Below are 122,627 nucleotides of genomic sequence, written 5' to 3'. Positions count from 1 at the left end.
AGTGATTGTGCCGTACTGATGGGGACAGGGAAGTTCAGAGAGATTAGTGTCTGGCCAAAGGTCAAAAGGGAGTTTGGACCTTCTAATGCTAAGCTGGGTTCTGTTGGATTTTCCTCTCTGTACCCTGTCTTCCATTGACTTCTCTTTTAAGCCAGCACCTTCAGCTTATTCCTGGGCAAGATATTTTTGAACATGAGAACAGATATGCTGTTTTAGTGGGCCTTTCCCATCTGGAGATGGTCTGTAAAATGCCTGAAACCACTTATGACTGCTGGTAGGAGAGCTGAGCTCTCTGGCACCCAGAGTTTTGTGTTGTAGTCTCTGATAAGTTTCTCTCTTCTCAATAAACTCTAAATAAATACAAATTACTTCTCCCTGTCCCTAACCCATAACTATCCTATAGAAGCTTGTTGGGACAGTCAAAGAGAAAAATGGCTGTTCATTGTTGGGGCTTCTTGGTGGGAAAGGACATGATAAGGTCTCAGGGCCATTCACTTCCACCAAGTGCCTCAGGTGGCTGATTTCCTTTAACGTGACAATAAAGTGTTGGCAGGCACTGCTTTTGTGATTCTGTTTCCTGCCATCTCAGATCATTCCCTCACTCACTCACTGCGAAGCACTTGCTCTGGTGATGGTCTAGAAGAACCACTGCCTCTAGAATCATATGGAAGCTCCTTGAAAGACATGTGCACCAGTGATGTTGTGTCTGATCCTCCTTCTCCAGATTAGGCCAGACCCCATTCTGGTTTCCCATTAGGCCTCAGATGCTGCCCACAGTCTGGGGGCTGGAGAAGCTAATCTCAAAGGGCCAGATATGAGTCAGTTTCCACACTCAACACCAGGCGTGTGGCTTCCTGAAGCACAGACAAGGAAGTGCCGAATTTCAAAGAGCAAGGTTTTTTTTTTTTCTTTGCATACCATATCCGGAACTGAAACCACCGATTCATTTCACTTTAGATCTCATACTAACATTCAGATCATCAATTACAGGCCAGAGATAAGAGGCCGAAGTTTAATCAACCCCGTCCTTGTCTCCCCTCACGCCCCCGTTCCATTTGCAGGATTCTTCCTTTTCAACTTTGTCGATTTCAGTGTAAACAGCACAGACTGTGGAAGGTGTGGTGTGTGTGTGTGTGTGTGTGTGTGTGTGTGTGTGTGTGTGTGTGTGTGTTTATGTTTATGACCAGGAGTCAAATATCTAAACAACTCTTGAGAGAATGGCTAAGCTCAGAACTTTTCTCTTTCCTTAGTGGTCACCTCAGCAATCTGTGAGTGTGACTGTAGGTTCAGTTGTCCCATGTCAGAGTATAAGTGGCTTGGTGAGAGTGACTGACACCTCGTTAACTCGTGACAGCGGTTAAAAGATGAAGGTTGCGGACAGATTCATGCAAAGTACCTTCAGGAGGAGAGAGGCAACTGAAAACAGACACATCCTCTAAGTGCGCCAGCAGCATCGACCTGTTAGCAGGAAGAAGGATTCCTGCACTTACATAGCAAGTAAAAACAACTTTCACATCCTTTCTCTCTCCTGATTCTTACCAGAACTTCTGAAATCAGTCACACAAGCCGTACCCTCGCCACTTTAGAGATGACAGGACCCAGAGCTACTGAAAGTGGAAAGACAGGCCTGCGCAGTAACAGTGAGAAATCTAGACTCCAGTGCTCTAGTTCCCAAGTCCAGTCTTCCAGTAACGTCCCTGAAACCTTACATATAATGCTCTAGTGCACTACAGCCCATGATCTAATGCTCTAGGCATCCATTGACTTTTTAAATTTTAGGATTGTGCAGGTCAAGGTTAATGACTATCAGTAATTAGAGTGACGAAACCCTTCCAGGCCTTGGTTTTCATTGCTCAAAAGATGAAGAAATGATATTAAACTCAGTGTTGCTTTCATTCCCAGCACTCCGTGGGCCAGTGAGTGAGTGACTGCTGAATCAAAGTATTCGCTCTAGAGCCTGACTTCCCAGGATGGTAGCACTGTTAGGCACAGATGGTGGCCTGACTTCCATGGCAAAATAAGTAAGAGAAAAGTACCATTATTCAAAACAGTGCTTACCTTCAGTTCTGTTACGATTTCGTAAGTCTGTGAAAGGGGAGACTACAGAGATACAGCATTCCTCCAACTTGGTCCTAGACCATGAATTTCATAAGATAAGCATCCTGTGATAATGTAAGATTATCATATATTATTATGATAAGCAGTAGAAACATCCTTGATGGTCCCACCGGTCTCTCAAGCAGCAGCACACATCCTGACAAAGGTATTATGACCACTCCAGCCCTACACATCCCCACGCCTACCCTCAGCTTGTGTTGCACACACTAGGCCAAGCAGTGTGGTCCCCCAAGCCCAGTATCACCTAATGTTGAGCAGTACCAGCTGTACAAATCGGGTCCTATCACACCAGCCAAGGAAACTGCATTTGAAAGCATCTGAAACCCATCTGAAAGCAGAGATCTCCACACATTATCTGAACTTAGGAATAGGGACAGTGCCTTATGTTGTCTTGGCCTTTTACTGTCCGTTCATTTGCTGGAGGACAGAATCCCATGGTTCTCTTACAGTTGGAGAGGTGAGATGAGCTTGTCCAAGTTTCCATCTGCCTATTACCATTCTGTTCTCATGGCCATTCTAGAATATTCCCTTGACCGAAGAAAGAAATGCTAGACGTTTGGAGTGATTCATGGGATACCACCTGGGACATTTTCCTACCCTGAAGCCCTCTTGCCTTGTCTCTTCCCATTTAGCATCCTTTCTGTTGCTTCTGTGGAACTGCTTCTGAGCCTCTCGTCCCAGGGCAGCTCCCGTTCTAGCAGTTTAGATGTTTCAAAAGTTCTTAACTCTATTCTGTCTCGTAGCAACTTCCTCCTCTGGTCTGCTTCAATCAAGTCTAATCCTACACCAAAAAGTGTGGAATGGATGTTCTCCATTTTGTCAAGTTACTCTATGTATTTTAAATCAGCGTCTTCAAAGTCTCTCTCTCTCTCTCCCAATCTCAGCTTTTCTAAAGGGCAAATCTTTGGAATGTCACAGATATCACCTCTTGCCTTGGAAAGCCTCCACTCAAAGTTTGCACTTTTACCATTGGGTTTAGGTCAACAAACAACGAGGGAGTGGGGGAAATCAATATTTCTTCTCTTGACAACAGACAAAACTGGTGCTTGGGTGCAGGTTTCTCAACTGTTTCTCACAGGCTGACACAATTACCTTCGGTTCTAGAAGGCCGTGAAACACATAGGACTGAGCGATACAAGGAAACTTGTGGAGGAAAGAGGGCGGCTGCGCCCCCAGCGACATTTACAGCAGGCATCAAAGCAGGGCTACGGCTTAGTTGGTAGGGCACTTGCCAGCGATGCAGGAAGCACTGGGTTTGACCCCAGCACCACATACACCAGATGTGGTGGGCCATGTCTGTAATCCAAGCACTCAGGGGGTGGAGTCAGTAAGATGGTTACAAAGTGACCTCATTACCAGCCCAGGCTATAGGAGGCACTGCTTCAAAAACAAAACAAAACTTTGGGTATTCTGTTTTATTAGCAAGGGGAAAAACCTGATTTTCTTTTGTTTTTTCTTGAGTTGATATTCTGTAGTGTTTTTATCCATTTGCTTGAAGATTTTTACATAGACATCTCACTGTTATTATCTTACTAGTCTACCTAACTATCTTGTCCTGTCAAAACTACTGCATGATGTCATCACATTTTAATTATTTTATGAGCTCTCTGGTGTTTCTGACGTCATTATTCTGGGCCAGAGTTTTGCCTTTTGCCGTTATCACTGTGATACAACTACCTGACCCCTGAGTGACCATGGACAAGTCCTTTCTCTTATGGCATTCTATAATCATAGAGAATTTGCTGGTAAACTAAGATAATCCCTAAGACCCTAATCTTGGCTGACTTCTAGCAGGTCATGCCTTTACCACTACAGAATCAAAGAAATGAAGCTGAATCCAGGAGGGCAAGCATCTCCTCACTGCCTGGTACCCTTCAGTATGTAAGGAATATCCAGTCGTTCTCTCTTTATCTAAAGGATGAGCAGCCCATACAACCCACTGCAAGCATCAGGATGATCAGTATTTTCTACTAAAGAAAGCTCTGCTTGGTTTAGGTGAAGAAAAAAATTGAGAGAAAGTTCAAGTCCTGAAACTGCTAATGTCTTCCTGTTACAGTATGTGAGACACCATGGGGGCGGGGAACAGAAGCCAGACAGTCAATCTTAGGGGTAACCTCTTTGGTTTATGTAAAATATGTGACTCAAAGCAAATTTGTTCCTATAGCCTGCCATGCCCAAAGGAGGACTTAAGCTGGCCTAAAAGTAATTTGAGTTTTTCATATATTTAATAGGTTGCAATTTTGCATTTTATGTTGTGATGTCTAATTTCCAGACGAAAGATCATTTACAAACCACATAAATGGCAATGACGCTTTTGGAAAAAGAAAAAAAAAGCGAAGAGGAAAGCCCATGACTCCTAAAAGTAAAGATTTCAGTATGAACTTGCCTATTATTTGTCTTTTACACCCACATGCTTGAGTCTGTTATCTCCAAAGTAATTTCAGTTTCTAAAGAGCATTCGGTACCCCTCTTCTAGCGGCTTTGGAAAAAAGTCCAGTTTCTGCAGACAGATTGTATATGTGCATATGCTTGTGGGTGTGTAGGGGTATGTTCTGTGTCTGTCTGTCTGTCTTCGTGTCTATCTCTGTCTCTGTCTCTGTCTCTGTGTGTCTGTCTCTGTGTGTATCTGTCTCTCTCTCTCTCTCTCTCTCTCTCTCTGTGTGTGTGTGTGTGTGTGTGTGTGTGTGTGTGTGTGTGTTAGAGACAGTGCGTGAGACAAGCTGTTGGGTAAAGGGAAAGCATAAGACAACAGACCCTTGGCCTATCACAGCTCTTTCTCCATAGTTATCTTTTGAGAGCCCAAGAAATTTTTAGGTACTAAAACTCAAACACGAAGAATAACAGCTAATGTTCTTAATGACTTAAGAATGTCTCCAGGAGTTTTGTGAAGGAGTGCTAATACATGCTTATTTACTAATTACATGAAAGGCTAGGAAGCGGATGTTCTCACCCCATAAGATGGCGAATGACACTGTGCTAAGCTCGCAGGTTCTTCTATGCACATGAATTAAAATTTCATCTGACCAACATCAACACTCCCAATACTCTTCTTCATTGAGACAGAATCTCAACTTTTCTTTGTTTTCATTTTTCCCTGTTTCTGTGATAAAATAATCTTGGAAAGAGCAACCTAAGGGACAAAGGGCCACTGCTGGCTCACAGCTCAAGGTACATCATAGTCAGAAAGTCAAGACAGAGGGAGTTTGAAGCATCTGGTCACATTGCATCTACGATCAGGAAACAGGGATAGATGCACGCCACAGTCCAGTTCACTTTCTGCGTTTATAAAACCTAGAATCCTTGGCTTGTGAAGTGACATTGTCAACAATTAAGATAGAACTTGAGCACCCTTCCCAATCATCCCCAATTAACACTAACCATCAAACTGGCCGAACCTTTCTTATGGCACCAAAGTCTCTACCTTAAGTCATAGAGATCTACAGAAGTAGAGATGACTGATCATCAAAGCAGTATTGAATTTAGGCTGTTTTCCCATAGCATAGAGAAGGCTCTGGAATCGTGTAGATCTTATGGGGTGGGGACACACAGCAGATGCCTCTGTATAAGGTCATTTAAAGAGCCTATCCCAATAAACCATAGCCTCTGACTGGTGAGGCTTAGAAACTGGAGGGGAACCAACTATTGTCACTTTTCCTAAACTTGTATAATTCCTGTCTGCATTCTAAATACCTACCTGATACCCACAGATACATGTAGTTCCCACTCTTTAGAAAAGAAACTTCTTTTTGCAGTAGACGGAGATCATTATTGAGAGGCATAACAGGTCAAAAGGCAGAGATCAGCTGACTATGGGTTGATCAGATGCAGCTAATACTGTTATAGCACAAAAGGTTTGGGTAACATCATGGAAGAAAGGCAGAAAGATAGGAAAAGCCAGAGGACCAGGGCATCTGGTGTATGTGAGCATAAAACAAAAAGAGAACACAAAATAGAGACAGGAGGGAGTAGAGCTGGATGCAGATATGGAGAATGACTTTTGGGACTATGATCAAGATAGATTGTGTGAAACCCTTTAAAATAAACAAAAGTGTGTTTTTATAAAAAGAAATGCAAAAAAAAAATAATCCCCTCAAGTTTTTCCACTTTAACCCTTTCCAGTAGATAGTGATAATGTGGCTCAAAGAAATCAGTTGCTCCTGAAATAAAAAGAGGAAAGAAAAAAGAAGGAAGAAAGAAAGAAAGAAAGAAAGAAAGAAAGAAAGAAAGAAAGAAAGAAAGAGGCAAGCCAATATAATAAATCAAATGGGAATAAACCCAGGACAGGTGACTTCCAATTGAGATGCCACTCTCCATTACATGCCTTCTCATTTCTGTAACTGTCTTCCAAAAGATGAACACTAAAACAAAGTCTATCTGGTTGTATTTGGGCTAAATGTTTGAGTAAGTTCTCAGTTGACGACCAGTTCCAAGGTACTGGGTGACAGGTGGTCTCTATTTTTGATCACACACTAAACGTTTGTGCCTACCAAGCCATGGCGAGATAAATTAGTTGCTTGGCACCAGGAGAACATGAGTCATCTTTCTCACCAGCAATAAAACCAGTGCCTGGCACAGGGCAGATGAAATTCGCAAAGTGACAGCTGAGATTGGAGCTTGCTTGCCCCCCTTTTCCCCATCCCTTAGTCCATTCCCAAGCTGGCAGAAAATGATGCACTGTCCTTGCATCCATGGTCAAGGATCTGTAAGTAATGATTTCTTTTTCTTAATGTTGCCAGTGGCTGAAGGAGGACAAACAGAAGGATGTTCGGTCACATGACAGCTGACAAGCAGGTGGAGGCTGGAGGTTCACCTGAGTGTCCCAACCTTGATTCTCACTCTGTATGACACTGGACCTGACACACGTCTCTGTGGACTCCATTCCTCCGTCTGAAACTTAAAGGGATTCTCTTTCTGCTTCCAGGCTGTCCTGGACTCATGAGTTTATGGAGTCCTTCTTTCTCTAGTGCGGCGTTGTGGGTTCTCAAGCAAACCACAGTTCAAAGTTTTCTCCCTTCAGTTAACAGTTTTGACCTAAGTGAGTAGAGGTCATTGGAATCTGGAAAAGCACACTGAGAGCAGACAGAAAAGAGCAAGCTCAGCTTGGGTCTCTGCTCAACACCCAGGTGATCATTCCCTGCCTATTCGTTTATTTTTGAGACAAGACTTCTCTCTGTAGCGCATGTTTTCCTCAAATTCAATGTGACCCTTTAACCTTGGTCTCATGAATACCGGGGGCAGACATGCACCGGTACATCTGGTCTAATTTCCTGTCAGAATCTTCAATTATTTCTCCTGTTAGAAAAAAAATAAAAAGTTACAGGGTCTGTTTGACAAAGTCGTCTTGTGGATCAGGACAGGGAAGCTGTGGTGCTTAGAAACCTAGAAGCTGAAAGAACAGAGTGCTTAGACATGGAGATGAGTTAAGGACATTTACTGATTTTCCATGCAGATGCAAGTGACCTACAGGTTCAAGGTCAAGAGCAACCCAAATGGAAGGCAGCAGGTGTTCTATCTGAGCTGCTGGCTGTGTGCACTCTTTAGACCATGAGGACTACACTAGCGGCCCATGCATAAGCTTTTGCCTTAGCTACCACGATCTCTCCTTTCTACTCCAATCTGAATGACCACCTACCTTACATCTTATGCCTTCCTTCTTCCTACTCCTTTTCACTACTCAGCCAACGATGAAATCAAAACTCCCGGACAGATTTCAACCATTTCTTGTAAAAGGAAACACCTCATCCATGCCCATCCCTTTGGTTTGAGGTCAGCTGCAGTTTGCCCCTAAGGCAGTAAGAGCTTCTGACCAGAAAGCCTGAAGGGCTTGATCTCTTCAAGTCTTTTCTTCGCAACAGAGAGTTCTGGGTGATCAGCCCATAAGCTGGCACTGAGGGGTGAAGCTGAAGCTATCTTCTAGAAAATGGCCCATCTAGTGTAAAGCACGGACTAGTCTTCAAGCTTGTGCGGCTATGAAAGACTTTAAGAGGTTATTAACTCTAGTGCCCCACAGTGTGGAGTATGGGAGCTAAGCTCTGCAGAAGAGAACAGGCTGTAGTTTCATTACAGTAGAGGCAAAGGACTGTCAACCAGCATCCAGATCACATTTAGCTTTAGCCGGATGAAGAGACAGAGGCCCAGTGCTAACGGAAGTTTTGAATTAGAGCACCATTGACAATTTCCACAACGTCCACGCCTGAGTGTGACTCTTATTTCATGAGATCCTATAAAATATACACAGGATAGGAACTGCATGATATCGAACTTTGAGGTTAACCAATACAACAATGGGTTATTAGGGTAATGTAAGTTTGGGTAAATAAATTGGCATTAATATTTCAAAACCCACATTTACCCTACCAAAGCTATGTCACAGGTATTTCTGTGTACAAAGTGTAATGAATATACAACTACTTTTGTGATAGAAATATAGAATATATGGCTATAGGAAGAGCTTCACTATACAGATTTATGTTGAACTCAACCCTGAAGGCTGAATAAGTCTTGTAAAGGGTGGTTTTCTAATCTCAGGAGGCAGCTTGTCTATGATGGTCCAATGCAGGGCCAGACTGGGTGGAAGTTAAGCCAAGAAACGAAAGGGCTTATGTGTGCCCTGGGCTCAAAGCCTGTCCCTTACTTCGGTATAATCTCCCTCTCAGGCCAGCACTAGGCTTCAAATGTTTAGTGACTGGTTCACAGTTAGGAGGCCCTCATTTGCTCTGTTTGCCAATGTCCATGGTGAAAACTTCCATCCTGGACAAGCTCAAGCTGGCAATGGAACATCCCTGAACATAAAATGTAGATGAGACACCAGGTTCACACCACTATGTACCATCTCCAGCACACTAAGAACAAATAATATGAGTGACTCCAGTGTATACTTACTATACATACCTATATGTCAAAATAGGAAAAGAGCAAGTTGTCAACATTTAGTATCACTTCACTACTTTTTTAGTTGTGTGAATTAATTATTGTGATTTTAAAACAATGCTTTCAAGCCAGCTGACAGAACCTCTGAAACTTACCAATGAGAGCTTGTGAACTGGAGGAAACTTGCTCCTGGGCATCCTCGGGGTGGATCGCCATGAGTTCAAACCTAGCCTGCTGATCAGCCAGTTGGATATCACCAGTTGAGACTCTTGAATTTCTTGGAGTTCTACTTCTTCCATGTATTGAGGGTGACAGCAGCAACAGCATCCTGGTTATTTTATGTGGTTAGTGACCGAGCCAACAAGAGCAGAGTCAGGAAAGTTCAGCAAATCCTTGCTCAAAGCAAATTCAGATGCTCAATGAACAGATTGTAAGATGCGTGTATGTATGTATGTATGTATGTATGTGGACATCTTGTAATAGGTTCGTACTTGTAGCCCAGGCTGACTTGGAATATACTGTCTAGCCCAGACTGATCCTTTAACTTCTGATCCTTCTGTCCTCAGACTGCTAGGATAACATCTCTTTCTCTCACTCTCTGTCTCTCTGTCTCTCTGTCTCTCTGTTTCTCTGTCTCTGTCTCTCTGTCTCTGTCTCTGTCTCTCTCTGTCTCTCTCTGTCTCTCTCTGTCTCTCTCTCTCTCTCTCTCTCTCTCTCTCTCTCTCTCACACACACACACACACACACACACACACACACACTGAAGAAGAAGGCTACCAAAGAGAGGTCCATAAGAGAAGCAAAGGTAATGGACCCAGTAGGCACAGATGGTTTGCAATTTGGTGGAACAAGGACTACAAAAAGGAATGGTGCATCAGAAAGACTTCCAGATCCTGCCAGCCTGAAAGTTGAGAGATTTGATTCATTCCTCCGAGGAAAGAATGGCCCTAGGGAAATAATTCCCTCTGACAAATGACACAAGTCATTTCTAGCACCTGGCTGTTGAGCTAACTGCGCTCATCGATGGAAGGTAACATTAGAATTTGTAGCTGAAAGCACTCATTGTTTACAGGCTTTGATAAGTATTGGGAAGGTTCTAGACAACAGCAGTATTTGAAGAGTTCTGGGTTGCCTGCTATACTCCTCTTGCATTACACTTCACACACAAAATCACCACGTGACCTCCATCTTTATCTACTTCATCTGAAGCTTCTCTATACAGGGTTTGGCTGTGAGTATTCTTTCCTATGGAAAGGTCAGGTCTCACATATGTACCAACAATACAAAGCCCTAAGCATTATGGCACACACAGGGAGTTGTGCAAATAATCACCAGAATGTTACCGCTGACATGGGAATTTTGGCAGTTTTCTGAAAAAGGCAACGGCCTTAAACTTTCTCATAGAAAAGCTTTGGTGTGCTAATAGATACTTTCCCTTCTGGCTAACAAAACCTTGTAGATGTGAACCAGAGGTAGGCTAGAATGCTCCCACCTCCCCTCCCCCCTCTCTTTCTTCCTGCCCCCTCTCTCTCCTCTCTTTCTCTCTTCCTGTGCCCCCTCTCTCTTTTCTCTCCTCTCTTTCTCTCCACTTACCCTCCCTCTCTCACACACACATATACATACTTGACCTCTTCAGAGACAGTAGGTATGGTTAACTCCTCCTCCTCACATCAAACCCCCATGGAACATCTGGAGGTGGGGCTGGGGAAGGCACCTCTGTGAGATCAGTGCAACCTCATGTGAGGTTTCCGGTCCTCGACACAGGCAGGGTACAGCAGCTACACTTGGCCAACACTGTAACACTAGAGAAAGGTGAACTCTTACTTTTAAGCTCAAAGTTCACAGGTTCAAATACCACTGTGTCAACTGTTCTCTCGTGCTGAAGCTTCAACCGATATGTCCGCAAAGATCCCGTCACTTCCGGAATGAGCCTGGTGGCTGAATTTAGAAACTTTCTCAACAAGATCAGTCTCTTCCCCAGAATAAAATGATTTAGCAACTAGGCCAAAAAGATATGATATTTCCTTCCTTTAACACACAAAATTCAAAGACAAGAAGTGACTTGCCCAGGTTCCCTGGATGGCTAAGGACAGGAGCAGGATTTGTGACAAGGTCACTTCCTTCCAAGATCAGGCTCCTGATAGATTGGGTCAAAGATTATTGTCCTGTAGCCAAAAAAACTAGCACTGGGATGGACAACGTTAGCATATAAAATAGGAAATGACATTGTGCTCTCCTCAATTAGGCAAGCTTCACACTGGAGTCATTATAATATGGGACTCACCTTGTCATACTGAGTAAAGTGTTCAGTCGAAGGGCAGAGAAACCTGTTTCTGTTTTAGAACAGATACTATCAATTACTTATCCATGTATCCATTCATTTATATATTGTAATATGATAAATATTAATTGTGGGTGCCCTGGCCCTATTCTAAGCATGAGGGAAACAGTGTTATGCAAAACCATATGTAATGATGATTTCATGAAGTTTAGGTAAATTGGTAGCTTCCTATGTATACACTGAAGATAATCTGTAAGTACCCTATATGTAGCTTCCCCCATTATCTGCCCCCGAGTCCCCAGAGGCAGGAGTTTTACATGGTTCACTTATGAATCTCATTGTTTAACACCAATGATGTGCTGTTTGCAGGCTACAAAATGAGGTCTCAGTTACCTGCATGAACAACAGTGATTCTGGTTCCTTGTCCCATTTTCTGAGGAATGGTTATCATGGAAACTCTGTTCTTAGGTTTGGCTGATGAGAGTATACATATAGCAACCTCATATTTTTCACCAGCAAACACTGGATGTCACCTACCAGGCTGGCTTCCTTCCAACGAACTATCTTTGTTCGCCCTTCTTTGGTCTCTTTAGTCCTGAGCCTCTCAGATATGGTCTTTCTGATCACATCAAAGATCCTTAGTGGACAACTAAGGAAGGTCTCGGCCCCTCCCTCAAGGTTGCTAATGGGGGTGGGATTCTGAGACAAAGACGTGCTTAGATTTGCAAACAGCAACAATGACAAACAAACAAACAAACAAACAAAAGACAAAAGACAAAGTCTAAACCCTTGAAGCTAAAAGAAAGAAAAACAAAACAATAGCTCACTTTTAGCAATAGAATCTCTGTGAAGAGTAGTGAGGGGACTAACTGGTCAGCTAAAGCATTTCTACAACTGGAAAAGTTCCCGGAAACGAAGGTGACACAACAATGATGGTGCAGGGAAGTCGAGTATGAGATGGGGAGGATCCCTCTGAAGCGCGTCTTCAGCACAGCCTTCTGTGTCCCACATCAGACGATGTGTACTCCATCATGTGAGCATCACAGATGTAACAAATTCATGAAGTCTTACTTGCCTTTCTTCTGCATGGGTGGTCTGCCTTGAAGCTTACATTCCATCTCTGTTCACCCTCGTAGACCCTCCGGTTACGGTCATAGTAGGAGTCTGAGGTAAATAACTCTCTTCTGATTTCGTGTTCTCCCCATTCCACACTATCACACATACATCTGTCACGATTCCCTTCCAACTCTAGGCTAAAGTCCCATGGAATGAGACAAGTACAGCATTCAAGATCCTTCACCATCAGCATCCAGCTCATGGGCTGTGAGTCTGATCCTGGAGCCCATCTTGATCATACCCTTGCTTCCATCATCTGCGGGAGGTGGAGATCCTGAAATTCTCATTTCCCCCGAGTTCACAATATTTTACACATCGTTCCATTACCAACCATACTCCTACCAGCTATGTCCTTGTTCCTTGGAGTGTTTCTGGGTGCTTCATTTTCACATACCCTATCCCGGGTCCAACATTCAGATTACAATCCCTGGGTAGAATTATCCTGAATTACTTTTTCTTAACTTGCAAGGAGTAGAAGGGCACACTTGTCAAGGGCATTGCAAACAGGCTACCTTCTGTGAGTCCCAGCTTTGTCTCTTACAGAAGAGGGTATCACTTGAGTTGCTTACTTAACCCTTCATATCATCTGTGGGATGGGAATGGCGATAGTCTTAACTCATGAAGCTTATACGAGCTGTATTTTATATTCAACTTCTGAACCAGTTACACAACAATCTAGTTGGGTTGTGACTGTTGATTTCTTTAGGTACCATTATTTCTCCCTCCTCCATGAATAATAATTCTATTTTCCATGTGTGAAGCACTTTAGGGTTTACCAAAACCTCTTGCATAAGTTTTCACATTCAGTCAGCCCAGTTAAATGTGAGGTAGGTGTTGCTATCCTGTGAGACTCTGGGTGACACAGGTAAAGCGTGGGGGAGGGAAGGTGACAAGGTGAAGAATTCTGGTTTTCTATGCATCGTGTGAGCAGCACTCTCTACCAAGCTTGAATCATTGGAACAGTTGTGACACGGCACACTGTGTCTTCGTGTAAGCACCATCTCCACAAAGGGTTCTTTGCAGACTCAAAGTTTTGCTCTGGTTCCTGCCGGGCCTGCGTAAATCAACTGCATTTCTGGACCAGCTGGAGAGGCAAGGATGTACTGGTTCACACACTCCCTGGAGGCTTTGTGGTTTCATTTAACCTCTGTTGCTGATTGCTCTGTGACCTTTGCTCTGTCTCTGTACGTAGACATTTCCTTTTGCAAGGTACCACGTAAGAACAGAATCAGACGTGGCGATCTCTCATGCCCAAGGACTCCACTACTGTATGTGCATCTCCTTGGCACGGGGTCATGCCAAGTGACCTCAGGTGCTGAGAAAATAAAGACGGACCAAGCGGTCGCATGCCTTGCAGAAGCGCGAAACTTGATTAGCTCCTGCTCACCGTCTCAGATCTCTACCCATGGTGCTCCACAAATGCTTCCTGGGAAGTGAGCGAATGATGGCTGTGGTCTAGCCAGTCCCTGGCTGAGGCGCAGATGGCCATGCCATGGCTGGTCATCACTGCTTACACTTCCTACCTTTCCCAGTGAGAGGTGACTGCCAGTGAGATCTGAGAAACAGCCTGTTGGTGGTTAAGGCTCTCAGTAGGCAGAAGGCATTTAGGTATTTCGTGATTTTCTGTTTATTGTCTGCCAATTAAAAGTGGATTTCAACTCACCATGTGTGTCTTCCCTGCCATTCTCCTGATATGCCTGGGTCTAGCTGGGAAGCAGAGGGCCCTACTCAGGATCGGCACTGGAAGATCTAGAAAGTGGTTTTGGAATTCTAATACTGTCTGCTGTTACCTATTGACTGGTAACAGATATCTAAGTATGGTTCAGTTTTATTTTCCCCTAAATTTTCATTCATCTCATAGAGTGTTCGAGAATGAAGTCTTGGAGACAACTTGTCTTAACAAACCCATTATGAAACATATACAAAGCTGAGGATAAAGCCAAGTGCAGTAGAACATGTGAGGGACCCTGCCTTTAAAAACAGAAGACACAAGCAGAGGATCAGAGAGAGCATACACTGCTGGTATTTACACAGACTTCACTTCCCTGGCATGTCCGCTGTCTACAACAAACGTCTGTTCTTCACTGCTAGTTTGGGGCCTGCCCCTTCACAGAAATCTCTTTTTCTCCAAACACTGCTGACACTGAGCTAATCACAGAGAACTTTCTGTGGATCACAAGCCCTGTGTTTACAGCTTAGAGACCTCTGTGTGGCTCAGAGTAGAAAGAGTTGATGGACTTGGAATAATGGTAGCAGGACATGGACCCGGCCTCTGAGTGCGAGCCATTTCCTTTTATTGCACTGTACGTGTTCTGGTGTAAAGGGTGCTTATGGCATGGGCGAATAACAGTCTGACAAGCGCAGTAATAAGTCATTCGAGAAAGACAAATTTGACAGCAAATCCCCCCACAGCCCTCCCTAGTAAAAAGTCTTTATAATCATGGTGGCCTACTTTGGCTGTCTGTACTGACATCTAATGCATATTTGAGAAAAAATTAAGGACATCAAACCTCTGTTTAGGTTCTCGTGCACTAATCATTATCCAATGGGATGAATCAAAGAACCACAAAGAAAGATGCTCAAGCCATCCTGAAACCACACTTAGAGATAGCTGGGGCTTAACATTTGGTTGAGTGTATTTGGTTGAGTGTTCATCTTTTTTTTAGTCTTCACCTTCAAAGACAATATATATATATATATATATGTATATATATATATATATAACACATAGCTTGGTAATCTGTTTTTCCATTCCATTTTATAGTCAATCACAACCATCTAGTCTGAGATATATCAGAAGATCAGAGGGAAGAATAAATTCACTATTTTGATAGCATTTAATCTTTTGAGATCCCTAAACACTGACAAGAGAAGTAGCTCTCTTACCTTGACTTATTTTGTTATTTATCTCTGTGTGCTCACCGTGTGTGTGTGTGTGTGTGTGTGTGTGTGTGTGTGTGTGTGTGCGCGCGCGCATGCGTGCCTGAGATTTACTGTTTAATGACTAAGGTTGTGATATTAAATCTGAGCAGTTGTAGGGCACTATTATAGTACAAGCCTGTAATCCCAATTACCCTGGAAGCTACAGCAGAAGGATTGCAGCTTTGGTCTGTCTGTGCTACATTAAAAGTTCAAGAATAGTCAGAGAATAATGAACTTGTCTTAAAATAAAGAGTGAAAAAGGCAAGAAACACAGCTCAATGGCAAAGGACTTGCCTAGAATGTAGAGGGTCCTAGGGTGTCCTTCAGACTGCCATATATACGACTGTCTAGTATGTCTATATATGTGCAATATATAATGTATATATTAGATATGTATGGAATTAAGATGAATGGCAACTTGCCAAGCGTGCTCAGTAGGTGGAAAGGAATACTGTCTATCTTCTGAATAATACGCATCAACCCTGGAAGAGAAGCATCTCTCTTACCACTGGCTTGTTTTCTTTGTGTGTTCATCGTCTGTGTGTGTGTGTGTGTGTGTGTGTGTGTGTGTGTGTGTGTGAGCAGTGTGCTCACCTGCATCCAGAAGAAGATGTCAGATGTCCCACTCTATTCTCGCTCATCTTTCTAGACCCACAGTCTCTCCCGGAACCTGTGGCTAGGCAACTCCAGCAATCCTCTGTCCCTCTGCAGTAGCGCTGGGATTGCAGGTGGGCTTGACCATTCCCAGCTTTTTTTATGTGGTTTCTGAATCCTAGCTCAAGTCTTCATGCTTGCATAACAAGCACTCTTGCCCACCAAGCCATCTCTCTAGGACCCCCTGACAATATTATTAGGAAGATATCGACGTTCTGGGAGACTATGTTCCATGGCTGAATTTGCCCATGTATTCTTTTGTTCATTTAGATACTGTCTTCCAAAATAAAATAGGCTGAACAAATGATGCAATGTTCAAAGGTAAGTTCTTATGGCTGAAGATTAGCAACTGTTTTGTTTATGGTAGAGTGGAGACTGGGACACATTTTGGCCTTTTCTTGTCAGCTAACTCCGTAAACCATGCTGTCTTGCTGCCTTGGAGAATGTCTCGAGCCTAGCACAGTCCATAGAATGGGATGTTCCTGTAGGTGAACATGCCAAGTTCGGAACTGCCCAACCGCTACCTGCACAAATGCTGACAGTGCTTTCTGTGGCCTCCACAGATGGGTTGAGTGCCTGTCACGTCTGTGGACAGGATTTAATTTGATTAACGTGGGCCACTAGTCAGGACACCCTCTCTTGCTCAGTGAGGCAAGAGCTTCTGGGCATGGCTGGCTGGAGGGCCAGAGAGAGGTTGTGATTCATTTCTGCCCCAGGCGCCCACCTGGCAAGGGGCCTGCTGTGAGTGCTATGGGACTGGGGAAAGTGAGAGGCTGCAGGCTCCTGCCTGAGAGCTGAGCCTCAGGAGTAATAATGAGACGAGGGTGAGAGCGGCAGCTGCTGAGGTGATATTTATATAAGGACTCTCTGGGTTTGAGGCAGGAAGTGAAACTCACGTTGTGCTGAAGCACTTTCTTTCCCCCACACCTCTGCCCAAGGCAGCTCCTGAGGCTCCTGCCTCAGCAGCAGGCCCAGGCCCAGACTCCCTGGGCTGCAGCACCTTGGCTGAGAAGCCAGGACCCAGGCCCCACAAGCCCCAGAAACTCTCCTCTGCCAGTGCTCTTGGCACACTGGTCCTTTCTCCCTCACCTAGTTTCTTCAGCAAAGTTCTATGGCAAGCAAGTGGGGTGCCCAGAACAATACCTGTACAATAAACACTTTGTCAGTCGCACATCTCTGCAAACAGCGGCAAACTGTGTGTTGTTTTGCCCAGGCTACATGCCACCTTACCACTTGAGTTTTTTACCTTGTTTCCTTCTGTGTCTCAAGTCAAATGTCTGCCTCGCTTCTGAATCAGAATGTGCATCATAACACCATGATCGTCACATTGCTTCTACTTGGAAAAGATCTACCATGGTCCAAGATACTCATCAATAGGGAGAAATAAAAACCCCAAAGATAAAAGGCATGCCTAGGCCACCATTCAGAATCAAGATAGACCCTAGCAGTATGTTTAACTCGTGACTCCTTCCTCCACACGAGTCCTTCATGTAGGCAGTACCAGCCCAATACTGTAAGCTAGGTAATCTCTCTTCTCTTATAACTTTTACACTAAATTTTACTGGTGGGAATCCTAGCTAATTAAAACTGTCAACTTGACAGCCTACAGTCACCCAAGAGAGGAATCTCAACTGAGGGATCGTCCTGAACAGCTTGGCCTGGGCTCATGTCCATGGGAACGGGGTGTGTCTTGACATCAGTTGTTAGCTGATATTCTGTGAGCAGTGGTGTTCCCTAGGCAAGAGGTCCAAAATAGCTAAGTGTGATCCTAGAGCAAGCCAGAAAGCAGAATCCCTTCAGAATCCCTACTTCCAGGTTCTACTTGAGTCCCCTGCCCTGGCTTCCATCAACAATGGACTATAACCCAGAAGTGTAAGCCTAATAAAACCTTTTCTCTTATGTTGCTTTTGGTCACCATGGTTTCTCACAGCAACAGAAGGGAAACTAGAACAGTAATTTTCAAGTTACTCAAATAATAGAAAAAACAGTGCAAATGATTCCCTATAGTCTCCTTTGAGCTCGTACTTGACTTAAGTTGTCGTGAAGCTTAACTGCCTTTCACAGTATCCAACACAGTTAACTAAGGGATCTGTCCTCAACAGTTATTTATTTGAAAAGAAGTTTCTGGGTGCTGGCAGAAAAGAGGAGTATGCGATCAGGTGTTTTAGACAATTCTATCAAGGAACTTAGCAAGAAGACTTTGAATGACAGCATATTTTAGTATCATAAATTGACAAAATTGGAAGCGATATCAAAGATATTATACCCCATCCCTTCCACTATTAAATGAATATGTTGAGTCTCAAAGGGAAATCAACACTTTGCTGGTGTTCATCTAAGAAATTACTAGCAGATAGGAGTTATCCAAATTGTTTGCCTCTCAATCCAAGGTTGTGTGACTCCGCTCCTGACTAAGTGCAATGGGCAAACCAAATGGATAGATAATAGGACTGTAGAACTTTTGCTTCAGGATTCTGGAGTAGGTACCAAGCGGAATACTGGAGCTACTGTCCAGAATATAAAGTCTCTAATATAACGGTCACCCCTCAAGAAAAAGAAAACGTCTCACTACCCATGGAATTCCACCCGTGTAATGAGTTGCCTGAAGTTATAAGCTAAATACTACTTCAATGTCTGGAGTCTATGATAAAAATTGTTATCCTGGAATGTCCTATAATGGGCAAAATGGCGTCTTTAACGGGCAAGTGTTCTTTACGAAATCAGAACTTAGCTCTTAGGAGGGGATAATTGAAGCTTACAGAATTCAACTTTAAGAAAGACAGGGTTCTGCCAGGTGGTGGTGGTGGCACATGCCTTTAACTCCAGCATTTTGGAGGAAGAGGCAGGCATAACTTTGTGAGTTTGAGGCCAGCCTGATGTACAGAGCAGTTCCAGAACAGTCAGGGGTACACAAAGAAACTGTCTCAAAAAGACAAAACAAAACAAAACAGACAAAAAAAGAAGGAAAGAAAGAAGAAATAAAGGAAGGGAGGGAGGGAGGAAAAGAGAGGGAGAGGGAGAGGGAGAGGGAGAGGGAGAGGGAGAGGGAGAGGGAGAGGGAGAGGGAGAGGGAGAGGGAGAGGGAGAGGGAGAGGGAGAAGGAGAGAGTAGGTTGGTGCAATACTCTTCAATGGTGTTAGTGCAGTTTTATCATCAATGGTACTCAAAACACTCTATGGGGTAAGCAGGGAGAGGCCTTTGATTCATCCCAGTTTGCCACAGGAACCTACACTACAGGGAACAGCGTCTTCCTAAAGCATAAAGCACTTGAATCTCACCTGGCCTCTATACTACTCTTTCCCTTACACAATGTGGACAGACACTTCCAATAACTTACACCTCTAAAGTTGCTACACACATAGACAGCTCCATAGCATGGAGATCGGCCCCTGTGCGTGACCAGGGCTACGTTAATTGCTATATACAGTTACCCTGGTGAATTATGACTGTGGTAGGGTAATTTTTTTTCTTTCTCTCTTCACACTAGGAAACTGAGAACAGTTCAGCAAATTGCCTGTTACCACAAGCTAGAAATCAACAAGACTTGAATTTTAAGTCAATTCCATATTTGACCTAGGACATAGAGCAAATATTTCTGCGATCTCAGTGCTGAAAAAAAGAGATAGGAAAAATAAAATCTTTTAACCGAGATGGAATGGAGTCGGAGGTGGGTGCATTGGAACCACCTAAGTTCAAATTTAGGGGCCTTAAGAGGTCTCAGAAGAAACGGAGTAAAACGGATACTCCTGAGTCAAGATTGGGTAAATACAGCATGCTCTCAGGCAAAAAATTACTACAATTTCTGTTTCTAACACAATGGATTCCGGTCAAAACTCAAGATGTGTTTGAGGGGTTTACACGTATTTCATTTCCTTCCACAAACACGCAGAACAACCTCCTTATTGGGTCCACTCAAAGAACTTGTATAGATTCTTCTTTCTCAGTCTCTTAAGCTTTACAGTATTGACTTCTTATCTGCAGGCATGTGTGTGTGTGTGTGTGTGTGTGTGTGTGTGTGTACACCTGTGTGTGTGCACCTGTGTGTGTGCACCTGTGTGTGTGTACCTGTGTGTGTGTGCACCTGTGTGTGTGCACCTGTGTGTGTGTGTGTGTGTGCATGTGTGTTCATATGGGTGCATGTGTGCTTGTGTGCACACCTATGTAGGCCAGAGATCAACCCAAGGGTCACTTTCCAGGAGCCATGCTGTGTAGTTAGCCTATTGAATTATGGCTATGACTATTTGTAATGGTCGGATTTTTTTTTCTTTCTTTGAGTTAGAAAACTGAGGACAGTTTAGCAAATTGTTTATTATCACAACGTAGAAATGGGCAAGACTTAGATTTTTAAGTCAGTTCAGCCAAATTCTGTATCTAGTTTCTGGTCAAGTATTTCTGTGGCCTCCGTATGGCAGCCCTGCGTGTTTCTTTTGTGGAGGGTTGTTTGTTGTTTGGTTGGTCTGGGTTTCGGTTGTTAAGACAGTTGTCCGTTTGCTTGTTTTCAGGATTTCTGCTGATGACTGGGGAGATGGCTCTCAGTGAGTGATGTGTTTGGCACATGAGTTTAAGGACTGGAGTGCAGATCCTCCACATCTCTGTACCAGTGAGGTTTTTGTGGTGTGTATCACATTGAAAACCCAGGTTTTTGAGGAGGGGGTGTCAACAAGTGGATCCTGAGGCTGTAATGGCTAGCCAACACACTGAGCTCCAGGTTCAATGAGAGAGCCTGTGTCTAAAAACTAAGATGAGAAACAACAGAAGATGATACGGTGACATCAGCCTCTGGTCTCCTCACCCACCTTCACAGGTGAGTGCACTCGCTCCTGCCTGCACTCATGTACACACACACACACACACACACACACACACTCACACACACACACACACACACACACACACACACGAGAGAGAGAGAGAGAGAGAGAGAGAGAGAGAGAGAGAGAGAGAGAGAGAATTAAGTTAATGAATATGCAACAGGGTACACTGGTAGGCACAGGGCAGACAAAGCTGACAAGGCTGAGCTCAGAGACTGCTCAAGCTGAAAAGATATAACAATATTGGCTTTTGTCAGAAAGAATTCAGAAGTCAGGCAGAAAAATCATGAGACACCCTTTACACAGGACAACAGTATGTGGGCTCAGAAAAACACGGAGGTCCTATTAAAGGACCTTAAGAAAAATGTAGTGTGCCAGGGAGGTAGGACAGGAGCCGAGGACAACTGTTCTGATCACACATGTGATGGAAGTCTGTTGGTATACAAGTGGAAGAATGTTTCTGCAATCAAAAAAGAGCCAACCGTGGGCATTTAGCAATGCTTGATGGTATGGAACTATACAATTAATCAGCAAATCTCAGAAAAACGGCCCCCTTTCCCCCAAAGTTTGCCAGGATTAATTTTAGAGTAAATAAAAGGAAGTGGTACTTTGCATAGTAGATGCTGAGTTCAGTGAGAGGGAGCCACCGGTTGGCAGCACACGTGCAGGTGGCTTTAAGAGGTGATGATTTAAATACACATATCGAATTCTTTCTATATGTGTGGCTAAAGATCTGTGAGAACATGAAGGTTACCAGTCGACATATAAACCTCGTAAGCTCCAAGTCCCTCCCCCACTCTGCTTGCTTACCTCTAACAGAAAACAATTACTTCCCTAGCAGAGCATTTACACTTTGATGGCTCTACGCGCCAAAAAGCCTTCCAAAGCCTTCCTTGGTTTTTAGTAAAACCTACCTGTACAATTATCCCTATTCTAACCATTCGGGCTCTATTTCTGCATTTGAAATTCCTATCAATAAACATGAGGGGATATATATATTCAGATTTTAAATTCTGCACTGTCTATCTGTTAAAGGCAGGCTTGTGAATTGAATGCTAATATAATATACTGAGTGATCACATAAGGGAATCTTGAAAACTATAGAAAGAGTATTATGTGGCCTTCCTAGCTCTCGGGAAGCTAAAAAGATAAGCAGTGACTGTGCATCAAGAAACTTACTCACAGTTCCTACTGTAAAACAGAAGAAGTGAATAGTGTTTATTTCCCTTCTGGCTTGTTTCTATTCATCCACATGGTTCTGAGACCCATGGCTTTGTCTTCTAACAACCCCTTCAATGTAGCACCCACCGCTGGAAACACATTGAGCCAGTCCCTCAGATGCACCACTGTCATGTGGACATTTTCCTGACCATAATACATACTCACTCTCCTTCTTCCAAGCCTGTGACAAAGTAAATTCCTTCATGGAGAAGCAGAGTTATTGGGTCCTTCTTTGTTTCACCTAAGCTGGTGAGGACGAGAAGTCATCCAACAGACAGAACATCTAGAAATTTAGTGATACTGACCCATGCCACAGGAGCAATTTCATGGACAGGTATAGGGTCAGTGATCTTGGTCTTGGTCAGTGATCTTGTAAATCATGAGATTTGCACAGCAAGCATTTTGTTTTATGTGGAAATCTCTTAGAAATGGTGAGGTGGAGGGGCTCTGATTATTCTGCCAAAGGTCCAAGGCAGCAGTGGACACACTAGAACACTTGAGAGTCACAAGATCAGGTCTGAGACTGAAGCAAGGCTCCCGGTCCTGCATAGGAACAACAAGATCTTATGCGTGTGGCTTCTATAACTCCTACATGGCAGCCTTGGAGAGAAAAGGCAGGGATTTCGGCTGCAAAACAGAAGAGGTGAATAGTGTTTATTTCCATTCTGGCTTGTTTCTATTCAACCATATAGTTCTGAGACCCATGGCTATGTCTTCTAACAACCCCTTCAATGTAGCACCCACCGCTGGAAGGCATTGAGCCAGTCCCTCAGATGCACTTATTTAGTTATTATTAGTGTGTGTGTGTGTGTATGTGTAAGAGGTGGGAGGGAGGGCGAGAGGGAGAGCATGGGACATGGGGGGCATGCATCCCATAGTGTAGCTGTAGATCAAAGGACAACTTTGTGCCTTCGGTTTTCTTCTTCATTCTTTCTGTGGTTTCGAGGACCAAACTCGGTTCGCCAGGTTTGCATGGCAAGTACTTTTCCCTGCTAAGTCAACTTTCAGGCCCATAGCTGTCCTGTTGATAACAGAAGTTAACTTCAATAAAGAAAAAAATCAAAAACCTCTGATGTCAAGGTTCTAGTCTTCCCGTTAGAACATAGATGTTTCTTAGCTATCTACTGCAAGTAGTTAAAAGAGAACCCACTCCATCCTTTTTTTAAAAAAATGTAAAGTACCTTTGTGAAAAAAGCATTAATTTTCTTTTAATGCTCATCTTTTTCACAATTTGAAGCCTTCAGAAAGTTAGTGACTATACATTCTTGGTCCACAAAAAAAGATGTAAAAGATTTTAAAGAATTCCACTGAAATTTGAATAAATAGTAAAATCCACTTTGCATTGATCACAGATGAGTTTATAGGGTGTAAGAATGTCCTTCTTACGGAATCATATGCCCCAGAACTCTCTGTGACCCCAGAGAATGGCCATGTGGATTGCAAATGAAGACTAGAACCTGACCTACATGGGAAGAAGACTTGGGATATGCCAGCCTGTCTCTTGGGAATCCCTGGGGACTGTTCACACCTCATCTCTGGCTGGACTATGTCTCTGTCTATATCTCCCACCCAGTTTTGGAAAGAAAAATAACAGACTCCCGGTGCTCAAAGCAGGAAATGCAGTTTCTAAGCAGTCCAGATGGTGACTGATTACAACTGGACAAAGTCTCTACTCTTGTGTTTCTCTGAGTGTGTTCACATAAATGACACCCAGGACCCCTCTCCGACATGGTCTCTTGCCTTTCATTAGTACTCCCTCTTCTCAAGCAGTGAGTCCCCAATATGTGAGTTGAGTGGCCCGGCGCTGTGGGAGGCTCCCCAGTGCTTCACTGCACAGGCAGCTGCAGGGCCACAGCTGCCACCCTACATTGCCCACTGCTCTCATTTACATATGCAGATGAGGTCCACAAATAAGCAAGTCCACTAAAGAGGAGAAGACTTCTTGGTGTTCGTTTTGGCCCCTACTTTCCCCAAGCCACAGGATGATAAGTGACCAAGGGCCTTCTCATCCCCTCCTCCCTCTGAAGTCCACCTGAGTTTCCATTTTCAGTGGGGTGTTCTATTCCACGATTTCTTTAGGCCTTTGAGAGAAAGAGATGGGAATGTGAAGGAGGGGAAAGAAGGAAAAGAACAGAGAAAAGGAGAGAAATAAACAGGAATAAAAGGGGTTTTCTGGCCATTCTAATAGTCAGGTGGCCTTGGAAAAGCTAAGCCCACATTGAAGTGACCTGGGTTCTGTTGCAAACAGGTTTGCCCCCTTGGCCAATTCTCTATTTCCACTGACCCACAGCTCCTCATGGACCACTTCTCCACACTCCTGGGAGTGAGGCTTCCCTGACTCTGTTTCTAAAATCTGTTCTCCCTTTATATGTCTTTGTTCTCACCACACCTATTGGGACGTCTGTGGTTACATCCACCTGGCCCAAGTTTGATAGATCATGAAGAAACACTGGCTGGTGTAGCTGGGCAGGATTTTTGACACGGTGTTGTCTTTTTTTCAAATGGGTATGAACTTTGAGATTTGGTCTGGCTCATGTGGAAGACTCTAGGAACCCCAAAGGCTTGGGAATGTGCTGGATGCTTTTGTCTCCTGGCTTCTGCTTGGGAAGATGCCCGGTGCTGTATACTGGTTAGATGAAAGCTTTTGTGATTCATTCTGGTCCCACCCTAAGAAGGTCCTTCCAGGTTCTGTTGACTCCTGTTACCAAGCATAGGACAAACAACTGCCATCTCACTCATACCTGATTTCTTGCTTCCCTGTTTTACACTCCCTTGAGAAGACTTTTCCCCTCTGGTCACTATTCTTTGAAGGTGTTTATCCACATGTCTGTTACAATATATCTCAGCTTCCTTTGCAGTGTACGGTTGGTCTTACTGAGGCTTAGTTCTAGAGTGCTTGAACCTCTCCCTTCCCAACCTAGTAAGTTCATGAGAAAATGAAGTGGCCCCCAAGAAGATACCAAGGAATACAGATTTGATTGTGGCCCTTTTCTGCAAGATGATTTCAGTCTCTCCAGGAGGTAAAACGAGGGGAAAAAATAGCTAAGACACCACTTAAATGGCTTCAAATACCTCCCCAAAACAGGAGGTCGAATCGGACAACCACATATCCGCTCAAGTAGAGTTAAGAGAGGAGCATTTGGGATGGACTGAAAGTCAGAATTGGTGTTCGCACTTGCAGGACTAGGAAGGGTGCACAAGGACAGAGCACAAGAGAAGGCCAACAGTGGAAAAGTACAGGAGCAGGAAGAAGGAGTAGCTTCACCTGGCTGGCGGGTAGCACTGCGTGCTCAAACTGGAGCAAGAGGGAGAGGACTGAAGAGGAAGGTGGAGATTCAGGCAGGGGTGTATGGAGCTGAGTGGGGAGACCAGTTGGGAGCCTTTTGAGATCTGAGAGGGTGGGGCAGTGAACACTGGAGGGAGGGCAGAGAAAGAAGAAACAGGAAAGGTTACAACAGAGTTGCCCGAATTCTTCCAACTCCTTGACTCACGAGCCGTTCCCTGCCCCCCTCTCAGAGAGCTTATCTTTTGATCTTCCAGGTGCATGACGTTCTGCCCAATTACTCGTCTTCAAGCCCTCCAAGCAGGTCAGCCATGCAGCTCAAGAGTCTCATTGTCACACTTGGCCTCAGTTGCTCCTGCTACCGTCTACCTTGCCAGTACTCTGCATTAGAGTCCCAGGAGAGCAGCTTGGAATCCCCCAGGTCCTCACATGAAGGTTTGCGTATGAGACGCATCTGAAGATGGATTGAACATGAGATGTCAGTGATGGAATCACCCTCTCTCCAGGTCTCTTTGGTGGATTTGTCCCAATGTAGCCCATCACATCCAGTCTTATGGGGTTCAAACAGGTCAAGCAAGAGGGACAAATCCATCAGAAAGGGAAACCAGATCAGGAGGAGTAAAGGACCTCGCTTTGGCAGAGGAACCTATGCAGTAGTGGCCACCACGAGCCCTGAGAGTCGCTGGCTAAGAAAATCAGAACAGAGAAATTAAAACTATGTTCTCTTCACCAAGCAAGGTGTCCTCCCTGAGCCTCAGTTTTACATCTATAAGATGGTAATTATGACATATACCTTGTTTATTTTCCAGGGCTGTTTTCAAGCTAGGAACGGATGTGGAGGCAAGATAAAGACAGAAATTACCAGGCTCTGTCTCAGGGACTCCCACCCTTCTCTCTAGAATAGGTGGGTATGGAGATGAGAGGGGGAGCAGGGAGAGGGAGAGAGCTTGCTATCAGGCTGAGCACTGAGTGACCTCAGTCCAGTCTGCTCATGTGACTTGTTCCCACAGGGAACAAATGGTCCATGATCGCAGAGTGAGTCAGAGGATAAATCCAGGTTGGGAGGATCCCAGCCTCCCAGCCTCTGTCTTTCACCACCTCTACACCTGTGGCTTTCCAAAAGGAAGGTCATAAGAATAGAGTCCATGGCCCAGGGACTAGACTCGCTTGCCTCCTGAATTGCTGCTGAATACTTACATAATTGGAAAGGACGAATGGCTCAGCCTGGGGCCGATCAGACACCATTTTTAAAAATCATCATTTGGAATCCTGGATAACCAGTCCTTAACATGTACAGCACTCGCCCACTGAGAAGATAGTCCAGGGTCCAGATCTGGGGTTTCCTACCTTACTCCCCTTTTTGTCCTCAGGTGCTAGTTAGCTCCAAGGAAAAGAAACGGTACCTTGTACTAGCTAGTGACTGCCTGTTATCGGCTTTGTAGGTGCCAATCCTCCAAGACACCCCTTAGAGGTGTCATGCTGTCCTTTTCACACCTGAATGATAAGTTAGGATACTTCTATTTACAGGATAAAGAAGGAGGGGAGGAAGAAACCTAAAATTTCAACTTGGAGAACTCAAGTTTCTTGATTTGGAGTGGGACCAACTGCCCTCCTCAAGACCAGTATTGTTGAACAACAGAAGCCTTTCTCCTGCCCAAGTGTCTATAAACACAGACTCTGCCTCAGCTATGAACTTGAATGTTTTAGTCTGCTGGTTAATTCACCATTACATAAGCATTTCCCAAGGACAACATTGTGTGGGGTTCCAAGAGGCTGGGCCACTCCCTTCCCTTCAAAACTTTGAAGGTAAGCAAGTAGCAGTGGAGCATATTATCAAGTCCAATCAAGGCAGGCAACTGGGTCACAAGAGGGAAATAAAGGCTCCTGACTGGAGTGATGAACTTAGTGAATGGAAAAGGAGGTGATGTGCACACGAGAGCATCTAGAACAGTAAGCTAGGCTGACGATGTGGGCAGAGGGCAAGACACAAAGAGAAAAGAGATGAGCTCAAGCCAGGATCAGGCCAACTTCACTGGTCCTCTCAATACTTTCAGTCCCAAACATGAGTGGCATGGCTTCTCAAAACCTCAGTTTCCCCCTCAGTACAACACAAGCCAAGAATGTTCTCTATAAGGTGACTAGTGGAAGGCTGGGCCAGGAGCATTCCCCAGGCTAGCAAGGCAATGTAAATCATAGTTATTTATAATGGAGCAAACCGAGGCTCTGAAAAGGCATTGCCTCAGCCGCCAAGCACTCCCTTCCCTCTGGAATCCTGAAAACCTGCTGCCTGCTGCAGGACTGTGCCCAGATCCCAGCTGGAAGCAGGCTTATCTCTTCTCAGCTCCTGGCGCTTCTTCTCATCCTGCCAGGATGCTCTCCATACAACAAACACTAAGCTGCCTGCATAATTCCACCTACAGAAGAGAACTCGCTGAGCCTTTCTGCCCTCCCCTCTCCAAGAACAGAGCTAAATGCTGCACACCCAGGTCATGACAGGTTCCTTTCCTGCACCTTCGGCATCTCACCAGGAAGTCCTGCTCAGGCTAGACCTTCAGGGATGAAAATGCCTTGACTTGGGAAAAAACCCAGTGCCCACCTCATCTCCTAACATGGACCTTCACTGGTGGTGTTGCCCCTTCCTGACCAGGCTTGCATTAGGGACGAGGGATTCTGACACCCAAGAGCTAATGAGCAAGGCAGGGCTGGGGTAGCAGGGGGCTCTGAAGGAAAAGAAAACTGTTCTAATGTAAACAGAGAAAGGCCACATTGGTTTTAACTTTTAAATCTTCTTCTAAATGCAAATGCAAATGAAGACATTTTTCAAATATAATCATATATGTATGATCAATATATAGATGTATATATATATATATATATATATATATATATATATATATGGCTCACTCTGTGGCCTGAAATTTACTATATAGTAAATATAGTTAGCTCAGGCTAACCCTAAACTCTTAGTAGTCTCAGCATAGCCTCCTCAGTGCTGGGGTTAATGGCATGTACCAGCATTCTTGGCTGTCTGATTTTATTTTTTAATCAGACCTCACTTATACAACTGTTCTCACTCACTGGTGACCCTTGAGGGGACCTGAGAGAAGTCCAAGAATGGTGTTTTCAAATGAGTACATGGGTGCATCTGGAATGGTTACGTCTTATACAGGCTTTGGTTTAGAGCCCTAGAGGTCTGGGACAGGAGCTGAGGATCTCTATTTCTAGTAAGTTCCTAGTTAATATGGGTAGGTGCTGACTCAGACACCCAATTTTAAGTAGAAAAGGTGTGAAGCTCTAATTACAGAGTTTGGAAAACTATGTCTTTAGGATAGCAGTGAACCTCCCCACCCCTCATCCCCAGAGATGCTAAACCCTGCCTTCTGGATTGAACCTCTCCACCAACTCCATACCAGGCTCTTCATCTTACCCCTCCCTAGCTCCTGCAGGCTCTGGGTATCTATTGTCCAACTGGCAGGCTAGGGAGATTCCTGAGAGTCCTGCCACGAGGAAGAGCTTTAAGGCACAGCCTTTACTCCAGCAGAAGAGTACAGAAGGTCAGAGACGTCCCCCAATCTCCACTTGCCACTGGAACACACACAGAAAGGAGAGGGGAGAGAGGGGGAGGGGAAGGAGAGGAGGGAGAGGGAGGGAGAAAGAAAGGAAAGAGGGAGGAAGGGAGGGAGGGAGAGGTGTGGGGAGACAATTCCAGCAGACACTCTGTAAGGAGGCTCTTGGGAACAGTCACCTTTCCTAAGCCCAGCTGATGGAACTCACTTGCCTCTCAAGCCCTCTCTGCCCCCAAGTCTACCCCTTTGGGTCCCAAGATGCTCCCACTAAGGTCAAGAGTATTTTTAGTGATGCCATGTGGCCCATGCTTTGCCAACCGTCCCTGGACATTAATCTTGGATGCCACAAATGCTAGATCTCCTGATCCAGTTGGCCTAGAGGCAGTGGGGACATCTGAATGCATTGGAAAATGCAGTCTGTGGCCTCTTGAAGGTTTAACCTGGATGCTGTGTATGATATAAAAACAATACAAAACAAAACAAAACAAAAAACCAATACCTACTATTTGGAACATTTTCAGGCTTTGGAACATTTCAGCATTTACGGAGCATTTCCTTTAGACTTCCTGTGGTTCATTTTCTCAGGAGGCATGCAAGAAAGATAAGAAGAATCTATTCTCATTCATATTAGTGGGAGAGATAATATGGCATAGCTTGTAAGTGTTCCACTTGGGTCACTTAGCCACCAGACCTAGTCTGGGACTTTTTATAACCCCTTGGAGCCCTATTTTGTTTTGATCTTGAAATGCCCTCCTGTGATGAAATTCTTGCCACTGATGCATTGAGATCGCTTTGGGTGTATCAATGAATCATGCCAGCTATGACATCATTGATGAATTAACTCATTGATTGAGGGGTTCACAGTTTGATGGGCTATCAGGAGGTGATGGAAGTAGGATCTAGTTGAAGGGTCATTCAGAGTATACCTTCGGTAGATCTGTCTTGTCTCTAGACCACCCTTGGTGCCCACCCCTTCCTTGCTCTCCTCTTCCCTCCCTCCCACATTGTCCAAACCTCTCCTTTCCATCTACTACGAGATGAACAATTTTCTCTAACACATGTTCCCCCCCCATGATGCTCTGCCTTACCACAGTATGTGTGTGGGGGGGGGAGGGCGGTGAATGACAATGGATCCAAACTTAAATTATTTATTTCTGGTTATTTTGCCACCATGTCAGAAAGCCCCAACTCTAACCTTTGCTCCTTTTTCTATATTGCTTTAAAAAGCAAAAGCAAGAGAAACAACGTCTATAGATTGTATTACAGACACGGGTTCAGGCTGGGACATGACCGAGCGGTTAAGAGTATACTCTACTCACGTGAGGTAGCTCACAGTCACCTGTAACTTCACTTCCATGGGAACTGATGCTCTCTTCTGGCTTCCTGTTGGCACACAGATTTCAGGCACAGCCCCACCCCCATCTTCATCCCACATCCCACATCCCCACCCCAAATCAAAAACAAATAAAAAACAGAGATTAGTTTTGGTTTTTTTGGTTTTTTTTTTTCGGGCCTTGCGCTTGCTAGGCAAGCGTTCTACCACTGAGCTAAATCCGCAACCCCCAGAGATTAGTTTTAATGTTCTTAAAAAATGTTAGAGTAGAAACAAGAAAGAGACATTAAAAGTGTGCAAGGGAAGAGAGGTTAAAAGAATAATTCTTAGAGGTGTGAGTACAGTTGAGAAAATGTAGGGGAGGGTCATATAACCTGAAGATTATTACAAAAACCAGGTTCTCAGCCTGTCCTCAGCCTGAAAGAACAAAGGGAGAAGCAGCTCCAAGGGTCTGGAGAATACTAGAAACAGGGAGCCTAGTAATAGCAAAGGGTTGTGGAGGGAAGCCGCCACAGCCAGCTGCAGGTAGCTGAGGGGAGGAAACAGCAGCCTGCTCTTTTCTCCCACCTCACCTTTCTTCATAGCTCATCTGACTCCAGCCCAGAGCCAAAGGACCCTTCCGATACCCACAAAATCCAGTGTCCTGGAGAAGCTGGGAGAAAGGTTTGAAAACAGATTAGAAAGTCTGGTAGTGACCACCCAAAATAATAGCACTACCTATGATAGCCAAGGAGACTGGAGAGAGGACAGCGCCCGAAGTCCGGGGACAGACTAGTTCTGTCCTACCAGAATAAAGTTCCCAGCTCTGCTCTGTACTACCAGAGTAAGTTTCCCAGCTCCACTGCAACTCCCTTGGAGCCAATCTGGAAATGGGCCTCAGTAGAGCTCAACAAAACCCAGACCAACAAATTCAAGAAACCTCATGAGCTCTACAAGTAGAAGTTAGGGTTCCAGCCCCGGGTTTAAACCCCATTTGGACCATTCTATGCAGTCCCATGGTATAATTCCTTAATATCTCTGAACCTCTCAGACCTGAAAATAATATCACTAATAACATTAACCTCTTTGCTGACCTCTCAGGATAGGGTGGCATGTGGCACACTGTGGATACTGCATGGGGAGTTGCAAACAAATGCCATTCACACTGAATGGCCTGGGCCAGCTGAATTTCACCGGTTCTCTGCGAACGTATCACTTTCCACACCTGGATCTTAGGGGGAAAGTCTGAAAGGCTCCAGCCAATGTGGTCCCTGTAAACAAAATTCCTACAAATGATTAATCAGCTGCTGGAGTATAAATTCAAGTTTTTAAAGATTCCATTCTTCAGTAGGAAAAAGAAAAGCCCACTGGCAGGCAAAGGCAGGACCACACAGGTCACACTGGTCTCTTTTCTTCACCCTCACACTGACACAGCGATTCCTCGCAGGTGACAGGTCATATCCACATGACAGTCAAATGAGATGAAGAGTAAGGAAATGTTTTGTCAGTTATTAAACTTTATCCCAGGGCCTATAAGTTCCATCACTAATGAGGACTTCAAGGACATGGTCAAGTGGGAATTCTTCACTTGAGCTAGCGCATGAGTACCTGAGAGCATCAGTTATGGTCACCATAACAGCTGAAGGAGACCACTGACTGAGAACAGGATTCTGGGAGTGCAGGACACATGGCAGATGACCCTAGGAAAGACTAAAGTTCAGGACATGTCAGGTGGCTAGGTGCTGGGATGTGCACAGCCCAGTCAGACACAGGCAGGAACCCCCAGCCCAGAGAAGCTAATGGACTTGGTAGAGCTCTTTCTGAAACTCGGTTTTCCAATCCTTCAGCAACTGGGATTGGAGAATAGCCTCCAACATACATGTTCAGATGTGGACCCCAAATAGTGAGACCGTAACATGTCTTGTTATCCTGAGACACTAAGCCTCATAACCCTCAAATTGGAAGGCAATCTCGGTGGCTGTGAGAGGAACTCCAGCTTCTGGATGTCCAGACAGAGCACCTGTCGGACACACCCCACTGAGCTCATTCTCTTCTGCATCTTCCTGCCTCTCCTCTCTGTGTCTCCTGCTTTGAGGGCTCGGTCTCTCTATTTACTCCGTGATCCCACTGAGACTTCACTGAAAGATATGTGGCATGTGACATCAGAACACAGGCTCAACCCAGGGAACTGTTCTGGGGGTAGGTGGTATTCAGACTTTGGAAAAACTCCCAGGTCTAGGAGTACTAGGCCACCTCGCCTAAGTTACTTAACTTCTCTGAGCTGTCTTTTCCACCTCTAGGTGAAAGTCTATGTATAGAACTTCTAAAAGACTTTGTTAAGACTTGTTTGGGCTCTGAAGCAAGTACTCAGTGAAAGGTCACAGCTATTGTAGGCAATGTGAGATACACACAACTAATCTAAGGCCATTCACCTTGTTGGAAGACCAAAGGCTACAAGCTAGATGTTCTAACAATAGGCCCACATTCTTCCCTGTCTACGGCCTTCCTGGCCACAGTGTTAATCTAGCCTTTATCCCATTGACTATTTCATCAAGCCAGGAAATTTTGAAACTGTGTCCCTATTACAGAACCTTTCTCATTGTGGGGCACTAGAGGTCCCCTGCCTCTTCAACTCACGTAAGGTCGTTGCTATTATCGGACCATCTGCCTCGGGCTCCTGGCTGAGACAACTGAGGACTCCTGCCGTCTTCTATCCCTGCTTGGACTTCTGCCTCCCTCTGGTTCTTATCTTTCGGAACCACTGTACTCATCATCGGCCACGGCCTTATCTCTCTCTGCCTGGCTTAGATGAGGCCTGTTTTCCAACTTGATCAGCTACTGGTTTGCAAACTACTGTGAGTCTGGGGTCCAGTGGGTCTACAAATCAAGCCAATTCTCTGTTTCCCTATTGGAGTGGCAGGAAGCCAAGGCTAGAAACGCTTAAGTTAACGGAGGCAAAATATTCATGACACAACCACCTCATATTTAACAGCCAGCTGAAGATAGCCTGTTCCTAACTTTGTGCTTATTCTACTGAACTACATAGTCCAAGATTCCAGAGTTGGCATTATGTTAGAAATGAGTTATCAGACCTTCTTTAGTTTGGTGGTCTTAGAATAGCAACCAGAAGATGGTGTGGCAGGGGAAAGAGTTCAGAGATTTGGACTCTGTAGTCAAGCTGCCTGGGCTTAGCTCTAACACTGACGGTGAGGCTTGATCTCATGGTTTCACATCCCCTTGCCTCAGTTTCCTTATTTGTAAGAGAGATGTGGGAATCATGTATGAGAACTGAATACGTTATTCCCAGCCAGGGAACTCACAGAGGAGATGAGGATCTCCACATCCCCGCTTCCACTCTGCTGGATGGTCCAGCAGATGGTACTACTGTTTCGGGTCCAAGAAGTTCTTAGAAAGGACCAAGGCATAGTGTGATCGTCAGTGGGCAGACCCTTCTAGATGAGGAAAAGTCACTATGGTCTTTGCTTCCACTGTAGCATTGGGCTCTCTTGTCCTGTGAGGCTCTTTGGGACCCCAGGGGGTGGGGGTGGGTGGGTACCAGTGTATCCATCTGGGAGTCCCATCAGACGCCCTAGATAGACTCAGCAGCTTGTTGGGCACTCACAGTCTCTTGCCCTGCTCTGTCTCTCTGATCTCCCTTCTGTTTGATCTCCTGGGGGTGGATGATGACTCAGAACAGCCTCTCTTCAGTCCCACCCAGGTAGTCTTCTTCAGATTTTAAATCCAATAAAAGAACTCAGTGATTCATTTGCTGCAGCCTTTCTGAGCTTTTGGGCCTGGGGTACCAAGGATGGCTGAGAAAAGGCACAGTGAGGTCGGAAGGCAGAGGGCACAGGGAGGAGTGCTTTGTGCTGCAAGGCTGGGTAACAGGAAGCCCTTGGGATACCTGTGCAGCTTCACCAGAGTAGGTTGTGTCTTTGGTGCTCAGAGTAAGGGGTAGAGAGGCAGTTGTTAAGCCCTGGGCTGCTACATTCTCTACCTCAAGTCCCTATCGCCTGTCAATACTCCAGTCTCTGACCCCACCCTCACCTAACTTCACAGGTCAACTTCCTGTCCTTTTCCAAAATCCTCAAACTCTCCAAGCTCCTTCACTCAACTCAAATTATAGTGTTATTTCCTTCTTCTCAGCTGTATCCCTCCATCAAAATCCACCTCTAACCCTTTCCTTTCTGGTGGTTCAGAGAAAGTTACTTAACCCCATCGGGTCTCACTTTCTTCACCTACAAAATGGGGTCACTTCAGAGCATAAAGAGGAAGTAAGATAAATAGCAACCACAGAGCACAGTGTCTTCAATGCCAGAAGCCCAGTAAAACTTAGCAGAAATCACAATAATCCAAATAATAAAGATACGGATACTCAGTGGCCTCTTTCGAAAGGTCTTCTGTGATCTCACTTCTAAACTCTACTCTCCCTCCTCAAAGGTTGATACCACGCATCCTCCTTAATCTCTTTCCACATTAAATTTCCAGACAGGGTCTCTTGCTGACGTCACACCCCACCAATTCATCTAGACTGGCGAGACGATGAATTCTAAATATCCTCCTGCTGCTCCCAATCCCACCCTCCAGTGCTGGGGGTGCCTTGATTTTATGTGGCTGCAGGGAACCACACTTGGAGCCTTGTGATTATACAGTAGCCATTTTACCAGCAGAGCCATCGCCCCACCTTCATATTCTTTTGGTGTTTCTTTGTGTGTTTGCTTTGTTATTTCATGTCTGTGGCCATTCCATATTCTCCAAGGACTGTTAAGGATTGTAGCAGCACTATTTCTGAATCCTTCATCCAATCTAAGGTCCTGGACACTCTCACAAACTTTACACTATTTAGAGGTTTCTCTGGACACCGAAATGAATGCTTAGAGCAGTGGTTCTCAACCCTCCCGATGCTGTGACCCTTTAATGCAGCTCCTCATGTCATGGTGACCCCCAACCATAAAATTATTTTTGTTTCTACTTCATAACTGTGAATTTGCTACTGTTATGTATGGTAATGGAAATATCTAATCTTCAACCCCTGTAGAGTCTTGACCCACAGGTTGAGAACCATTGACTTAGAGAAATTTAGTAGCAACACTGACTTCTGTGGAGGAGTTGGGGGAAGGGGTGTCCCTCTTCAGGAATGGAATAGATAGAGCAACTTGCTGTGGAATGACTCTGCCTCCATGTATATACATTCTAGCCTGGGCTACCCAAGGGACCTAGTAGTCAATTTAGTGAACTTCAGCCTCATGTCCCAACACACAAAAGCCAGAACCAGTGTTGCTCTTTTTGATAGGAAGTTTAAGGGTAAGCGAGTTCAAGAGAGAAAATGCATCGATCACCGAGAATCTGCTTGGAGATGGGGGAAGAGCAGGGCAGATGTCTTACTTTCTAAGAACGAATGGAAATGAAAAGTGTTTGTGATCCCAAGCTGATGGAGCCCTGACACCAATTAGGAAATTCTCCTTCAAGTCAACCGAACACCACAGCATAGGAGGCATAACCTCAGAGGTGTCCCAGATTTCTTTTTTTTTTTTTTTTGGTTCTTTTTTTTTTGGAGCTGGGGACCGAACCCAGGGCCTTGCGCTTCCTAGGTAAGCGCTCTACCACTGAGCTAAATCCCCAGACCCCCAGATTTCTTATTCATCCGACCTACACAGTTGTCTCTGCCCCAAGACAAATGTATTTGAAATTTTCTAGGTTGCCATCATTGCCAGAACTTAGAGCCCAGTCACAGAACTCTAGGGATTGGGCCAGTTCACATCACTATCCTTCTGCATTCCAGTTTGAAAAGACAGCCTCAAAGAGGGGTCTGGATCTGAAAGAAACTCCAGGCATCATCTAATCTGCTTCAACACTAGTCCAGAAAGGAAGACTCACCCCAGCAAACAGTGACAGAACCAGGCCTGGAATGCAGCTCTTTGGCTCTGAGTGTATGCACTTTCCACTCCCCCCAAATGCCCCCGATGGCTGTCAATCCAAGGACATAACCCCTGGAGAAAAGAGGTTGTGAAATGCTTCCACTTGAAGTCCAGGCCTGGCTGCAGGCCCAGATGCTTCTCCACCAGCCCTCACAACCTAGTTTGAACTCAGATCCCAACCTGCTGGGATTGGATTAACCCTTCTCCTCCCTGCCTTCCCTACCATCCTTAGACCACTTCTCACTCACACCCACTACACCACTGAGCCAGGGCCATTGCAGCCTGACATGCCTTTGTCATCCGTCCATAATTGCTTACCAACACTGAGAAACTCGAGCTCAGATGTTTGTTTACATTCAAAGCTAAAGAATCAGCTTTGTAGCTTTTCCCATTCGCTAGAAGTTACTAGAGATCTTCAAGGATCTGGGTTCTTTGACTCTAGATCCTCAGTTTTGTATGCCTCCAACTGATACTTGCTCGACTCCGGTGACACTGGGAAGAACCGGGAAGGAAACAGGAAGAGGATCCATAACAAGAGATTTGTCCTCCACCATTCCTCCCTCCACCCATCCCCAGGGCTGTCAACCTCCTGCAGCTTTCCTCACAGCCGCCTGGCTATTTCATTATCTCCTGTGTTCCATAGCTTCATAGTTTACAATGTGTTTTAACATTTCTCATTGCAAGTGATATCAGCACTCTCCTGGGGGAGAAACAGGACAGATTTGCATAGTAGTGAAGAGGCCTCCGTGTGCACTTACATTCATATCTGGATTTATATCAACAAAGGTTACACACTTACAAAGCAGTACAGTAGGGGGCTGGCAAGACTGCTTAGCAAGTAAAGGCACCAAGGAGAGGACTGACTCCTACAAACTATCTATTGTCCTGTACAAACACTGGAAAGCACATGTACACACACACACACACACACACACACACACGCACGCACACGCACACACACGCACACGCACACACACATTCATTAGTTAGTTAAAAACTTTTAAAGACAGCAGTATAGTCCAACTGACTCCATGCTCAGAGCCCCTTTGATCCTCTTTATTATCCAACTTGCATGTCCAATAAAATGGAAAGCTTTCTACAGTACTACTGCTCTCAGATGACTTGTCCGTCCACACACACTCAGCAACGTCTAAACACCCAACACTTACAACTGCAGCCATTCATTTGAAGTCTCCTTCTACTCATTTACAGTGGTGGCTTTAGAATGTCCTCCCAACATTATTTCTAGAACATCAGCCTTTAGAGGTTGCTTAAACCCCACAGCATGCACGTGAACCTCTGGAGTATTGCACTGGGTTTCACTTCAACGCAGACTTACCTATCACAAAATACTACCCCTGAGAAAACGTTTCTGGATTCATCCCAGCTCACAGCTTCCTCCTTACATGCCAATGCTTGACTCTTCCACAGCACTCGCTCTCTGGGACTTCCGTGCAAAGGAACACCGGGCAGGCATGCCGACTGCCTCTGCAGGCTGGGCTAGTCAGCTTTCACCAACTGGACGCCAACGTGAGTCACCTGAAAAGAGGGATTCTCGCTGGAGAATGACTTCCATCGGACTGGCTCGTGGGCATATCCATGAGGCATTTTCTTGAATAAGATGGTTGTGAGACTGCAGAGCACACTGTGGGAGGTACTACGCCGGGGTAAATGGTCCTGAGTTATGGAGTAAAGCAGGCTGACCGTACAAAAGCTGCAGAGTTTTAAACCACACAAAAAATCCTAGCACTGAGAAGAGGAGGTGGATGCAAAGCCCCACTCCTAAGAAGCTACTTGGGATTGATAGCTTCCGGGAAGGGGAAAAATCAGTTTTCTCCAATAGAGTGTCACTAGGTCTACCAAATCACAGTGCAGGGCAGGCCCCATGCCCAGGAATAGTGCTCCAACACTAGACAAACTCCTTGCTCTTTGTGGGTTGTTGGGGTTCTTTTTGGTTTTGATTTTTGGGGTTTTGTTGTTGTTGTTTTTTTATGGTATCTTTAGGTTTAATGATTTTGTTTTTATTCTTGGGAATTTGGGGAGTTTTGTTGAGTTTTTTTTTTTTCTTTAAGAGAGAAAGAACATAAAGTTAGGAAGAGATGAGAAATGAGGAAAATTTTTGACTGAAACATATAAAAATTTAAATAAAGATTAAATTTTTAAAAAATAAATTGGGAGCGCTTACCTAGGAAGCGCAAGGCCCTGGGTTCGGTCCCCAGCTCCGAAAAAAAAAAAAGAAAAAAAAAAGAAAAAAAAAAGAAAAAATAAATTGGGACCGCAACTTTTGATCATAAAAGAATTATTATTATTATTATTATTATATTCAACTTTCTAATAAATGAGTCATTTGGGGAGATTAAAATAAAAGGAAGAAGCAAAGGAAGTAAAACAGACCCAGCCAAGCTGTGGGGAACCACCAATCAGCAAGTGTTCCTTCATGGCTTCTGCCCCCAGGGTCCTGCCTTGAGTTCCTGCCCTGACTTCTCCAGGCGATGGCTGTAGTGTGGGAAAAGAAAGCCAAATAAACACTTTCCCTTCCTGAGTTGCACTGAACCGTGGTATTCATCATAGGAACAGGAAGCAAAACAGGACATGTGCCCTCTTCCACCTCTGCCCAAGGCTGGGATTTGTGAGCCAGGAATGGGTTGATTCTGTGCATCTCACGGTGATGACGTATTACAATATCAACTCAAGATCAGCCTTGAATAGGCTTCTCATTTCAGGAACTGAGAGAAACAGAAAAAGATAAAATAAAATAAAATTATGGAATGACCCTTTCTCACCAAGGAGGTGGGTTAGAAAGAAAGAATCACAGTATTTCTGGTTCGGAAGGGTTTTATAAAATGACCTTGGATCATTTCTTCATGGAGCCTCAGTTTCTTTAGCTGGAAACCGGTGATTAGCCTTAGCCATTCCAGCCCTAAGGATGAGAGGTGGAAGCGCTTTGTAAGGACATTGTAAGATAGGTGGTTAGGCACCTGCTGTAGCATCCGTCTCACATCCTGCTCCAGTGCGTGCCTTCCGGATCTGTAGAGAGCAAACACTGCCTTTTGCACCTATGCTTCTGACTTATGCCATTCTGATGCTGGAAGTGCCCACAATGGTTGGTCTATTATTGGGTTTGGTTAAATTGGCATAGGAAGGCTAAAACCAGCAGAACCAGCACCAACCTTTTAGTTTCCCATTCCAGGAGCCAGCCTCAAAAGACAATTTCTAATTTCTTGTTTTTATAAATACAGTGGGTGTGTTTGTTTCTTCGCAACACACTAAAGGAAAATGGACTTCTCATCACAAGACTGGCTAGTCTGTCTTTCCTGAGATAATTCAGCCCTACTCCCTAACCTAGGAACATTTGCTCCAAACTGGAACTTGAGCATTGAAATTCAGCCTAGTTGGGTGGACTCTCCGGTGCCTCCCCACTTTCCTGTCTGAGCCTTGATGTCCTGCCCTGGAACAAATGTCCATGATTCCAAATGGGGTGAACCTTCAGGAAGAGCAAGAGGGCTGCGAGGGAGGAGTTTGGGGCTCAGGAACACCCAGTTTCTTGCTCCGGAGTCCATCTCTGCCTCTGAGATAGTCAGAAGAATTTATGCCACCCACATTTGCTTTATATGTTTATTCATCCTTTGAAGTGACTAATTAAATTCCACATACTAAAGACATACAGCACGATGTTTTGATACCACTACACATTATGGAATGACTAAATCAAACTAATTAATGTATGAATCACCTTATCGTTTTTATAATACTGAAAATAAATTCCTTGCAATCTTTTAAGAAGACATTATATTATTATCCTATATTAACTCTGCTCACCAGGTGCAATAATATTCTTTACTTTCTCTGTGTAACTGAAATTCTGCATTCTTTTTACCAGTCTCACCAAATCGCTTCGATAACCTCTAGAATGACCATTCTCTTTGCTTCTATGGTTCAGTTTTTGAGATTGTAAATGCCATATTGTCCCCTTGGGGTTCAGGGCTCCCAAAGTGTGACAGGCTGCAGAGGGCTACCCAGCTCCCCTGACACATTTACATCCTCACTTCACTTACCACGCCCACCAACTCTAAATCAGCCAAGATATTTTAAACCTTGTTTTGATCTCCTTTGCATATCAGTTACACTATTTCTGAGTGTGTTTATTTTTATTTTTTTTCCGGTGGTGAGCACATTGCTTTGAGCCCTCTTGTAGCACGTTTCCACTTCCTCTCACTTTCCCGCATGCCTCTGCGACCTGCAGGCATGTGGCTCAGAGCAGGCTGGATGGTTTTCATAGGTCTGGGAACTTTGCTGTAGCCAGGGGACATAGGTGCTTCCGCCTCTGGTGTCCCGTCACTCCTGACATCTGCAGAGATGAGATGAAATTTCACTTGTTTCCTTTGGCCCATCTTCCAAGGAATTCCCAGTCTGATAGAGGGGAAAGACACTGAACTGCACAAAACAGAGGCCAGGGACCTACTCCTAGCTCTGACGGTGACTTTGAGAAAAATCCTCATCCCCTTTAGGTTGGACTTAAAATTCACAAAGCTCCTGTGTTTCTGTGCTACCCGGAGACTCACCAGCATAAGAATTCTGCAGCATCAATAGCAAAGTAACTGTATACTAAGTGTTATTTGTGTCTAGGACTGTGAGCCAATGCATTAGAGATATTGCAGGATTGAGCAAGCATTTTAAGAGGTGGTTACCGAGAGGATTTCTGGGAGGATCATGTGTTCTATGACTTGTGGGACATGCGTGCTAAGCCCTGTGAGTTGTGCTGTGACTGAGCCACTCCGCGCTCCTCAAACAGCAGCATACTCAGCTAGGAATATTACTAGCCCAGTACTCACACTTGTTCTCACTGGTTACCAACTGTACTACTGACTCTGACTATGTTGGGCATTTGTTTCGAAAGCTCTAGCTTCAATGGTCACAATTCCTTAACTATCCAGGGAAACCAACAGCATCCTGCCTGTTAGAAACTAAGTTTTGGAGTAGAAGAGCAGGGCAGGTAAGAGGTGCCTGCTGAAACCAGATCATGAGATTCAGATAGAAATCTCCATTCACCCTCCTTGCAGTTTGGGACAAGTTGGAGCCTTTGAAAAGGAAACAAAGCTGTTTGACCTGCATAACACTGCGAGAGATAACTCCCCTCACCAGTGTTAAGAGCTCCATACAGCCAGCTCCACTATTACTGGTGCTAAACAGGAAATGAAAGGTCATTTTGTCCTGTCCTCTCACTTGAAAGAAGAGGAAACTTTGACTCTACCTGTGTCGCACAGATGGTTCGTAGCTGCGCTGACTAGAACTTTGATTTTGATTTTGAGGCAGTATCTCTGTCTGTAGCCCCGGTTTTCCACAAACTTGCAGCAAGTCTCCTGCCTCACTGTCTGTAGCATTTTCTTTTCTTTATAAACAGCAATGGGTTCCGGAGTTTTCAGGATGGACTTCCCTTCCCAGAACATATTTAGGAGATAAGAATGTTCCTATTTCCTTTAAGTTAGTTTAGAAGTTGCCTTAAAGTAGTGACTTGAGAAGGTGGAAGGCTCCATTTGCCTTGTGTTTTAAGTGCAGGGTCAGGGGCCAGCTTCCTTGGCTTGAGAAGATCTGGGGACGGGTAAAGTGACTAATGTGACAGATCCCAAAGCTGCCAGTCTCCCATCCAGAAGTCACATCTTACAAATTAACATACTGAACCTCGGGACAGAATGTTCAACAGCAAAAGGAAGACTTGAGGCTGGTGTCCTTTCCCAGAACCGAAGACAGAGATGGGGGACAGAGACCGACCGATCCCCCCGTATAACGAACAAATCTACTGCTTTCAACGCTAACTCCTCATTTAGATGTTGCCACAGGAAGCTTTAGCTGTCACCTTGACATTAACCTGAGTCACCTGGGAAGAGAAAGGCTCAGCTGAGGACTCTCCTACATCGGAGTAGAGGGTGGGCATTTTCTTCATTGCTGATTGATGAAGGAAGTTCTAAGTAGACTGTGGGCTACATCATGCCTAGGCAGGTGGAACGGCGCTGTACAAGAAAGGAAGCTGAACGTGTGCCCGAAAACAAGCCAATGAGCAGCCTCTCTCCACCGGATCTTCCTTCCATGGTTCTCGTTTTCAGGTTACTGCCTTGAGCTTCCGCTGAAATCAACTCTTTTCCTCCTCAAGTTGCTTTTGGTCATGATGTTTATCACAGCAACAGAAGGCAAACAAAACACAAATGTGAGTCATCTTTCCCTTCCCAACCTTCCTTCTTTTCCCCTCTAGCCACAAAGAAGTCACTGGACATAACACATGCAGTTAATGATGACTTACTGGACAGTCATTGCAAATCAAATTACTGCCACGATTGTAGGAATTTCTATTGGGCAGTGTTGTCTATACAGACAATACATTTGCAAAAACTTAACAGAAACATTGGCTCTGGTGTCATATTATCCACCCCCGAAAGTAAAAATTAAAATCAGCGTGGCATTACCAATTCATCAAAGAAAGTGAACCTTTTCAGGTATTTAGACCTAAGAAGAATCCCATGTGGTATGTCATGCAAATATTCGTGTACTGGCAAGGCAAGAAATGCAAGAGCCTTACAGACAAGGCAATGATGAATTTTAAATTTAGTTTCTGTCAAAGTTGAAGGTATTAGTTCCTGAAACTTAACTCATTGGAACTAAGACTTCGGAGAAATGGTTGGAATCTACAGGAAGATCTTAGAGACTTGGCTGAAGTGAATTTACATGCATAATGAAGCCTTGTAATGAGGCCTGAGTGGCAAGATGAAACAGGTAGGGTTGGTCTGGAAGGCAAGTCTCCAAACACAAGGCAAACCATACACAGAGGTTCTGAGTTGGAGGAGCATTAGGAGGTATGAGAGGGAGAAAGCTCAGTGAATATTAACTATGAAGTAGAGAGCTAGATGAAACCAAGCAAGGTGTCGGAGCCAGATCAGAAAGGGCCACATGTTTCATGGTGACCAGTCCATCAGGAAGGGGACTATCTTACAACTTCAGAAAAGTCATTCTCGGAGCTGAGGACACAAATCATCAGATGGCGTAATACAAACTGTAATCCCAGCACTGTAACCTTAGGAGGCTGAGGCACAAGCATTCTAAATTCTCAGCCTGGGTTATGGTTAAAACACTAAGCCAGAGAGTGAAACCCTATCTCAAAACAAATGTAAGAAGTGCGGGTGAAGGATGAGTGGAGAAAATCCAGTCACTGTTCTATGAAAAACTGGCTTATGGGGTAGTCAAAAATAGGCAGGAAAAGTATGAAGATGGGTGGGAATAAACTAGTCACCACTATGCGGATCTAACTGCATGTCTGCATATAGAAGAATGTAAAGGGATTGATATCCATCATCCTGCACAAAACTCAAGTCAAAGTGGATCAAAGACCTCAACATAAACCTCAACCAGATACACTGAATCCGATACACGAGAAAGTGGGCAATAAACTTGAACACGGTGGCACAGGAAACAACTTCCTGACCAGAACATCGATAGCATCAGCACTAAAATCGACAGCTAATAAATAGGACCTCATGAAACTGAAAAGCTTCTGTAAGGCGAAGGATACCATCAATAGGAAAAAACCACCTACAAAATGGAAAAAAGTTTTCACCAATCCCATATCCAACATAGGTCTAATACGCAAGACATATAAAGAACTCAAGAACTAGACATCAACAAACTAAATAAACCAATTAAAAATAGAGTATAGATCTAAAAAGAATCCCTAACAGAGGTGCCTCAACTGTCTGAGAAACACTTAAAGAAATCCTCAACATCCTCAGCCATTGGGGAAATGCAAATCAAACAACCTTGAGCTTCCACCTTGCTCCTGTCAGAATGGGTAAGATGGGAACACAAAAGAAAGCACATGGCGGAGAAGATGGGGAGCGGGAACAATTCTCCACTGCTGGTGGGAGTTCAAGTGTGGGCAGACACTTCAGAACTTAGGATGGCGGTTTCCCAATCAGAAAATTGGGTATCGATCTACCTCATGACCCAGCCATACCACCCCTGGGTAAATACCTGAAACATGTTCCATCCTGCCACAAGGTCACTTGCTCAACTATGTTCATAGCAGCTTTATTCATAGTAGTCAGAAACTGGGAACAACCTAGATACCCCTCAACTGAAGAATGGATGTTTTACAAGTGATACATTTACACAATGGAATATTATTCAGCTGTTTAAAAGAAATGGCATTATGAAATTTGCAGGCAAATGGATGTAAGTAGAAAAACATTATCCTGAGTGAGGTCACCCAGACCCAAAAAGGTAAACATGGTATGTACTCACTTATGCATGGATATTAGCTATAAATAAAGGAAACTCATGGTATAACCCGCAGATCCAGAGAGGCTTATCCACAGACATGCTGTAATCCGCACATAAGAAGTGTTCCTGGGAAAGGGAAATAGAATAGATTTCTTGCATGGACTGGTAGCGTCTGGGTTGAGAACAGGAGGGATCGGGTGTGAGGGATAGAGGGAGAGAATACATGGAGAAATGACTGGAATTGAGGGTCATTTCGAGGACCAGGTAGAAATCTAATGCAATGGAAACTCCAAGGAGGCTACAGTGGTGACATGAGTGAAAACTCCTAGTAATGGGGGACATGAGCCTGCACATCATCTGTAACTAGGCAGAGCCTCAAGTGGACCCAGCCACAAAACCTCCAACCTACTGTTTTTCATGCCTACAGGATGTGCTGGTACCAGAGCCTAGCATAGTTATCATCAGGGAATCTTCGCCTAGCAACTGATGGGAATAGCCACAGAGCCCCACAGTCAAACCTTCAGTGGAGCTTGAGGAGTCCTGTGGAGGAGGTGTAGGAAGGCTTGGAGTAACCAGAGTGATCAAGGGCACAAGAACACGGCCCACAGAATTAACTGGCTGAGACTCAAGTGGGCTCACAGAGATCACAGAGCCTATAGGGGTCTGACCTAGGTCCTCGAAATATAAATTATAGTTGTATAGCTTGGTGTTCTTGAGCAATTTCTAACAGTGGGAGCAGACACTGTCTCTGACTCTTTTGCCTGCCTTCGGGACCCTTTTCCTCCTCCCGGTTGCCTCGACTAGGGTTGATGTGAGAACATGTGCCTGGTCTTATTGTAGTTTGCTATGCCATATTTGGTTGATGGCCTTGGAGGACTGCTCTTTTCTGAGGGGGAATGAAGGCAGGGCAGTTGATCCAGAGGAAATGAGAGGTGAAGAGGAGAGACCTGAGGAGGGAGGGAATGTAATATATGCAAATGAGGTGGGATGTGTGAGAGAAAAATAAATAAAAGGAGAAAATAGTCAAAAGTATTTCAGATGTAAAGCCAGCATAACATGAATGATTAATTTAGACGGAACTTGAAAATGAAGAAAATCAGCGTGACTGTTATCTGCCCTGTCCCCTGCCAGGGTAGACACCCCTTATTGTGAGGAGCAAGACTCAAGAAAGAGGACTCAGGAGCAGGGAAGAATTAGCCTGTAGTGTATGTAGTGTGGCTCCTGGCGTGTGTGGAATGCCTATTACCTGCAAAGACAGAGCTCTCAGCTTGGAGCTCAAGGGAGAGTCAATAAAAGATAGAGGTTTGGAACGGTTGGAGTATAGAATGGTATTTTAAAGCCATGAAATTTAGAGAGCACCCAGGAAGAAAGCACACAGAAGACGGTCTCTGAGCACTTCAGGAATGTGATGTAGAAAAGCTGGAAAGGTGAGGTGTGCTGTTGATCTCTCGGGATCCCTGAAGCTCAGAGGAGAGAGTGTTTAAAGAGGCTTGAAGGCACAGCATTGTCATGTTAGCCCAGTAGATTTTGGCTTTGGGAGTATGTAGGTCATTGGTAAGCTTGATAAAGGCTGCTTAAGTGGCGTGATGAGTCGGAAGAAAATTAGAGCAGAGTTGAGGCCAGAACGGGAGCTGAGAGAAGTACAGACAGGAAATGTAGGTGTGTGTGTGTGTGTGTGTGTGTGTGTGTGTGTGTGTGTGTGTGTGTGTGTGTCAAAGAAGCAGAGTGGAGGGACATACAGGTCAAGGGGGAGTTACTGTTTGTTTTTTTAATGGTTACTGAGGTGTGTATATTTTAGAACAAGAGAAATCTATGCAACAGGAGAGAAATGTAGGAAAGGAGATGAGATCCCAAAGAAAAATGAGTGTCACTCAGATTAGCTGGAGCAGCAGAGGTAGGAACTGACACGGGCAGGCTAAGGAGCTGTTGATGGATGCAGTACTTCTTCTCTGAGAGGTGGAAGGGAACGTCATGACCCATGAGAAATGGGAGGGCAGAACGAGTCAGAAACAGTATAGAGGCCAAGATGTGGGAACGCTGGTCGAGAAACAGAAAAGAGAATTTTCTGGAAGCGATGTGGGACCCACAGAAGTTTGCGATCGCCTATTTAAAGTAAACGGATCAGCATAGTCTCCGACGTTTATGCTGCTGAGGAGCAAGTGGAGTCTGAGGCACGGTGTTGCACCAGATGGGGCTTTGCCAGACACAGTAAAAGGGAACCCTGTGGGGAAATGAGACTGCTGGAGAGAGTGGTTATGGTGCAGAGGAGGTTTGGATTAGGGAATAAACCCAGGAATCATCAATGTTCGGCTCATGTAGCCTCACTATCTGCCAGGAACCATCAGTGTGCTCTGGTGTCTTTTGCCCCATAAGGAAGCTCATTACTGGTTTCCTCTGGACCCCGCCAGATTCAGAAATCCCCACCAGGGTTGTGATTGCAGCCAAGTCTCATGCATTCCTTAGACCTGGGAGGCAATGTGGCTGGCAGGAAAGAACCTCAGACATGCTGAGAGGAGACCTGGGCTGGGGTCACTTTCTGTGGCATTTAGCAGATGGATGGGTTCTTTCCCTCCCTGGACCGGTTCCCTCTTGTGGTAAGCTCCCAGCCCAAACTGTAGTTAGCCACACAGATCTGATGAGATGGCAAATGTCAAACTTCTTACTTACAGGGAGGAACTAGGAGAACAGGGAAAGTTACCAGATTTGCCTGACGCTATAAGGAGGCGCCGATCACAAATCTAAGGCTCTTACTGCTGTGAGGTTTTGATTTCAAATGTCAGCGAATATAGGTCAGCACGGCCCATAAGCAACCTGCCTTAAAAATAGAAACAGATGAAATTGTCACAAGGAAAGGCAGAGCATTTCAACATCGGCCATGGGAAGCTACAAGCTCTTTGTGCAATGACCAGTCAGCCCACAGCCAGCACCGGATGTTGCTGCAGGCGTCCCTTCGAGGCCCTGCAAACAGTGAGAGCCAATCTAGAATCATTCCACAATCCTCTCAGTGCCTTGGTCTTTCCAAGCCTCTATCACCATCTCTGCAAAGTGGGGAGAATCCCGCTTCCTACTCAATCCCATTGGGAAGATGAGATTATTTTTTTCCAAGGGACAAGAATAATAACTGAAAATTACATTTGATTGCTCTGAAAAGTGGCTGGTAACAAAAGTAAAGTGTCACTCACTATTATTAAGTGTGAGGCAATCCCTCCCACCCCCTCCTTGTCCCGGGGCTAAGTGCAAAGCTGTGTGTATGTGACAGGCTATTTTTAAATTCCCATCTCTGGAAACATATGGTCCTGCGCCATGCCAAAGAGAGAAAAATGACCTGCTTAGGTCTGTTTGCTTGTTTGATTTGGTGGAACATTGTCTGTGTTCCTGAGAAAGATGTCTTCTGTTCTAAACCTTGAAGCTGAGTAGTAAAGCTCCTCTATGCTGTCTGGAAGAGTCCAGGCCTCAAGGTTGGCTTAGGCACCTGAGTTCTAACCTGGGAAATGATGTATGTACACAAATTTTCTCCAGGTCTCTCTGTATTGACGAAGACGTTGCTAAGTTAGTGGGATGATGCAGTAATCTATAATTTTTTTCTGTAGTGTTCTGAAAGTTTTGGCCACTCCATGGCAATAGTTTAGCTGTAATGATTTTTTTTCAAATACTAGGCCATCTATTTCATGAAATACAGGGGGTTCCTGAGCTTTGGGATTTCCTATAAAATGAAATGGCTCCCCTCATGGGTCTTCTAGTGGCATGCCATTATTTCTTGTGTTTTCTGTTTCATCAATAGCAACTACTGTTGACTGAATCATTTTTCTAACCCAAATATGATGATGTCATCATTGTCTTTAAATATGCTGGCCTTTAACATTTTATTTTATTTTATTTTATTTTTGCCACGCTGGAGCTTGAACTCGCCGTATGAGGCAAGGAGCACTCTAGCACTCCAGCACTCCAGCACTGAGCTCACTTCTTATTTTTTGTTAGTTCATATTGATGGTACACCCCAGTGGATTTCAGGATGCCATTTTTGTCTACATGTGGATTGTATCTTCCTGCTGCTTTCTCTTTCTAAACTGTCTCTCTTTTATTCTCACATTAATTTTAAACATCTAGATTCTTCATAAAAGAAGAAACACATCATTAATTATCCTCATGACTCTGGATTATTTTGCTTAACATGCTATTTAGTTCCATCCATCCTCCTACAAATGACAGAATTTTGTTCTTCTTTACCGCTGAATAATATTCTCAGTGTGTAGACATACTGAGTTTTCTTTACCCATTCAGCCACTGTAGGCTCTCGGGTGTGTAACGAGGAGTGGTATAGCTTGATCATATCGAATACTTCAGCTTTTGGTGTTTGTCAGGAACATCCATGCTGGCTTCCATAATGGCTGGACTAGCTGACATTCCCAGCGATAGTCTCCAGAGATTCCTCTGCCACACCCTCCGCGTAGTTTATATGTGCCCTTTAAGTGTGACCTAGCCTTACCTTTCTGTTCCACTATAGGACAAAGTCCGAACTCTTGTCAAACTTCCCACTCACTGGACTTGATTTTTCCACCAAATCCCTGGAAAGATATCGAGCTGTCCAGTTGGAGAAGAAATGGATAAAAGCACTTGTTTCCCAGGTTACATAAGAACCTGAATTTTCAGAACTAGGAGAGGAAAATCCCATTCGAGTAAACATGGATCTCACAATCCTTTTCCTTTCCATCTCCTCCTTCCATTCTTTGCTTTTGCTCCCCCTAAGAGACCCAGGATCCAAGCCTTTAGGTCAAATGATGAATGAAAGCAGAATTGTGACTGATTTAACACACTTTATTCAACAAAGTGGCATTTATCAGTGACATGGTGAGAAGGCAGGTCAGCATCTTCCAGGGAAAGACTCAATCAGGAATTTTTGTATTTGGTTTGGTTTGGTTTGGTTTGGTTTGGTGTTTTAAGTTTGGAGTGTTTTACACAACCCTGGGGACTGACAAGAATCATCCTAGTGGGGAGTGGTACTCACCTGGAGCGAAGTTCTCAAGAAGCCAAGGCAGAAAGATCATAAATTCAACCTCCTATGCATAATGTACTTATACTTCCAGAAACAAAGGAAGTGGGTTTGTCTGGATTCACACTTTCAAACAACTGCTGTCCACGACTGGGGAAAGCCTTGTGGAGTTCATGGTGGTGGGAAGATGTGGCAAGGTGCTATTCAGCTGGCAACATATAGGAAGCAAAGAGTCCACCCAGAACCTGGGCCAGGTATAACCTTCAGAAGCCTGCCCCTACTCACCAACTTCTGACTAGAAGTTTCCACCTCAGAAGTTGGAACTGAGCATTCAAGAAATAAGCCTGGCATTTCAGACTGAAACCATAATGTTCTTCCCCAGGGCTCTTAAAGGGATCATTGCCATCTCGTAATGAAAACTGCACTCAAAGTAACTTTAAGAGTCCCCAACATCTTAGTGGCCTCAAGATTGTTCACAAGTCCAACATATTTTCTCAGACTTATCATAGACTCTTAACTGTGAATCCCTGTACATGCTCTTTTTTCGTAAGTTACACACCTCCAAGATACAACAACACAGGCATCCCTATTCCAAACAGGAGGAACCATACCAAGAAAAGCCAGACCAAGCAAGGCTGAAACCTAACAGGATATACATTAACCCTGATGGCTCCACGGATGACATCTAGGACACATGGTGGTATGAAACAAACTCCAACAGGGTCCAGTTCTAGCTTCAGTAACATGGGCTCTCTCTTAGGGATGCAGATTTTCTTGGCAGATGCTCCACATTGCTGGCATCTCCAACATCTTGGGATCTCCAGTGCAACTTGGACTTTCACTTAACAGATTTCTAAACTGACCTTTCAGGGGCCTTTTTCCAAGACATCAATCCATGCTCCACATTCTCTGGGATGTATAGGCTTTTCTCTGGAATCTTTATGTAAGTCACTATGAGCCCATAACCATACAGATAGGCTTAGCTACCATTACAACCCTCCTCCTTGGTACCAACTTCCTGCATTTCTCATCAAGATCAGAATGCCAGCAGATAAAAGTTAAGGTAGGAAGAATTATTTGGGTTCACAGTTTCAGGGGGTTTCAGGGGAAGGCACAGCAGAGCTCACAGCAGTGAGAGTATTGTAGCAGGGAGCTTGTTGGCATGCCATCAAACAGGAAGCTGGACCCAAAGTCAGCTATAACCTGTAAAGGCCAACCACTAGGGAACTACTTACAGCAGTCTGGCCCCACCTCCCCAAGGCTCCACAAACTTCAAAATAGTAGCACAAGCTGGGACCAAGTATTCAAAGTGTAAGCCTATGGGGGACATTCCACATTCAAGTCTAATGCAAGCCAGATTCTTTATGGAAGTTTGGCTGGAGAATGTCCCATGCCTTTCTGACCTGCTTGTGTTATACCAATGAGAGCCAAAAGCACTTTGGGGTATTTTTGTTTAGGAGATCAGCAACCTAGGGTGTTGTTCTGGGCAACCTTTATACTTGCCGTTTTCAGACTTCTGTGACCAAAACAGACCAGAAGGACAGGAGCCTGGTTATGCTGACTTAGACATCAATTCATATGTGTGTCTATATGTATGCGTGTGTGTGTGTCTCTGTGTATGTGTCTGTGTTGTGTGTGTGTGTGTCTGTGTGTGTGTGTTAAACCTATGACTACTGGAGTTACCCAATCACACTGAAATTGATTTCAAGATGTTGCATGTATACTTCTATTCCTCAAGAAAATGTCTCTGAATTTTCTAGTAAAAACATCTGCCAGCTTTGTTCAGTCAAGCTTTTTTCTCCCTTCTTTGACAATAAGAGCAGGTTTGGTGCCAACACTCAGATCTGGCAGGTGTTTGATGACACATGTTTCTGATAAATGTTGATTACATAAGTTCATTCAAGCTAGCTACCATAGCTTTTGAGGCTTCATTGCTACTTAATATAAACTCTCCTTGGAAACCAGATGTCCAACACACACCATAACGATCTATTTTATTCCTCCTTCTTCTGGGTTCTCTTGGTGTCTGGTTCATTGAAGCAGTGAAAATTCTGGTACCCAGATCCTGACTCTGCCATAAGTGAGCTGTGAGGCCCTGGGAAGGTCACTTTATTACTCTGAACTTTAGGTTGTTCATTTCTAAAATCAAGGGGTAGGAGCTGTGATTGCCAAGGTCTCTGACATTTGCTGATGAAGGGACAGACTGGGGTAGCATGGGGATCAGTCCCAGTGAGGCAGAAAGACTTTATGGCCATTCCTCACTGGGAATGTACATGATGAATCTTAACTGAACACGATGGAATTCGCTGTTTTTATACTGGTAGTTCTCCAGTCAGGAAGGAGGGATTGGCCGCCTGGGGCTGGAGGGAAGTAGAGAGAAGTGGCTGAAGAGAGCTAGGCTGATGAAACAACCTGCAGATAGCATTATTATTACCATAGCTTTGTGATACTATTTCTGTGATTACGTTATGCTAAAGTGAAAGGGCCTTCAAGATACTTAAAGGGTAAAATCCTGGGGAAGGGGATCACTAAGAACATTTTCAACCTCAAGGTGATTCTGGATAACTCACTTGGAAGCTTTCATTTTTATGACAGATTACTTTTTAAAATAATATTTTTTTAATGATTCAAAAAGTCTACATGTAAAGAATCCAAAAGCCAAGTGTTCTAGTAGTCCATGAGGAGCCAAGCTGCAGGCTTTCCCCGACATTAGAGGTGCTTCACGTACGTTCTATCATTTGCTCTTGCAAGCAACCCTGGGAAAGAAAGCATCACCAAGACCTTCCTTTACCAGGTGGTAGAAAAGCAAGATGCTAATTGGTCAAGCTGCTGGTTCGAAACCTCAGGTGGTGGAGATAAGGCTGTGTGTCAACCCAGATCTAACCCGGAACTACCCATGACTACTATGCTCTGAGGCATTCTTTACTGCCCAGGGTAGCCTCCTTTGGCCTCTGGCAGCCAGCTCTGCAGGCCTGAATCAGGGTCACAGCCCCGAGTTCCACAGACTAATGGAGCGGAGTAGATCACCAGAGCAGCAGGAAAGCCTCGGTTATCAGCTAACTCGCTCACCTGACTTTGTCTGCTCTCTGATATTCTGGGAGCCAGAGCTGGCAAAGTGAGCTCAGAAACCCTCTCCTGCCTGCCTACTCTTCTCGAGACTTGGCATCCAAAACCAAAGAGATTTCCACAGGTCTGTCACCACAGACATGATTAGGAATTATTTTGTGACGCCACCTACTAATCCTCCTGGCCAGGATTAGACAGAGTTAACAGTTTCTTTAGGGACTTCCATTAGCCAACCTAACCAATAAAGTCAGGAGGGACTAAAGCAGAAATGTGACTGCGTGTGAGTCACTCAGTCTCGACCTTCGGCATGTTTTGAAAACGTGTTGTGAAACACTTTCCAATCAATACAGTGCTGGGCAGTAACGGGTGGGGGTTGTGCAAGAGGGGAGGTGGAGCGTTTATGTTGGGTCATTTGAGAGGTTCCAAATTCTTACTGAGAGAAGGACCCAAAAACACAAGGTCCCCATAACAGTGTTTAATGGAATCACAGAAAACCAAGCACCAAGGGGGAACAAAAGGGGACACCTTTCTTTGCAGCAGACTAGTGAAATGGGTGGCCTATGTACATACCCCCAAGCCAGAGAGCCTATCCCTTCCTGTCAAAGCCCAAGTCTGGTGTGTTAACCTCCGTTTGCTGCCAGACACTTCCGTGCTGCAGACAGTACCCTACCCTTCAGGCATTTCGAGTGTCCGAGGTGAAGGAAACAGCTGGCAAGAGGCAAGTGCCTAGAACAAGGGAGCTGAAGATGGTTCAAGGCCCACCTGCCCCTTGCGAGGTCTCTGACTGTAGGAGCAGTCATGTCCCCTGTCAGACCCTTTCCTAGTCTTTCCTTTCTACCAAGGAGAGAAGACTCATATGAAGCTTGAGAGTGATGAGGGACGTGCAAATTCTTTACAAGCCACGCACATGCGAGTGCACGCACGCGCGCGCACACACACACACACACACACACACACACACACACACACACACACACACACCACAGGACTATTATTAGTGGAAACCCATCAGTGTGATTTTCGCAAACTCAGATGGAAAGAATCTCCCATTTAAAGAATGGCACTCAGGTATGACTTTGTGGTTAGAGGCAAAAACCGGCCCTGAAGAGAAGCCTGCACACATGACAGAGAGCATTTGAGTGCCAGTCGGTGCCACTCTCAATCAACTGCAAGCCTGGGTGGCTGGGAAATGTTTAACGACTGGTTTTATGGTGGTTAAAAATAAATAAATAAAAATAAAATAAGACAAAACGAAATATATGATTGGCTGTTAAGTACTTGCACCACAGCGCTATGGATTCCACAATGTCAGTAACACCGGGTGAGGAGAAAATGCCCACAGCTGGCCCACACATGTAGGTACAAGGCAGGTCAAGCTCTGCTCCCCACTGGAAACTTCTGGAAGATTAGTTAATACAACGTACTTTGAAAGCCTGTTCGACTCGAGTTTTAATAAACAAAGCCACTCAATGTCTTCCTCGGATGCTTCAAATGAAAATTCGTACTTTTATTTAAACTTGTCTTGGTCATTGTCGGATAGAATCTTAACTGTGTATTTGTCAAAATTGCTGGCTTCTAAACTCCCGTCATGACATTGTGAGTATGTTTGTGGGGGAGGGGAAGTGTGACCCTTGGTTTTCAAATCTAATGACTGAAGAGTTGAGCAAACAGGGTAGGATGGAGCCTCGCAGGAAGAGGGGAGGGAAAGGTCTGGAACGGATTATAAGCAATCTCAGCGGTGACACTTGTACGAGTGGCCTGTTTTCCAGAGCCCTGATTCTATCTGTAAAATGGGAAGAGTTCTCTGCCTTTGCCTCACTCCCAGCACTACAACTGAGACTAGGAGCGCTAACACAGGGGCAGGAGTTCTGAAACCAGCAAGCTTGGGTTGGCTTTGAACTGTTGTATATTTACTTGTATATTATTACTCGAACATTTTGATTCCTCAGCTTCAGTACTGATGATAATAGGACTCCGTGCTGGGGCAGATAGGCCCTGCCCCACAACTCAGATCCTATTTCTGGAGTCCGGGCCCCTGTAGTGTGTCTGCTGCTAAGTATAGCTGTGCTCAAGAAGGCCTGTAAGACAAGCAGAACAGCCCCTGAGCACCCTAGGGGAGCCCTATTGCCCAGGGCCGATGGACATTGGAAACTGCTTTTGCCCACAAGCCTTCACACCAGCAGGGATCCATGGAGCTTTAAAAAACAATGTTCAGCCCAAACTCTGCCAGACAGGACTTTATCATAACCACCAAGAGCAGGATGTGGCCCCAGTCAACATTGAAGCGCATTATGGGGACCTGAGAATCTGCATTTTAAATAATTGTCTACATTAATTTACTTACAAGTAGAACTGACCCCCTCCCCCATAAAAAAAAATTCCTCTGCATGAGACCTGATGGAGTGGGCCCAAAGAAGGATTCTCTATTGATCAACCCAGACACTCAATAAGAAACAATGCTTGTTAGGGGAGACCCTGCCTGTGCTGTGGGAACTCTTATAACACGCTGCCAGGGTAGGCTCTTTCCTCCTTCATTACTAGCAGATTGAGACCTCTGCCCATCCTGCCACACACAGGGTGGTCAAGATGCATAGACATGCCACCCTACTTGAAGGACAGCTGCCTAGCCCTTACCAAAGGCCATCGTCATCAGAGAGACAATTTTGGACACATTTACCTAAAACACTGTCCATTCACACATTTCCTTAGAGGAAAGTTCTGTTGGCCAATGCAATGTCTTTTATACTTATCCTAATAGGCATCGTGTCAAAAACTGTTCAACCTCAGCTGGGTGTGGTAGCACACGCCTTTAATCCCAGAACTCTGGAGGCCACCACACTAGGCAGATCTCTGTGAGTTCAAGGCCAGCCAGGTCTACAAATTACTTTCTAGGACAGTAAGGGCTATGTATAGAGACCCTGTCAAAAACAAGCAGACAAACAAACAAGCAACCAAAAAAACTGTTCAATGTCTGTATCCATCTGCAATATCAACATACACGTATCGGCTCCAGCTACAGTAGACATAGAGAGAGCTGGGAATGGACACGTGATTTCATTTGTGTCTTTTAGGATTTCATCATCTTGGAAATTGAAGCTAAATGAAGAGCTACAGCAGCTTGGGATAAGACTAAGATCCACACAGGCTCTGAGGCATTTGGAGGCAGAAGAACCTAACTGATGGTCATTGCACTGGGACAGAGCAAGTGCCCAAGAATAGGAGAACTCAAGCTTGCTTGTAGGAGAAGAGGAACTTCCCAGCAAAAGGAATAGTCAGGGCAAGGCGTGCTCCATGTGCTAACAGCTAGGGAGGAGCTGTGCTGAGGGCACAGTGGCCTGCATTACTGAGAGAGAATTTGTGAGGCATGTGGCAGCAGATGAGGCTGCGGTTAGGCAGGTGGAAGTGTTTGTGTTCAACTCCTGAGTGTAGATTTCTCCTTGAAAGCAATGGGCAGCCTTTGGAAGAGTCTCAGAAGGATAAAGTTGTTGTTTTTGTTTTTGTTTTTGTTTTTGTTTTTTAGAACTGAGTTTCTAGAGAGGCAGTTTGGAGCCAGGTTGAAATAACAAGGCAAGCTGAGAAGGCATTGCAATAGTGTTTGGGTGAGTGATGACGGGCTCTGAACTGTAGCAGTGGTGATGGGCCAAAAGCAGAGGAAGGCTGTCGATGAAGAAGCGGAGTCTCCAGGATACACAAGGTATGGGCAGGAGGTAGTAGCAAGGGCAGCTTGTGTGTGGGACAGTTTAGGACAGCGACGATGGGTGCTGGACCAATTTTGGAGGGGAGTTAATGAGTTCACTTTGGAACATGTTCAGTTTCAGATGACTTGGGAAATTAAGTCTAAAGTTTACATACCCTAGACTCAAAATAGGCAGCCAAAAAGTCAGAGCTGAGGTGAAACCTAGAGCTGAGGTGCTCTAGCCCTGTCTGCCTGCAACTTTCAGCCCAAGAAGGCCTTGCTCTCAAGATGAGGGGGTGCTATGACTAGGGCAAGCAGTAGAAGGGATGGATAGCTTCTTCTGATGTTATTCAGCAATACCCTTAGGCTGCTGGTGGGAGTGATGATAGCAAGTCATCCCAATAGAGAGTTTTATAATTGAGAAATCGGTTTTTTTTTTTTTTATCATCTTCAGTGTTCTGTCAGGGACTGTAGTTATTTGCCATTTACAGTGTACATGGTCTCTTGAGGTAAAGCTCAGGTCCCATTTTGGAGACTCAGAGTCTTCTCTATGTAGGGAAGGAAGCAACAGTGAGATGGTGCTAGCTAGCCCTTTCTAAATCCAGAGTGTGCCACCTCCACCAGAGAGACTGATCATCACAAATGTCCTCCAAGGCAACTTGGGAGAAGTTTTACTACCCTATTTCACAGATATGGGCACCAAATCCCAGGGAGGTCTGCAAAAAACACCTCTCTTCTCTCTTGCTTCCTGTGCAGAGTTACAGGGGCTACTGTGGTGTACCCCAAGAGTACCCAGCACTCAGAATGTTCTCAGACTCTCAGAAGGAAGCCCTACTTCAGGCTTCAACAATTCACTTACTTGCCTGGTGAGAGGCTATTGATATAAGTCACCAAATGGCAGGTTTAGCTAAGATGACTTCCTCTCTCGCTAATGTATGAGGCCACTTGGCCCCACAAAGTCAGCCCTGGGTTGGGAGTCTCTTTTTCCTTCCCTTCTAATAGAATTCATCTGCTTTGGGAAAAAAAAAAAACAAAACTGGCAACCTGAAAGCAGCCAGCCAATAAATCAATCATCTGTAAGTTTGTGAAGAATCAGTCAATGAAGCTCCCCAAAGCCACGCTCTTCTAAGTCACGTGAGCAGATGTGAACTCACTGAAGCTTTCTTATACATAGCTTCGGCTGTAAAAATGGGTCAGTGATGGTTCCATTCAGCTTCACTTTACAGACAGACGTGAAGTCTGAGACCAGAGTCAGGGGTCATTAGCACTTTCAGAGAGTGTGGAATACTTGATCCTCTGTCCAAATCTGTTACTCAAGGGACAGAAACTCTGAGGTGCGACAGAGGAAACACACTAGCCTCATGGGGCAGGAATTCTGAGGTGTCTGATGCATGCACATCATGTCCTGCACAGTGACAAGAAGAGAGACAGTCGGCATGACAGCCACAGCTATACAATAGTTCCTTCACCCAAACATCCAGGTGGACAAATCCATCAAATAAAAAATAATTAGAAACACCTTCCAAGGAATCAATTAAGCCTCATTTTTACCCCCCGGGGAAGATGAAAGGTACATACTTTCCGTAATCAATCAGTTCGATAAACCTCCTGAAACTTTAGTCAGAGATTTGAAAACTGCTAATACATACATTTTTGAAAGGTGACAGACATAAGTGGGAGGGGAAAGTTGGGTTTTAGTCAAACATTATCTTGGTCTTTAATTGATGAACTCTTTTCTCCAATAGGGGACAAGAGTCATAGACAATGAGGCCTATAAAATCTTCAAAGGCCTTTTCTCATTTAGCCCCACCATAGTCATTCTGTAGTAAAGGAAACTCAAGACTCAAAAAGATAGGTCCTGCTTCCAGTTATACCACAAGGTAGGGTCAAATCAAGCCATGGACTGTTTCTCTTCATTCAGCACACATTTGCTGAGTGTCTAACTCATTCTGGCTGGGAAAAGAGGATGAATAAGTAGAATTCACACTCAGGGCAGATAGTAATGAAAGCCATGACCCCGGCACAGAAGTATGTGCTTTACTAGCTATAGAGAGCACTGTGCAGCATAGAGAATTTATAGTTATAATTCTGCCTGGGGTTAGCAGAGAAGGCTCAACCTAGGAGTGAGTTTATGGGTGTGTAAAGCAGGCAGCAGAAGAGCATTCCAGGCAAAGGGGACAGAGTGAGCAAAAGCCAGGGGACAGGAAGAACACTGTGTGTATGGAAAGCTCCCATACACATAGTTGGAAACAGCTGGGGGTGGTTATAGAAAGTGCCACAGAACTATCTCAGGATGTCAATAGGTCTCAGCTGCCATTCCCTACCTCATTTGGCACGCTCCCTAGGGCTATGGCCTGTGTCCACCTAATGGGCCAATACGACACCTGGCCAAGTGCTGATGGCATGGTACGGCTTAATGAATTCCCTTTGAAGATGAGAGGCTGGTGAGGGAGAAAAGAATTTGCCACTCAAGTGAGTCAACTGGAACGGAAGGTGTGTCCTGGCTCCCTAGCCCTGGTGCTCTGGCTGCCCAACCAGACAGCTGGGGTCACCTCCCCTGGGGCCACAGGGTTCCACTTGGGAACATAAGGTCTCTTTTTCAGTGAGTCTCTCTAAGCCACAGAGCTTCTGGTGTACTCCTGGCCTCTGTAGTTTTACCAACATAATTGATCCCAGAGCTCTGCTCCTGCATACCCATGGGCTTCCAAGGAAGTGATGGCACATGGGCGCTCCCTAGTCAGAGCACCTGCACATCACAGCACCTCCCTCCCCATGGGACAGTATGGAAGCCATGCAACAGGCTGCATAAATAGCCCTACACTCTAAAGTCATCCTTCTGGGCGCTCTGTGCTTCCTGTCCTGAGTTCTACTTTTCCTTTGGGGATAGCTGAAGCACCCAGAGAAAAACAAACCCTTAAAGTGACCCTACACCTGCAAAGGTAGAAGTGTTTCAAAGTCCCTGCTCATTCCTACCTTCTGGTGATGATTTCCAGGCACCAGGGCCCCTGTGGAAGATGCTTCAAGACGTGGATGGGGACAGGAGAGATCACTGAGCCCGACAACTCTTTCAGGTATTCTCACGTATATGGCAGGTCTACAAATTATAAAAAACCACATAGACAAACTGTGCCAAGATTCACTGTGACAAGGGAAACCATCCACATACCACAGTAGCCATCAGACAGCCCAAACAACCCTCAATGACTAAGGTTATTTTCCACTGACACTTGCTTCATTTGCTTTGACTACACACTTGTACTAGCAAACGAGAATCCTGAGCAAGCAAAGCAGGTCATTCCCTGATTCCCCTGCAAGAACATGGTCCCCTAGTTCACTGTGGATCTTTAGAGCGGGGGAACATTTGTTCACGCAGGCTTTCCAAAGCACAGCTCCAAGCGGCTTTCACCACAGTGTTGCTATGATCCAAAGAGTCAAATGGGTGCAGTGGCCAGCTGACAGCCTGCAAGGGTATGTGACCGGGCAGTGGGCCAAACTAAGATCCAAGTCAGATACAGGGAGTGCATTAACAGCCTGGGTGGCTGACGAAGGACAAGTACCCGGGATATAGGAGGAAAACTGTCTACACGGCCACAGGAATGAAAGACAATAGGAAGTGACCACACTATACATCAATGTGCAAAGCTGGGAAGGTGAGTGGTGCCTAAGCACACACTAACAGCCGAAGGGACACTAACGTGAAAAGCAAGAGATGCCATTTCATAGCAGTCACCTTGGCCAAAATGTTTTACGTCTGACAGTGGGAGAATTCGGTGATATTAGACGACAGTAAAGCAGTTATAAGGTAAAAGCCGACATAAGTATAAATAGATATAACCACTGTGGAGAGAAATCGGCAATGCCCACAAAGGCGAGGCTAGGCTAGGCACACCTTATTTTTAGAAGCTCTACTCGTGCATGTACAACCAAGGAAATGCCTGCATAATACACAAAGGGCTTTTATAAGGATATTTTCTGCATCATTGCTTCTAAGAGGGAAATATCATCTAAAAGCTTACCAGTACAGAATTCCTTGAGAAATTGTGGCGTATTTTACCCAAAGAGATGTGATGGGGTAGAACTCGGGCTAAGTAAGGTACCAATATTGCCATACCTAAAGAAACAACATTAAAAGAAAAAGATGATTTTCTGAACCAATCTGCATTATATCATTCGTGACATTTTTGAAACATAAAACAATACTCTACATCGTCCTGGATACATGTGGAGGAATTGAACACGGGGGATGAACACATCAACTTTGGGATGGTAATTGCAGTGATGGGGGGGGCGGCAGAGAGAGGAGGAGAGAGGCAGAGACAGGGAGAAAGGGAGAGGAAGAGGGAAGGAGACAGAGAGATAGAGAGCTAGGAAGAGCTGACCTACAATGGACTCTGTGTTTGCTTGTTGCTTTGTTTGTTTCCTTAAAGAACTGAAAGGACTACGAAGAAATGCTGGCACGGAAACGTCCAGATGGTGGGAATATAAGTAAGGTCAGGGTAGCCTTCATTTCCTGCCTGTTCTGGGCATTGCGTGATTGTCACACCACACGGAGGCTGTGATTACCACTTTTTCAAACATGGAGTTCAAGTCAATGTGTGCCAAGCTGTTTGATTTTCCTTGCTTTCGTTTACAGCTCTTGGGAATGAAGCTCTAGGAGACATGATATAAACCGTGAATTATCAAGTCCCAAGACTTAACTAAGCCTAGGGCCTGTCACTCAAATTTCCTGTCACCTTGGGCATGATAGGATTCCTCTGGGGTCTGTCTTCCTTATCTGTAAAATGGGCACAACAATAACAGGCCTCTGAACAGTTGTGATAAGCAAATGACTATGTAAAGTGCTTTGTGAGTGTAACGTGCTATGCAGATGGTCACTACTATTAATGACCTGGATTTTACTGCAAAGGAAACCTCGGGCCAGATTTACATTTCTGGCCGACAGTGACTCATACAACTTCCCTCCTGGAGCACCTGGCTGAGAAAACAGGCCTAGGCATCATTCTGTGGTTAACTGCTTGAAAAGTTCATTGATTCTCTCTTGGGCAGGTGAGTCTGAGGGAGCGAGCACAGCTGCACTCTCCTCCAGAGAGGCTAGCAGAGAAGGTCTGATTTCCATGTGTGAGGCTCAGGTGAGCAGATTCCCTTGGCCCAGGATCCCCGCTCACCCTCTACAGGACAGAGGAGGGTATCCCAGCTCTTTCTTGGGTTTGCAGACCATGAAACCGGGAGAGGCAAAAATGATGACCCTCCTCCAACAGCATGAAATGGAGGAGGAGTCTTACCTCAGTCCAGAGTGACCAGGGCAAGCCCTTCCTGCTAAGTGCTTTGGTTTCTACATATGCAAAGGTTTCTGGGACTAAACCTGACCTCCATGGTGCTAACCACTGTATCTGAAGAGCACTCGATGCTGTTAACTACACATGCAATGGATTTTCCCCTCAAATTGAGCTTCCTGATCCAGGTGTTGGTTTTGCGGGTGGGTTTTCTGGAAATGCCTCCTTGACTTCTCTTGCATGGCATGCTTCTTCCTAAAAGATGGCTACTGTTATATTCCCACTAGCTCTGTCGCTGCCTTTACCTCATGAATTCTCCTCCCTGCCTACATACCTGCTCTGGGACATGGCCCCAAAGATCTTTTAGGGGCAGCAAAGCACTCAGGAAACAGATGTGGCATTTGAATATCGAGCCCCTAAGGTACTCCCAGGGGATGGTCTGAGTGGCAATACTACTGCCTATAACATGTCCCCAGAGACTACAGGAAGCTACACAGCCAGACACACAAAGGTAAGTCTGACAGGCAGCCACAGTGGCACCCTGATTTGAAGGGAGGGAGGGACCAAACTCTTGCCGAACCATCAAAAGGCCTGGACCTTGATGCTGTCACATTCCTTTCCCGTGGTTACTAACTTGTTCCACTAACAACACCCAGAATATGAGAAAAGTCTAATATCTCCATGCCTAAGGAGGGGTGGCCATGATGGCCGGCTAGCCTCAAGATCTAAAGAATACCCTCACGCCTGTTAGGTCTTCGATTCTTACGCAGAGCTTGAGTGGGAACAAGGAGAGGATTCACCTCTCGTGTTCCTGCTGTCAGGAAGGTTGAAGAACTCGGGTTAGCTCTCCTGTTTGTTCCCTCTCTTCTCCTCATGTGCAACCGGTGTCATCTTAAGATAATAGTTAATCGACTACCAAGCCAGAGGGCATTATTTTAGTCCTTGCCAAACATACAGGAGCAAATCTGCTCACCTTTTCCCCTCGGGAAACAGTTTAGGACAAGGGACCATTTGTGAAGCCAGAGTAGCATTTGCATTGGCGTGCACAGTGTCTAGTTTCCAGCACCAAGATCTTAGTGTGTGACCCTTCCTGACCCTTACTGCACTCCCCTGCCATCTGCGTTCCTTAGTTCGTTAGAAGAAGAGGAAGGCAGTGCAAAGCAAATGCTCAGAGGAACCTCCCTCGCCGTACCGGTCATCATGTGTGTCGGACATCAGAATGGCTTCTGAAAGGAGGTTCTCAACCCGTGGGTCTCAAGGCCTGGGGCAAACGACCTTTTCACAGAGGTCACATATCAGATATCTGCATATCAGGTGTTCGAATTTAAGACTCACCACAGTATCAAAATCAGAGTTATGAAGTAGCAACAAAATGAATTTTATGATTGTGGGAGTTACCACAGCATGAGGAACTGTATTAAAGGGCTGAAGTATTAGGAAGATTGAGAGCCACTGCCTTAAAGGGACATTTTAAGGCAGGAGGTGAGAACAGAAACACTCTTCTACTGATGGAGATACTTCAAGGGTTCCCTATGATGTAGACGATCCCCAGAAGGTCAGAAGAAACATTACCTGGGAGTTTATTAGGAGTGCAGAAGATCAGGCCCATCCAGACTGCCCTAGATGAGAACTATATTTTAATGAGAACCACAGGCATCTGCTATAACATCTTTGGCTAACTCCTGGAGGGAATCTTCACCAGCTCCATGTCTTCCTACTTCTGTACCAGCCTGTGATCCTGTAATCTCTTCTCTTCCTTTTTGCTTCTGAGTCAAGTCTTTTTCATCCAGTAAAGTCTGGCTTAAAAAAAAAAAATCTCACCTCCACCAAGAATCCAGCCAGGTCTTGCCAGTTAGAGGTCTCTTCTTCCTCCAACTCCAAATGCCATGGCCATGAGCTTTCTGTCTCAGATTAGTTTTATTTTTTTTAATCTTTATGATCATAATTTATCTCTCTCATTCTAAGTCATCAGTGTTTCGGGTGCAGGTCTATACCTGATTTATTTCTGTATTGCTCACAACACTTTACAATGCTTCAATCACAAGCTAACTCTGCAACATTTCTGCCCATGATGTTTTAATCTATTTTTACTTTAGGTATTGTCAGAGATTCATAAACTACAATTCGTATTTTTGTTACTTTCAGACACATAACCATACATGACTGATTTAGATTTGGAAATATTTACCTAAAATATTTATCCACATACTTACAGATACCCCTTGCTCCAAACACACACACACACACACACACACACACACACACACAGAGAGAGAGAGAGAGAGAGAGAGAGAAAGAGAGAGAGAGAGAGAGAGAGAGAGAGAGATTTGTTTTGTTTTCTATAACTAGAATTATACTTAGGAAGAATTTATTGAGAGTGCACGGGGAATGACTGCTACTAGCATTCAGTAATCTTACCAAGAGAGGAGGAGGGATGAGATCTTATAATAGAATTGGAACATAATGACACACACATCTCAGAGTCTCACTCAGGATCTGCATTTGGGACAATCAAAGGTCCCCTGGCCCTTGTTCAGTCGCTTAATGGAGAAGACTCCAAAGACAGAATGCCACTGGTGTCCTTCCAATTATAGAATCATCTGATTAGAATTACAGTAAATGCATAGCTCAGTTTGCATTGTCCTGATGTGAACTATGATGCCTCTCTTCCTAAAGCATCTGAGGGTGCTGCACTCTGGAAGTGTAGTGCCACGTCACAGCAGGGTCCTTGTGCCAGGAATGTCCCTTAGAAATGGGACAGAAACAAGTTAGGACACTCCATTTTTGTGGACCTTAGATCCCAAGGTACCAGAGCTAGATAAGTTTTTTAAATAAATGCTGAGAAGAAAAACTAAAGTGCCACACACTTTGGACAGTGGCATAGTTCAGACGTAGAAGGAAGGGTTGTCTTTGGGATTATTTTGAATTAGTGATTCTAGTTCACTTTTAGTCTGGTATATGGAGTCTAAGAGGTGATCTATAGAACACAAGTTTGTAACATCTTGAAATTGGTTCCATGTCCTATCTGGCTATAAAAGAACAAAGTAGGACTTCTTAGTCTTCGGGATTGCAAATGTATCCTTTTCTACTCATTCTATTCGAGCACGAGGCTCGGGCATCGGGAGGGTATTGGAGCCAAGTCTGACTGCTGTGTTATTAGTGCTGCTCACTTAATCATCAGACTGTTAAGTTTGACTGCCCGAAACCCAGCTGGAACCGGAGGCTGGGTGGGGGCTGCACTTTGAAGCCACCAAGACAGAGTGCTGTTGGATCAAACTCTGCTCTACTGAACCATGAAATAGGCTTTCAAAGGGGCAGAGAAAAAACCAGATGTGCGAGCCATGAGTAAAAGTGTCTCACCAGAAGGCTAACATTCATAATGAAGGAAAGGAAAGCCAACTGCGTGGTGGGCCTCTGTCCAGGTCACCCACAAACCCAGGCCCAGTAGCAACCCAGAAGCATGAGGAAGTCAGCTTCTGAGGATCTGGTTCCTTGCACTTGTACTGTGAATGATAAGACACACAGTCACAGCAGGCAACTTTGGTCAGGTGTAGTTAGTTTCTTTAGTGCTGGCATTTGCTTCTTACCTGAGTGGTTTTCTAAGCACATTTCCTTGTCCAGTCCCATCTATCTCGCTATGTGTTTTGTTTTGTTTTGTTTGAGACAGGGTCTCTCTATGTAGCCCTGGCTATCCTAAAACTCACTAGGCAGACCAGGCTGACCTTGAAGTCACAGAGATATGCGTGCCTTGACCTCCCGAGACACCATGCCTACATCACTGTAGTCTTATGAAAAGCTAAGGAAATAGTATATAGGAGAATTACCCTGATTCAAGTTGGGAGACCGGGAGGATAAATCTACTTTTTAAAATTACCATAGCACAAGACAGATCCGACAACTCCTCACTGGCTGTCTTACAGCACTCAAGTTCTAGAGAATTTTCATCCCTGCTTTGAACCAACCAAACGAATCAATCATAGATACCTGAGAGATTGGCTACATCAAATAAAGGTATCACAACCAGGGAAAACGCAGATGTCAAGTCATACATATACTATACATGTACGTGCATCATGGTGGATATGTAAAAATAGACAGAGTAGTAAATTTCACAAGCAAACTCTTAACTGGCAGGGGAATTAATTCTTAGGCTCCTGGTTGAGGGAAATCTTTGGTTCCTGGAGGTGAAAGGGAAAGTTTTAAGAGTTGTTGGTTTGGACCCAGTCAGTTTGCCTATCCACACCCTGGCAGTGCCTCCTCATGCTATCTGACATCTTTCTCTAGGTTCGCAAGAGATGAACACTGCTGCTGAGATTCTACATCAAATTTTGTTTGTCACAGATGCAGAGGCCTCGTCCACTGAAACTGTTCAAAGCGTGGAGAAGGCATCCATAAAATGTTAGTGCCGAAAGTGTGGAGAAAATCGTTTTCAGTGTGGTGGGCAAGAGTTAAGAGCAGACCCTTCCAGTCCACAGAGTAGAGAATCCAGTCACCATCTGACAACCCAGTCCACCAGTCAGCTAACCCAAATCCTTCTTAAATGCTGCCCAAGGTCCTGGGTGAGGGTTGCAAGGCCTTCAGCAGCTATCCACCAACTGCTCTGATTTAGGGGTGAAACAATGGGGCTCAATTGGGGAAGTGCCTGTGTCCAAGGTCATCAGAGAATACATGGTGAAACCAAGACAAATGTATACCCCGACTTCAGAGCTGGTGTCCCTGCAGCACACGACACTCTGAGAAGTGTCACTGTACATAAAGACCCAGAATGGGAGGTCTTCCTGAGGACTGTGGGACTCTTTCTGCATTTGTCTATGAAACTAAAGAACCTATGCGTCCTTAGGTTCTTGCATGACAAAGGGGAAACTCTGGGTTGGGTTAGCTCTCTGAAAGTGGTACTTAAGAGTTTGGGATTCTAGACTTTTCACCCCATCTTGGACACTGATCTTTGTATACGACATACTTTGACTCCACGCTAGACTGCTTGAACCCCTTGGAAGACCGTGCCTAGAAATGAAGACAAATGGAGGTAATTTTCTCTTCTCAAGAGTGTTCCAAGGAGCACACATAAGCACCTATCCATAGCCAGCTCTTACTGAGATATATGTAGGCGTGGAAATGAAATGCCACTCATGTCCACTAGAGACAGACAGTTTCAACTCCCGTGTTCTGTGTATGCATAGACAGGGTCAATTAAAGCTACAACACCCCTTTTTGACTTTCAACATCAACACTCCAATGCTTGTTGTCCTGTGTCTATAGACAATTTGTATGTTGTCCTTTCCTGTGTGTTCTAGGATTGTACCAGGAATGTGCGCTACTCTTATCCTAGGAGAAGATGCTGATGAGTGAAGTTCTGATTACTAAGAAAAAACAAGAATGAAAAGCACCGTAAAGCCAAAGACCAGGGCTTCAGCAGCTGCTTCTTAGAATGAACTCAAGGGCATGACCCAACCACTGAGTCCAAGGGTGTGAGGAGAGTGTGGCCGCCTTCCAGACTCTTCTGTCCTGGCTTACTTATCCTATCGCCTGATTCCTTTTGTTAAGGTCATCATTCTGAAACATCATTCTGTGCTGCTCATCCCTGTGTCCACCACTCTCTCAACACACACCACACACCACACACACACACACACACACACACACACACACACACACACACACACACCTCTATCTGTATTTCAGATTCAGCCTTCACACTAATCCTTCAAGGGGGCTTTTCCACCACCTCCCTTTCTCACAAATACCAGCCGCACTCCCATTCCGTGGCCTTTCCCATCACTTTTCATGGTATACACGTTTTCAAAACCATTGTTAAATGTGACCATCTCATGAATCTCTGGGCTCCTTGATGTCAAAACCCGTCTTGCTGTTTAGCCACACCCTAAACAAAGCCTAGCATCTAGAACCAAGGATACATACAGCCAATAACTGACTATTTGTCAGAAGAACAAGTATTCAAAAGTTTAGCAATTCATCTCTTGTTGACAGTGCCTTAAAAGCCTGTTTCAATCACTTATTAACTGTCCTGCTGCCCCTTTGTGTCTAACCTAATACTTGGCATTTCCTATAGTCCCCCCTCTTCAGTGCATTGAGTTTCCATGACCCTGGTTTCCTGCCCCAGATTCCATGTTTACAAAAGCTTTGCACTACAAGATCTATCTAAAAAACCTGAGATAACTCCCTTAAACTCCTCACTAAGCAGTCAGTACCCATTATGTCTTTCTGTAGCATCCCGTATCCAGTGTTAGCTTCTGCTCTGATCACCTACCTAAACAGCTTCCATGGGGACTCCACTTATAGGCAAGGCTCAGATAATACTGAAGGGTAAATCAAGGGACAAGGGATGCTGAGCTTCTTAAGAGTACAAGTCCTACAGAAACCTCTCTAGCACAGTAGTTGGTGGCGCACATAGTAGGTACTCATCATGAGTTTACTTGAAAACCATTCTCCTCTGGATGTGATATGAGGAGGCAAAGAAATATTATACAGCACTGTGGTCTTTGAAATATTACAGCCATGCATACATGTAGCCTTGGGAAAAGGCTTAACCCCACTGAGGATAACGCCACTGTCTATGACCCGTGTGAATGGGTCCACAAGTTCTACAATTGTTGAGCCCACAAGACAGATTCAATCTCCACCACATTTTTCCTTCCCTATTGTCCAAAAATTCATAGACATCAACTTCTGGGAACCCAAGAGTAATACATGGGTTAGAACCCAGAGTAAGAGACCTTTTTCCATGTTCCCAGCCAGCCAGCATATGATAAAACCTATGCCCTGTTGCTCCTTCTCAAACTGTGCACCCTGATGGAGGGAAAGGTGGCTGGAATCGCCTCAAAGATGACTCAGTTCGGTGACTAAGGCAAGGAGGTACCGATAGTGGGAAGCAGGTGGGGGCGAAGAGGAAATGAGTGCGCACTGTATCTTGAAACAAGCTCTAACACAAAGAGATCTGATCTGGTACCTATTGTGGCCCCGATACCACACAGACGGGGCCTGGGTGCTTCCTTGTGTTGTCTGCCTTACTTCATAGTGTGCTTCCTATACGCTGCAGCATACCAGCGCTCAGCATCCTCTGTTCTCTAGGGTGGGTTAGATGGGTATTGGACCCTTGAATATCACTGTGGATGGACTGTCTTTTTAAGTACATCCTGTATCCCCAACCAGTTTGCATCTGCTGGGTACCAGACTGTCTCTTTCACCCATGGTTGAACTCACATCCCTGAGCATTGGGCAAACAGTGTGTCTGCACATGAGCACACCACATTCAGCTCCTCTGATGGTTAACTGTGCCACCTTTTACCTAATCACCCAAGCTAGAATCCGTCTTCTGGACCCATCAGTCACTCCAGTGTCCAGAGGAGCACCAGTTCCAAGATTTCTCTTATCTTTTCTCTTGTCCTTCCCCTCCTGCAGCTGGTGTAGACAAATTACCACCGTCATCCATTATGGCTGTTTCTCCCCTCGCCGGTCTGGCCTGCTGACCCCACCCCACAAATTCATACATACAGTGACACACCCTAGAGTGCAGTCAGCCCTCCGAGTCGCATATCGCACTACAACCTTCCCACTTCCAAATCTTCCAACCCGCCATTCCTTTTCTCAGGTGTGTGCTTCTCAGTCAAAATTCCCCATCGTTTTCATTTCGCTTGCACTGTCTCTCCTGTGGGAGCCCCTGTTGTGCTGGCTTGGTTATGCGCCTCTCTCTCTCTCTCTCTCTCTCTCTCTCTCTCTCTCTCTCTCTCTCTCTTTCCTTTCTTTCTTTCCTTCCTTCCTTCCTTCCCTCCCCCTCTCTCTTTCTCTCTCTCTTTCTTTCTTTCTTTCCTTCTCTCTCTCTTTCTCCCCCCTCCTTCTCTTTCTCTTTCTTGTTTAGTCCTTTCCGAGGACTGAGAGATCCTTGGAAACCCACTCAAATGTTTGTTGAAAATGGGAACTATCAAAGGCAGGCATGAAGTCATAAAGCCTGTTTTACTCTATGGTCTCGGTGTTCTGTGGTCCCCAGTGCTCTGTCCATGACACAGGTGTGTGATCTAAACAGCACACAAGCATTGTAGTCTCAAATATACTGCTGTACTATTCTTCAGACAGACAGGTCACACTGGTGCCTCATTAATCAGCAGGGGATACTGCTGGGTTAATTTTCCCAAAGAAAGGTCCTGGGTCCACCAACACAGCAAAATAGCTGCTCTCAGAAACTCAGGTTAAAGTCACAAAACTGCTCAAAACCAGTGTCCAGAGTCAGGCAGGTTCACCTTAGGAGAGGGCCCTAGCCCTGCCATCAGCATAATCATTGCTGTCCTCTACCCACTGGGTGCTCTTTTGAAGGCACTCACCCAAGGATTGTCACAGCCTTCAGGCAGGCGGAGGTTGATACATCTGCAAAGAAAGCCACCCACAGAGTCTCACCTCTTCTAGGTCACCGTGCCACAACCAACCCTTCCCTTCCCTTCCCTTCCAGTACCACCCACACCTTGAGGTGACACCCACAAGCGCTCTTTTACCTCTCTCTCTCTCTGTCTCTGTGTGTGTGTGTGTGTGTGTGTGTGTGTGTGTGTGTGTGTGTGTGTCTGACTGTCTGTCTCTGTCTCTCAGTTTCTCTCTCCTGTCCCCTCCCTCTCCTGGCACCGGCGCCAACACCCCCCCCCCACGCATCGTCACTCTGATCTCTCTGCAGATGATACATACGTAGTTGTACACATCAGAAGGCAGCATCTTTCAAAGAGAAGTGTGATTAGCAGTGTTGATGGCTCCGGTCTCTCAGGCTCTATCATCAGTCTGTCCTTCACTGAACAGCTTCTGCAGTGAGAAGACCTGAGCTTAGTTTTCTTGGGGAAAATTAGAATCTCTTCTGGCCGTCAGTTTCCTGACTTATAGGACAGCACCAAGGGCTTTGCCTACAGCATCCTTTCTACTTCTACCAAGACGCATGAAGACAGGGTTTGCAAATACGCCTCAAGAGTGCAGGAATAATGCAAAGACATAAAATTCAGAGAAACACTAGGCCAGCGGACATAAGCAGGTTCTGCCTCTAGGAAACAGTAACCTTTCAAATAAAAAAGGACAATGAAAAATCCAAGCAGTTACTAGACGCGTATTATGTGAACGAGATCACTACAGTCGCTGTGTTTGAATACTTTAGGGTATATATTTGAAGACAAATGGTCCACATTTCAGCATTAAATGCAGGTTAGTCAATTTTACACATGGGAAAAGAAATAGCATTTGCCTGTGGACAGATGTGTGTCATTTTCAGAGAAAACTACACTTGCCCAGGCATCAAGAATAAAGCATGACAAAAGAGATGATTTTGGAGGAAAGTAACATACAAATTCATACATGGATTCAAATCCTGACTTATTCATTCACTTTTTGATTTGGGATATCTTATGAGTTAACTAGTCTCAATTCTCCCATATTAAAAAAAAGAAATTATGAAGATAATCTCACAGGTTTCCTTGAAAACTGTACAAAGAAAAATACGTGCAAAAATTTAATATGTAGAGCAGAGAGAGCCCAGTGCATGCCCCTCCCCTCCTGAGTTCTCTCTCACTGACACAAGGTGTGGCCCGGAGCAAGTCACTGGCCCTTGATGAGGCCTTTCTCATCTCTAGGGACAGGTGGACTCGATGATCCCCCTGGATTCTTTCCAGATCTCGGATGCTGTAATATCATATTTCAAATATCTGTTTTATGCATGGGCGTGGGTTTAACCAATGAGCTGGGTCAAGGGGAAGCCCCTGCAGCCTTCACTCCGTTTCCAAGGCATTTCCTTTCTCTGAATGTGCCAGTTGCTCCCTCTCATATTTTCAATACAGGGCCCATTGATGACCACAAACAGGAATGCCCAGTGCAGCTGCAGGCGCGCTCAGGCCTCTTTGTGGGCTCTGTGTTCCCCAAGCCTGTTGTTGGACTGATTCTGGAATCCTCAACACCTGCACACCAGCTTCCTGGGCAGCGCCATTGCGCCCCCACACCCACCCACCCCCGCCCACCCTCCATCTCCCATTTGCATCTGAAATGCAGCTGCTCTGGCCCCTGAAAGGGGGCAACCAAAGGGACAGGACATCCCCTTGTTTGGTCTCTCTGGCTGAGTCCAGCCCAGTTTGAAGTTCCTCTGAGCAGAGCCTTTTGTGGCTTTGCCATTGTGTTTAAATGAGCTTCATCTGCAAGAGAATTTTTTTTTAATAAAATAAAATGAAACGACCACAAAAAAAGACCACAGCAGAAGACATCTGGTCTTTCGATGAAAGCTTTTCCCTCCTCTTGAATTATACTAAAAAAAAAAAAAAAGAAGAAGAGAAAAGGAGTGGGCGGGGCCTCATTTGTACTGCACCGCCCCCTCCCAAAGAAAACCAATACAAACAAAATTAGCACATTCTGGCCGCAAAGGAGTGTGGAACCCGATAGCCCTAGAAACAAGAGACCAGAGAAGAAAGACAAGAAGTCTCTCGCATTTCTCCAGCATTATCTGCATGTTCCCCACCAGAAACCTTTAGTTCCTGATGCTTTTTATGAAAGAACGTCCGATCTTATATTTTCATAGATAAAATATTTACCAATTGTTTACCATTATGAAACCCTTCCCTGGCAACCTCTTTATTGAGTACCACAGGTGGGTGCGATGCAGACGGCACCTGGAAAATATTTTGAGAGACAATGATGTATATGCCAAACCCCCAAATCTTTATCTCCACGCCAAACTCACTTCTGTCTCCCAACGGCCGCTTCTTCCCTGACGGGTTTCCTGCCCCTCTGAATGGCACCCAGTACCCACATCAAATGCCTGGGTATCAACCCCAAAGGTTTCTTCCGGCTAAACCACATGACATCTACCCCACTGCCCTACTGCCAAGATCTGTCAACAGACTGTCAAAACATCTCCTAATTCTTCCTGTCCCCACCTTGACCATCACGGCTGTCTGAGACCAGGCCATTTTCCTCTCTTGGTTGACTTGTGTCTAGACAGGCCCTACAGCCAGCATTGCTCTCAGTGATCACCCCTTGAACAAAACACTCAGTGGTCCTAGGTTGGAGGCTAATCTCCCAGTGTGGCTTCTCAGGTACTCACAAGAAGTCTCCTGCTTAGGGGTTGGGGATTTAGCTCAGTGGTAGAGCCCTTGCCTAGGAAGCGCAAGGCCCTGGGTTTGGTCCCCAGCTCCGAAAAAAAAGAACTTTAAAAAAAAAAAAAAAGAAAAAAAAGAAGTCTCCTGCTTTACGAACCCTACCAACTCTGTTCCTGCAGTCCAACCAAAGTTCCTCCAGTACTCCATCTATTAGTGTGCTTCCTGGGTCTCTGGCACGTTCACACGTGCTCTTTTCTCTCCCTGGACCACTCTGCTGACTGCCTGGATTTCACTTTAGCTGCCACCCTTCCTGGCAGTGGTCCCTGACCACAGCTAGCATCCCATGTCTTCCGATGGTCCACCGTGCTCTAACGGCATCATCACCAACTGTCGCATGCCACTTCTTCAGTTTCATTGTATCTCTTAATATTCCGTGTCTTTGCTGAAGAAATGGTAACAACAGTGGGGCATCGATCTTCTATCGGGTATCAACACAGTTCCAGTTCCGCACTTGCTACCTCCGTGCTCCTGCTCTTTTGCTGAAAAGATCGTTTTCAATGAAAAGCAAAACAGAAAAAAAAAGAAAAGAAAAGAAAAATCCTGCATGTTTGAAAAATGGGATTCTTCCCCTGGGCTTTTAGGTTTATTCAAAATAGTACATTAGCACACTCTATATCTGTTTACACTAACGGCAAGCCTGAGGCTCCTTTACCTGCAAATTCATCCGTAAGAGAGCTCCTCACCTACACACACACACACACACACACACACACACACACACACACACCCCTATCCTGATGTTGCTCTCCTTGCTCAGCCAGCACTGATTCTTGTCCTGTGGAAGGCATTCTGTCATTGTCTTAGGCAGTCTCTTCTGCAGCCTCTCTGATGCATGCACGACTATCCTGTGAAGGAACAGTATAACAGGCAGGTGATGGGACTGGCTGTGCTCACATTGAGGGGGATGGCGACACTGGCGTTTCATCCCCACTCTGCAACTCAAATGGGCTAACTTTGTGTTTCTAGGCTAGGACCTCCTCTCAGGGACCAGAAATCTTGAAAGAGGACTGTTGCATAGAGCAGGAAGTGTCTTTCTCAGATTGAGAACCTTGGTAGAACCATAAAAACAAAGGCAACAGGTTCCAAAGCCCAGTCCTGCTGGCAGGCCATGGAGAGAAACAGCTGGAAAGCCAGTTGGGCCGTTCTTTTACCCCCTTCTAAAGTTACAATCTTACCATGCTTCCCAGGCAGGCACCCTTGCACTTGACTGGCTGACCTTCCATGTCTGCTGTCCACAAAACTTCTTCAGAGTCAGGAGAACCACCAACGTTTCAAGGGAACAGTTATTAAAAACAGTTGACAACAGTAGCAACTGCCTTCCTGGTTAAAAACTCAACCATTTCCTTCCAGGCCCAAGGAAGAGAGTAAATAGTTTTACACTGTTATTTTTTCTTTTTTCATGATGTGCCAGTAGCTGAGTGGCAACATCTTTGTTTCTTTTCTGCTCACCTCATATTCTTTCTGGGGTTTTATTTCCTTAGGAAGTGGAAAAGACACATGCTTATAAAACCAGATACTGACACGGTTCTAACCAAAGAGTCCACCAAACTGCTACCTGTGACTCACTAGGGCAGTCTGAATTTGCTTGCCACTAAGCCCCCTTCACTTACCATAATTCTACAAGTTGAAATCTAGGCTTGAAGAGAGCTGACATGAAGATGGCAGGCTGAGGTCCATGCTCTTGAAATTTACTTTAAATTAAACCAACACTCCCTGTGATCAGGTGGGCAAAGAGAAACTGAGTCTCTATTCCATCCTGGGTACAAACACATGGATTTTGGAGCAGTTAGAGAACAGAGACTAGTAAAGGTGGCAGAATAATAATCAGTTGACTTTTCTTCAGAATCAATATTATAAAAAGGAATACTATCATATATAAAATATATTTTTATATATAATATATATTAATTATATCATATAATTAATCATATATTAATTGTACGAATAAAATAATTTAATTTAGTCTTCAGGCTGCGTAAGGTTGTTTTTACCAGTGTTTTATACCGAGAATCATTTGCAGAAAACACACATAGTTCATTCCTGCTCCTGCAACTATTTGCAGAGCAGTGATATCTCAGGAGACATTATTACAAGAAGTCAGAGCTATGGGTTCTGAGAAAGCACAAGGGAATAAACGTAGGCCATAGCATCTCAGGAGGTGATGGGAAGGATCATACCTCAGTCTTTTGACAAAGAACTGGGAGAGCGGTGACGTTTTGTATGCCTTCCCCAATGGTTTCTGAGCATCTCCTTTACCGTTGTTGCCCTGTGTAGAGGACAAGAAAATACTGTAGGGTAGCATGTCCAACAGTTGAGTTGAGTGCTCTCTGTGGACTGCCCCTTAGGTAAGGGAAGGACAGTGACTGATACAGTCAAAGGAGAGCAGCCGCAGCAGAGGTAACCTCACCTGGGATATGTTGAAAGCAACAGCAATGTCTAATGCATGAGCTCCTGAACTTTGAACAGAGGAGGAAAAGAAAAAAAATACAAAAAAATCCCCTCACATGTCCTGCTGACACCCCAGCATCTCAAAGTTCAGTGCAAAGCAAACATCAGCGTGAATCTCATGGCTTCCTGCGGGATGATGATGTCATAGGAAGTCTCCATTTTGGGGCTAAGGGTTTTAAGTACTATGGAAGTCAATGTGACATTTCTCTGAGATACCCAGGACTAGGTAAAGATGCAAACAGTATATTGGCCAGCAAACAAACCAATATGAAGAAGGACAGAAACATTTGCAAAGTTGGGAGGCCATGGTGAAACAGCAGAAGTGATAGCACGGTTCTTCAAGGTAGGAGAGAGGAGTTGTGTCAAAAGACATAACCTTCGTAACTGAACCAAGAAGAGCTCAAGCAGAAGGAGGAATAGCCTGGGTAAAGCCTCTGAGGCTGGAAAGAGATTAGCCCACCACAGAAAAAAAAATGGCAGGCTCAAAGTAGAAGTGGACATGATGTTAAGAGGGAGCTGTGGGGAGTGTGTATGGTTATATCTCCTTGTCTACATGTATGAAATTCTCAATGAAATGGCAGACAAATTTTTAAAAAGATACGGTGCTGGAGGAGAGGAGCCTTTCTAAGCCATAGGAGGAACTCTGAACTTACATGTCGGTGAAGAGGTCAGTGGGAAGCCACCAGAAAGTTTCAAACAGGGATGTGACTTGATCTAATTAACATGCTATTTTAAATGGGCTTGTCTACTGCTTAAAACAGACTAGATGGAACAAGGAAATTGTTACTGATGTCCTTACAGGAATTCGTTGTGTAGAGCTTCGGTACTAATAAATAGTGACTGACTCAAACCACAGGCCCTATCTCTAAATCAAATAACAATTATAATCTTAAATTGATATATAATTTTAAAAACACATATCATATTTTTCAGATGTCTTATCATAAACTTAGATGACAAAAGTTATAGACAGTTGCTACAAGGACATGCAGGTTATAGATGATGTTCTTGGTCTCCCTTTTCTCCCTCGCAGATGCTCCAGAGTGCTGGTGGAGACGAGTCGTGACAAAGAGCAGTACACATATAGGTCACATGCATTGCATTTACCTACACAGCCTCAACCTCATTACACAGCAACAGCAACAAATGTCAGTGGCAGGAAGTACGTAACAAGAAGAATTAACCACACTTTTTTTTCATCCAAACTCCAGAGCCACACACATTTACAGTTGGTTTGACCAGGGTTGGGGGTGGATGGGGCGGCTTCTCACATTTTTTAACCAATAGGATTTCATGGCAGTCATCAAAATGACAGCCTTTTCACAGCTGACCTTTCTTGATTAGAGGGTTTGAAGGGAAGAAAAGGAAGGAGGGAGAAAACACGGACTTTGATCATCTTTCATTCTAATAGCTGAGCACTGGATCAGTCTGATGCTGCAGACACATTAATTTGATTAAGATACAATCCATGGGTCATTCAGGCATATAAAGTACTCTTGCTTAATTGCAAAATTAACAATGGAACAGGATAAATCATTACCAAACTGGAGGTTATTCTGGGATTCATGGATTTTTTTTTCCTCACCCAACTTATTTTCTCCATCTAAAGTTGTTTTTGACACTTTGTTAAATAAAAGAATCTGGACTACGGCAATGGTGGGCACATGCCAGCTCTTCAGGGCATCAACTAAGGGAGCTTAGGCACACTGAAAATGGGAGTACTGGTAAACCCATCTTACAAAGTGCTTCCCAGAGTTCCTTTGTCTCCCAAGTATTCATAATCATCACATGATTCACAGGACCTGGGAAGCCATTCATTGCCTCAAGAAATCATCTCTGAAGACTGAAGACAGAAACTGAGCTTCTATTTTTTACCACCTTGGATTTTTTTTCAGAATAGTGTAATTTTGAAACTTAAGTAAGGTTTGTCCAATCACTATTATTGTCTATTATATTCCAAGAACGACAAAAAATGATAAATGAAAAAAAGCAAATAAGTATTCAATCCCTTTCTCAACAATCTTCCAGCCTAATTAGTCATAGGGTTATTTTCTTTTTGTGATTACATAAAAAGCACCTAGCTACACAACAGAATTCACCAATATGCCAGAGCAGAGGAACACAAATAGACCATAAAGGCAAAAATAATCTTTCAGGGAACAAATATGTTTTGCATTGGCCTTACCCCTGAAGTAGAAAGGAGAGGAAAGAGGGAAGAACAGACCCCTCACAGACAGTCCCAGCAGACCCTTGTGGTCATGTGGCAGTGGAGAACTTATCCCATCTCCTACAGAAGAATTCTGGATTCAAGTTCAGGAGAGAGACGCTGTACTATATCTATGGCCTTGAGCAGGGACCTACACTTCCAAGTACCTTGATTTCCTCATCTGCAGAATGAAGACCCTACACTAGGTAGTTTTATATCAACTTGACATGAACTATTGTCATTGGAGAAGAAGGAGCCTCAATTGAGAAAAAGGTCTCCATAATATTGGTGTAGAGGCAAGCATTTTCTTAGTTGGTGATTGATGTTGTAGGGCCTAGCCCATTGTTAGTGATATCACCCTAAGATAGTAGTGGTCCTGGGCTCTGTAAGAAAGCAGGCTGAGCAAGCCATGAGGATCAAGCCAGTAAGTAGCACTCCTTCAGGGCCTCTCTCTGCATCAGCCCCTGCCTCCAGGTTTCTATTCAGTTTGAGTTCCTATCTAGGTTTCCCTCAATGAACTCAGGATATGTAAGCTAAATAAACCCTTTCCTCCTTATGTTGATTTTGGTAGTGGTGCTCCATCAGAGCAATAGTAACCCTAAGACAGAAATTCAAGCTGGGATTGTGGGGGGTTTCTGTGACAGGTTTGACTAGGTTGTCTTTGGGAGGATTATAGAATGATTCTGAAACTTTGGGCTAGAGAGGCCATTGAATGCTAAGAGTTCAGTGGGCAGTTCTGAAGGAGCTTAGTACATAAGAATGTTGAGAGTAAGGCTGGTGATCAAGGTCTAGACTGTGAAGTATCAGAGGGAGGTTTTCTTCCATGGCCATTTACTATTTTGAGTTAAGATTTTGTGGTTCTTCTCCATTGGGGCTGGAGAATTAGCTCTGATTAGCAAAAGATCAGCACCGTTGAATGTGAAACCTTACTTCAGTGGGACAATTGATACTGCTTAGATGGAGCTGGGAAATTACTGGCAATTAAGAAGATACCAGAATCTTTGAAGGGAAATCTGGAAAGTAACATTTCTTCAGGGTCAGCACACAGAGCCATGTACCATAGGTGGCCAAGATTGTACCTTGTGCTGGCAGCCAAACACAGTAGTAGTGTGTCATAGTCTCCTGGGTGGTAATGGTTTAGAAGGCATGGATGGGTCATGGAGAGCAACTGGAGCTGGGCACTCTGGGCAGTTAGAAGAGGCCATCAGTGAAGGGGTAGCCTTGGTAACAGTTAAAGACAAAGGACTGAACACCCGTTCAGTTCCCGTTCATGAAGAGAGTTGAGGCTTGGTACCATGCAGAGAGCATAGGAGAGGTCATTGGTGAGTGAAGTCCTATGGGAACAAGACCTCAGAAGTTTACTACCTCACGGTGATTACCAAGTGTCAAGAACAAACAGCATCAGCCTTGCAATGGAGCAAATCTGTCTGTGAAGCAGAGGGTGGAGTCAGAGCGGTGACCCAAGCCCTTTGGAGGAGCCCAGAAGATCATGAGTGAGTCACACACTGAACATTGATTTATTTGCACTATTGGATTTTGGTTTTGTTTTGATCTGATTGTAGCTGAGCCCAGTTTTTTTTCTCTCTCTTAGATTAAGAAAGTGTTTAATTTTTATTGTACTGGATCCCACAGTTGGGAGACTTTGAACGTTCGAAGAGATTTTGGAATTTTACAGAGATTTTGCAGTTTAAGAGAGACTAGTTTTAAAGAGATAGCTTGTAAAGTGTTTGAATGTGTACAGCTACGGATCATCTTAAGTGTATGAAAATTCTTATACTGTAATGTCGATGTTAAGGTGTCAACTTGGAGATGAACAAGAAAGGAAAGTTTATAGCTTAACAGAGAAGTGTTTATGTGTCAATTTGACAAGGGGTCAATTGTGTGCTGGCTAGTTTGATGTCAATTTGGCACAAGCTATAGTCATCTGAGAGGGGAGAACCTCAATGAAAAAAAGCCTCCATAAGATTGGACTCTAGACAAGACTGTGGTGCATTTTCTATATTAGTGAGTGATGGGGAAGGGCCTAGACCATTGTGGGTAGCATCGTCCCGTGTCTGGTATTTCTGGGTTCTACAAGAAAGCAAGATGAGCCATCCCTGAAGAGCCAAGCCGGTGAGCAGCACTCCTTCCTGTCCTCTGCATTAGCTCCTGCCTCCAGGTTCCTGTTTGAGTTCTGCCTTGGCTTCCCTCAGTGAGCTGTGACTTAGGACCTCTAAACTAAATGAAACCTTTTCCCCAAGTTATTTTGGTCTTGGTTTTTATTACAGTCATAGTAACCCCAACTAATAAGAAATGCAGATCTCTTTCCCAACCACTTCATAGGTCCTTTGGAGAGCCAATGAAATGATGTATACAAATTTCAAAGGAAATGCTGGACTTCAAATCCTTTTTGATATCTATGAAGTGGAGACATCACCTCAAAGGAGTTTTTAGACACAAGCAGCAAGCCACCCACCAGCTGGCGTTTGGAACACCACTTATTCTGTGCTCTTGCAAATGACTTTGGTTACCAATACAGCAACAGATTCACCATCTGAGAATCTTTCAAGGTCAATGGTCATGTGGAGAACAAGTGACATGTAACTTTCATTATAGTCTTCACCATCCCTTTCAGCCCTGTTGTTTCTCAGCTTTCTCATACAGTATCCTGTAGTCAGTCCCACAATGCATCCTGTCTGATTTCTGATTTACAGAGTCAAAGCCATCCTTTTGGTAATGGATGTGGTCCCAAGAGATCTGTAAGATAGGTTAAGAGCATTTCAAAGACAGCCTTCTTCTGGAACCCCAAACACTTTCAAGGAAAAAAAATCAAGAAATAAAAAAAGCAAACTAATTACTGCCTCAAAAAGATTCATTACTTAAGATGAAATAATTATGGACATCTTGCTTTCCTGAGCCCTATACCCAAAGGCTTGAGGTATTCACAGGCACCAAAGGACAATTTTATCACTGGTAAATTATTCTTTTTCAGAATTTTAAGCCTCCATTCTTTTAATTTGAAGTGAGACACTCTTTGAAACATGACATGTCAGTGGTGATAGTGGCTTAGAGCCAGAGCAGGCCGTGACATTTGTTCCATTTATCCCAGATGGCAACTTCATGCCTTTGTTCTTCTGCTCTTAGTAAGAAGAAAAAGCTGGTCCACTCTGTGGGGACAGCCCAGAGGACAGGGTGGGCCTGTTAGCTATACTCTGTAGCTTGAAGCACATTCATTTACATTCCCAACTTTGAACTCTTTGCAGAGTTAGCTCAGAAGATAGACGTGATCTCTACAATTTCTTCCAGTTCTGATAGTATGAAAAACTAGATTTCTCCCCACTGTATTCTATAAACTTCATAAGAGCCAACGCCATAGAGAAGAGGATTATTTGGGTCCTCTCTTCCCTCCCCTCTGAAATGAAGATGATCCCGCTGCTCTAAGGTCCTCGGGAGATTTAGTTGTAATCTGTGCCTAGAGGGAACTTTTAGCCAAAACTTAAAAGCCAGCTGCCCCCACACACCGTGCTGGAGTTCTAATCATCTTCATGGTCTGGGTACCTGATCAGTGATGTACTATTGACCACAATCAACTCCATGTAAAAATATAAGCATAATGTATGTTTTCTTATTCTGCCTAGGGGTCATGTGGAAAGTGTATTAAGTTTTCCATTCCTTCTGGCCTGGAACTTTGTGATCATGACCTACAATTTGCTTCAGGTATCTAAGAAAGAGCCCACCCTATGAAGAGCATAACAGGGCATGGTATCGCATACTTTTAATCTCAGCATTTGGGAGGAAGGTTTGGGTGGATCTCTGTGACTTAGAAGTCAACCTGGTGGACATAGTGAGTTCTAGGCTGATAAAATGATATAGTGAGGTCCTGTCTCAAAACAAAACCAAAGAAACCTCTTTGCTCCATTGTGTTTGAGCCTGTTCAATGAGTTCTCTGTCCCTGTGGTAGCAGAGGAAAGAATGCAGGAGATGGGAAATCTGGAACGTAGAGTCAACAAGGAGAGATGCTTTGCTTTAATTCTTCATCAGCACTGGACGAGGTTGATTACTTGATCATGCCATGGAAGGTGCCCTAGGAACTTGTCTCCCTTGTTCATTAGTCTCATCCCCTGAAGAACCTGAAGGAAAAAAAAATCCAGAAAATTCTGTTTGATTTTTCTGATTTAATGAAGTTGAACGATCTTTAGGAACGAAGAGTACAGCTCCAGCTTAGCTTTTAATTAGCTCAGGAACCCTCGTTTCAAACTAGCCTGGTCCCCAAAGCTGTTCACTGTCTGTTCTGAAGGAGGTGAAATCGCAATGGCCTTTTGCTTTGTGGAGTCACAGTAAGGTATCCCCTTAGCATGGAAGCCACCTGGGAAAAAAGTCACTCTGAGTAACCTGGGACTATATACTTTTTTTTTTTGGACCCTGTTAGAATGCCAGAGCTTATAAAATCTCCTTGAAGAAAGTTAATTTACTCAAGTTTAATGGTGTGGGGATTTTTTTGATAACCAACTGTGTGAACATGGGCCAGTTCTTCCAAGTCAACAGCAGAAAAAAATAAGGACTTTGGAGTCAAACAGACCCTGAATAATAACCTGTGCTCATCTGAGTGCTTATGCGAGTTAGCTCAGGACTGGCTGCTTCTGTCCCCACAACTGTGATACAAATAGCTGTGTCTGACTTGGAGGATGGCTGAAAGGAGTAAATGGGTTCTGTAAACTCCAGTGCCTCTCCCCTTTCTCTCAATTGCAAGACAATGCAAATCTTCCTACTCTGCCCCTTTCCCCAGGGTTGAGAAATGGCCCAAAGGGATACAGTGATACAGAGGTCAGGACCTTAGCTACTGGCTTTGCAGCCTAGGGCCCTGCTCCCTTCCTGGATATGTGACCATGGGCAAGTCCCAGGGACTCTGTCTTTTTGTATTCGGAGTGAGTCTCCTGTAAGAGGCTTCTCCATAGGATTACCGGCAGGTCTAAATTAGAAATTGTACAAAAAGCCCTTGCCTAGTGCCTGGCACAAGGTAAATGCCCAATAAATTATTAGCTAATAAGGGCAGCTATAACATCTGAGAGTGCATTGTAAAACTTAAAAATCCTCTAAGACGTCTATCTTCAATCCTTTTTGGAAAGAATGTGTCGATGTTAGCAGTGCTTATGTAAATGTAAGTGGTTATTATTTATGTAGGAGAACATTACTGAGTATTATTCAGGAAGAGGGAGAGAACAATGTAAGGGAAGAAGGAAATTTATGACAGGCTTCTTGGAGGACAGGGGAGCACATCACATCATAGCCATCAACACAGAGCAGCCCTGCACACTCGGGCTGTGTAGACTGAAAGCATTAGTGACAGTTGCCTTCCAAAGTAGGAGAGGAGGAAAGGAGGAGAGGAGGAAAGGAGGAGAGGAGGAAAGGAGGAAAGGAAGGGGCTGGGAAAGGGAGGGGGTGAAAAGTCTCATCTACCACCTCTAAAATGAATCCTAAAGCCGTATTTATTAAGCAGAATCTCACTAAACCCTCAACCCCAGCGAGGCAGCTGAGAGCCTGCCTTCAGGAAGAGTGTGGCAATGAAGACCTGACCTAAACACTCAGGCAACTGACTGAAGACAGAGGGAGGCATCGGGATTCTTCAGCAATCCCTTGAGGTCCTTTTTTTATGGAGTTTACTCTCCTTATTACACTGCTTGACTCTTCTGAAAAAGAACACTGGGCGGTTGGCCTCACAAAACAAATTATACACAAAGGGTACTGAAAACTGGAAGTAGAAAATAGGAAAGCAAATGGGAAGGCCAAAGACGACCATCGGAGTCTTTATTGGATTGAGCCTCAGAATCAACTTGGCGCTTCCTAGTAGTCAAAGCAAAATAAGAAATCCACCCTTATCCTTTAATGTTTTGTAAATGTCCACAACCTCTTTAACAATATACAAAATCCAGACAAGGTCTTACTTAGGAATCTTGTATTTTCTGCTCAGTGGACACATGTAAAAGGCATGTGATATGTAGGCATGTAGGTGTGTCTGTGGAGTCATGGGCAATGCAGGGAGGCACTGGTGAGTGTTAACATTTAAGATCATATATATATATATATATATATATATATATATATATATATATATATATATATATATCAGAGAGAGAGAGAGAGAGAGAGAGAGAGAGAGAGAGCGCACCTGTGAAATAAATCACTAAACATGTTGCTGCTGCTGTTTTTTTGTTTTCATGGAGACTGCTTCTTAGGCGATGAATAAAAGAATGCTGTGTCACTTAAGGTTTTAAACTAAATGTACATATATAAGGTAAATGTATACATCTTCTAAAATTTGAACAGTCTTCAAGTCATTTTGCCCAGCTTGCTAATTTTATTTTCAACCATGTTTCTGTCTCCACAGGGCTCTGATGGTCTCAGGACTCTCTCGGGTTTAACTACTGCTGTTCTTAAGCCATTCTCACTTAGGTGAGTGGCAGTGAGAAGAACTAGCCAATCATTTACAAAATCAAGCATGATCACTTGCAAAGGTGCCTGCTTTTGGGAACCACCATGACTCTTGCTTGCCCGGGACTAAGATACGAAAGAAAGGATATCATTAAGATCCTAGGTTGGCTGGGAGCCATGCTGAAGACCAGCTCTATCTATTCTGGCTTATTGTTAATGTCTTTTATACATCTGGAAGGACCAAGTTCGAAATATGCTTTCGAAGTGTTACATTTTGCATTTTAAAAATGGCGTCCAGAACATGCTCAGGAGCTTGGTTAAGGAGGAAGAGTCAGAAAGAAATAGAATGAAAATAAGAAGTAAAAAAGAGAGTGGGGGTGGGCTGGAGAGATGGCTCACTGGTTGAGAGCGCTGGCTGCTCTTCCAGAGGTCCTGGGTTCGATTCCCAACAGCCACATGGTGGCACACAACCATCTGTAATGGGATCTAATGCCCTCTTCTGGTGTGTCTGAAGAGAGCAACAGTGCACTCATATACATTAAATAAATAAATCATTTATTATATATTATATATATCATAACACACACACACACACATATATATATATAGAGAGAGAGAGGAGAAGGAGGAGAAGAAGGAGAAGGAGGAGAAGGAAGAGGAGGAAGAAGAAGAAGAAGAAGAAGAAGAAGAAGAAGAAGAAGAAGAAGAAGAAGAAGAAGAAGAAGAGAGGAGGAGGAGGAGGAGGAGGAGGAGGAGGAGGAGGAGGAGGAAGAAGAGGAAGAGGAAGAGGAAGAGGAAGAGGAAGAGGAAGAAAGAATGGCAAGCCAGGAAGAAGGACCAGGGGACACAAGTTACTTGTAGCATCAGCCCTTCCTCTGACATGGCCCCTATCAGCCAGTTGATAGGAAGCCCTCCCTGGGCCTAGGCTAGGCTGACAGCCTCCTTGAGTGTGCCAGCCAATGTCGCACACATCTGTTCAGCACATTTGGCTTCGCTCAGTGACCAGCTGCTGGCACTGAATCAGAAAGGGCAGGTGGGAGTTCTGGGCAGGGGCAGGAAGGAGAGAAGGATTATGCACAGTTGTTCCAGACAGAAAATGAGGAGGCGGCCAGTAAGGATGAAGCTGGGAGAGGTCCTACCCGGAGCAGCAGGGCAGGAAGCCCAGAGGAGTGGTAGGCCTTGTATTAATCACCCCCAGTGGCAGGTGAAGCCAAAGTATGTGGAGGGTGCCTACAAGGCTCCATGCCAAGTTCATGCTGTGTTTCCTATGCTTTCTGGGGCTCCTTCTTAGTACTCCCAACCTTGAGTCTTTTAGGAATTTCTGACTAGACAGCACATTGCTACCTATGAGATTAAACATTTTTTTCCCAGCTCTAACGAGGCTTTTGAATTCTTTCAAGGCTCAACAAGATTTCCAAGTTGTTAGCATTCTCCTCGCTGGCTAAAGGAAAAACTGGAAGAATAAGCCTGCTCACTAGACAGGGCCCCTGGGGAGAGTAAGGGATATTCCTGAAGCCACCTGCTCAGCCAGTGGTGGAAGCATGAGCAAGCATTGGCTTCTCCACCGCAGCACCATTTGCTCTGCCAACATTTCAGCTGTGGGCCAAGATGGTAAGCTGTGAGTGGTAAACACAGTCACTAGGGAGAGCCATCTTAGAATGAAACTCGGAGTTCAACAGAAGCATGCTGCCTCATGCCTCAGGATGCTTGCCAACTAGGTGGTCCCTCTAAGGCTCTCCCTCTGAGTGGTCACTCTCTAAAGGGAATACTCAAATCACTCCTGCTGTGTTGACAACCTTGGCCTCTGTTTTGGAGAGTTCCTTTCCAATCTGTGCCACAGGAGGCAGTGTTCCACAACTCAGCTATAGCTGGTTAATTCTTCTGTCCTCAGGAATAGCAATTTCTGTTTACTTCCGGTTCATTCTCGGTAGCCAGAGGGTCATGTTTATTTCTGGGACATTTTCAGTAGCCAAAGGGTCATGTTTACTTCTGGAACATTCCCAGTAGCTGAAGGATCACCAACATTCAGCCTCAATTTTTATTTGAATTTTTTTTATATTTATTACTTTCAGGTTACATGTGTTTCACCCACATATGTGTCTCTATGCATTCATGTGCATTCATGATGCCCAAAGAGGCCAGAAGAGGGCCATAGAGCCACTGGAACTGGAGTTTCAGACAGTTGTGAGTTACCATGTCGGTGCTGGGAATTGAAATTGGAGCTTTTGGAATCACAAGTGCTCTTAACCTTTGAGCCATCTCTGCTACCCTCAGTCTCAAATTTTAAAACATAATCAATTTCATGAGCTTTAACAATATAGGTTCAGGCTTTGAAGAGCATCAGAGATTCACACCTTTCCCCTGACACTTATTTAAAATGAGGACACTACCCAGCATCCACAGTCTGAGGGAGTGCGGGGAATTAAATCCCCACACGACATAACCTGCACAAATTTTGGTCATGAGTATCACATGATCAGAGGGTTATGGAGAATGACAACAAGGTTTGTCTTCCATAGCCTAGGATGGTGGGTGAGGAAGAGCGTCTGCCATCCCAACTTGATACTACCACCCAAGTCTCCACTGGGTTTTCTTTTTACACAAGAGGAAATTAATCTTGAACTGCTGAAACTCTACATGCAAAACACGGAAAAGCAAAGATTATAAACAGAAGAGACAAAACCTCCTGGGAGGGCATTCAGGTTCTTCCCAGAACTGAGCCTTCTTATCGACCTCCAGCTAAGAGGTAGTCTTCCGCTGACTGTAATGTAATGGCGTTGGAGCTGTCCTTCCTGCTGTCATCATAGACCTCAGTCCCTAGCAGGCACCACTTTCCACATGCCCAGCTCTGCATCTGTTTAACTGCTACTCTACCTCCCCTGCCTCCAACCTTCATGCCTTATGCTATAGACAGCTGTGACCAGCCTCAACAATGTCACGGAATAACGCCAGGCCATAAGACATGCATTGCCAAGCTATACCTGAATTTTCCAATTGGCTTCCTCGATATATTACAGTTTTGACGCACTGCAAATGTAAAGCAGGTATCTAGAGCCATTCCACATAGATGCCTTCCTCAGAAAGGTGACTGCTTCCATAAGAATGTAATTATCAATACAGTGATTGGCTGGCATCTACAGAGAGACCTTAATTTTGTGCCCAGATCTATTCCAGAACTGATGGCCTTTACTTTGTCTTGGGTCAGGAAGAATTTAAGAAGTAGACAGATGTAGCATTCAGTTCGTCCCTCCATGACATCCACTCCAAGCTTTATCTCATCTTGCCCTCATTCCTAACCATTAATTCTCCTTGTCTGAACTGTCTAGGAAGCCAGCCTGGGCCAGCAGCCACTCCCCAGCCCAGTGGTAGAATGGGCACAGGCCACAGATTTGAATATCTGCTGCTTTTTACAACTAGATGTTTTATCTCCTATGGCTGCAATCTCCTCATCTGTAAAACAAGAAGGAAGGTATCCCTTTAGAGAGTCTGAGGATTGACAAGGATATAGAATCTCACCAAGCATTGTCTGGTGAAGTGTTGTGACGTTCCTTAACATTAGTTAGAGCAGTCTGGATACTTGATGCCAGCTAGTGGGTGGCCCGTCACCATGTACTACTGACATTTCCCACATCCAAACACACACACACACACACACACACACACACACACACACACACACCTGCTTAACTTCTCATCCAAGTTCCCCTCCTTTGCTCCTCCTACTGTGCTTTTGTGTATCTGTGTATTCTGACTCTTGACCAGTCTTGGGTTAGGGTCAGTTAGTTACCAGTTCATGGGAACTGGTTCACGACATCGCTTCGCAGTACCCAGTGACTGTCATATTGGGATCTTGAAAGCAGCCCCTCACAGGATTACATGGAACACAAAATGAAAACATGTAAAGAACACTATGAAGTAGCCACTGGCTTCTCAAGAGTGGTTTGTCTACATTTCCAGGCCCATGGGTGCAGCCAGACATTTCTATGTTCTTTGGGTTTGGTCATCTGGTCTGAGCTCACAAGTATAATCTCCTCAGGAGGAGGCTTCAGAACGTATCTACTCAGTCTAGCCCTGCATCTTCCTGAATACTAATTCCTCATAAAAATCTGCGACAGAAGAACCATCAGTTTGAGAGTAGAAATAGGAATTGTGTTATAACTAAGTGGTAGGTAGAACATGTGCTTAGCGTGTGTGGGGTCCTGAGATCAATCCCCGGCACCAAGAAAAGAAATGGAAAGATCCCAAAAGGAAACCAAAAGGCTAATGGATGTCCGTGAACTTCAGGATTAACCCTTCTGCTAAGGAGACCCACTCAGATCTGGGCAGCAGAGCTCTTGTGCTTCCTTCCTGTCAGGCTTCCTCCTGGTGACACAGTCTCCTGGGCCCCGGGCTTCCCTTGAGCACTGATGGAAATCTCCCAAGCCCTCACTCCGTGTTTGTGTCTTCTAGCCTTTCCGGGAACGCCTGCACTCTGCCTCGGAAGAATCCTGGAGTAAAAACTGTATGGAAGAAGACGAATCCCCTTGCTCATGAAAAGGAAGCCCCACCTTTCCTTCTCGGTTGGGAAAGTTCCCGATGACACTGTGTGCTAAGGTGCAGGCACCATGGGAGCTCAAACCTTGTTTTAAGGTGGGACTCCTCGAGCAGTCTGGAGAGCGAGCAGGGGCTCTCCTCCATCTGCAGTGTTCAGTGAAGGCTTGCTGTACGAGGGACCATGATAAGAGTGTGCAAGTCATACCAGGTGTCAGGCCACACTTAGCATCCACGCCTTCAGAAGAAAGACTGTACAAAGGAGATAAACGGGTGTGTGAGATGTGAGGGGTGGGTGGTGGAAAGGAAAATTCCTAAAAAGAAGCTGTGTCTGGCTGTGAACGGAAAACCCCCAGGAGTTTCTGTGTCTGCAGGGACTGATGGATCCATAGGAATCTCAGAACTGTGGAGAGATTGGAATATCGCAGGTTCAGACACCAGCTACTTTATTTTGGGCTCGTTTTAGCTTATGTAACAGCCACTTCTTGCCCCATTCTGTATCTAAACTCATGAAAATAAATAAAAACCTTTTAGAAGTTATCAACTTATAACTAACATTTTGTGATAATAAAACCCCTTAGAAGCTATATTAACTTAGCAGAACACTAGCTCCTGTCAATCCAAGAGTGTTCTCAGTTAGCACCTTGGGCCTACATAATAGCTCCTGGATCTCCCTGTACCTGTCTTTTGTGTACCCACCAATGTATTTTAAAGTTGCCTTGGTTTATGACTATCTTTGTTCTTTTTTAAAAAAATGCTGTGAAATTACTTTTACATTGGAACATGAAATTTGGGGCAACTGTAATCTGTGTTCCTGGGCTATGGTCACTCAAAATGGATCCAAATAAACTATCTTGTATTCCTTCAAGATGAGAGCTATAGTTTTCGAGTGAACAGTGGCAAGAGGGATGGGGCTCCTTTTGGGGAAATGTTCTCATGGGTCTTGAGGTGTGATGTCCTCTGCTGTTGTGGAACCCTGCTGGTCAAGGAGTTCATTACTCTCCTCTGAGAAGCCTTTTGTTCTTGTCTGTACTTGAAATATCTCCCCACAGCCCGATCCAGGGAAATACCTGCCAATTAAACCTTAAATCCTGTGTTTTCCCCACTGGTTCCACAAATCCCACCGATTCCCATCTCTTTACAACTGTAACTGCTGTGGAATGCTGAACATTTCTCTCCACCCGGCTCCTCCCGCAAACCCTGCCTGGACATGTCATCCCCAAACCTGGCACATGGGCAGCTTTCTCTTTGGGAAGGTTTTATGAGCATCTCCACAGGAATAATAACAGAAAACCAGGACACGGGGACGGGAGAGCCGTTCCAGGAGTCCCTCCAGCTGTGTCCTTACCCACATCTCTGGCTCACAATGCACTGTAACATGCAGACTCCTCTCAACAACCTTCTTCCTGTCTCCTGATTCTCCTCTCCTTCTTTCGGGGCAATGACTCCTGCCATCAGGTCCCTATTGCACTGAAACCATGCCCGACGTGGAGACTCAGACTCCCAGAGACCCTTCACAGCTTTGCAAACCCCATGTTGGTTCCTTGTTTTATAGGTGGCAGACCCTCCGTGTGACCTCAGCACTGACGTGACTACCATCCTATCTCCTCTCCACTCTTCAGCTCTTGGCTGATGACCAGATTCCTCCCACTGTGACACAGGAAAGTCCAAGGTGAGTCCTAACTGTAGGCCAAAGTCCATGTGTGCGCTGTGTCTGGTCCAGATGAAAGGGTGCTATTTATCCGAGATTGACATTCTACTTCTTGCTTTACCTTTCTAACTGTCTCTTTGTGCCTTCGTTCCCAACCTTCCAAGGTCCAAGTATACACGTTAAACTTCCTTCATTTCTTCTCCTATCTGTTTAACTAGAGGTAACTTCAGAGTAGTTAAATTCTTCCAGTACTGAATATCTAGTTTCTAGTCCATGTAACTGCAGAAGAGACATGATTTTATAATACTTATCGATTTAAACTTTGATTAACTCACACAAGCCTTTGTAATCAGACGGCTTTCTCTTCATCTAAATCAGCCATCTCGTGCAGCAGGTGGAGATCAGATAACAGAGCAGGCAGACCACAGAAAGGGCTTGCCCAGTGCAGTCTGCTCAGTGCTGAGCTTAACAAGTCCCTGTTTTCATCAACTGGTTAGAGAATTTATTCATTCCCTACGCACTTGATAATAATGTAACCTGGACATCTGTTGTGTTTAGATATAGTAACTACATGATCATTTTCAATGAGGCTATCAGGCCTTTCAGGAAAAAACAATCTCAGACTAACACGGTCTGTCTTATAATATTGGCCAGCTCAGCTCATGTCTGTTTGGCTTCACTGTGAGTAAAGAGAGAATTCCAAAGCTACTGATTGACCTTCTTCTGTGTTCTACTCAGGAAACATAAGTTAAGCAGGAACACGAGAGTTGGCTAGGGGAGCTCAAAGATCTCCATCAAAGTAGCTGGGGCTACTTAGAAGGAATCGGGTAACTGCTGGAGCTGGTAAGTGTACGCAAATGGGCACATATTTGGAAACACCTGAAACTACTGAAAAGAATATTGATAAATAGAAGGAAGCAGGGTAGGTCCTCTTACAGCAGAACAGCTGTGCACAGCTGAAGTGGAGGTAGGATTTCAGTGGGCCAACAGGGTCAGGGGCCAGTTCAGGCAGGGAACATGAGGAACCATGGCACAGACTGGGAAATACAAGGTACTCAGGGAGAGCCTGGCATGCTCATTGGTAGCCACAGCTGGTGGGGCAAGCAGGGAGCAGGGGAGATGGGCTAGAAAGGTATTGTAAGGTCAGAGCAGAAAGGCCGAGAGAGGCATAAGGAGCTGGGCCAGGGAAAGTGATCTCACTGGCTAAGCTTGAGTGGGGCCTGCCCCTCCTCAGACGGCCTGGGTGCAGGCCCAGAGCAGGACATGTGGCAGCAACTGGCAGGGAGGGTTCTGGCAGCTCCAGCAAGCTTGTTTCTTCACCAGGAAACAAGGCTTCCTGTAACTCAGACCCATGAATCAGCATTTCCTCTGTCAATAATACACAGCAAAAGACGTAACAGCGCAGAGCTTGGGGGAATGGAAGAAAGGAAGGAATATTCCATGACATAGCTGGCCTCTGCTCCCTTTGCTCCCAAATAGCACTCGGGTTTCCTAAGATCCTTTTCTTAGCTGAGTCCTCTGTGAAGACTGAGTTGCACACAACACCTGGCTCTCTTGTTCCATTAGGTGTTTCCATCACCAAGAGAAGCCCACTCTCTGAATCCTTTACTGGTGTGCAGCAGAGGACTCTGTGTGTGTGTGTGTGTGTGTGTGTGTGTGTGTGTGTGTGTGTGTGTGTGTCGAGCCTTTGAATCTATGTCCATGTTGAGGTGCTATTAAATTAACCCAATAATTCCACATGGTCCACAGGCGCTGTGCAAGCAACTTCACTAGTAGAGATGCCACATCAAGACAAGGAGGAGAAATGCTGGTCTGTCCGTTGTTTACAAGGAGACAGAGCTGACCTGGCTCTTCAAACACGGGACAGGAGACACAGACACTACAAAAGTAAGGTTATCAATAAAAAACTGAACACCTTTATCTCAGGTATAGTTAATGATGGCAATTGAACCAGTAAAATATTTAATGAACTTAATTTCTAGCAGTAAAATAGTATACATGCATATTTTGTCCATCACTAGAAAGAATCATAATTGCCCTTTTATTTCATTATCATGCCAGGCTCTGTCCTTGATATGCACAGGAATGCACAAAACAGGCAAAAATCCCTGCCCTCCATAAAACTTATATTCTCGTTTTGTACCGTGCAGACAGTGAACAAGAGAAAAGGGAGGAGTACGCTGGAAGGTTATATGTGGTGTATAGATCAGCAGAGAGAAGAGGGGTGCAGCAGTTTAACCCAGCCTGTGGGGGGAACGATGCCTTTGAAAATGTGTTTGTTAAAGCAAGCTCCAAGAAAGGCAAAGAAGACATGTGACCATGTGGGGTAATGGGAGTCAGCAACAGAAACACTGTGTAGGACCACGGGAGACAGTACCCATTGGCATGCCCAAGCAACGGCAAGTGATCAAGAATGACCGCTGTGGAGAGAGATCAGGAAAGGGAAAAGAGACAGAGCAGACTGGGAGTCAGGAGTCGACTTATAGAGCTTCTAGCATCTACTCAAAATAAAAATAATGAAAGACAGAAATAAGACGGACACAGATGGAAAAGAACCAAAAAACATGCAAAAAACATGCGAAAAACATGCAAAAAACATGCGAAGGACACTTACAGTTGTCCAGGAAGACAAGAAAAGGGAAAGCAAGAGTGGCACGGAAAGAGAGATGCAGTAGCTATGTCTCCCTCCTTGACCCCCCCAGCCCAGATTTGAAACTCTGAGACAGGCTCCAAACCCTGGAACCCACTGCCATAGGAACTTCTTGCAGAAAGGGTATAGGATAAGGCTGCAGAGGACTTCCCCTTGACTGAGGTCATATCCCATGCAGGTTCCTTTCACCTAGACCCCAGGACTCTGCAAACATCCCCTTGCCAGGGCTTCAGGCCAAGAGTAAAACCAATTCACCTGAACCCCATCCCAGATTTCCCAGGAACATCTTTATCTTTGGAAGACAGCCCACTGCAAGCAGCAGCCAAGAGACCCCGGGAGAAGGAGGAGGCACTAACTATGTCAGCTCCATCTTGCAAAGGCTCACTCCATAGTGCGAAGGTTCATAGCCTTGCTTTGAGCCTGATTCACCTTTGAGCATGAGCAATGTGTGTGCAGGGCTGGGTAAGGGTGGTGAGGATGTGGTGTGAAGGACATGAGAGGAACAATGTTGTCTTCTTGCTAGAAGCCAATGTTCCCTCACTCTTCGTTCCTTTTTGTTATTACCCCCATGGGCGTCACAGGCAAGTTTATATTCATTTCAACCTCATGCTGCCCATCCCAACTCCCTCCCACTTTGAAGAATTTTAGAAAAAAAAAAAAACTTTGCATGGCTTCTCCAAACTTTGACCTACTCATGAGTGTATTTGCTTTGCCCCCTGCTTTCTGCAGATCAGAGCAGACAAACTCCACGTCAGCAATGGATGCTATGTGGAGAACCCCCTCACACTTCTCTTGATCAAGCAAGGAGTAAAGGAGGGAGACATTGCCCTCCCGATGGCCTGAGAGCATCCAGTCAGCCAGGAGATAAAACCAGGGTGGAGAATGAGGAAGGGAGAACCAGCTCTTTAGCATTTCTTTCCCATCCATGCCTTTCACTGCTGCTGCCTCCCCAATGTCTGGCCAGTCTGCCACCACCATCAGAATGGGTCAACTGTGAACTTTTTTTTTCATTCAAGATAATCACAACTGAACAGAAAATATGTGGTGATTTGATATACCTTGCACCTACTTTCCCCAAATGTTAACATTTTGCAAAACTATACTACACAATCACGATCAATTATTGATGTTCCAATAGTCCTGACAAGCGAACGTCCTTTGATGAAGGTCCCTTCATGACTGCTTCTTAGGGCCACACCCAGTTTCCTTCCATCTCTTACAACCCTGGTAGCTGCTATTCTCTTGTTAGGATATTTTCTCAACTTAAAAAATGTATTATGAGTGGAATTCTACCAAGTATAACATTTTAGCAGCCCCTTTCCTAATAGAATAACTTCTAACAATAGATTCATCAAAGAACTAGAGATAGCTCAGCAGTTAAGAGCACTTCTTGTTTTCTCCAAGGACCTGAGTTCAGTTCCCAGCACCCACACTAAGTTGACTACAAACCACCTGTAACCCACAACCTCATCTGGTCTCCTTAGGCACCAAACACACACAGCATGCATTCATACAGATCCACAGTCACACTCACACATGCACACACACACACACACACACACACACACACACACACACACAAACACACACTGTACACCGAGGCACATGAATAAAATTTCCTAAAAGTAAATAGACAATTGTAAATAAATCCATCCAGAACACTACTCAGTAATTGGGTGCTATTTATAGCTGAATGAAATCACGTGCACAAATGCACCTCAGTTTATCCACTGAATGACACTTAGGTTCTTTCCAGCTTTGGGCTTTTATGAATTTCATGATGTTTCCAGAAGCTACTATAAACTTTCATGTTAAGATCTCATTTGAACAGAGATCCTCACTTCTCAAGGATAAATACTTGATGCACACTTGTGGTTTCATTTTAAGATTTATTTTACTATTAATCATGTGTCTGTGTCTGTTTACACATGGTTATATGAATATATATTGTATCCCTGAAGGAGGTTGCAAGCCACCTGATATGGGTACTGAGAACCAAGCACAGGTAGTCTGTGAGAACAATCCACAACTCTACACACTGAGATATTTACCTTTCTAGTCATCTCCATTTCCTCTGCTTTTAAGGACATTGTCAAACTTTTGTTCAAAGAAACTGGGCTGTTTTACATTCTCACCGGCTAAGGTGTTAGGAAGCTAGTTTCTCTTTGCCAGGACATAGTGCTTTCAATGTTCTCTATTGGGTGTTCTGATGGGTGTGTAGATGTGACACTTCCCATTTTAGCTTGAATTCCCCAATTACAGATAACATTGGAAGTCCTTCTATGTATTTATTTACCTCATGTATGTAATCTTTGGTGGAATGTCTCTTTATATATTTCATTTATTTCAGATTGTATTGTTTGGGGGTTTTTCCTTCATTTTTACTAGTTTTTCTGAGAATTTTATATTATTTATTTTGATCATATTCAGCCCCTCTCCATACTCTCCTCCTAGGTCCCCTCTCCCTACCCTGCCCACCCAACTGCATCATTATGTAAAATAAATTCATCAAGACCAATTTGTGCTGCATATTTACTCTTGGATATGTGGCCTTCCACTAGAGCATGGTCAACCCATCAGGGGCCATATCATTAAGGACAAAATGTCCTCCCTGTCCTTTCAGGTATCGACTCACAATAGATACTTATAGAGGAGTGGGATTTCATGACCATCTCCACTTTCCATGCCAGGTCTTACGCATGTTGTCAGGTATGTACAAGTGCCCTAACACATCCAGAAAACATTGTTTCCTCATGGTCATATACCCCCTCTGGCATTTGCAATATCTCTGCCCCCCTTTTCACAATAATCCCTGAGGCTTAAGATAAGGGGAAGTAATATAGATGTCTCATTTGAGACCGTCTCCTATTCTCTGCACATTAACCAGTTGGGAATCTCTGCGTTAATCAGCACCTATTCCAAGAAGCTTCTCAAATGAGGGTTGAAAGAGGCACTAATGTATAAGTAACTAGGAGTTCTATGACCCTATATCCATTTAATAGAGTAACAGTAGTAGTTTCCTCCCTAGGCCACAGACACTTGACCCCATAAATATGGTGGTAGGCATTAGTTCTGTCTCAGGGGTGGACCTTAACCCAGTAAGAAAGTAGTTAGTTGTTTCTATAACATTCATGCCACCATCACTTCATGGACATTTCTTGCCAGGCTAGTCATCATTATAGTTTGAAGTGAAATGGATGGAGTTGAAACTAATCGTTCTGAGCTAGGAGGTTACTCAGACCTCATAAGGGCAGACACATGTCCTTTCTTAGAGATCAATGCTAATCAGTGAATCTTTAGATAAACTGTGTTTAAGTTGGAGAACTCATAGATGACAGACTCGAGTAAGGGTAGAGATTTCAACAGAGGCGGGAGAGGGCAAGGGATATGAAGAGGGACGAGTATGGTAATGGAACAGAAGGAGATGAGTTGGTGTGCGATAGGAGAACAGGGTAGAAAGAGAGCGAGGGATAACTATCACTGAAGACTGACAGAAACGCCATATGGAAAACTAATGTTTTAGAAGCTTCTTAAAATATGTGCATATACATTTATAAAGGGAGTTTAAACAGAACCAACCTGTAATAGGAGGGCAGTGACTCTCTCAGATATCATAGGCTGTCAAATAAAAATCCCAGTGTCAGGTCTGGATTATCTCTTTCTGAGCTGTGAGTCAAACATTACAGGCTATTGACATGGTGCTCGATTACCCTCTAGAACTTGATGAAGACACTGGAAATAGAGACATCAAGCTGCTATCTACCAGTTGCTTCACTCCTACTGGCTACCTTTCACGGTCCTGGAAGGTTCTTTGTGTACTACTAGGTAGAAAAGTGATCCCCTGTCTTACTCAGCTCTGAAGCCTGAGAGCCACAATAATGACTGGCCTGGTGACACATGTCTACTCATGCAAAAGTGACACAAATGCTGTGGGAATGGCCAACCACTTTCTGGTTGTAGTTAAGGCCTCTCCACAAGGTAGGACTCATGTCTGGTACCAGTAACTAGGTCAAGAACCCATGGGTGACTAGGTCATAGGCTCTGGGAGAGCCTACTCCTATCATTGTGCTAAGTGGATATATTAACGGTGATGAATGAAGAGACCCCAAAGTGGTCAACATGCAGAGAATAAGAGACTCTGCTTTAAGTGGGACACATCATATCTCCTTCAAACGAGGTTCAGCTATCACTATGGAAGAGTAGGTGGGAAGATTACAAGACCCAGAAGTAGTGAAAGACTGAAGAAAAATAGCATTTGCTAGACAAGACAGCACCAGTATACAATAAACTCACAACACCTGTGATTACATGCCTGCGACCTCCGTACAAGATCAAGTCAGCCAAAATTCCAGCAGGGATGGGGGTCCTAAGCCTCACTTAGGAACTATTGGCAAGTGCTGCAGGAAAGAGAGTCCGTTTTCTTCAGAGCTGCAGCTCCTCTAAGAGGTCACCCATGCTCTAGTAAATTACTTTACACCCATGCTCACACAGGCAGCACCAAGTGGGCTTAGCAGATTTAAATAAAAAAGAACGCATGAAAAAGGGAAAGTTGGGGTAAGGGAAAGGAAGGACGGAAAAGTAACGAAGGGAATTGGGTATATTTCAGTGGGGTATATATAATCTTAACACATTATACACATGCACGAAATTGTCAATAAAACTTTTTAAAATGGATACATCTGGAGATTATCTTATCAAATAACATAAGTTAGCTTCATAAAAACAATATTAAAGGGGCTGGGGATTTAGCTCAGTGGTAGAGCACTTACCTAGGAAGCGCAAGGCCCTGGGTTCGGTCCCTAGCTCCAAAAAAAAGAGCCAAAAAAAATATTAAAAGAAATATCTAATCATATAATTATATATATTCATTATATGCAGCTATATATACAGATTTGTCTACTTTTCATATCAGTTCTAATTTCACATATTTTGTAACACTACTATGTGGAATAATAACATTTAGAATTGCTATATCTCTTTTTAAAAATGACTCTGTCTTTATCTCTCACTGCCTTTGGCAAATTTCTTTGCCAAAAGATCTTCCTTATTTATAGGCTGAAGGCATACTGAGTGCCTGCTAAGCGTGCATGGTACTCTGAATTTGGTCCTTAGCACCACATGAAGTAAGCTTAAAAATCCCAGAACTTGTGAGGAGGCGGCTTAATGGTTGTCCTTGGTGAGGCCTGTCTGAGCCAGTGCCTCACAAAACAAAAGTCTGTAATATTTGTGTGCTTTCTTTGAACAGTGTTTGCATACTCCATCTTCTGTCTTTTACTTTCACATCTTATATTGTGGTGAATTCCTATGGACATTTTACACAGTCATATCTCTTAACATAAATATGTAGAATTTATTCGTATTTCATTCATTTTTTTCTTTAGACACCATAGCCTGGCTGACCTTGAACTCACAGAGATCCAACTACATCTACCTTCTTATTGTGGGGACTAAAGGTATGTACTACATGTGACCAGTAGATTCTTTCTTTTTTTTTTTTTTTTTTGGTTCTTTTTTTCGGAGCTGGGGACCGAACCCAGGGCCTTGCGCTTCCTAGGTAAGCGCTCTACCACTGAGCTAAATCCCCAGCCCTGATTCTTATATTTTACTTCATTTCATCTTTTAGTTGATACCATATACACCATTATATCATTAACATACAACAAAAATTATAGATATAATTGAAATTGTCTTACATTCCTTTTTTCTATTTGTTTTGTTTTTATTATCTTGTTTTTACCTGAACTCCAAAAATGTCCCATAAGCATTTAATAGAATTTCTTTTTATTTTATCTATACTATTCTTAAATATATCACCTGTGTTTTAGTTAGGGTTTTACTGCTGTGAGCAGACACCATGATCAAGGCAAATCATATAAAGGACATTTAATTGGGGCTGACTTACAGGTTCAGAGGTTCAGTTCATTATCATCAAAGCAGGAACATGGCAGCATCCAGGCAGTCATGGTGCAGGAGGAGCTGAGAGGTCTACATCTTCATCTGAAGGCCGCTAATGGAAGACTGACTTCCAGGCAGCTAGGATGAGGGTCTTAATCCCATGCCCACAGTGACACAACTACTTCAACAAGGTCACACCTCCTAACAATGCCACTCACTGGGCCGAGTGTATACATACCACCACAACCTAATACAATATTTTAATGACCACTATGGTTTTACATCACATATACATTCCATAATCTAAATTTGCCTGGAGTATAGACAATTTACCTTCTTTATTACCTCTTTCAGCTGCACTGCATCTCCTCTCTCTACAGTTCGGGATAGAGTCACAGAGTCTTATGTTTCACTTCAATCCTCCATTACAGATCGGAAGGGTTGGCAGAAGGTCATTTGTACTCAAACTTTGGATTACTGCATTTTTCCTTCTCAATTTGCAAGCCTCGTCATTTTTCATTCCCTTCTGTTTAAAGAATGTCTGTTGGACATTCTTTTAGGATCAGTCTGCTGGCCACATAGCCTTGGAGTTTTCCTCTAGCCACTGTCTCCTAAGTGACATAGCACATACATGCTCAGCTATTTGTCCTGCATCTGAGAATGTTTTAATCTCCCTTCACCACTAAGGGATGTGATTTCTGCTGGACGTGGGAGCCTAGATTCATTTGGTTTTCTCCAGAATTTGAAAAGCAGTCCGGCTGCTTCTCTTTAGGCATTGTGGTTTCTGGTAGGAAATCTGCCACTGAGTTGCTTTTCTCCTACAGTCAAGGAGGGGTTTCTCTTTGGCTGCTTTCAAATGAATATCCAGAAATTTGAGTATGATATGTCTTTGTATGAAACTATTCAAGTTTACTCTGCTTGAAGTTTACTTTTTCTGTGTGACCCTGTCTTTTGCCAAATTTTGGGGTGTTTTCATCTGACTTTCTGTTGATGGTGCGAATCAGGGTAAGGAATGCTCTGTGTTGCTTCAGATCTTCATTAGAAATCCAGTTTGTGTGCCTAGGCCCTGATGGCAGTAAGAGAGGCTCCTTATTACTGCTGAGCAGACGGGAGTCCTGCCTGTGGCAGAACTGCACTAATACCTCCCAGTACATAGAGGAAAGAATGCCTCATTGTTGTGGTCCCCTGACACCACCAAGGGTGTGGCCTCATTCCAGAGGAGCAAAGTTCTGAGTCTCCATCTAGGAAGGATGCAAGCCCAGAGACTCAGAGTAGCCATGCAGGGTCTGGCATTCATACAGTTTCAGATTACACTATGATAGTCAAAAGGGATGTTATGTCAACACTCAGCTCAGGGAAGACGCAAATACCTCCTCCCAATGCTGCTCTTTCTGACATTGCCCCAGTGAACAGAATGATTTGAAGGCACATCTCGACCCCCTGAGAAACCTATGTTTTAATTTATAAAATTATATTATTTGTTTGTTTGCTTATTTATGAGGAGCACATGCATAACATGGTATACCTGTGAAGGTCAGAGTGCAATTAGCAGAAACAGCTGTTATTGAACCAGGTAAGTCCTTAAGATTAAACTCAGGTTATCAGAATTTGTGGTAAGCGCTGTGATCCAATGAGCCAGCTCACCAGCCTAAAATCTATGCTTTTTACTTGGTGCTTGCTGGCACTTGTTGAAGAAAGCCATGACGTGTGTGGTGTTTGGTTGAGACAGAATTATTTCATCCAAAAGTTTTTGGTCTGGTTTGTTGCCCATTCTCCAATTTCTGCCTAGAAAAACTAGACTTTTGTGGAGAAGGGTGTTTTATTTTTATTTGTTTTGTCTATGTCTATAATTCCTTCCAATACTTGTATTTGTATCTCTAAAACTATAGGCAAGAAGAAGAAAGTGGGGGAGGACGAGGAGGAGGAGGTAGACAGGAGGAAGAGGAAGAGGAGGAAGAGGAAGGGAAGAGGGAAAGAATGAGGAAATGAAGGAAGGAAGGAAAGAAGAAAGGAAGGAAGGAAAAGAAGAAATTGAAGCAGACAGTGGTAGCCCAAACTTTAATCCCTTCATTTGGATGGATAAGACAATAAAGTCATCAGAATATTCATAATTGTTCACCTCTTTGCACAGATAGATAGGTCTGGGCTGGGGATGACTGACTCCCCCACATATCACAAACCAGGAGGAAGGAAAGGAGCTGGAAAAGCTGGAAGAGACAGGCATGAGAAAAAGTGAGAAAAAGACAAAAACTTTTTACCCATGAGAATGTCAAGACCCGCCTTATTCCATTGCCCTCCTGAATGAACCTTTTTTCTCCCTAGCCATACATGCTGCCACATCTTTCCATATTCAGTCCCCGCCTACGCCTCCCTGTGTCGATGCCCCTATGCACCGACACTAACATGATGTCCTTAAAGGTTATTTGTGATTTTTCCCATCTCCATCTTCAAATAAACCTCCCTCCATCCTTTGTCTCACAGCAATAACGTCCAGATGCCCTCAGCAGACAGTCAACAGTCTCTGCCTGTCATAAGGCTGACCCTTCTCATCCTGCTTATGGTCAACCGTGCAGAAGGAAGATGGAGAGAGTGAGTAGAAAGTCAAAATTGCCTCACCCTCCTAATTGGTTGATGATCTTGTGTGGCCTTCCTAGCCTTGATGTGCTTCAGTGTCCTCTGAAGGGGCTTAAAAATAACAACTCAAACGTTGGAGTGAGGAAGAAATGAGAAAAAGGTAGTTGCCCGCTAGACAGTGGCTATTTTTAGTCTGTCGAGACACATTGAACAATTCCTTGATTCCCCAAGCTCATCTGAGTTTTCTTAGGTTCTGTGGCCCTGGCAAGATTGCCAAATGTCTTGTAGCAAGGAAAGGGAAGCGGCTGAAGATGAAGCTTGGGGCTGAGGGAGCATCCACATCATGACAGTTACCGCTATTAGAAGAAAATGCTGACCTGTCTCTGGAGGAAACTGTGGAGTGTAGGTGAGAGACCAGGTCCTGAAGCTCAGAACAGACAAGCAGGATCATCTTCCCTGAGGAACAGAAGAATCCGAAGCTTTCCACGACTGAGAACATATCTCTCCCACCTCTTCATGTGGATGAACTGTCTGCTTTTCTTTAATGGAGAGGACCTAGTCGAGTGTCCCATCCCGCAGAGAGGAGAGGTTAGTAGGGATCAGCTCGGCTGGGGTTCTGGTTCAAGTGCATTCCCTCTGCCTCACTGGCCTCTCATACTTCTTATGTAAGTGCATTATTATAAGGGGCTCAAGGAAATAGTGTCAGGAGACCCACTTCACTAGTGCGCTTATTATTATCTCCGCTGTCCAAGCCACACAAAATAAATGTCTGGCATTTCCAGAAATTGCTATCGATTCAGCAGCAGAATTTTACAAGGCCAATCAATAATGGTTTCCTCCTCCCTCCTCCCTTGGTGTATATTTATTTGTGACCAAGCTTTCTGTTGCCCCTGTGCTTTCTAGTGTTTATAATTGGTATGGAATAAATGGGCAATTTCATCTTTTTCCAGAGGGGAAAAAGGAGTAAGGAACAGACTAGTGTGTGTGTGTAAGACAAAGATAGATGACAGGGCATAGATGGTAGATGCTTAGATGGAAATGGAGATAAGTTTAAACAGGGTTCAAGTTACAACCACCAGCTCATAAGCCACAACTTCTGCGTCCCCTCTGCCCCCTACTCCATAGCAAAGTCCCAGAAAGCCATGCAAACCTTTGCAGGGATAGGTCCCCCTATTAATATGCCTTTATATATATTTGACACCAACTGTTGAAGATATAGTCTATGTATTCTAGAAATTAAGGCTTCCAGCCCACCTCTTTCCAAGGCCCAAACAGAAATTGATCATCTAAGGCCAGGTCCTTCACCATGAGTACTCATGTGTCACCAGAAAAAACATAGCTCTACACTAGTGAGGGACCTTACTTGACTGACGGGTGGCACAATATACTCTCTCCTCTAACTCACTACAAAAAAGTAAGCTAGTCACCCATCCCTTGAAGTTTAGGGTAAGAATGGGGGTTTTCCTTCCTTCGATCTCAGCCCCTACACTGCCCCAGTCTCCTTGAGGAGACCCTGAGACACATGTCCATGAGAGCAGAATATTAATTACTGACCAGCAAATGGGTTTGGGTGCATGTGGGTACTGTGCCAGCCTAAGCTGCTGGTCAGAAGTCTGTGCCCAGGACAATACTGATTGGTCACAAATAAATAAAGTAGGCTTTCTGTTTCCTTCAAATGTTGAGTTGAGTTCCCTCAAAATATGTATTGAAGTATTTTTCTCCTTGGACCTCAGATTATGACCTTTTTTAGAAATCGTGTCTTTTCTGGGGTAATTAAGTTAGAATGAAGTCATCCAAGTGGGCTTTTTCTCTGATATACTTGGTGTCCTTATAAAAAGAAGAGATCTGGACATGAACAGACACACAGAGAGAGCATATGTAGATGAAGCAGACAGATATCAGGATGTTTCTTCTTCAAGACAAGATCATATTTTTATCAAGACACCATAAACTCATAAGAGAGCCTGTGACACATTGTCTTTCAGAGGACTCAAGTCTGTTGACATCTTAAACTTAGACTTCTGACCTACAGACTATCAGAAGGTGAATTCTGTTGTTCAAACCACCCAGCATATGGCCTCGCTAGGTAAAGCTGTAGCCTCAGCAGTGACTATTCAGAGAGCCCAAGACTAACTCAGAACTAGACTTAAGCCTCAGAAAATACCCTTGATAATCCTGCTAAAATATACCGTTAAAATGAAGTATATAGACTAATGAAGAGCATCATTGTAAATGAAATAAGTGTCACAAAGATTACAAGTCCTCTTTCATATGGGGAAGCTAGGCGTGGAAGAAAAGAGAGAAACATGAAACTATAAAGTCTACTGGGAGTAGAGGAAGGGGCAACAAGGAAGGGGAGGAGTGGATACCCACCATGTCCTGTGAGAAAACTTAACAGGTGAATATGAAAACATCACATTGTGTCTTAGTTGGTGTTCTGTTGTCATGACACCAGGACCACAGCAACTCTTATTAAAAGAAAGCATTTAATTGGAGATGGCTTACAGTTTTAGAGGTTTGGTTCATTATGGTCATGGCAGGAAGCATGGTGGCATGCAGGCAAGCATGGGTCTAAAGAAGTATCGGGAGTTCTACATTCAGAATCACAAGACGAGAGACACTCTGGGCTTGAAATGGGCTTTTGAAGCCTCAAAGCCCACTTCCAACAAAGCCGCCCTCTTAATCCTTTCAATTAGTCCCACTCCCTAGGACCAAGCACTCGAATATATGAGCCTATGGAGACCATTCTTATTCAAACCACCACACATTGTATGTAGAAATGTCAGTCATAATGAAATCATTTGTAGACTTAATAATTTTAAATGAAGGTATAGATGCAGATGGAGAGTTCATACCCTTAATTTCTCAAATAAAACAAATTTTTTTTAAACTGGGGAGAAAGGGAAATATTGCTAAAATTACATCTAATCGGTTGCCTGTGTGGTGAAGCATAAGTCCTGGTACAATTTGTTCTATGATGTGATGAAGTTCAGATATTTTCCAGAAAAGTGGAATATTAAGGAAAATCCATGTGTCTTCTCACAACAAGGACAGTCTGAGTTCATAAGACCTATTTCACGTGTCCCTTTTTGAGTGAACAGAGCACTGTATCTGAACTCTACCTCACAACCAGAAAAGATCATGTGATCTAGCCAATACATATAAGTATATTTGACATCAAGAAAAACACAGAAAGGTAGATGTGAGCTTTGATAGCTAATTTTGGTTGTCGCTTTGACACACCTAGAAGAGATACTGAATTGAAGACTGTGTCCATCAGACATATCGGTAGATTATGTCTATGGAGCATTTTCTTGACTGCTACATGGTGTAAGAGGGGCCCGCTCACTCCATGCAGATACTCAAGAAAGGTAGCTAAACATGAGCCTGGAAACAAGCTGGTGAGCAGCACTCCTCCATGGGTCCGTCTGATATTCCTGCCTTGAACTTCTACCTTGGCTTTCTTCAACAGTGAACTGTAACGTTGGACATAGACAGAAACCCTTCCTCCTCAAGTTATTCTTGGACATGTTATTTATCATAGAAACTGACAGAAAACCATGACAGACATCTTCTGTGTTCTCTCCTCCCTTGTCATGAAGACTCTGGGAGCTCTATGTTCAGGACTTGGGAGGTACAAGTTAAAGTCAACTGGATACATTGGTATTGATTGGAAGAAGGGTACTTTGAAGAACCATCAAGCTTCCAGAGATTCCTCTATAAAACTCTGTGATATTAAAGAATAACCTAACCTAACACTCTAGTCTAACCCAACCCGATGCTGTCTCACCCCTGTGAGTCATATTTGACTGGCCCAGGTCTCAAAAGCAAATAACCCACTGAAGAATAGTAAGTTGAAGTTACTCATTGTTCTTGTTGGTTAGTTCACAGCCATTGATGGAGTATCCCACTATGACCTATGTCCACATGACCACAGAAACACTTTAGGTCCCAAGACGATGGTCATGGCTTCTCTGCATTTCTAACTGGTCTCCAGGGACAGCTTGGGACAAAGGTTCTTTCTACTTTCTGGTACAACCATTTCTTCTGGGCAGTTAAAAGTAGACTTTCTATGGACTCTATCATTCACCTTTTATTCTGGCCTTCCAGAGCTCTGAAATAACAAAAGACAAGTATATTCTGCTCCTAAACTTTTCCTCAAGCTACTTTAATCAAAGTTCTTTCCAGAAGACTCATTCAACTACCTCTAACAAATCAAGTCCTAAGAGAATAAGCCAAAGCATTGTCCCAATGATTTTGTTGTGTTAGGATCTTATGGAGTAAAAAATATTTCAAATGAATGGAATGCCACTTGGGACCCAACACTCTTGTACTTCCAGAAAGAGTTGCATGGCAGCCATCTTTGTTTCATCCAGATTTAACTTCTCCATTTACTGCTAAGTGCCTGTGTGTGATTATTGGATAAAAAGCTTCCTATTGCCATAACCTAAAAGATTGAAGTAAATGTCTGTGAGGAGCAGACAAATAGACTGTGATTGCATGAGGAGCTCTGTTTCAAAAGCTCTGGGCTATCTAACCTGTTACCTTTAGCTGTTCTAAATAGGGTCTTCCAAATAGATTTCCAGGAAGTTGTTGAATGTGACAAATCCATGCAATAGGAGTAGGTTCCTTTGACTTCTCATTTCTGTGAATGACTGGTAGATATTTCCACCAACACATTCATGTGCTTAGTACACCTAATGGGGTGTTATTTAAGGTCAGTAAGAGATTTGGTGGAGCTCTGTAAAGCTAATGCAGACATAATCAACTCTTGATTCTTAGTAGTTGATTGCCTTCATGTTTTAAGTGAAAAATGGTTAAGAACTGTTCATACTGAGGCCTCTGAGGCCTCGGGCTTCCATCTATCATATGACTTTAGCAGGAAAAATAGCATAAAATCTTACTTGAACAACTAAAACAATCAAATCAATATAAAGGTTAAAGAAACACAGATAAGTTAATCTTAATATAATAAAATTGTTTATTGAAATTGGGCCATCTGGTATCAATAGGACCATGGAAATACATTTATGTATTCCTGTGGGAGTATGAATGGAGGCAGCTTTCCTGAAAGGCAGTTTGGCAAATACTTTCAAAAGTGTTTATTGTAGCATAACCTTTGACCCACACCCAGTAATTTTACTTGTGGGAGCTTTTTGTAAGGTGAAGATAATGGGTATGTATAAAGATTTATTTACGATGATGATTATTAAAACATTATAACAGCAGCAACTAGAAAAAGACAAAAAACCAACAAATAGAATGGCTTTAAACTGTTATTATTCTATACAATATTATGTTTGAGAGGCATTAGGAATTTGTTACTGAAGAATTATTTCTACAAGAAAATATTCAGGGAAGTTTCAAAATGGTATTTTCAAGATGGCAGCTTATGTAAAGACCATACGAATGAAGAGTAAAGATGAAAACTCAATAATGCTTTTCTCTGACGGTTGAGCTCTTGATGGTTTGTCTTTCCATCTTCATTCTCTCCTGAACCTTTTGAAGTTTTATAATAAATGCATTGAATAGATTTTTTAAAAAAAAATACTTAGTCTCATAATAAAAGTTTCAGTTTCTCACTACACTGTTGTTAATAAGAAATCAGGTACGTCTTTTCCACTGTCTTGGACTGAAAGGCTAAGTTAATCAAAAACTTCTTCTCTTTTTCCTTTTCTAACTATTATAGAGACAAACAGCTTTTTATGAAGGCTTGGGGGTTAATAGACAATCCCAAAATCAGCCACGATACTCTGCTCAGTTTTGTTTGAAACAAAGAAGAATGTTAATATTGGCTTCAGTACTTCCGCAGAGCAATTGACGTCGGATCAGAACGGTTGCATGACGTCAGCTAGCAATGACTTCTGCATTACTGGCAGACACTTTGAGCAGGTCTCCTGGTCCTGCTTAGACTACAGTTCTAGACGGGAAAGAAATGGGTTCGTAGATACCTTTAAAGATGAATGATGTGAATTGGCGAATCCTTTCTTTTATTTATTGAGATTATGGTTACAGCATTTCCTCCTTCCCTTTCTTCCCTCCCACATATCCCTCTTGGCTCTCTTTCAGAATTGCAGCCTCTTTTTTAAATTCATCATTGTTACGTACATATGTGTGCATGCATGCATGTGCATTCCTACATACACAAGTGCAGTCTGCTCAGTCTCTATAATGTCATCTGTGTACATTTCTCAGGGATAACCATTCAATATTGGGTAACCAATTGACACGTTCTTCCCTGAGAAGGATTATTTCTCTGCCTCTCATTGTCCCTCAGCTGCCTGTAGTTCTTCTGTATGGTCGAGACCTGGTGGATTTTCCTCCATCTACGCTGTTGTCTTGCTCCGCTCGGGCTTAGGCAGGCACAATAGTGAGACTTTATCAGGGCAGCTTCCGACATTGCTAGGAGACACAGTCTCACAGCAAGTTCCCTGTTTCCAGCTCTTACAAACTTTCTACTGGTCTTTGCAACGATTCCTGAGCCCTAGGTACAGGAGTTATAATGTAAATCTATCCTTTGGAACTGGTCTCCATAACTCTGCATGATGATTGGTTGTGTTTTTCTGTAAAGATCCCCGTTTGTTTCGAAGAGTAGTTCCTACAAGCTTTCAAAGGAGGGAAGTGAGCAGCAGTCACTATGACAACTATGAACCCCAACCATAACCAGCATTGCAAATAACCCCACGTGAGGTAGTGGCACGCAAACCTTGGTAGCGACCAAGAGCTCGCTAACTGGGCTTAATGTCTGCTCAAGAGGAAAATCATGCCTACTAGAAATCTAACCAAATACGCCAGACTGGTGAAGCCAGGGATCTTGTAGGGAAACCTAAAGCTACACATTTTCTTTTTTTCTTTCTTTCTTTCTTTTTTTCCTCCTTTCTTTCTTTCTTAACTTTGTTTGTTTGTTTATTTATTGGACTTTTTGGAGACAAAGTTTCCTTGTGCAACCACCACACTCAGTTTAAAACGACCAATTTCTTGAGTCTGCATAATCTCTGACTGCATTCTAAGTGTTTGTCCTTACACCCACAGATGTCAAGTAACTTTCTCTGTATAATTTATCTTAATTATTACCAAGGCAATCTCACTGTTGTATATTAAATAACTCTGAGTTGTCTCTAACCTCTAACCTAGAACTACAATGACCAATAACTAATTTTGATATATAAATTTGGTGTCTAATATGTTAGTACTGCATATATATATACACACACACATATATACATATATATAGATATGCACTGTAGTATTGAATACATGCTATTGTTCTTATGCAGAGTTTATGGCATAACAATATTATTATGAAGACAGTAAGCATTTTTCTTAATTTTTACTATAATTAATTATGTAACTAGAATAACAATAATGATTCCTTTACAGAGTAGATTGTAACAAGCCATGAGTTTTTTGAGACAGCTGTTTTAAAGTGGAGATTAAAGAAATATTTTATTACATTTCCAATTTGGGTAATCATTTTACTTTGTATATTATACTTGTATTGTCTTTTTCATCTCATGCTGCCCGAAAATATATTCATTTGCCTAAACATCAATAATACTATAACAGATATTTTTGTTTAATTATTTTCCCCACATTACTGAGACCTCAATAGCCAGAATTGACTATAACAGCACCAAGGAACATTGTTTTTAACTTTCTGGCTCATTACTGTGTATGAAACACCTGTGCACAGATGAAACAAGTTCCACACGCGTAGCTCAACAGATTACTGTAAAGCAAACCCCTGCGTGAGACCCACTGGAGTTAAGTAGTACACCCTGCATTGCAAAAGACCCTAGGCCTCCTCCCGATCACAGGTCTTTGCTGTTGGTGTTGGTTGTGGCTGATGTCACTGCTACCATTTGCTGGATTTGCTTTTCACTTTCACCTGAGTTTGGCTCTCTGAGCAACGTAGTTGCTTATTGTTACTTTTGGACATTGCATAAATGTATTCACACAGAGCAAAAGGTAGTCACAATAATGGATACTTTTTGTCAAGTGCAAAGAACACAGGGCTAAATAAGTTAACAATAATTTTATTGTGAGAGGATGCGTTTTAACCCTCCAAAGCAGGGGACGAGTATCAGGTTTGAAGTTATTCTCAGTCATGTCTAGACTGTCTCAGACTTTCTGGGGGTCCCCACCTCCTGACACTGGAGAGCCATTGAACTGTGCGTAATTCCACATGCCACCTGGATGGAAAATTACTCGCCTACGGCAGAGGGTCCTGTAAGTCCACAAATAAGCGTGTTTTTCATAAGTTAGCCAGCTTCCCTCTCCTTGGTAAATTCCCAGGCATTATCAAAACTCTAAGGTCATATCTAGTTAACAGTCGGCTAGAAATCAATACACGAAGAGGGATGGCTTCCGATCAAGGTGGGTAATCAGCAAGTTCAGGCTCAGCAAACTAACTGTCCTTTGGCTCTTAGATGTTGAAAAGACGGTGCTAGCCTACTCTCCTGTTGGAAAAATACAATCCCACTCTACGACCTCACGAACTGATTTGCTTTTTAACTAGGTCCTCTCTTTGTCCAGTTTATCCTGGACTGTGCTTAGCTACTCAAAGGCCACTCAGATAATTGCTTTCTCTTCTGCTAATTCTTAGGCAAAGCGTCAACCACTATTTTCTGGTGCCACAAGACCTCGGGTTCTAAAACAAAACTGTTTCTCTTTGATGTTAGCAGCTTGTGAACTGATCCGTGGGGCTCCTGGTGCCCGAGGCTCAGCCATGCTGTGGGTTTCCCATCTGGCAAACAACCAAAGGCTACCATTCCTCCTGCGCAATCATCCATGAGTGTGTACATGAGCGCATGTGTGCGTGTGAACGGGTGGGTGTGTTCACGCATGTGTTAGCATAATGTCTGCCTCGTTCCTCACACAGACGGTAGCAATAATCGTGGCTCTGCCTTTCATGTAGTAAATGAGTAAGTAAATGGAGCAGTGAGCAACGCCTCACCTGCTCAGGACCCTGGCGTGGCTCCTCTCCTCACAGCTGAGGCCACCTGGACTCCACCTGCAGTCACAATATTGTGCCACTTCTCAGGCTCCTGCAGGACTTCTGTGAATAGAACGTCAGAGACCATGGTCCACACTCAGAACCGTTCTGTATTTTTATGTATCTGGCTTAAGTTCCAAAAGAAAATGCTCACATTAGATTTGGACTTCTGTCTAATTCTTCTCCCCCAGTAGCTTATGGGTATTTCAGCTGTCATAGCTGGAGCAATTATTACCCATTCTGAGGCTGTGGCTGACGATATCCACTCCTATAAAACCAAGTCTACTAGTTTTAATCCCAGGAGTTAGGAACCTACTGCTTGATTCCCCTTGCCACTCGATACTACCAGAGTCAACCAGTAATGTTCTCCGAACACTACAGAGTTCCCACTTTTCCCTTTTGACTGGACTTTCTGCTCTTCAGTATCAGACACAGCTGCACATACTGTCCCTAGACCATATTTGTCATGAGCCTTCCTCAGCCCACCAGCAGCTATGGCTGCCTTAGATGATGGGGCTAGGCCTCTCTAACTTGCAGACCCACTGTTTGCTTGAGCAGTCTTCCTACTTGCTGACAGGGCTTTTGATGTCTAAAATAAGAATAACAATAACCATCACCAGGAGACCTCCAAAGGAGAAAATAGAAGGAAAGCAGTCACATTTGTTGAAGTCACTGCAAATGGGGGGTGGGAGGAGATATAATATTCCTGGATAGAAAAACTCAGTTCAGTAAAGATGCTATTTTTGTTTTGTTTTGTTTATTTTATTTTATTTTTGGTTTTTGTTTTGTTTTTTGAGACAGGCTTTCTCTGTGTAGCCCTGGCTGTCCTGGAGCTCACTCTGTTGACCAGGCTGAACTCAGAGAACCTTCTGCCTCAGGCTCCTGGGTGCTGGCATTAAAGGCAAGTGTCAGCACTGCCTTGGTAACACTAACGTTTTTAAAAGTTTTGTTTTGAAACAAGGTTGTGCAATCCATATCCTGATAGCCTGAAGTTCACTACGTAGCTCAGGCTGACCTCAAACATGTGATATTCCAAGCTCTGCCTCCTGAGTTCCGTTGTTACAAGTATATGCCACCACTAGGCTAAAATGTAATCTATAAATTTATATGTCATTATTGATAATTAAGGAATTTCCAATAAAAAGTCTCTAAAGTTTGTTTTTTATTAAGAAACTGTTTCTAAGGTCTATTTGTAAAAGCAAGGGAGCTAGGCTAACCAAGACAAAACTAAGGAAGACGAAGATTGGAGGAGCAGCCTTTGTGATGCGATACTGAGCTGTAAAATACCCAGACGGTACTGTGTTAGCCAGCATATAAATATAGTCCAGAAGTAGACTTACTTACACGTGTATGACCACTTGATTTCTTTTAATAAACTCCAAGGCAACCTAAAATGTTTTCAAAATGTTATGTTGCAAGAATAAGATATCTCTATGCAGATGCATGAACCCACTTAGCATCACATCATATAAACATTAACTCAAAAATGGGCTATTATGCAAAGACTTTTGATACCGGAGTAAAAATACAGTACGTGTAAGAATAAAAAGCTAACCCAAACTAAATTAATTACTCGATGAAAAATTCTCTTACGGGAGAAGAGCGAGGTAAAGAATGGGGACTCTTGCTAGTCATGTCTAAGAAGGCATTTCTGTCTGTATACAGAGAACACTCAGAACTCAAGAGTGAAAATCTCTTCTAATTGTTCACAGTGTACCTAAACTTGAATAAGCACTTCATCCTAGAGGATGCATGGAGGGCAAACGAGTGTATGAGATGCTCACTGGGAAGGAAAACGAAACCCACCGTGGTTGCTGTGTTTCTATTTGAGTCACTAATATGAAATCATTTCTAAAAGCTAACAATAGAAAGTGCTGACAAGAATCCGATATCACTACGCCGCTCTCGTGTATATTGCTGATGGGGACGTAAAGGTTCGATAGGTTCACGTCACAGAAGTCCTCTTAGCACAGGACTGGCACATCCCGAGTTCATGGAAACACCATACAGATATGATTGGGGTTCTGATCATGGTTCCCTTGAGAGAAAACACCTCGAGTTCTTAAAGAGAAGACAAACCCGGGGTTGGGGATTTAGCTCAGTGGTAGAGCGCTTGCCTAGCAAGCACAAGGCCCTGGGTTCGGTCCCCAGCTCCGAAAGAGAGAGAGAGAGAGAGAGAGAGAGAGAGAGAGAGAGAGAGAGAGAGAGAGAGAAAAGACAAACCCGACACCTGAGGGCTGGGGACAAAGCTCAGCGGCATCGATTGACCACATTTACAAAATATTATGCAGAGGGAAACTACGGTAGCCGGGAACAGGAGGCCACGTGACTCCAAGTGGTAGCATAAGGCATACTTTGAGGTGATGGCTACCCGTCCTAATTGCTGTGGTAGTCACACAAATCTACACTTGACCAAAACTCACACAACTATATTGAACCCTAAATCAATTTTTTTAAAAAATATTTTCCCCCCAGGGTTTCTAACTGTAGCCCTGGCTGTCCCCGAACTCACTCTCTCACTCTGGGTCACTCATAATCAGAGATCCACCTGACTCTGCCTCCTGAGCGCTGGGGATGAAGTGGGCGTGCACTTCTACGGTCCGGCTTTCTCCAACATGCTTTTCCTATAAAGCTTTATAGAATCACGCTATATGACCCACTCTAATTTTACAAATTAACTTTCAATGTAATTAAATCTGTGTCTGCATATCAAATTTAATAGTTGGCTCATGCTACATTGACTTGTCATAAAACATGTATCAAGAGTTATATATGGCTGGGCACTAGGGTTGAATATGACTGTTAGTATTAGATATAACAAGATAATCGTTCTTCTGGGTAAATAGCTACATAACTCTTTAAACTTCAAAGATGGCATTGCTGGGCCAGAGGTTTTCATTCAACTTTGGTTTGGGGTTTGAGATTTTTTTTCTCCTTGCCAACGTTTCTAGGCCCTTCTGGCTCTGTTTCAGGAATGATGGTAATAGACTGTGCTATAGTATATATATATACTCACAGACCTGTTTTTGCAAGGGCAAGGTAAGTTTTAAAATTCTTGATACATTTTCTTCAGAAAAAATGGTGTCAAATTTCATTGCCAAAAGCCAGGGAGCACCCAGCTCCCCATAGCCTGCTTCCTTTGTCATATTATGCTGTGACCATTAGAGTTTCAACGTCCCCAAAATCCTTCTACATCTGTGCATGGGAAATACCTCAGGACCCTGTAATGTAAGCTTCAATATACAAGTTGGGTATAATGTGTGTGTATTTGTTTATTATTGCCCAATACAAATAAATATATATATTGTTCTTAGGCATTGAGTTTTCCTATTTAAAGCTAAACTCTTTTGAGTTACTGATTTTTCTAGCAATAATCATTAACTCATCCCCAAATATTTATAATCAACACTGCAAAAAAAATCAAATAGTCATACCAAGACTTTTTTCACTTTATATTATTACATTGTAGTTCTATATTATGCATTTATATTTTATATATGTATAACTCTTTAATCTAGGCCTTAAGAAATAATAAGTGTTGGCTTCTTTTATGTTTCTGGCTAAAAAGTAAACATAAATAGAAATTCTAGAATTTTCTTCCCACCCTCCAAAAGTTGGTGCTTTATATCACATCAATCAAGGGATGCTTTGCAGATTTCTGTCCCAGGAGAGGTTCTGTTCTGTGCTGAACAGTACCGGGTACCACAGTCCTGTCTTCACCTGTTCATAGGCCACCTAGGGAAAGTGGCAAAAGGGCATCTACACTGGATGTGAGAGCTAATCGAGAGAGATTGCTCCCAACCAGGGAAGACTTAGCCTGAGGACAAGGAGACCCTGACAAGATCATGACAAATTAAAAAAAAAAAAAAGTTGAATTCTGTGCCCTGAGGAAGCCCCTCTCTCCCCTGCTCTTTCCAGATGCAGCAACATCACAGGATGTTGGCACAGAGAGGCCAACTTGGGGACAATCTGTACACCTGCTGCATGTGACTGTTGGTGGGTTTTTCTTTTGTCTTCCTTTCCTGTTTGTTTAATGTATTTTTTCCCTCCTGCCTTTGGGACACAGTGACACACATTTCTGCTTCAGCAAGTGCAGTGCCATAGCAAAGAACAGCACTCTACTTCAGCAGGGAAGGCGGGACTTCAGCGAGTATCTAATAATGCTTTATTGATTTCTGTGGTGGTGGTGATGGTGGTGGTGGTGGTGGTGGTGGCAGCGGCGGCGGCGGCGGCGGCGGCGGCGGCGGCAGTGGGGGTCTCACGATATATCACTACCTGGCTTGAAATGTCCCATGTACCATGCTGACCTTAAACTCACAGAGATTCCCCTGCCTTCGTTTACTGACTGCTAAAGGCAGACACTACCAAAGCAGTGGTTTGCTACTTTTAATTATAAGAATTGCACATTCCAGAGAATGACAAGTGAACCCCGAAGACCTTTGACATTTCCCTGACTCTAAGGTACCTAATAAGGCCTGAGTTATCTGTTTGTTTATACTGTGGGGTTTCCTTTTATTACCAAAGTTGGCCATGACCATGCCCATTACTGGGGAATTGCTCAGTTCCAGGTCAGCCAGAGGCTCAATCTGACCAGACCTTTTCACCAGACCTCCAAAGGGGGTGGGATGGGTTCTAGGTGGTTTTGTAATTATTTTGTACAGATAATGAATATACATTGGGAAACTTTAACACCTTTTCTATATAGATTATCACTGTAAAAACATATATTGGTACTACTCATGAATGCATGTTTTTTCCCTCTTGCCTTTGGGACATAGGCAGAGGGAAACTACTTCTCTTCAAAAATAGGGGGTGACCCCTTACTTTTAGCCTTTTACTCATTTTGTAACACAGGCGACTTTAGACTCACAATCCTCCTGCACCAGCCTCTCTGCTGTTAGCATTTGTCACTACCGTATCTCAATGCATTATATACGTATGAAATTATCAAAGAAGAAACATAATTAATGAAAAGGGGGAGATGGAGAGCTGTCTCAAGAGTGCTCACTGCACTTGAAGAGGCCTGGAATTCCATTCTCAGTACTCATGATCCATGCCTTACAATCTGACTGCAAGGAAGCTGTACCAGCTTCTTCCAGTCTCCACAACCCTACACTCACAGCCAGAGGACACTTTTTCTAACTCCTCTTCTTCAGTGCTTCCTGAGGCCTGAGGAGAGGGATTTAATGGAGACAATCCCTTTTAGAGCTTAGCTTTCCAAGGCGTCTCACTCTCTGCAAACTGTTTGCTGTGGGTCTCTGTGTTTGTTCCCATCTGCTGCAGGAGGAAGCTTCTCTGATGATGACTAAGGAAAGCACTGATCAGAGTTGGTTTGCTCATTCTGGGTTAACTCACTCAGGATGACTTTTTCTAGTTCTATCCATTTACAACTGATGGAGGGCAAATATCTGCAATATATAAATAACCAAACCAAAAACAACCCTAGGTATCAAGAAAAACAAACAACCCAATTAAAAAACTGCGGTACAGACCGAAACATAATTCTCAACGGAGAAAACTCAAATGGCTGAGAAACATTTAGAGAAATGTTCAATATCTTTAGTCCTCAGGGGAATGAAAATCAAAACTACTTTGCAATTTCATCTTGCATCCATCAGAATGGCTAAGATCAATAACACAAATGACAGCTTATACGGTCATGATACATCAGTAAGGGGGACACTCATCCATTGGTGGTGGTGGGACTGCAACTTGTACAGGCAGTACGAAAATCAGTGTGGTAGGAGATCAGGAAAATGGGAATGGATCTATCTCAAGATCCAGCTTGAGCATCCTGAGCATGTACCCATAAGATGCTTCATCCTACCACAGACACACTTTCTCAACCATGTTTGTTGCTGCTCTATTCATAACAGCCAGCAATTGGAAACAACCTAGATGTTCCTCAACAGAATAAAGAAAACGCAGTGCATTTTCACAGTGAAATATTACTCACCCCGTAAACGTTTTTACAAACAGAAAGAAAGAAAAAACAAAGCATAGATGCATAGCACTTCTTAAGTAGACTTACAACACGTCTTGAATCCTGCCACCACCCAGATTAACAGTGACAGTCAAGATTTTCCTACACACAAAGTGTCAAATAATCCATGTGACATTCAAAGTACTTCAAATTCTTGCCTCCACCTAGTCATTTCCCACCGCAGACACCAAACCACATGCTCCTTGGTGCACGTGAACATTCGTTGTCCCTTTCTATAGTCCAGCTATCTAAGGGGTGAAGTGCTAAGGCCCTAGGCCTGCCTCTCTCCTGTCAGTTTTTTGTTAATCAGCCATGTGTGTCTATCTTTCTGCATCTCTCTCTAATGAAGAGGAGGAACACTCAACTGCCTTTAAGAAATTGAAACATTTGTTACCTCTTATTGGAAACTGCTTAATGTTTTTCTGGTTTCTGATATCTCTTCCAAGCAGGAAGGACAGGCTAGGGAGGATAGGAAGCTTCATCATGTTGCTTTGACTTTTCATATTAAGAAGGCTGTGGAATTTTTAAATAAAGATGTTCAGGAAACAACCCAGGCTATTGTCAAGGCTAGGGGTGGCTCTCTACAACAACCCTATTGCTGAAGTCAACAAGTACACACGTCATTGAACATGGAGAAGTAGAGCTGCTGCCTACATAGAGCCTTGACCTTCACGAACTAATACTCATGGTAATACAAGGTCCTCTATACTCTACCAAAGAAGAAAATTAAGCACAAACCCAACTACAAACCCTTTCATCTTCAATGGTGACCTGCCTGCCCGATATGCTGGTGCAGTAGATAATGTAAAGCTTTTGGAGTAACCAACAAATATGTCATTGGATTTAAGGCCCACTCCAGAAGATGGAACCTATATATACTACTGCTTGGGTAGCCAAGAATCTGAGACTATCTAGACAAGAGATATAGGAAAAGACAAACATTACTGTTCTTTAAGAATCAAAAAGAAAAAGGAGCAATGAAATGACTCCTAATGACACTCTGCTGTGCTCATAGACTGGTGCCTTGCTCGGCCATCATCGGAGAAGCTTCCTGCTGCAGCAATGGGAGCAAACACAGAGACCCACAGGTAGATATTACACAGAGAATAAGAGGAAGTGGAAGATTCAGCCCTAAAGGGTATGTCTCCAGCAAAGCTTTCTCCTTGGAGCTCAGGGAACCCTGGAGAGGTGGAAATAGAAAGAGTGTAAGAGTCCAAGTGAATCGAGGACACCAAGGAATCAAGGCCTTCCAGGGCTGGTGCACATATGAGCCCCAAGAGACCGTGGTAGCACAGGGCCTACACAGTCCTGCAACAGTAGAATCTTAGGGCTGAAAAGAGAAGAGAACATGCACCCCAGCCCTAGCCCAGAAGCTATTGTCAATTGATAGGTATTTGCAAATGAGAAATTCATTTTCTCCAAGAGAGCCCAACTAGGGAAACCAACTCCTCCTAAGGATGGGCCTCATGCCCAGTAGATGGCCAACAAGAAATGAACTCACCTACATTTTGGAGGTTTTGTCTCATAATGTTAACTCGGTGCTTTTCTTGCTTTTGTTTTCGATTTTTAAACTTACAGGTCTTTTGTATATATACTGTGGCTTTCGGGCTTGTGTCTTTATAGGATTCCTGTGTGTACGAATGTGTGTGTGTGTGTGTGTGTGTGTGTGTGTGTGTGTGTGTGTGTGCCTCTGTACATAGCTATATGTGGTTTTTGTGCTTTTTCTTTGGCTATTTTCCTTGCTTTATTGAGTTTTCTATTCCAACCAGTTTAGTTTTATCTTATTATATTATATTTATTATTATTCATTAGATGTCTGTTTTCTGATGAGTGATAGAAAGGGTGTGGATCTAGACAGAAGGGGGTGGAGAAAGTGGGAGAAGTAGGGGGAAGGGAATCATCGTCAGAATATGTTGTATGAAAAAAATCCATTTTCAGTAAACGAAAAAAAAGATGCTTTGGAGTTGGCTGTGTACAACTGGATGGACATAAAAAAGCCAACAGCCCAACATTCATCAACATACAGAAAGAAATAAAACCTGAGAGACTATGACATTCCCTAGACTGAATTTAATATGAGAAGCGCATCAAAGACAGAATCTTAAGGGCCACCAGCATTTGACAGTATGGAAAAGAAGTATCCTCAAAGGAGACCAACATGCTATAATAAAAAAGATAAAAAGACAACGAGAGATTTGAAAGTTTCGAAGAGGAAGGAAGTGGTAAACTGTAGAATGCTACAGAAAGGCAAGGAAGAAAAGGCTAAAGTATGCATTGACTTTGGCAGTTGGAAAGCCCCTCATACATCAATAAAAGCATTTCCATATGGTTAAATGATAAATTGATACTATGCTGAAAAGAGAACAACTCTCGCCAAACCTTAAATAAATATAGAAGAGAAGTTGCATGACCCAAGAGGTATGTTGTCTTTCTGGTGTTGTGAAAGCAAGTTGATCCTGCTTATTCATTAAAGGAGATAAATTAGTCAACAACATAAACTAACAATACATAAACAAGATTCTATATACCACAGCCAAATGAGAGCCACCTCAGAGGTAGAAGGTCAATTTAACACGTGAAAGCTAAATTCATAGAATAAAGGAGAACGATCACTTCAGTATTCATAAAGTATTCAATACTAACAGCATTTCACAGTAAACTGAAAAAAAAATATTCAACAAAGGAGGAACAAAGAGATCGTTTTGAGCCTAATAAAATGCATCCAAGAAAATGCACAGCTAATGTTTTACAATGTGGCAGAATGCTGAATGAGTTCTTAAGATAAAGAACCAGAGGATGATGCCCATTCGCCATTTCTAGTCAGTGCACCAGAAGTCTTACTTAGACAGAGCAATTTAAAGAAAATTAACGTATATTCAGACTGAAGAAGAGGAAATAAAAGGATTTCTACTTATAGATGACATGATCTTTTAGATAGGAAAATCTTACACACACACACACACACACACACACAAACACACACACACACACCAACTAATAAAAATCCTAGCAAGTTTTCAGAATAACATTCCATTATATTTCTCTGCCAATTAAAAAAGCTATTTTCTTATAATAACATCAAGAAGAATTAAATACTTAAAGAATAAACTTAACAAACTATATAAATGTTTGTACAAAGAAAACTACAACTGATAATTTTTAAAATGCTAGTAAATGGTGGATTATATCCTATTTCATGGATTCAAAGAGTAAATATTAAAGACCCGAAGAGATGGATCAGGGATTAAGAGTACTTGGTACTCTTATATAGGACCTGGGTTAAGTTCCCACCACCCTGATGGTGGCTCATAAACACTAGTTCTAGGAGGCACCCAATGCTCTCTCCTGGCCTCCTAGGGCATGGAATACATATGCAGACAAAAATACTCATACACATAAAATAAAATGAATAAATCTAAAACTCATAAGAAAAACTATATATTAAAATAGCAACCCTCCCTAAACCAGTCTAGAGATTTATTCGAGGCCATTTTCAAAGGTCAGTTAGCTTCTTTACAGAAATCAATAGTTGCTTCAAAAGTCTAAATGGAAATTTAAAAGAGCCAGATGAGCAGAGCTACTTTAATACAAGCAAACCTGGAGGGCAGATCTCTAGGTCAGTCAAAAGCCAAAATAGTTAAGATAGTATGCACCACCAAACAGATTCTCAGGTCAATGGAGTAAGCCTGACAGTCCAGGAAAGGTCCCCTTGTCAACTGACTTTTCACAGAGACAACACAATAGGGAAAAGTAATCTCATTAAAAATTGATGTCACCATATCTACATGTATAAGTGGCTCGGGAGCCCTAATTTATACTGTATTATGGAGTTTTAATTCAAAAATGGATCACAGACATGAACATAAGAACTAAACACATGAACTGCTAGAAAGAAAAATAAGAAAAAATAAGACTTCATTATCTGGAATGAGACCTTACTTCCGAATAGGCAAGAAAATAATGTAAAACTGGCCTTCACAAACATTTAAAAGCACACATGCTATTAGAAGCACAAAAAAATAAGAGTGAAAAGAGAGTAAATATTAAAAGGATGAAATTGGAACAGACAACCTACGGAGTAGAGTGAGAGATTTTCAAAATACAAGCCTGCTAGGGTACTAATATATAGAAAATACTTCTAGAAACACAACTCAATAATGGACAGCCAGACTTTAAGCAGGCAAAGCCTGAGAGCACACATTCCTCCAAATAGAACATGTAAGAGTTGACAGTCTCACGGAGAGAGGATTGCCATCAGTGGTCATCCAGAAAACGGTATGCCATTTCAAATTCATTGTCTTAGGTATGGTAAAATAAAAATAGTAATACACGTGTTGACGAAGACGGGGAGAACCTGGAACCTGGACGCTTTTCCTGGTGTGAACAAAGAATAGTTAGTCTGGGGAATGGTTTGACAAGAGTTTGACAGTGAAGCGTTAGATGGAGAATCAGCATTTTGTCAGCCCATTTTCACTGCAACAAATACCTGTGAGAAGTGACTTAAAGGAGGAAAGGTTTATTTTGGCCTATGGATTCAGAGGTGCCTGGGGTGCCTTGGACCACCTTGAAATAGGCTCTGGTAGTGGAAAACTTCTGATCTCATGGTGGACGGGGATATTATTCAGAACAATGCCTTTGATCACTTCCTTCAACCTTCTAGAAAACCCACTTTCTAGAGTGTCCACAATCTCCTAATAATGCCACCAAGTTATATATATACCTGTGAGTGGATTAATCCATTTATTAGATCAGAGCCCCCATCATTCCGATATCTCTAAATGAGACGACCCATCTTAATACACTATTTCTGCTCCAGAAAGTTTACTTCTAAGTATATCTCCAAGGAACAGTGTGAACATATGTACTATGTGTGTGTACATATATATTTTATATTTGTATACAGTATATATATAAATATATATGTATAGATTATATATATATATCATATTATATAACATTATATAGAGAGAATACACACACACACACACACACACACACACACAAGAACAACTCAAATTCCCATGATAAATAGTTAAATTAAATGTGTGGGCTATTATTCATAAATTAAAATGATATAAGCTACAGTGTGGATAAACCTTGAAAATATCACATTTAATCAAACAAGGCACATGCAAAAACCACTTTATTTCCTTTGTTTCTTTTTTTCATTTAATTTTTTTACTTATTCACTTTACATCCTCCTCACTGCCTGCCTCTGGCCACCAGTTCTCACTATCCTTCCCCACTCCTCTCCCCTTCTCCTCTGAGCCAGTAGGGCTCCCCCTGAGTATCCCTCCACTTCAAGTATTTCAAGTCTCTGCAAGACAAGGTGCTTCCTCTCCCACTGAGGCCAGACAAGGCAGCCAGCTAGAACATATTCCATGGACCGACACAGTTTTTGGGATCGTCCCCACTCCAGCTGTTTGAGACCCACATGAAGGCCAAGCTGCACATCTGCTACTATGAGCAGAGAGGCCTAAGTACAGCCTGTCTATGAACTTTGGTTGATGGTTCAGACTCTGAGAACCCCAAGGGCCCAGGCTAATTGACTCTGTTGGTCTTCCTTTCCCCTTCAGGGCCCCCAGTCCTTCCTCCTAGTCTTCTATAAGTGTTTCCAAGCTCCAGCCACTGTTTTTGGCTGTGGGTGTCTGTATCTGTCTGAGTCAGCTGCTGGTTGGAGCCTCTCAAAGGACAACCTGCTCCTGTCTGCAAGCATACCATAGTATCATTAATAGTGTCAGGAATTGGTGATTGTCCAAGCTGGGTCTCAAGTTGGGCCAGATATTGGTTGGCCATTCCCTCTGTCTCTGCTCCATCCCCAGTGCCTGCATTTCTTGTAGACAGGATAAATTTTAGGTTGGAAGTTTTATGAGTGGGTTGGTATCTCTATTCCACTGGGGCTCCTGCCCGGCTACAGGAGGTGGCCTTTTCAGGTTCCATGTCACCGATGTATTGAGTCACAGCTAAGGTTCACCCCCATTGATACTTGGACACCTTCCTTATTCCAGATCTCTGTCTCATCCTGGAGATGCCCCTCCCCTACTTCCTCGCCCTGTCAGTTGAGGATTTCCATTCATTTTCATGGCCATCTAGCTAGCTCTCCTGTCTTTCTCCACACCTAACCCCAAACGCACTCCCATTCCCTTCCCCACCCCTCCTTCCTCCCAGTTTCCTCCCTCTTCCTCTTATGACTGTTTTATTCTCCCTTCCAAGGGAGATTCAAGCTTCCCTACTTGGGCGCCAAAGGCCATTTTCTATATAAGCCCTTTACAAGAAATGTTCAGAGAACTATAGACGTGAAATAAGTAAGTGGTTTCCCAGATCTGGGGACAGAGATAAGAAAACAGAAAAAGGAGAAGTACTTTCTCCTGCTTGGCAGGGGGTCTTTTTATTCTGATGACAATATTGTAGGATTAAATGCAGATGATCAAAATGAAATTTTATAAAACCTTATATTACACCTCGAGTGGTAAGTTTTATCGATGTAACCTATATCTATGTAGTGATCCTATGAAAAGAGAAGCAAGCACTAAGTTGAATAATAAGGCATAAAAGGTGCCTTATTTTTCAATTATTATCAATTATTCATCCTATTATCAATAAAACTAACAAGAAGTAAGCACTAAGATACAGAGAATATAAGAAAGGCCAAGGCTGTGGACCTCTCCCTACGCAGATCAACTTACACAAGGCCTGGGCTCCATCTCTAGCCTTGCAAAAATAACAAGGAAGCAACAAAGGAAACAAAGAAAGAGATGAGTAAGGCTCAACAGTCACTCCAAAGTCAGATGTCACATCCAATGCACTTAGAAAGGATGA

The 122,627-nt window shown here is 43.8% G+C and overlaps 1 protein-coding gene and 2 long non-coding RNA genes across 22 annotated transcripts; 2 read left to right on the top strand and 1 right to left on the bottom strand.

Annotated features, from left to right (window-relative positions):
• Positions 1-4,327: 4,327 nt before the first annotated feature.
• On the bottom strand, positions 4,328-72,122 carry LOC103690608 (uncharacterized). Of its 12 annotated transcripts, XR_015633169.1 has the most exons (18): positions 69,679-69,777; positions 60,086-60,180; positions 59,043-59,163; positions 44,359-44,463; positions 41,939-42,223; positions 40,128-40,420; positions 38,921-39,099; positions 38,467-38,798; positions 38,258-38,291; positions 37,479-37,611; positions 36,391-36,564; positions 31,763-31,864; positions 31,249-31,425; positions 30,748-30,827; positions 29,346-30,225; positions 10,612-10,790; positions 9,144-9,316; positions 4,328-7,410 (listed from the first exon to the last, which is right to left on the bottom strand). It is a non-coding gene; the product is annotated as an uncharacterized LOC103690608 (long non-coding RNA). The 12 variants fall into 12 exon arrangements; XR_015633165.1 differs by lacking the exon at positions 44,359-44,463 and having other exon boundaries at positions 37,412-37,611; positions 41,948-42,223; XR_015633167.1 differs by lacking the exons at positions 4,328-7,410; positions 9,144-9,316; positions 10,612-10,790; ... (9 more) ...; positions 44,359-44,463; positions 69,679-69,777 and adding exons at positions 70,031-70,141; positions 72,051-72,122 and having other exon boundaries at positions 39,676-40,420; positions 41,324-42,223.
• Positions 55,751-79,922, top strand: LOC120095687 (uncharacterized). 8 transcript variants are annotated; one of them, XR_015633158.1, is made up of 5 exons: positions 55,751-56,087; positions 59,063-59,140; positions 61,116-61,198; positions 65,627-65,740; positions 75,950-76,468. XR_015633158.1 is itself a non-coding variant. In XM_087577237.1 (4 exons), exons 1-4 carry the CDS (start codon positions 56,057-56,059, stop codon positions 76,084-76,086), a joined length of 360 nt encoding a protein of 119 aa, XP_087433363.1. In that variant the 5' UTR covers positions 55,751-56,056; the 3' UTR covers positions 76,087-79,922. The 8 variants fall into 8 exon arrangements, 1 of the variants encoding a protein (XP_087433363.1); XR_015633157.1 differs by lacking the exon at positions 75,950-76,468 and adding an exon at positions 66,637-66,904; XR_015633161.1 differs by lacking the exons at positions 61,116-61,198; positions 75,950-76,468 and adding an exon at positions 66,637-69,319.
• A 10,235-nt stretch (positions 79,923-90,157) lies between these two features.
• On the top strand, positions 90,158-103,322 carry LOC102553750 (uncharacterized). Of its 2 annotated transcripts, none has more exons than XR_015633155.1 (5): positions 90,158-90,554; positions 91,461-91,598; positions 97,743-97,814; positions 100,738-100,845; positions 101,081-103,322. It is a non-coding gene; the product is annotated as an uncharacterized LOC102553750 (long non-coding RNA). The 2 variants fall into 2 exon arrangements; XR_015633154.1 differs by lacking the exon at positions 90,158-90,554 and adding an exon at positions 90,719-90,762.
• The last annotated feature ends 19,305 nt before the right edge of the window (positions 103,323-122,627 follow it).

This window comes from Rattus norvegicus, chromosome 11 (genome assembly GCF_021556685.1).
Source record: "Rattus norvegicus strain SHRSP/BbbUtx chromosome 11, alternate assembly SHRSP_T2T, whole genome shotgun sequence".
Lineage (NCBI taxonomy): Eukaryota > Metazoa > Chordata > Mammalia > Rodentia > Muridae > Rattus > Rattus norvegicus.
Note: the sequence above shows the minus strand (reverse complement) of the source record. Positions and strands in the feature narration are given on the sequence as shown.

Bases quoted from the DNA above. Each gene is read 5' to 3' on its own strand.
- LOC120095687 (XM_087577237.1), top strand. From the start codon at position 56,057: ATGAAGAAGCGGAGTCTCCAGGATACACAAG. The intron at 59,141-65,626 runs GTATTCTCACGT...ATCTTTCTCTAG, and splicing joins GAGCCCGACAACTCTTTCAG to GTTCGCAAGAGATGAACACT. The intron at 65,741-75,949 runs GTTAGTGCCGAA...TCTCCCTCGCAG, and splicing joins GGAGAAGGCATCCATAAAAT to ATGCTCCAGAGTGCTGGTGG.